Source organism: Zingiber officinale, chromosome 7B (assembly GCF_018446385.1).
Source record: "Zingiber officinale cultivar Zhangliang chromosome 7B, Zo_v1.1, whole genome shotgun sequence".
In the NCBI taxonomy this organism is placed as follows: Eukaryota; Viridiplantae; Streptophyta; class Magnoliopsida; order Zingiberales; family Zingiberaceae; genus Zingiber; species Zingiber officinale.
Window position 1 is genome coordinate 48,604,230 of NC_055999.1, and position 144,179 is coordinate 48,748,408.

Consider the following 144,179-nt stretch of genomic DNA (forward strand, 5'->3'; position numbering starts at 1 on the left):
ATCTACAAAATTATTTTGAAAATTTTACTCTTATAAAACTTGTGTTTTAAAGGTTTTGAAAATTTGGTTAATTTTTTTCTTTAATAAATATATTGCCTTTCTAACTTAACCATTTGGTTATAAAAATTTGGTTTTGAAAGCTATTTTTTTTGAAAAGGTTAAGAGATACTTTTTAGAGTAAAACTATTTAATTTAACTCCCCTGAGTCGATCTGATTTATATTTACATTCTTTTTGCAAAGATTTTGTATTTTAGATCAATACTTATTTTTTATGAATGTCAAAGGGGGAGGGTTAGGTGATTAAGTTAGCTAAAACAAATTGAAATTAAAAACTAACTTAAAAACTTGTTAATGCTTGTTTTAACTTGCATTTTACACTAACTTAACCAAGTTGTCATTCCATCAAAAAGGAAGAGATTGTTGGTGCGGTTAGCACTAACGGTTGAACCCAGATTTTGATGAATGACAAAATAGGTTAAGTTAGTCTTGCTGTTGATCTAATACTCTGACTGAGTGTGCAAGAGAAGTCCAGATAGGTCGACGGGCTGACCGGATGTTTGGCACGAAGCCCAGCTAGGACGACGAGCCGACCGGATAGCTGTCACGAAGTCCAAACGGGTCGACGGGCTGGCACGAAGACCAGACGGGTCGAAGGACTGACCGGACGTCTGGCAGGTAAGTGGAGGTAAGTCACTGGAGGGGAGTGACTGTGAGGACGCGTTCTCGGGAAGGGAACTTAGGCGCCGATTAGACTTAGAACCATCTCGAAACTCTAAGTCGAGATCTTGACTAGATTCCGGTCTCGAAGAGACGAAATCTAATTACTATCTTTCTTATCTATAAAACTGTGCTAACAATCTGTATTGCAAGGTATAATTACCTCGGACTAAAGCTTTGTCTTACAGGAAGGAGTCTGCTGGAAAACTTAGGTCTGGGCGCCGGGAGGTACCTAAGCGCCCGAAGGTCCGGGCGCCCTGAGGCAAATTGTATCATCATTCGCGTCGCCGCCACGTGGAGCCTCCTGGTTGGGTCGGCTACATCATGATCGAGGCGCCCTGAAGGTTCTAGGTGCCCCGAGCCACCTATATAAGGAGGGTCAAAAGCTGAGCTCCTACAACAACTCACGATCTGCTCTTCTGCGCTCCTGCGACACTGTGAAAGCTCTTCGATAAATTGCTAGTTAGTTTGTAATTATTTTTTATTGTCGGTTCTTTCATTCTATAATAATTCCTGTGCTTGTTTTGTAATCTAAATTTTGAATTATTAGTGATTGCCCATCGAAAGCACCCTTGTGTGCGAGCCTTGGAGTAGGAGTCGACACAGGCTCCGAACCAAGTAAAAAATTACTTGTGTCATTTCTTTTCGCTTTACTTATTCCGCTACGTATTCTCGATAGTTTTTTTTAATCGATATTCACCCCCCCCCCTCTATCAAATGCCTACGATCCAACAGACACAACATTACCAAACTAATATAAGATACCACAAGACAAAACTCCAAGTCGACATCGAATTATTACAATACAAAGATCACAAAACCAAAACACAAATATAGCAAAGGAAACCAAAACCAGAAATCTTCCTCAGATGTGACGTGGGACTGGCGGACAGGTTCTCCAAGCGACTCCAAAAGTCTTTTACCTGTTACCTGGCGAAATAAACTAATTTATGGGTGGTGAGTACTAAGACTCAACGGATAATAGAAAGATAGTGCATGAGTATAGTAAAGAACTAGAGATACAAAAGTATACAGTCTCGTAAGAAGAAATAGCAGATACTACAGTGATATTATAATAAGTGTCCATACCTGAAACCATATCCTAGGCTAGTAATAGAAGGTCAGGTGTAGCAAAGACCTACTACAGTATAGCTCATAACTACATAGGTATCATGTGAGGTATATACATGTTAACCATAAGTAAGCCAGTGTCTAAACACATACCACAGGTATATATCTCAGCCTATGTAAACATATCAACATAAGTAAGCATTGGCGGCATAAATAAGCAATAACGGCATAAGTAAGCAACAACATCAGCAAGTATAATAATAACAGCGCATGCACGGATGGTCACTCCCACCCACCCCTCTGCACCATGACCCCTGTATGGTCGAGAGGTCGGGTTAGTGACAGAATATACACCACTCCAACTACCACTACTCTCGAGTGGCCGAGCGGACAATTGCATAGTAGCTAACTAGCTACGTCTGCGACAGGGGACCCTGCTACTCGCTGTTGGATTTTTCGGGCCGCGAAAACTGCTTTTCCGTGTCGCGACAACCCCGAAAGCCCCGCCATCGAATCCGTGCGAAGAATAAAACTTTCGAAAAACTTACGAGTACGAGTTTATAAATTTTAGATCTTCATTAGAGTACGAGTTTTACCCTTGATGCGTGTCTTTCGCGAATCTCACTCGTCCAAGGTGTCGGATCTCAAGTTGTCAAGGTAGACAACTCTCTATGTGTATCCACACGAACAACTCGATGGAGGGAGAACCTTAGAGTATGCTAGCACTCCAAGAAGGTCTCAGCAAGATGAGGAGAGGGAGAGCAAGAAGAGAGAGCTCTAGGAGGAAGAAGATGAGAGTTACTTCACAAATGAAAACTCACCATGCAATTGATGTGGCCGGCCACATTAAGAGGAGTTGTAACCTCCATGGAATGCCAAGAGTCACAACTCTTGGTAACTCCCATGAGGTGGCATCCCACTTAAGCAACCATGATGATATGGAGCATCATCATTGGCCCACTCAATGCCAACTCACCAATGAGGTGGCATAAAGTCAAGTCAAACTTGACTCTTCATCTTCCGCTCAAGTCAAGTCAAACTTGACTTAATCTCTCTTATGGTTGATCTAATCCAACTATTTAATTCAAGCCAATTTAATATAATGAATCTAATTCATTTAATTAAATTGATTCAATGAGTCATAATCTAAATTAGACTCATTGAACACATGAATCAACTTGAGTCCAACTCAATTAGCCCAATTAGGATTACTCTTAATCCAATTTGAGTCATCACATGAATCTAATCCTCTTGGTTCATCATATGAACCTAATCTCCATCTAATTGTCCTTAGTGTGTGACCCTATAGGTTCTTGTAACGTTGGCAATGCCCCTAAACCCATTTAGGAGCATAAGTAATGAGCGGTATCTAGCAACACATCATTACTACCCAAGTTATAAGAATGTTGAGATACAACATCACCTTGTGACTACTAATTGTGACTCCTCATAATATATGACAAGTGTCCTTCTATCTGTTAGTTAGAGCCCTAGAGCCAATCATTTGATGATTGTATGGACTCATGTATATCATATTCTTGTATATTAATAAAGGCATTTGTTTGGTTATTATACTTATTTGTATTAGTGCCAAATAGACTAAGTATAATAGCGTCCTTGAGTAGAGGGTTCATACCTATATCAATCGATTAGTTGAATCGATAGTGAGATGATATAGGGAACACTACTCTAAATCATTCCTAGTCGAGTATTAACATTCAGGGACAATGTTAATGCAATAAGACTAGCATGTAGGTCAGTTCGATGACTTGATCTCACAAGTCATGGATATAGAGATATCAAGCTGACACATGGGTATACATTGGAGAATGTATAATGAATGACCCGCCATGAGAAAGTATCATGGATCGTTATATGAGTGTCATATACTTTCTCATGTGGCTATTAGTATGACTATTAGTCCTTAGACCTGAAGTCACCATGGATCCCTACATAAGGAGTTATGTACTTTAGTTTCGTCAAACGTCACCCGTAACTGGGTGGACTATAAAGGCGATTACTGGGTATGTAACGAATTATGCAGAGGGATGTGAGTGATGTAGATGGGATCTATCCCTCCCATATGACGGGAGCGACATCGCTATTCTTGATAGAGTGACACCACTAAGTGCATGGCCATGCCCAAATGAGTCAACATTAGATGTTGAGCTCATTTGATCGAGTGAGTCTACTTGGAGTTCAAGATTTAGATTGATTAGAGGATGACACGGTCTATGCCTCACATTGATCAATCTAGATGTCTAGGATAGAAGGACAATGTCACATATTGTGAGGAGTCACAATTAGTAGTCACAAGGTGATGTCGGATCTCGACATTCTTGTAACTTGGGTAGTAATGATGTGTTGCTAGATACCGCTCATTACTTATGCTCCTAAATGGGTTTAGGGCATTACCAACGTTACAAGAACCTATAGGGTCACACACTTAGGACAATTAGATAGAGATTAGGTTCATATGATGAACCAAGAGGATTAGATTCATTTGATGAATCAAATTGGATTAAGAGTAATCCTAATTGGGCTAACTTGAGTTCGACTCAAGTTAATTCATGTATTTAATGAGTCTAATTTAGATTATGACTTATTAAATCAATTTAATTTAATGAATTAGATTCATTATATTAAGTTGGCTCGAATCAAATGGTTGGATTAGATCAACCATGGTAGAGATTGGGTCAAGTTGGACTTGACTAGAGAAGGAAGACCAAAGGTCAATTTTGACTTGACCTTTTGCCACCTCATTGGTGAGTTGGCATTAGGTGGACCAATGATGATGTTCCACATCATCATGGTGTGCCACCTCATGGAAGTTACAAAGCCATTTTCTTATTAACTCCCCATTAATTGCATTTAATGGGGAGTTACTCTTGTGAAGAAAGTGGCCAGCCACTTTGTGAATGGAGGTGAATTCATTTTCATTCAAGTGTGGTGCATCTTCTTCCTTCTTCCTCTCAAGCTCTCCCTCTCCCTCTCCTCCTTGCTTGGCCGAATCTCACCAAGGTGCTAGCACACCTTTGTGTGAGGTTTTCTCCACCTACGTGTCCGTGTGGATACTTCTAGAGGACCGGCGCTTGACGGTCTAGAGATCCGGCAACTCCTTGGACGAGCGGGATAAGCGAAAGGCACGCTTCGAAGGTATAACCCTTATCTAGTATAGATCTAAAGGTTTTACAAACTCGTACAAGAAAAGGTTTTACGAATCTTTGCACGGATCTACGGCTTTGGGTGACTCGGGGTTTCCGCGACGCGGAAAAGCGGTTTTCGCGGCCCGACGAACCCAACACTATCCTTGATATCTAGATTGATCAATGTGAGGCATAGACCGTGTCATCCTCTGCCCAATCTAAATATTGAACTCCAAGTAGACTCACTAAATCAAATGAGCTCAATATTTCATATTGACTCATTTGGGCATAGTCATGCACTTCGTGGTCTCACTCTATCAAGAATATCGATGTCTCTCCCGTCATATAGGAGGGATAGATCCCATCTACATCACTCACATCCCTCTGCATAATTCGTTACATACCCAGTAATCGCCTTTATAGTCCACCCAGTTACGGGTGACGTTTGACAAAATCAAAGTACATAACTCCTTATGTAGGGAACCATGGTAACTTCAGGTCTAAGGACTAGTAGTCATACTAATAGCCACATGAGAAAGTATATGACACTCATATAATGATCCATGATACTTTCTCATGGCGGGTCATTCAGTATACATTCTCAAATGTATACCCATGTGTCAACTTGATATCTCTATATTCATGACTTGTGAGATCAAGTCATCGAGTTGACCTACATGCTAGTCTTATTGCATTAACATTGTCCCTGAATGTTAATACTCGACTAGGAATGATTAAGAATAGTGTTCCCTATATCATCTCACTATCGGTTCAACTAACCGATTGATATAGGTGAGAACCTTCTACTCAAGGATGCTATTATACTTAGTTTATTTGACATCAATACAAGTAAGTATAATAACCAAAACAAATGTCTTTATTTATATAAGAATATGATACAACAAGTCCATAATACAATCATCAAATGATTGGCTCTAGGGCTCTAACTAACAATCTCCCACTAGCACTAATGTCAAACCTAGTGTGACCATCATGCTTCCTCTGTGCCAAAGCCTTGGTCAAGGGATCTACGATGTTAGCCTCTGTAGGTACTCTGCGTATCTTCACATCTCCTCTCTCGATAATCTCTCGAATAAGATGGAAGCGTCGTAGTATGTGTTTGGTCCGCTGGTGTGAGCGAGGTTCCTTCGCCTGTGCTATAGCTCCATTGTTATCACAATAGAGCTCAATAGGGTCAGTGATACTGGGAACCACCCCAAGTTCAGTGATGAATTTGCGGATCCAAACTGCCTCCTTTGCTGCCTCTGATGAAGCAATGTACTCGGCCTCTATCGTAGAATCAGCTACCATGTCCTACTTCGAACTCTTCCAGCTCACAGCACCACCATTAATGCGATCGATAATCATCCTGGTCGGTCTGGAAGCTAGCATCACTGTAACCCTTTACAGCTAGCTCGTCATCACCTCCATATATCAAGAAATATTCTTTAGTCCTTCTTAAGTACTTAAGAATATTCTTGACCGCTATCCAGTGACTTTCACCTGGATCTGACTGATATCTGCTCGTCATGCTCAAAGCATACGAGACATCAGGTCGAGTACATAGCATGACGTATATGATAGATCCTATGGCTGAGGCATAAGGGATCTGATCCATGCGGTCTCTCTCCTCTCTAGAAGAGGGACCTTGAGTCTTCGAAAGACTGACGTCATGTGACATCGGCAGAAATCCCTTCTTGGAGTTATGCATGACAAACCGAAGGAGTACCTTGTCAATATATGTACTCTGACTTACGCTAAGCAATATCTTAGATCTATCTCTATAGATCTGTATCCCTAGAATGCGGGATGCCTCACCTAAGTCCTTCATTGAGAAGCAACTCCCTAGCCAGGTCTTGACAGACTGAAGCAAAGGGATGTCCTTCCCAATGAGTAGTATGTCATCCACATACAATATGAGGAAGACAACTATATCTCCTACAACCTTCTTGTAGATACAAGGCTCATCTTCATTCTTGATGAAACCAAACTATTTGATTGCATCATCGAATCAAAGATTCCAGCTCCGAGAAGCTTGCTTTAGTCCATAAATGGGACTATGCAGCTTGCATACTCTGCTAGTATGCTTTGGATCTACAAAACCCTCAAGTTGTGTCATGTTACACATCCTCAAGCAGGTTTCCATTCAGAAACGCGGTGAATAGCGCTAGAGGGGGGGTGAATAGCGCTCGTGGCTATCTTGTTCGATTATCGGAATCGTAAGAACTATCGGAGTAATTAAGCAGTGGAATAAAACAAAGTAAGCACACAGAGACAGGAGGATTTTTACTTCGTTCGGAGCCTTGATCGACTCCTACTCGAAGGCCTGCGATCCTTGATCGCTTCCGGTGGGCAACAACTATAAGCTCGTTAAAAGATTACAATTATGAGTACAAATAAAAGCTATAAATATTATACCGACAACAAGAAATGCTAATTCTGAAGCTTCGGGTCGTCGGGCACTTGTAGCAGCACTTCGGAGCGTCTTTTGGAGCAGCACGTTGATGAAAGATCACTTGGAATTCGTTGTTCTGAAGTGCTGGTTGAAACCCCCTTATAAAGGGTGTTCAAGGCGCCTTGAAGGCTGTTCAAGGCGCCTCCATGCTGCCTGGTCTTCCGCGTGGATCAAAACTGACCTGGTCGAATTTCATCCATTCAAGGCGCCTTATATCCCTATCAAGGCGCCTTCCAAGGCGCCTTCTCGCAGCCAGCTCATCCTTTGCACCCGAGGCGCCTCCAAGCTCCATGGAGGCGCCTCAGACACTGTTCATCCGAGGCTTTAGGTTGTTCCTTTGCACCTGCAAGATACGTTAGTCCCAAACACTATCTTGCAACACAAAGTTAACACAATAAACATGATAAATGAAGTATAGACAGAGTCCGGACTGTCCGAGTCTGACTTCGGGTTTCCAACCGGAAACCCTAGGTCGACCCGACTCCTAAGGGATTTCTTCCGCCTAGGGTTACCACCCCCTAAGACCTAGGGTTACCGCCCCCTAGGGTTTTTCTCCACCTAGGGTTACCACCCCCTAGGACCTAAGGTTGCCACCCCTTAGGGTTTTCCTCCACCTAGGGTTACTGCCCCCTAGGACCTAAGGTTACCCCCCCTTAGGATTTTCCTTCACCTAGGGTTACCACCCCCTAGGACCTAAGGTTACCCCCCCTTAGGATTTTCCTTCACCTAGGGTTACCACCCCCTAGGACCTAAGGTTACCCCCCCTTTAGGATTTTCCCTTGCCTAACCGCAGTTAGGACTTTCCTGAAACCTTATTTAACCACGTTAGATAACAAGGAATCTTAACTTTGAATCCCTTTGCCATTATCAAAACTGAGGTTCGATCGTCGGATGCTTACTACACCAATAATCTCCCCCTTTTTGATTATGGCAACCGAAATTCAAAGTTAAGTAAAAATGCAATAAAGATACGCATAAATAAGCACAGGCATAAAGCATAGGCACATTCACAACAAAATTTTCGTTTCGTTTTAATTTTATAATATTCTTTGAATTTCTTCTTACTCTCCCCCTTTGCCATATATCAAAATACCCAAGAGAGTGAAGAAAATCTGGGCCTTAGCTTAACGTTCAAAGATAATTTTCGATCTTATCTTCCAATCTTTTAATTTACTTTTGATAAACACTTAGTTTTTCTTGTAAGACTTTTAGATAGGTGAAATCATAATTTTGAAAGCAAAATTCTTCCTTTAGTTTGAGAGACACTTTTAGCTGAGATAAAATTATTTTTTCTTTAAATAGTAACTTAGCAAATTTTTGTGATTTCAAAAAGATTTAGTTTTTTTAAAAAAAAAAAATCATTTTGATGAAATTTTGAGAAGGCTTTGGAAAATACTTAGCATTTTCAGCAGAACTTAGCAGTTGAAAACAATTTCTTTGAGAGATACTTAGCTAAATTTTTTTTTTTTTTTTAAACACTTTAAAAAGTACTTAGCTAAATGCTTTTGAAAAGAAATATTTAGCTATATTTGAAAATACTTAGCTATGTTTTTAGCGTAAAAATGATTGCGTTGAGAAAATATCTTGCCAAGTAGCTAAGTTTAGAAAATAATTTAACTAAGTTTGGTTAGAGAAAACTTAATTAAGTACTCAGCTTTGAAAACATTTAGCTTATAGAAGAGTTATAATTTAAAAGTCAGGTCATAAATAATTTTAATTTTAAAGCTAAGTTAAAAATAGCTTGAATTTTCGAAGATATGTCAAAAATAGTTTTTAATTTTAAGGTCAAGTTAAAAATTTTAAAGAAAAACTAATTTTAAAACCGACTCAAAATCACTCCCCCTTAATTAATGCCTTAATAAATTTTTGAGTTCAGGAGTTCAAGCATGAGAGTTTAAAAAATTATTTTCCTAATTTTCAATCTCAGTCATTCTAGATTAACAAGCATGTTTAGCATATGAGTGAGTGTGAGATGGAGTTTACTTTAATTTACAACATTGAAAATATCAGTTAGAATTCCAAATAAGTGACCATTATTTTGAAGATTTAAAAATTAATTGAGTTTAGAATTTCAAAGAATTTAATAACTTCAGAAAAGGGTTTTGAAATTAATTTTTCAGAGGATATTTCAAATGATTTTAAAAGAATTTTGAAATTAAGTTTTAAAGATTTTGAAATGATTTTCAAAATATTTTTCAAATAATTTTAAAAGAATTTAAAAGTAATTTTGAAAGATTTTCAGTTTTTAAAATAATTTTGAAATTAAGTTTTTAAAGATTTTGAAAAGATTTTTAAATAAATTTTAAAAGAATTTTGAAATTAAGTTTTGAAATGATTTTGAAAAGATTTTTCAAATAAATTTTAAAAGAATTTTGAAATTAATTTTTAAAGATTTTGAAATGATTTTGAAAAGATTTTTAAATAATTTTTAAAAGAATTTTCAAATTAATTTTTAAAGATTTTGAAATGATTTTGAAAAGATTTTTCAAATAATTTTTAAAAGAATTTTGAAATTAAGTTTTAAAGATTTTGAAATGATTTTGAAAAGATTTTTAAAATAATTTTTAAAAGAATTTAAAAGTAATTTTGAAAGATTTTAAGTTTTTAAAATAATTTTGAAATTAAGTTTTTAAAGATTTTGAAAAGATTTTTAAATAAATTTTAAAATAATTTTGAAATTAAGTTTTGAAATGATTTTGAAAAGATTTTTCAAATAAATTTTAAAAGAATTTTGAAATTAATTTTAAAAGATTTTGAAATGATTTTGAAAAGATTTTTAAATAATTTTTAAAAGAATTTTGAAATTAATTTTTAAATATTTTGAAATGATTTTGAAAAGATTTTTCAAATAATTTTTGAAAGAATTTTGAAATTAAGTTTTAAAGATTTTGAAATGATTTTGAAAAGATTTTTTAAATAATTTTTAAAAGAATTTTTAAATTAATTTTTAAAGATTTTGAAAAGATTTTTAAATAATTTTTAATAGAATTTTGAAATTTAGTTTTAAAGATTTTGAAATGATTTTGAAAAGATTTTTAAATAATTTTTAAAAGAATTTTGAAATTAAGTTTTAAAGGTTTTGAAATGATTTTGAAAAGATTTTTAAATAATTTTTAAAAGAATTTTAAAATTAAGTTTTAAAGATTTTGAAATTATTTTGAAAAGATTTTTCAAATAAACTTTAAAAGAATTATGAAACTAAGTTTTAAAGATTTTGAAATGATTTTGAAAAGATTTTTCAAATAAACTTTAAAAGAATTTTGAAACTAAGTTTTAAAGATTTTGAAATGATTTTGAAAAGATTTTTAAATAATTTTTAAAAGAATTTTGAAATTTAGTTTTAAAGATTTTGAAATGATTTTCAAAAGAGTTTTAAATAATATTTAAAAGAATTTTGAAATTAAGTTTTAAAGGTTTTGAAATGATTTTGAAAAGATATTTAAATAATTTTTAAAAGAATTTTGAAATTAAGTTTTAAAGATTTTGAAATGATTTTGAAAAGATTTTTAAATAATTTTTAAAAGAATTTTGAAATTAAGTTTTAAAGATTTTGAAATGATTTTTAAATAATTTTTAAAAGAATTTTGAAATTAAGTTTTAAAGATTTTGAAATGATTTTGAAAAGATTTTTAAATAATTTTTAAAAGAATTTTGAAATTAAGTTTTAAAGGTTTCGAAATGATTTTGAAAAGATTTTTAAATAATTTTTAAAAGAATTTTGAAATTAAGTTTTAAAGATTTTGAAATGATTTTGAAAAGATTTTTAATAAATAATCTTTAAAAGAATTTTGAAATTAAGTTTTAAAGATTTTGAAATGATTTTGAAAAGATTTTTAAATAATTTTTAAAAGAATTTTGAAATTAAGTTTTAAAGATTTTGAAATGATTTTGAAAAGATTTTTAAATAATTTTTAAAAGAATTTTGAAATTAAGTTTTAAAGGTTTTGAAATGATTTTGAAATGATTTTGAAAAGATTTTTAAATAATTTTTAAAAGAATTTTGAAATTAAGTTTTAAAGATTTTGAAATGATTTTGAAAAGATTTTTAATAAATAATCTTTAAAAGAATTTTGAAATTAAGTTTTAAAGATTTTGAAATGATTTTGAAAAGATTTGTAAATAATTTTTAAAAGAATTTTGAAATTTAGTTTTAAAGATTTTGAAATGATTTTGAAAAGATTTTTAAATAATTTTTAAAAGAATTTTGAAATTAAGTTTTAAAGGTTTTGAAATGATTTTGAAAAGATTTTTAAATAATTTTTAAAAGAATTTTGAAATTAAGTTTTAAAGATTTTGAAATGATTTTGAAAAGATTTTTAATAAATAATCTTTAAAAGAATTTTAAAATGATTTTTAAATTAAGTTTTAATTTTTTTTTAAATAACTATTAGTTTAAATTCCTTAGTCATCTCACCACCCATCTAAATTTTCAATCAAGGAATCCTATAATTTTTGTGAGATGAATTGAGGTTCAATTTAAGAGTTTGGTTTAACTTTGTGTTAGATTCAGGTTTAGCTTTGGGTTCAACAAGTAAGCATTCTTTGGATAAACTTCTGGGCTATGGTGAGTCACAAGGAACTCATTAAAGTAACCATGCCTTCGAGGTTTTCCAAATAGTCCTACCCATTGAACTTAATACTAAACTTTGGTCTAACTAGTTAGGATCCATTTAAGGGTAGCTTCGGTCAGTTCCACTTGGCCAAATGCACCAGGTCGAAGCTATATGTTCCTAGACATGCGATGCCCAAGCTTCCCTAACGTACTATCATCCAAAAACTTCACCAGTACCGTTGGTTAAGTTAAACCTAACCCATTTTAATCTAACCTTAATTACCCTGTCGGGTAATCTACTCTTGTTTACCCTTATCGGGTGAATTAATTTCGGAGGTGCCAGCTATTTTGGAGCCTCCTCCTATGTTATTGATTTACGTTTTATTAAGTTAAGTAAATAAAAGGTACTTGATTATAACTTGGTTTGTACTGTTTAAGTTTTACTTTAGATTTATAACCCAAGTCTAGATTTCGTGATTTGACTAAATTATTAACAATCTTCTCTAATTTATCAATTTTATCTTTTAAAATATTATTTTGTATTTCTACTTTTCTAAGAGTTAATTTCTTATTTTTATTTGAATTAATTTTGTTCATTACATTATTAGCATGCATATCTAATTTTGAGGAGAAATCTATGCTAGAGCAAGCAGGATTAGTTAAGCTAGTGCGATCATGTGTTGCAAAAACTGGATTTTCATATAATGTAAATGTACTAACCTTGATTTCTCCCTCTGGATTCTTGGGTCTTCTTTCTGGGCATTGTCTTTTGCAGTGACCCATTAGTTTGCATTTGGAGCATTTGATGTATTTCTTCCCTCTCCTGATCATTTTCTCCTTCTCCTCCGATTGTGCTGGTCGAGTCTTACGAGTGGGGCAGTCGTTTCTATAGTGCCCTCTCTCCCTACACTTAAAACAAATTATGAGAGATTTACAATTTGAATTTACAATTTTACCTTTTAGATCCGTGATAGGATCCTCCCCCTTGACTGTTGCCATTTCAAATTCTGACTCAGATTCAGATATCTCGTCTTTGGCCATCAGTGCTATGATATCGGTTTGCACTGATTCTTCTGAGTCTGGTTCGAAGGTTGACTCTGAGGATTCAATTTCAAATTCGGACTCAGGTTCTATTCGATCTTCTAACTCTGAAGGGATCTCATAAAGCTTGTGCACTTTCTCCCAAAGCTCCTTAGCATTGTTGAACTTTCCAACTCGATCAAGATCTGAATTTGTTAGTCCGCATAGGAGAATGTAAGTTGCTTTTGCATTTGCCTCGAATGTCCTTATTGTTTGTGCATCCCACTTGTCACAGGTGATGAGTACACCTTCTTTGGTGGGGAGAGTGAATCCAATATGGACTATGGTCCATATTTCTGCTTCGGTCTTTAATTGATGCTCCACCTGGTCTTTCCAGTATCTGAAGTTCTCGTCAGACAGTAGTGGTAGGCATGTGGAGTTGTACCCATCTTCGTAGGCCATTAGAAGGAATCTCGCAAAATAAACACAATAAAACTTGTTCCAAGACTTGGTCTTGGATTAGTAGTGCGGGAGAGAAATAAAAATAGTAATTCAGGAATTTCGAGAGAAAATAATAAAATATTATTAAAATATTAAAAAAATTATTATTACAAATTTTTGAAAACACGATATTTCACTAATTCCAATCAATGGTGAAAAGATGAAAATAGATTTTTTGAAAACAGTTTTGGAGGGAAAAAAAACGAAAGGCGTAAGGTTATATTTTCAACTTATACAAACGACAAAGCCACGAAAAATGCTTGAATGGTGGTTGCACCAATTCAAAGCGACCCCGCTCTGATATCAATTGTTGGATCGAGATGCGCTAGAGGGGGGTTGAATAGCGCTCGTGGCTATCTTGTTCGATTATCGGAATCGTAAGAACTATCGGAGTAATTAAGCAGCGGAATAAAACAAAGTAAGCACACAGAGACAGGAGGATTTTTACTTCGTTCGGAGCCTTGATCGACTCCTACTCGAAGGCCCGCGATCCTTGATCGCTTCCGGTGGGCAACAACTATAAGCTCGTTAAAAGATTACAATTATGAGTACAAATAAAAGCTATAAATATTATACCGACAACAAGAAATGCTAATTCTGAAGCTTCGAGTCGTCGGACACTTGTAGCAGCACTTCGGAGTGTCTTTTGGAGCAGCACGTTGATGAAAGATCACTTGGAATTCGTTGTTCTGAAGTGCTGGTCGAAACCCCCTTATAAAGGGTGTTCAAGGCGCCTCCATGCTGCCTGGTCTTCCGCGTGGATCAAAACTGACCTGGTCGAATTTCATCCATTCAAGGCGCCTTATATCCCTCTCAAGGCGCCTTCCAAGGCGCCTTCTGCCTTCTCCAAGGCGCCTCCAATGGTTCTTCGCAGCCAGCTCATCCTTTGCACCCGAGGCGCCTCCAAGCTCCATGGAGGCGCCTCGGACACTGTTCATCCGAGGCTTTAGGTTGTTCCTTTGCACCTGCAAGATACGTTAGTCCCAAACACTATCCTGCAACACAAAGTTAACACAATAAACATGATAAATGAAGTATAGACAGTCTCCGGACTGTCCGAGTCTGACTTCGGGTTTCCAACCGGAAACCCTAGGTCGACCCGACGCCTACTGTTCCCTCTACGGGGAACACGTCCTCACCTACTCCACTCAGGAGATTTACCTGTTGCCAGTCCGGTCCTCCAGACCGACTGGACTTTCCGCCTAGGGTTACCGCCCCCTAGGAATTAGGGTTACTGCCCCCTAGGGTTTTTCTCCACCTAGGATTACTACCCCCTAGGACCTAAGGTTGCCGCCCCTTAGGGTTTTCCTCCACCTAGGGTTACCGCCCCATAGGACCTAAGGTTACCCCCCCCCCCTTAGGATTTTCCTTCACCTAGGGTTACCGCCCCCTAGGACCTAAGGTTACCCCCCTTTAGGATTTTCCTTCACCTAGGGTTACCACCCCCTAGGACCTAAGGTTACCCCCCCTTAGGATTTTCCCTTGCCTAACCGCAGTTAGGACTTTCCTGAAACCTTATTTAACCACGTTAGATAACAAGGAATCTTAACTTTGAATCCCTTTGCCATTATCAAAACTGAGGTTCGATCGTCGGATGCTTACTGCACCAACAGTTGTGTCATGTACACATCCTCAAGCAGGTTTCCATTCAGAAACGCGGTTTTGACATCCATCTGTTATATCTCATAGTCATGGTAAGCTGTAATAGCAAACATGATCCGAATGAACTTAAACATCGCTACTGGAGAAAAGGTTTCATCATAGTCAGTACCATGAATCTGCTTGAAACCTTTAGCTACCAAGCGACCCTTATAGATAAGTCCATCCATGTCAGTCTTTCTCTTAAAGACCCACTTACACCCAATGGGTTTTAACCCCTTCAGGTGGATCAAACAAAGTCCATACTTGGTTGGTGTACATGGATTCTATCTCATATCTCATGGCCTCTAGCCATTTCTCGGAATCTGGTCTCATCACAGCTTCCTGATAGGTGGTAGGCTCATCCTCTATGAACACAATGTCATTATGGTCAGACAAGAGAAATAAGTATCTCTCAGGCTGACGACGTACCCTATCAGACCTGCGAAGAGGTATGTCTACTTGAACTGATTGTTGTTCCTCAACTCCTTGTGGAACAATATCATCCACAACACTTTGTGGTTCCAGTTCAACTTCCATCGATGCTTCAGTGCTATTGTTCGCATCTTGAACTTCTTCAAGATCGAACGTGCTCCCACTAGTCTTTCTAGAAACAAAGTCCCTTTCTAGAAAGACCTCAGTCTTTGCCACAACTACCTTGTGCTGACAGGGAATGTATAAGTAATATCCCTTAGTTTCCTTGGGATATCCAATAAAGTAGCACTTCTCGGATTTGGGTCCTAACTTGTCTGAGACTTGACGTCGAACGTAAGTCTTACAACCCCAAATCCTCATAAAAGACACCTGGGCATCTCTCCTAGTCCATATCCTATATGGTGTCTTTATCACGGCCTTGGATGGAACTCGGTTGAGTATAAAAGCTGCAGTGTCTAGAGCATAGCCCCAAAGGAATGTCGGAAGATCTGTGTGACACATCATAGATCGTACCATATCTAATAGGATACGATTCCTCCTTTCGGATACACTATTCCACTGTGGTGTTCTAGGAGGAGTGAGTTGGGATAGAATCTCACACTCAGCTAGGTAGTCACGAAACTCATGGCTAAGGTATTCTCCACCTCGATCTGATCGAAGTATCTTAATACTCTTGTCAAGCTGGTTATGTACTTCATTCTTGAATTCTTTGAACTTTTCAAAGGATTCAGACTTATGTGTCATCAAGTACACATAACCATATCTACTGAAGTCATCAGTAAATGTGATGAAGTACCTATAACCGCCTCTAGCAGTGACATTGAAAGGGCCACATACATCACTAAGTATAAGTCCTAACAAATCAGTCGCTCTTTCGCTGTGCCCACTAAAGGGAGTCTTGGTCATCTTGCCTAGTAGGCATGACTCGCACGTCTCATAAGATTCAAAATCAAATGAGTCCAGCAAACCATCCTTATGGAGCTGGGATAAGCGCTTGTCATTTATATGACCTAAGCGACAGTGCCAGAGATAGGTTTGATTCATGTCATTTGACTTGAACCTCTTGGTATCTTGGTCAACAGCTTCTCAAGCTCCTCCCTTTGACCACCTTGTGTTATTCGCGCCCTCCTCGTAACTCCGTCTCAAGTAGACCTTCCACGGCTCCAATTTTGTACATTACAATTTTGAAACTCGAGTTACATTCGAGTCTAAACTAATTTACAACAAGAATAAATAGAGAAAGGCACGACGCGCAGGTCACGTATCAAATATACAGCACACACAACACAAATGACGGCGCGCAGGCCGTAATATGAATTACAACATAAATCCAATCAAATTGGATCTTTTGGGCCATGACTATCACAAATTATACATAATTCTAAATTATGTAATTTCCAAGATTTTCTGTAATTTTAATACTAATTTTTACAATTTTTACGAGTAAAATTTCCCGACGGTCCCGTTTAGCGGTTTTCGGGCGCAATCGCGGAACGAATCCCCTTGCGGGGCCAGGGGCAGCACCCCTACCCGCGATCTAACCATCGCGAGTGTCCCTAACCGATCCTACAGCGCTTTAGCCCACTGTCCCAAAAAGTTTTGGGGCAAAACCTTGCCGTTTCGGAAAAATCTTCTCTGTAGTCGAAACCTACAAGTGTCGAAACACTTGTGCTTCGCTTCTACGAGAAAAATACCCATAAAAACCATAAAATACTTAAAATTACAGAATGTTACAGAATCTATATTTTTCATAAAAATACAAACTAAACTCGTACAAGTCTTTGCACGTGGCTCTGATACCACTGTTGGATTTTTCGGGTGGCGAAAACTGTTTTTTCGCGTCGCGGAAACCCCGAAAGCCCCGCCACCGGATCCGTGCGAAAAATAAAACTTTTAAAAAACTTATGAGTATGAGTTTATAAACTCTAGATATACATTAGAGTACAAGTTTTACCCTTGATGCGTGCCTTTCGCGAATCCCGCTAGTCCAAGGTGTCGGATCTCAAGTTGTCAAGGTAGACAACTCACTATGTGTATCCACACGAACAACTCGATGGAGGGAGAACCTTAGAGTGTGCTAGCACTCCAAGAAGGTCTCGGCAAGATGAGGAGAGGGAGAGCAAGAAGAGAGAGCTCTAGGAGGAAGAAGATGAGAGTTACTTCACAAATGAAAACTCACCATGCAATTGATGTGGCCGACCACATTAAGAGGAGTTGTAACCTCCATGGAATGCCAAGAGTCACAACTCTTGGTAACTCCCATGAGGTGACATCCCACTTAAGCAACCATGATGATGTGGAGCATCATCATTGGCCCACTCAATGTCAACTCACCAATGAGGTGGCATAAAGTCAAGTCAAACTTGACTCTTCATCTTCCTCTCAAGTCAAGTCAAACTTGACTTAATCTCTCTCATGGTTGATCTAATCCAATCATTTAATTCAAGCCAATTTAATATAATGAATCTAATTCATTTAATTAAATTGATTCAATGAGTCATAATCTAAATTAGACTCATTGAACACATGAATCAACTTGAGTCCAACTCAATTAGCTCAATTATGATTACTCTTAATCCAATTTGATTCATCACATGAATCTAATCCTCTTGGTTCATCATATGAACCTAATCTCCATCTAATTGTCCTTAGTGTGTGACCCTATAGGTTCTTGTAACGTTGGCAATGTCCCTAAACCCATTTAGGAGCATAAGTAATGAGCGGTATCTAGCAACACATCATTACTACCCAAGTTACAAGAATGTTGAGATCTAACATCACCTTGTGACTACTAATTGTGACTCCTCATAATATATGCCAAGTGTCCTTCTATCCTAGATATCTAGATTGATCAATGTGAGGCATAGACCGTGTCATCCTCTGACCAATCTAAATCTTGAACTCCAAGTAGACTCACTAAATCAAATGAGCTAAATATTTCATATTGACTCATTTGGGCATGGTCATGCACTTCGTGGTCTCACTCAATCAAGAATATCGATGTCTCTCCCGTCATATAGGAGGGATAGATCTCATCTACATCACTCACATCCCTCTGCATAATTCGTTACATACTCAGTAATTGCCTTTATAGTCCACCCAGTTACGGGTGACGTTTGACGAAACCAAAGTACATAACTCCTTATGTAGGGAACCATGGTGACTTCAGGTCTAAGGACTAGTAGTCATATTAATAGCCACATGAGAAAGTATATGATCCTCATATAATGATCCATGATACTTTCTCATGGCGGGTCATTCAGTATACATTCTCCAATGCATACCCATGTGTCAACTTGATATCTCTATATCCATGACTTGTGAGATATGGCAGATGGATGTCAAAACCGCGTTTCTGAATGGAAACCTGCTCGAGGATGTGTACATGACACAACCTGAGGGTTTTGTAGATCCACAGCATACTAGCAGAGTATGCAAGCTACATAGTTCCATTTATGGACTAAAGCAAGCTTCTCGGAGCTGGAATCTTCGATTCGATGATGCAATCAAATAGTTTGGTTTCATCAAGAACAAAGATGAACCTTGTGTCTACAAGAAGGTTGTAGGGGATATAGTTGTCTTCATCATATTGTATGTGGATGACATACTACTCATTGGGAAGGACATCCCTTTGCTTCAGTCTGTCAAGACCTGGATAGGGAGTTGCTTCTCAATGAAGGACTTAGGTGAGGCATCCTGCATTCTAGGGATACAGATCTATAGAGATAGATCTAAGAGATTGCTTGGCCTAAGTCAGAGTACATATATTGACGAGGTACTCCTTCGGTTTGCCATGCAAAACTCCAAGAAGGGATTTCTGCCGATGTCACATTGCGTCAATCTTTCGAAGACTCAAGGTCCCTCTTCTAGAGAGGAGAGAGACCGCATGGATCAGATCCCTTATGCCTCAGCCATAGGATCTATCATGTACGCCATGCTATATACTCGACCTGATGTCTCGTATGCTTTGAACATGATGAGCAGATATCAGTCAGATCCAGGTGAAAGTCATTGGATAGCGGTCAAGAATATTCTTAAGTACTTAAGAAGGACTAAAGAATATTTCTTGATATATGGAGGCAATGACGAGCTAGCTGTAAAGGGTTACAGTTAGTCAGGGTTCGTGTTTTATTCTTCGCACGGATCCGGTGGTAGGGTTTCGGGGTTTTCGCGGCCCGAAAAACCCAATAGTGGTATCAGAGCCACGTGCAAAGACTTGTACGAGTTTAGTTTGTATTTTTATGAAAAAATATAGATTCTGTAATATTATGTAATTTTATGTTTTTTAGAGTTTTTATGGGTATTTTTCTCGTAGAAGCGAAGCACAAGTGTTTCGACACTTGTAGGCTTCGACTACCGAGAAGTTTTTTCCGAAAAGGCAAGGTTTCACCCCAAATCTTTTTGGAACAGTGGGCTAAGGTGCTGTAGGATCGCTTAGGGACACTCGCGATGGTTAGATCGCGGGTAAGGGCGCTGCCCCTGGCCCCGCAAGGGGATTCGTTCCGCGATTGCGCCCGAAAACCGCTGAACAGGACCGCCGAGAAATTTTACTCATAAAAATTGTAAAGATTAGTATTAAAATTACATAAAATTATGGAAATTATATAATTTAGAATTATGTATAATTTGTGATAGTCATGGCCCAAAAAGACCCAATCTGATTGGAATTGTGTTGTAATTCATATTACGGCCTGCGCGCCGTCATTTGTGTTGTGTGTGCTGTATATTTGATACACGACCTGCGCGTCGTGCCTTTCTCCATTTATTCTTGTTGTAAAATTAGTTTAGACTCGAATGTAACTCAAGTTTCAAAATTGTAATGTACAAAATTGGAGCCGTGGAAGGTCCACACGAGACGGAGTTACGAGGAGGGTACGAGCAACACAAGGTGGTCAAAGGGAGAAGCTTGAGAAGTTGTTGACCTTAGGTTGACTATCCGATCTTCTCATTGGCTTGAGAAGATCGTAGTAGGGCCATGACTAATCACAAATAAATTTAATTAATTACTTGTGTATATGTGATGCATGATTAGTAGTTAATTAGTGCCTAACGATTAGATTAGATCTAAATCGTGTACAAGATGCACCCTTTCGATTAGATTAAATCTATCATGTATTTGATACACATCGACGATTAGATTAGATCTAAATCGCGTCAACTCTAATGCCTACCGTGTCGTGATACCTATCACTACCTCGATCACATGTGTTGTTGAATCTGCCAAAGCATAGCAACACATATTATCTTGGTAGGATACGGAGGGACAATCTTGGTCCCGCTTATCAACGCATGGGCGAATACAAACTCAATTAGATTGAGTATTCCTAGTTAACTCGGTTGGATCGAGTACAACTATAGGCATTCTTCCAATAGTTGGAAATATAGGACATAAATCACATTTATATTAATTCTTGGGCGTATTAGCCAAAGCTCACTCAAGTTTTAATATAACTGCGGATAACGATCCTATAAACAAGAGTTGCATAGAGATGTAATTGATAAATCGTTATCTACCGATCATACTAAGTCTTGGGTGATTTAGCCAAAGCTAACTCAAGGCGTAGTATGATGTGGATCTTGTCCCACATGAATTATAGAATTCAGTGGGAGCATCATTTAGTTAAAGGCCTAATTAAATGATTTAAAAGAATATGATATTTATTTTTTGCATTTTTTTGTTGTAGATAACCATGACGTCGAATACGAACACTTTCTCTCTACGTTCTGTCCTTGAGAAGGACAAGCTCAACGGAGTAAATTTCTTGGACTGGTACAGGAACTTGAGAATAGTTCTCACCCAGGAACGTAAACTGTACGTTCTGGAGCAGCCCATTCCGGAGGCTCCTCCTGACAATGCCCCGCGAGCTGACAAAGATGCTTATAAGAAGCATCAAGATGATGCATTAGATGTGTCCTGTCTAATGCTCGCGACCATGAACTCTGAGCTTCAGAAGCAACACGAGTTGATGGGCGCTTACGATATGGTAGAATATCTTCGTCAACTATATCAAGGACAAGCGCGGCATGAGAGATTTGAGATCTCAAGGGCATTATTTTAGTGTAAAAAGTCAGATGGGGCTCCCGTAGGCCCATATGTACTCAAAATGATTGGGTACATAGAAAACCTACAGAGGTTGGGATTCCCGCTTGGCCAAGAGCTGGCCACTGACCTGATCTTGCAATCCTTGCCGGATAGCTATAGTCAGTTCGTTCTAAACTACAATATGAACGAAATTGACAAGCCACTGCCCGAGCTGCTTAGCATGTTAAGAACTGCTGAGCTGAACCTTAAGAAGGCTAAGCCCCACTCTGTTCTGATGGTTCAGAAACACAAGGGCAAGGGCAAGCCCAAAGGCAAGGGAAAGTCCCAAGCCAAGGGCAAAGGCAAGGCACTGAAGCCTAAAGGAGGGGTCGCCAAGGATGCTACCTGCTTCCACTGCGGTCAGACCGGGCACTGGAAGAGGAACTGCAAGGTGTACCTGGAAGATCTTAAGAAGAAACGAAGTGAGACTTCCACTTCAGGTATATATGTTATAGAAGTCAATCTATCTATTTCTTCATCATGGGTATTAGATACCGGATGTGCTTCTCACATTTGTACTAATGTGTAGGTGCTGAGAAATAGCAGGGCATTGGCGAAGGGCGAGGTGGACCTACGCGTAGGCAATGGAGCACGGGTTGCTGCTGTTGCTGTAGGGACTTATTTTCTATCTCTGCCCTCTGGGCTTGTATTAGAGTTAGATGATTGTTATTATGTACCTGCATTAACTAAGAACATAATTTCAGTTTCTTGTTTGGACAAGAAAAGTTTCTCTTTTATAATAAAGGATAAAATGTTGTTCAGTTTATTTAAAAGATATGTTCTATTGTAGTGCACCTCTGATGAACGGACTCTACATTCTAGACCTTGAAAGCCCTATCTATAACATAAATACCAAGAGGTTCAAGTCAAATGACATGAACCAAACCTATCTCTGGCACTGTCGCTTAGGTCATATAAATGACAAGCGCTTATCCCAGCTCCATAAGGATGGTTTGCTGGACTCATTTGATTTTGAATCTTATGAGACGTGCGAGTCATGCCTACTAGGCAAGATGACCAAGACTCCCTTTAGTGGGTACAGTGAGAGAGCGACTGACTTGTTGTTACGCTCCGCAAGTGTACGGAAATGTCGCAAGTAATATAAAAGATTATCGTATCCACAGGGACTGGAATAAGCACTAGAAATGTCTCAATGCGAATTAGCTAAACAACTATCCAATCGTTTCAAAAGCAAAGTAAAGGTAAACAAATCTAATATTAAAGATCAACAAACAAGAGTTTAGTGTTTTGGGTTATGATAAAGGGAGATTCTAGGAGTTTCGGTTTCTTTGTAAGATTTCTTGAATGTAAATGGTTCACCAATTCTTATTCCTCAATTTCCAAACATGTAGAAAGTTGTCGGTTCCCTCTTGCAATAGACAACCGGCTAAGGACTGAGAAATGTATCTAAATAGGATTAATTAGTCATGAACCTACGTTGTCCTTACACAGAAGCGCACCTATTACTATGCCTTCCTCGGATATCAACATAGAAGCCCACAACTTATTAATCTATAAAGATACAAGAAGCTAATCATAGAATCCATCATACTCTCTTGAATATTCCTATTTCCTCTTCAAGATTATCTCTCAAACGTCCTTACACGGGCTTGCACCTGTCACGTGGATCCCTCGGATGATCGAGTGAGAGTTTATCCTTACCAAGTCCATAAGAAATCCAAACAATCAATCAAGAATGAGAATTAAGCACAAACCACCATCAATCATTCAAGATCTAATTGATACAAGCAAGATAATGTCATTGAAGCAAGAAAATGGCAAATCCATAAGAGATTACATCAATCCATCATACAAATACTCCCTTAATCCTAGAATACAAGATCTACTCCATGAATCGAGGAAGAAAACCCGAAAGAATAGAGATTACAAGCATTCCTTGAATCCCCAATCCAAGAAAACAAGAAGAGGGGAAAAAGAGAAAACTTATCTACAAAGAAGCTTCGTCTTCGGATCCAATCCACGCTCCGGAGTCGAAATCGTCGAGATCTCCCTTAGAATTGCCCAGAAATCCTCCCAAGAATGGGAGGAAACCACCAAATCTTGCTTTCTCCCAAAGGGGGAGAGATCCCCTTTCAATTCATGAAGAAGGGTTTAAATAGAGGAGGGAATCGGGCGCCACACGGCCCCGTGACACGGCCGTGTGAGATTCACACGGCCATGTCCAGTTCCCTCTCTGCCAAACCTGCACGGCCGTGTGACTCCACACGGCCAGAACCCTTCTGCTCTCTGGAAATGATACACGGCCGTGTGGTGCACACGGCCACAGCCTGCTTGGTCTCTGGAAGTCTCACACGGCCATGTAGATCCACACGGCCATGTAAGGCTTCTGCTCTGGTTGGCTTCAAATCTTGACACGGCCGTGCGAGGTTCACACGGCCATGTCATCTTCCTCTTCTGTTGGTGCCAAACTCCACACGGCCCGAGCTCCATCCCAGTGCATGGCCGTGTGAGGTACACGGCCCGGTGCTTTCTCCCTTCGTTTCCTCCAATGCATGCCCAAAGATGTAGATTCTTCATCAAATCGACTCCTGTGTACAGAAAATGCACAAAAAGCAGATCTCCGAACCAAAAGAGTAAATATGCTAAAAGGAAAGCTGGAAGTATAAAAATGCATAGATCAAGCATGCTCAAAGTATGTAAATGTGCGTAAAAACATGCATAAAGAGTATATAATCTACGCACATCAGACTCAAACCTATTGTTTGTCCTCAAGCAAATGTTTGATTAAATTCATATGTTCTACAACACATTCATAAAACCCAGTGCACTTTCCTAATTCTATCAAAAAGTTTCATTAACAAGCATGATCATGGAAACAAGTAAAGTATGGTTCAAGCATAAGAATCTTGTGCGCAGTGTAAAAGTAACTCAACACCCTTCAAGTTTCAATCCATGTCTTAGTCAAGTCGTCATCAAATTTGAATTCCTAATGTTTCCAGTGAAAGACAAGTAACCAGTGATAGGCACTTACTTACCATTCACTTGGTTCATATTTCTCAACTAACCCAAGGTCTCAAAGGTGTGCTCAATCTCAAGAGAAGCTAAACAGTCATTTCCCCAGTAACCTAACTCGGTCTCAAAGGGGTGACTTGCTAGATTCCACTCATGACAACTGTTTTTTATATCCCTTATTGTGTTTTTTTTTTTATAAGTGTTTGCATTGTGCAAAACTTATTCACAAATGTACTTTTAGCATACATGTTGGGATATTTTGATTTTTCCAAATGAGCTTTAATGATTTGAGCCTCATCCAGTAACCAAAATGAAAGTTGAGAAATCACCATGGAAACCAAGTACTAAGCAAACAAGATGAATCATGACTATTTCAATGACATCAACTATTCAAGCATTAAGCACAAGTGTAGTGAAGATAAAATCCTTAAGGTTGAACCAAAACTAAAACTCATCACCATAAGATTCTTAGCTTGTTTCATGCTACCCAAGATAGAAAAAAGAACTACACAAAGTTTACTAGTAGCATCATGCGAACATCATGAATCGAGACAATAATCGTGCTAACATTTCGCTTGAATCCAAGAAAGCATATAAGTGAAGATTTGATGTTCTCAAAAAATTTTTTTGCCATGATTATTTCAAAAACAAGCAATGAAAATAAGAACCAACCTGAAAAACTAATCAAAAACTAAAAAATTGAAAACTAAACTAAACAATACCTGACACCCCCCCAGACTTAAACTTTTCATCATCCCGATGAAATCAGTATGGTGGAGGAGGTGGAGGTGGACGAGGGAAAGGAGGTCTACGACGTGGTTGGCCAATAGGAAAACTAGGAAAACCTGGAATCTCACCCAAAGATCTATGATACTCATATAAAGCATCAACTTGTTGGCTAGTAAGCGTCATATTCTGCATAAAATCTCTCATCCTAGCCTGATCAGTATCATAATCCTGCACAAACTCAGCCACTTGACCCTGAAAATTCCTCGTAAACTGAAAATGATTTTGTACCTCCCTAAACTGATCATCAGATAAAGAGAAGCGCCCCTCCAACATTTTTCATTGGGAATCTTGCTTCTCATGAAGTGATTCTAGAGACGCACGAAAATCTGAAAAATCAAACCTAGAAGATCCCGTGCCATATGCAAAAGAATGCCTAGCAGGCTCCATAAAACTAGAAGGCTGCGTATGTCCAGATGACGAGGGTTCATTATGTGGCTCAGTGTCTCCAGGTATAGAAGGGTTATCCTCAAAATCTAACTCAGAAATTACCCAATTAGCCCGGTTACGAATAGTAGTTCGTTCAGGAAAAGGAAGTGGTAAAGGAGAACCACTCCTCCTAGGAAACGCGAAACCATTCTCATCCCGAACGATCATTTTCATAGCAAGACATGTATCAATGTCAATCATGTCATTACCATGAATTATTTCCAACCCATCAACATCAAGATTTAAATTACAAGCTATTCGGGTAATCAAACCACCAAAAACAATTGATCCCGATGATGCCCTAGCTGATCTCAATAAGGTTTGAACAAAATGAAAACCAGAGTCAAATTCAACCTTATAAAGCATAGCCCATAAAGCATAAAGCTCTATCTTCTTAACTACCCCATCACTCTCTTCCCTACCAAAAATAGTTTTACTCATGACTCTATGTAGATACCTAAAGATGAGGTTTTGCATATGGGAGGCCTTAGCTCTTGAAGGCTCATAAGGTTGATCTAACCCAGTTATTGCATTCCAAAAATGATTCCAATTAAACCTTGGGTCAAACCTACGAGGGCTACCGGTGGTTATTCCAAAACAAGAATTAAAGTCACTAAATGCCCATAGAAATTCTTGATTCATTAATCTAAAAGAGATTTTTCCATAATAATCATCTTTATTAGTAAAATGGACATCCAATGAACTTAAAAATTCCAAAACAAGACGAGGATATGTAGGCAAATGTGTGTACATAATATCACTCCAATCCAAAAACCCAATCATCAAATCTACATCTTCCCTAATTCCAAGCATATCAAGAACAGTTGGGTCCATATATCTAGTACACACTATCTTTCTATTGACAAGAATTGCAAATCTAGTTACTTGATCATTATTTCTGAACACAATATTGAATTCATTGCCATTACCTTCGTCGCGTGAAGTCCTTTTGCCTTTGCCCTTCACTGGTTGTTTTCCTTTGTCTCTTGATGCTCCTTCTCTTTGTCTCCACTAGATCCACCACCTCCTTTGCGAAATCTCTTCAAAATATTGGACATCTTGATGAGTTTAGATAGGGGAAAAATTATCTAGAGTTGTGGAACTCAAAGAACGAAACTTCAAAGAACAAAAGATCTTAGGTTAAGGGAACAAAAGTCCAAGTCTTAGAGAGGAGGAGAATCGGATCTAAAAGATCTTGAGAGATTAGAGAGGAGTTTTTAAGAAATTGGGAGAGAAAGATATGTTTTGGAGAGTTGGGGGTGTGCGGAACACGGCCAAGATCTGGCCGTGTGAGGTAGGGAGTAGACTTACCAAACTTAATCATTCGCTCCTTTTCCTCGCCCTTGGAGGACAGATATACTTTTCGTTTCCGTTGGGAGATCTTCTCCCAACATCTTCCACCACATTGTCTCCTTCATTTGGTGGCCTTCCATGAGGATGGAAATTCCATTCCTCAAGTTTATAAATGCTTGTCCTGCTACAAGCATTTAAAAGAGACGAGACATGGTTAGAGATATTAGATAAATCATATTCCAACTTTTCCTTACCAATTACCAAAGAAAGCTTATGATTTTTTACATCAATTATAGCTCCAGCTGTAGCAAGGAAAGGTCTTCCTAATATGATAGGAATCCTAGGGTCCTCTTCCATGTCCAACACGACAAAATCTGTGGGAATAACATTCCCATCCACCTCTACCGGCACATCCTCTATAATACCCAAAGGGTACCTGCAGGAATGATCGACAAGTTGAAGTGCCATAGTAGTAAGTTTAATGTTTTTGAGACCTAATTTATTACAAATTGAATAGGGAATGAGGCTAACACTCGCCCCCAAATCACAAAAAGCTTTTTCAAAAAATTCTTTTCCTATGTTGCAAGGAATATAAAAGCTCCCTGGGTCCTTCAGTTTTGGAGAAGTGTTCTTCTCAAAAATAGCACTACATTCCTCACTAAGCGCAATGGTCTCGACCTCTCCTCTTCTTCTCTTATTTGACATGAGATCCTTCAGAAATTTGACAAATCTAGGCATTTGTAGAATAGCATCAATAAGAGGTACCTCAACACAAATTTCCTTAACCTTTTCTAGAAACTTGCCAAATTCTTCATCCTTCTTGAGCATTGTAAGTCTCTGAGGAAAAGGGGCAGTTTTGCCCTGATGGTTCAGTGGAAGAGTCTCTTCAACCTCAATGGTACTCTCCTCATTAGCTTGAATCTGATTCGGTATAGGAGAAGGGAGCTCTTCTTCTTTTTGTATCCCTTTTGAAGCCGTCACTTGGGAGTATTTATTAAAGTTTAATTTAATTTTAAAAAAAAAGGAAATAAGGCATAGGGAAGAAAGGAAAGATCTTGCACTCAGTAAGAAGAGAAAGAGAAGAGATAAAGAGATAAAGTTGAGAGGGATAAAATTTTAGGGTGTGTTTGGTACGCGCGTTTTTTATTTTTATTTTCTGGAAAACGCGCGTTTTCTGAAAAACGGTGTTTGATTTACGTTTTTCGCGCGGGTTTTCTAAAAAATTAGCTATCGTTTTCTAGAAAAACAGAGAATGACAAAAAGTCATTTTCTGTTTTCTAGAAAATGCGCGTTTTTCAGAAAATGAAAATGAAAACGGTGCAAACCAAATGCACCTATGCATTCTTAAATTTAAAATTAAACTAAATATAATCTTAATTATATTACAAGACAAATTACATCCTATCAAATCTAGTCTAGATGTTCTGGCAATCCAATCTCATGTGCGTTTTTAGAAAATTATAAAAAAGTAAAACAAAATAAAAGTCTTGAGTAAGCAGACTATATTTTTAGTATAGTTCCAAGTAAATAAAAACCCTTCCCTTTCTCCTGCCCCCCGTCCCTCCCCGGCTCCGTGTCATCTTGCGACCTCTTGCGCCTAGTCCTATTCCGGCCGTCACCTCCTCCGTCTCCGACGGACACAGAAGCCTACTCACACCCTGCTTTTTCTCTTCTCCGCGCTGAAAGCCTGAAATCCGTATTTAAGATCGCGAGCAGCACCGTACCGTCAGAGCCTTCGCTTTCGCGAGTCTCGTCTCCTTTCATCTGGAGCAGTCCACATGTCATTCTGCAAGAGGTTACATCACTCTCCAGTCTAGCAACATCACTTCCCCTCTTCTCGACCTCGAGTTCAATCAGAGCAAGCGCCGCCGAGGACTCTTCTACGATTGAGTTAGCATTCTTTTTGGATTTAGGCTAGTGGTGTTTGTTGTTCAAGGGACTTCTAATGATTAATTGTTGTATGCATAGGTTGAACCTCGGAGTATTCCATTGGGAGTTGAATTAGCAGCAACACGACACCATCAACTCGGATGCTTGAGGTGGGTTCCTACCCATGTTTGGTATCAGCCATAATTGATAAGTAACACATAACAACAAACAACAACAACAATCATATAAACTCACGACCTACTCTGCTAGGAAATCAGAGAAAAGGATGAAAGAAGGGGATGGAAGATCACTTCGAGGAATTAACCTCCAATAATGATCAATTTAGGGAGGAATATTGTCAATATAAAATTACTAATAAATCTAATTTCTAATTTTTTAAAAAGGAAAAAAATAATAAATCTAATGACCTATTTTAAATGATTTAAAAGAGAAAATTAATAATAAACCTATTGACCTATTCTAGAATAGGATAATATCTTGAAGTGGATATTTGAATATATCTATTTGACAATCTTATCATCCTATTTTTCTTCAAAAACAATCTTGTCCTTATGCCGATCTCTCTCTCTCTCTTTCTCTCTCTCTTTCTTTTTCTTTTGATGATTTTCATAAAATATCTTCTTATTGTGGACCAATTGAGATCTCTTTGTGATAAAGACAAATAAGCTTTTAAGATTCTTTCCATAATTGTGAAAAGCGCGTGCCTAGGCGCAAGGCGCAGTCAGGTGCGCCATTTGCGCTTGAGTAGTGACTAGTGCGCCATTTGCGCTTGAGTAGTGACTAGTGCGCCATTTGCGCTTGAGTAGTGACTAGTGACCCAGGCACAATACTTGAAAGAAGCGTGCTTAAGCACGTGCCTTTTGAGAGGTTAAGGCATGATTGCCCTTGTCTTATTGAAGTGAATTTTTTTTTTAAAGCCCAACCTAGACTTTTAAGTACCCTTTAAATTAATTAGGTTGTATGCATGCGACACTTTTTTCTAGCATGACTCTTCCTCTCCCCTAGAAAATGAACATAAACCTTTAATTAAATTGCATACATGCGACATATTTTTCTTGCACGAGCCCTAGAAAATGAATATCAATCTCCCTTGCAAACTAAATTCTCTTTGCGTGGCTCTTCAATATTTGAAGTTGTTTTTTCTTTAATTTGAAATTTAAGTTTGATTATCAAGATAAACTATTTTAATATTTGAATGTTAGTGAATTTTATATTTACACTATTGTTTAATAGTTTCTTGATTATAATTTTGTTAGCGAAATATGCACACAGAATTTCTTATATATATTTGAATTGTATAAATTTATCTCCAAAATGCCTTACTTCGTTAAGGTGTGCGCCTCACTTTGCGCGTAGCGCCTCAGACCCCATAACACCTGTGCGCTTTTGGGTGCTTTATGCTTTAAATAACTATGATTCTTTCTTAAATTTGAAAAATTCCTTTGATGATAAGCGGTATTGTGTTAGTTTTTTGAATGTTTATGAGCATGCCAATATTTTCTTTTACTTCACTTAGTCTTGCGTTTAGTCATCTTCGAGTTACGATAAAAGAATACTCGATGTCATATCTGATGTCGTCGATAATGATAAGGTATCATTGTTTTGCTCTCTTGAATGAAGTAGAGAGTATTGTAGATGAAGTGATTTTAATTATTGGATTGCGATGATTGTGGTAGATGAATTAAGGGTAGTAAATGAACCGAACGTTTATGAACAAGCTTATTGCTTGGCTTGGTAAGAGCATGTTTCTCGTTCCATACACACGATCAATTAAATGAATAGGCTCGAATAACTCTTTAAATTAAACAAATAAACATGAACACATATGTGTTCAGCTCAGTAATGTTCGTGAATAGCATTCGTGAACAATGTTCATAAATGTGAATCATGTTTATCAATAAAACTCTTATCAACATGCTAAATAAACAAAAAAAATTTCAAAACGAACAAATAAGTTTGTATTATCAAACTCAATAACCAACCTAACAAACTTAATATATAAAAATTTCAAACAATCAAATAAGCTTAAATTGAGAGCTTGATAATATCTAAACGAACCAAATTCAAGCCAAACTTGAACCAAACTTAAGCTTAGAAAGAAGAAACCAAGCCAAGCTTGAATAATTATTTAAAAACTTGGTTCATTTTAGGCTTGGCTTGATTACCTTATCAAACAAACTTGAACACCACAAAGCTTGACTCAACTTGGCTTGTTTATAGACCTAGATAACCCTAGATGAATTCTTCTTATCACTATCAATGTTTATGTCTTTGTATGAATCACTTTTATAATTGTCTTTTTGTTGTTAGTGAATCCTTTTACCTTTTTTGTTTGTGGAATTTGTAACCTTTCTAAGGCATGAACTATATTGCCATTGTGTCATCTTGTACTTCATCGACACTTTCTTATATTTAACCTTTATTGAGATCATATTCTTCCATTGAGTTTTCTATTGGTTCAACCACCAATATTTCTCTTTTTCATACATTGATGACTTTAATGTCACTTGTTATTTCTCCGTGCTTCCTTATTAGTCTTCTCTTCTTGTAATCGTATAAAAGATAATGCAACTTTTACAATGCTAGGATAGTACATCTTAATCTCTTTTTAGATTTAGGTTGAAGTCTTTAAATAAAAATGTTCAACAATTTTCACTCTGACTAATCACGATTTGCTTAAAGAGTGGTATTTTGCTATTTTTGTCATAATTTGCTAATTTTTGGATAACTCCTCATCTACATTGTCATATGCATTATCATATGGGATGATGACCGTGTATAAATTCCTCCCATGATGTAAGTTTATGGTGTGACTTGAATGTACCAAGACTATCAAATAGCCTCCCTTTCCAAATATAGAAAAGTTATCTCCACCTTTGAATCATTTGGCATGCTATGAAGGAGAAAAAATCTCTCATCTCTCAAAATCTATCTAACAGGGTCTCTTCTTCTCCGATAAGGGAATTCATCTCTATAGGATCTCCAGTTTGTTGTTATATGAAATTTTCCTATCATCGTGTTAGAATTGACTAAACATTTTCCTATCTATGACTTTATCCATGATAATGTTATGAAATTTTATCTTTATATAAAATAACGAGTTAGATCTGCTATGTTATATGAAGCAGAATGTTAGACTATGAAGTGAATACCCGAACAAAAAATGAGTCTCATAGACAAGGATATTAAAATGGATGTACGAACATACGAGCAGTGTTCTAAATGGCATTGCAAGCGGCCGCCTAAACCCTAGGCAGTGCCTAGGTAGGAGGCAGACCTCACTCGCCTCGCTTTTGTCGGAGGTGGCCTTTTATGGCGGGTCAAACACGTAGGTTAAAAAAAATTTTTCGTTTCCTTCCCCTTTCGCCTCCTTCCACCTGCCTCGTCACTTCGCAGGCTCGTCGCCGTTGTCACCCGCCACTGCAGTCATTAGCTAAGGTTTTAAAAAACCTAATTTTGATGGATAGATAGGATAAAAAAATGAGAATATTAGAGAGAAAGTCAGGTTACACCTATTGAGAGAAAACTTTGAGAGACATTTAAAATGATACGGACACATACTTGGCATCTAATAGATACAATTAGGCGATATGAGGCGATGACAGATATACACATCAATTGAGGAAGAGAGAGCAAGGAAAACTTTGTAAGCAACTATAAATTAGAATAATATTTATTTAAAAATAGATGAGAATATAGTAGGAGATCAAGCTTAATGGCGTAGGAGGATTCATGCCACTTTCACTAACAAGAGTTCATAATGTGTTTCGTGTGTCGATGTTGCGGAGATATGTTATTGATCCGTTGCATGTGCTAGAGAGTTTGACGACACCTCTCTATCTAGACACTACTTACGAGGAACATCCACTCCATATCTTGGAGCACAAAGAACACCAACTTCGAAAGAAGAGGGTGCGTCTAGTGAAAGTAGCATGGCAACATCATACTTATCGAGAGACTACTTAGAAACATGACGAAGACATACGAGAATGATTTTCTCACTTTTCCCTTTAAATGAACTGAAAAAAATTTGGAGGACCAAATTTCTTTTTAGGAGGGTAGGATGTTATATCTGTTAAAATAATAATAAAAATAATAAAGAGTGCGATTACAACATTTTAAATTTCTTGAACCTTTTTGCAAAAGTATGATTAAAAAGTAAATATTTAACTTTTTTTTTTGCCCCTTTCTCCTCTTGTGACCTCTTCTTTTGCCTTAAAGAGCCGACAATTTTATAATTTGCTAATTTTTGGATAACTCCTCATCTACATTGTCATATGCATTATGTCTATGGTGTGACTTGAATATATTAAGACTATCAAAGAGCCTCTCTTTCCAAATATAGAAAAGTTATCTCCACCTTCGAATCATTTGGCATGCTATGAAGGAGAAAAAATCTCTCATCTCTCGAAATCCATCTAGCAAGGTCTCTTCTCCAATAAGGGAATTCATCTTTATAGGATCTCCAGTTTTTTGTTATATGAAATTTTCCTATCATCGTGTTAGAATCGACTAAACATTTTCCTATCTATGCCATTGTCCTTGATAATGTTATGAATTTTTATCTTTATATAAAATAACGAGTTATGAAGGGGAGCCTTGGCGCAATGGTAAAGTTGTTGCTTTGTGACGAAAAGGTCACGGGTTCGAATCTTAGAAACAACCTCTTGCAAAAAAACAGGGTAAGGCTGTGTACAATGGATCCTGCCCCGGGACCCCGCATGGTGGGAACTTCGTGCACCGGACTGCCTTTTTTTTATATAAAATAACGAGTTATACCTGCTATGTTATATGGAGCTGAATATTAGACTATGAAGTGAGTACACGAATAAAAAATGAGTCTCATAGATAAGGATGTTAAGATGGATGTACGAACATACGAGCAGTGTTCTAAATGGCATTGCAAGCAGCCACCTAAGCCCTAGGCAGAGGCAAAACCTCACCTGCCATGCTTTTGTCGGAGTTGGCCTTTTATGGCGGGTCAAATGCGTAGGTTAAAAAAAAACTTTTGTTTCCTTCCCCTTCCGCCTTCGTCGACCTGCGGTTGCCTGTCGCCATTGTCGCCCACCATTGCAGTTATTAGGTAAGGTTTTCAAAAATCTAATTTCGATGGATAGATAGGATAAAAAACGAGAATATTAGACAGAAAGTCAGGTTGTACCTATTGAGAAAAAACTTTAAGACACATTTAAAATGATATGGACACATACTTAGGCATCTAATAGATACTCCAATTAGGTGATATGAGACGATGACAAATACACACATCAATTGAGGAAGAGAGATCAAAGAAAACTTAGTAAGCAACTATAAATTAAGATAATATTTATTTAAATATAGATGAGAATATAGTAGAAGATCAAATTTAATGACATAGGAGGATTCATGCCATTTTCACTAACAAGAGTTCATAATGTGGTTTGTGAGTTTGACGACACCTCTCTATCCCGACACTACTTATGAGGAACATCCACTCCATATCTTGGAGCACAAAGAGCACCAACTTCGAAAGAAGAGGGTGCGTCTAGTGAAAGTAGCGTGATGACGTTATACTTATCGAGAGACTACTTAGAAGCATGACGAAGATATACGAGAATGATTTTCTCACTTTTCCCTTTAAGTGAACTGAAAAAAATTTGGAGGACCAAATTTCTTTTTAGGAGGGTAGGATGTTATATCTGTTAAAATAATAATAAAAATAATAAAGGGTGCAATTACAACATTTTAAATTTCTTGAATTTTTTTGCAAAAGTATGATTAAAAAGTAAATCTTTGACTTTTTTTTTGCCCCTTTCTCCTCCATGACCTCTTCTTTTACCTTAAAGAGCCGACATTTTTATAATTTGCTAATTTTTGGATAACTCCTCATCTACATTGTCATACACATTATCATATGGGATGAAAGGGGTAAAAAGATCATCTATAAATTCCTCCCATGATGTAGATTTATGGTGTGACTTGAATATATCAAGACTATCAAAGAGCCTCCCTTTCCAAATATAGAAAAGTTATCTCCACCTTTGAATCATTTGGCATGCTATGAAGGAGAAAAAATCTCTCATCTCTCGAAATCCATCTAGCAGGGTCTCTTCTCCAATAATGGAATTCATCTTTATAGGATCTTCAGTTTGTTGTTAATATGAAATTTTCCTATCATCTTGTTAGAATTGACTAAACATTTTCCTATCTATGCTATTATCCATGATAATGTTATGAATTTTTATCTTTATATAAAATAACGAGTTAGACCTGCTATATTATATGAAGTCGAATGTTAGACTATGAAGTGAGTACACGAACAAAAAATGAGAGTCTCATAGATAAGGATGTTAAGATGGATGTACGAATATCCGAGCAGTGTTTTGAATGGCGTTGCAAGCGACCGCCTAAACCCTAGGCGGGAGGCAAACCTCACCCGCCCCGCTTTTGTCGGAGGTGGCCTTTTATGGCGGGTCAAACACGTAGGTTTAAAAAAAAAAACTTTGTTTCCTTCCCCTTCCGCCTCCTTCCACCTGCGGTTGCCTGTCGCCATTGTCGCCCGCCACCGCAGTCATTAGGTAAGGTTTTCAAAAACCTAATTTCGATGGATAATAGGATAAAAACCGAGAATATTAGATAGAAAGTCAGGTTGTACCTATTGAGAAAAAACTTTGAGAGACATTTAAAATGATATGGACACATTCTTAGGCATCTAATAGATACTCCAATTAGGCGATATGAGACGATGATAAATACACACATCAATTGAGGAAGAGAGATCAAAGAAAACTTAGTAAGCAACTATAAATTAGGATAATATTTATTTAAATATAGATGAGAATATAGTAGGAGATCAAGTTTAATGACATAGGAGGATTCATGCCACTTTCACTAACAAGAGTTCATAATGTGGTAGAGAGTCTGACGACACCTCTCTATACTGACACTACTTATGAGGAACATCCACTCCATATCTTGGAGCACAAAGAGCACCAACTTCGAAAGAAGAGGGTGCGTCTAGTGAAAGTAGCGTGGTAACGTTATACTTATTGAGAGACTACTTAGAAGCATGACGAAGACATACGAGAATGATTTTCTCACTTTTCCCTTTAAGTGAACTGAAAAAAAATTTGGAGGACCAAATTTCTTTTTAGGAGGACCAAATTTCTTTTTAGGAGGACCAAATTTCTTTTTAGGAGGGTAGGATGTTATATATGCTAAAATAATAATAAAAATAATAAAGGGTGCGATTACAACATTTTAAATTTCTTGAATCTTTTTGCAAAAGTATGGTTAAAAAGTAAATCTTCGACTTTTTTTTGCCCCTTTCTCCTCCCGTGACCTTCTTTTGCCTTAACGAGCCGACATTTTTATTTTCCCTAAACCCTAAATTTCCTCATTCAACAAAAAAAACTCTCTAGCGGCCACAACCTCTTGTTGTTGCAGCCTTGCACCGCCATAGCCTTGCAACGCCACCGCTGCCATAGCTTCACGACACCACCATCGTCCGTGCTATGCTATTGCCTCGCAACACTACTCTGCAATGTTGTCGTCATCTTAGCCCCATAAAGCCACTACTTTCGACATTGCTATTGTGGTTGTTATCACCTTCATAGGCAGCTTCATACTGTCACAATCTCCATGGCATGTTAGAAGCAGCCATTGCCCATGCCAGAATCAATCGACGCCCATGTTGGAAGTATCATTTACCATGCTAGCTGGCCATTGTTAGCATTGTTGTTGCTTGCTACTAGCGATGTTGTGCCGCCCCACCTAGCACTAAATAGGAATTGATTGACCTTTTCACGGTAAGGTTTCTTTGCTTGCTACTAAAGGTTTCTATTGAATCACTTAGTGATTAATATAATTAAATTGTGATTGAGGAGTTTCTAATGGACCTTTATTTAGGACAGCAACTATAGCCCAGTGCTTTAGTTTACAATGTTTGGGACTTATGATTCCCAAGGAGGTGGATTGGAAATATGAGTTAGAAGTGACCATGGAGCCTCAAGGTACATAATATAACATACGGTGGAATTTCTTTATTCAAGGTGGAGTTTTCTTGCTTGTTTCACTTTCATACCTTGTGCATGATGAATTCTGTCAAAATAGATTTAATTCTAAAGCATTTGAAAATGAATTCTTTATATGATCTTATTTCTTCTCTTGTTGATCAATATGTGCTTTCACATTGCTGGTCCTTATTTAATCTTATTGTTACTCATCCCTTCTTGTTCTTTTTAAAATTTGTTTGACATAATTAAAATAGAGATTTAAAGAACATGTGTATCAATAGTAATATTTTAATAGAATATGAATTATTCTAAAAATTTGAGAGAAAGTTTAAGATGTAATTAGATATCCAAATAAATAAAGTAATTGTTATATGATTTATATTTGACGTTTTGAAATGAGTTGCGTGTTATCTGTTCTAAGTTAAGAAAACTATAAACGAACTACTTTAACCGTAGAGTTTCAACTCTACGATTTAAAAGGGGTTGTGTCAACCTTATGCTAAATTAAGAGAATGATGAATGTAATACTAGAGGTTTAGAACTTCGGCTCCGTCCTCTAAAAGAGCAGTGTGACTACTTGTAGTTTGGGTTTCAACTCCACTCTCTAATAGTCGTGTGATTCCTTGTAGTCTTGAGCTTCGGTTTTGCTCTCTCATATTTTGCATGATTACTTGTAGTATAGAGTAGTTGACTCGTACACAAAGAGTTGTGTTATAACTTATAGTTTAGAGCTTCGACTTCCCCCTTTAAAGGAGCTACGAGACTACATATAGTTTAGAGTTTTACCTTTATCTTTTAAGAGTTGCATGATTATTTGTAGTCTTGAACTTCGACTCGGTGCTTGTAAAAAGTATGAAAATTCTTAAGTAAATAAATAAAGAAATGAGTGTAACATTTATTTTATAGAGCTTTAGTTCTAAAGAGATAAATTATTTATGTTAGACAAATAATTAAAGTAACTATATAAATATAGAACATTTGTTCCGCGCTTTAAACGCGACTTTTGAGTATTTTTGCGCGTTTAAAACATCGATCAAATTGAGATGATGTTCCTCATAGGTGGATTGTAGATCGTTCACTCTATTCTTATGTGAGACATGTCACGAGGTGGATTGCGTGTCATTTACCCTATTTTTATGTGACAACTCATGGGGTGGATTGGTGGATTGTAGGTCATCACTCTATTTTTATGTCAGACACTTTTGGATGGATTGTGTGTCGTTTACCCTATATATGTGTTTGTATATGTGCATACACATAATGTACTTCCTATTGGGTGAATTGCTGGTCATTCACCCCTTGTATATATGATACATCTCTTTCGGGTGGATTGCGGGTCGTTCACCCTATCTATACGATGCATACATATGATGTGTTTCGTTAAGAGTGGATTGTAGGTTGTTCACTCTCATATACGATGTATTTTTTTTTGGTGGGTTGCAAGTTGCTCACCTTTATATTTACATTTATACATAATGTATTAAAGACGAATGATATGGAGATATAATTTGTAAATCATGTATATTTTCATACACATCTTATCTCCACTTTGCACTTTGTGCTTAGTCTCCTTTTTCTTTGACCCCTAGGTTAGTGCTATAACATCAGTAGAGTGACTTTAGAGGTATTCATGTAGTTTAGTAAGTTTTTCTCTATATTTTGCTTTGACAGTTGTTACAGTTGGAGGAGAGCGAATCTAGTGTCGCAGCAAGCCTAGCTTTTATGGGGCGTGACAATATGGTATCAGAGCCGTGGTCTAGACTGGATGCTAGGTGGCCTTGAATGAAGTTGAGGGGAGGCTCGAAACAGGTCAAGAGTGACTAGATACTTACGAAGAGGTCTGAAGAGGGGAGGCTTGAGAGGAGGTCGGACCATGAGAATAATAATAGTCTTTCATTTGAAGAGAGGATTGTTGGGAATACAATCAAAGTCTCACTTTGGAAATATATGAAAAAATCATGAGTTTAAACGATGAAAGATATTTTCATTGGTATGAGACCTTCTGGGTAGAGCCCAAAAATAAATTAATAAGGCATATCATATCGTTGTAAAGATATGTGAAATCTTTTGGCCTTAACAAGTGGTTATGTTAGGTTCATGCAAGGTTGTCGGTACCTATAGGACTGGGGTTGATTCCCATTAGGTGTGGAATACCCTATTGGTTGCCTCAACCCCTCCTTGCATGCGCTACTGTTGTTGGACGAAGCCTCTATGATTTACCTCCCTTCTAGATAAGGAGGCACCTTGGAGGGGTTGTCGAGGTGATAGTTTCATCTTTTGCTGCCAATGATTTAAAATCTTGTACAGTTCTTGTTGAAGAATTGTTTCGATAAATTATGATACTACTTGGCATTAAGACAATGTCTCTCGTGTTGAGTATTATTTGTGTTAACACTTGACATCTCTTTTTTATCATTATTTTAGAGCTTTCCTTTAAACTTTAAAAGTACTTTGCGATCAAATAAAAAACATTAATGTCCTTCTCTATTTCAACGGTCCTACTTGTTTCCTATATAAATCATCGCTGCCAACCCCTCTGTCCTTTTACAAAAACAATCCTCATATTTAAAACTTTTAGTTACAACTAATTTGTCATCTCCTATATCTTAACAATTGTCTTATTACATTTGTTACTACTAAACTAAAACTCTACCCATGGAGAATACTCCATCCTGCCAGTCCCAAGCAGGGATATATGAGGAGGGATGCATTAAGCCGCTAGCTATGTATGGATCATCATAAGCAAATTTAGCAATTGGTAAAATATAATTCTATTTTTCTAATTTCATATCCACCACTTGACGCCTAAGAATATTTCCAACTATGTTTGACAACCTCATATTTGTCCATCAATCTGGTGGAATGCAGATGACAACATAAGTTAGGCTCCAAACCATCGAGTTTTTAAAAAATAACTAACTGCACTACAAGGTAATGCAGTCTAACAATCTCCTAAAAAACAAGTTGGTTAATAAGATCATTTATTTTATTGAGAGGAATAAAATGCACAATTTTCGAGAACCTATCTACAACTCCAATTGTTTGTTTTATTTGCAAGGAATGAAATGTCGTTTTCAAACACATACCTATATCCTCTAAAATGTAGTCATTTCTCCAGGTAACCCTTAAATGGACTTATGACGTTTGATACCCAGATCCGATACTTGTAGAATCCAATGCCATATCATAGGGTGATTATTTATATAATTCCACAACCATAGTGGGCCATGGTGCAGTCAACCTCAGCAAAAGAACATAACTTCTTTGCTGCCTATGAATCTTCTTCCATCACATGACTCCTGATGTAGATTTACAGTTAAAAGTAGAGCTCAAATAGTCCATATTGGAATATGCTTCAATCTGTATGTTTTAAAGTAAACGTTTGGTACAACCTCTGGTTTTGGAAAGTCTAGCAATGTAGGCATACTTCATGTTTGTAGCATGGGTTTAGGTATTGGCACAACTTTGAGAAACACATAATGTTTTACTTGCATAATGTAGATTTTGCTCGCTTTTATAGTTTCTTATCCTTTATATATGTGTTAGAAAACGTCTGTTGTTATCACAGGGTAGCTATCATCTTTAGGATGTCTGGAAGTTCTTCTATCAAGAATGAACTTGGACCTGATTTTCATGGTTATTACAAGCACCATTTCTTGGAGCTGTTTCCTCAAAATGGTGGTCATGTTTCACCTCCTTTCGAGTCAGATTTGGATCCACTTTTAGGATACCAAACAGGAGAGGCTGAAACAGTTATTACTCCAAAGAATTGTGAGACTGATAAAAGTTATCATCCTCCCATATCGTTCTTTGCCAGAGTAATTGGTGAAGAGCTTTCAGAATATAAGAAAGAGACATTGAAGGCAATACTACACCAGACTGTGGTTTGTCTTAATCAGGAAGCAGATGAGGTGCATTTCCATTAAACTTCTTCATTCTGCTACTATGACATTGTTTTCCTTGTAAAATCTAGAAAATTTTCTTGATAGGTTTGGATATACAAGTAGTGTTTCAGAACCAATCTCTTCAAATGATAACCTCAGCTTTGATCCTTGTGATTGTATTCTTATTATATACATTTATTTCCAAGTTTCATGTCATGCCTACTGATGCATTTATAATAACCAATTTGTTCTAAAAGTCCTTGTTTTTTTTTCCTGTTCTTGATAAGAACTCCACAAGGTTTTAAAAGATATCTATAACCCCTATTACCCATTCGGAAACTGGTTGCAGATATTTGGCCATATCCTAGCAACTCTCCAAATCTCATCAGATCTGCAGGCGAAAGAGCAGTTGCCATGTAATTCAACTTTCTTCATTAAAGAGACCAGTGAGCTTCTTGGTAGTAAGAAGAGAAAGTCGTCTTCTTCTCCTGACAAATGTGAAAGTTTCTCTAACACTCTCAATTTCAATTCTCAGATTGTTAAAAAGGTACTTTAGAATTATATCTTATATTTAATCATTATTGATACTGTCCTCTGCTTGCAACTGATTTCTCTTTCGTCTATCTGATGCTTCGGATTAACATCCTGACTTATTGCTTGTGATATATAAAATTGCATGCAACCTAATTTCCCTATGCCTTTATTTCTATGACTATCTCTACCTTCCATGGTTGCACTAATTAAGAAGACTCCGGCCCCTCGGGATGGTACGGTGGCTGAGGCATGGGGTGTTACCACATTAGGTCTTAGAGTCGAAACTCGGCGTGTCCGAGCATGCCTTCTCCCATACCTTGGCCACTGCACTATTGGCTAGTATCCACTCATGATTTATCTCTTCTGTGTTAGCCTAGGAATGGATTGGCAAGGGCGCTAGGGTGAGCAAATCGCCTTTTGACACACAAATTAATTAAGAAGAATTTGAAAAATTAGGCTTCTAACATAATCATGTAATTTGTTGAGGGTACTAATGTAATTTTTTTTTGATGAGTTTGTACTCTTGCATTAATGGAGCCTTAGCTAGCTGTTCCTTATGTGGACTAACATTTAAAGATCTATGATCCATGGTATAAGATGTTGATCCATGCCGGTCGTCATGGGTGGAATTTATAATTTTGCTCATCGATATGCACAACACCGGGCTTGAAGCTATGAGATTGCAGAGGCCACTGTGACCTCGTGGTAGGTCGTACAGGTTGCAAAGGCCGTTGTGACCTCGCAGCGGGTCACACAGGTCGATCGTGAGGCCGTTGCGACATCACGGTGGGTTGTAGAGGCCGTTGCAATGTCACGGCGATGGACGATAACATGATGTTATCAACATCTTTTTAAATTTTTCAGTTTTTTTTTTTTTTTTTTTCTATTTTCTGTATTATTTTATTTTTGTTTCCACAAAAAATTACTTTCCCTTTGTTAATTTTTTTTCTTTATCTGTCTATGGTTTCCTTCATGTGTCCACCAGGTAAAGAAAAAGTCTCATAAAAGATGAAGAAAGCAATAATTTAATATAATATAATTTGTAACAAAACAAAATATAATATTAATAATGAATTAAATTATCATATATTTAAATTTAATTTAATTTTAAATTTTTTATAATAAATCCAAATTAAATTCAATGTAAACTTACTTGATTGTGTTATGTTTAATCGATTTTTACTCAATAAGCATTCAATATTTCATGAAATAATATGAAATTTAGCTCAATAGTAAGCATCTATAATAATCATCTACAACCATAATAATCAAATATTATATTTTATATTTAAAAAAGTACTAAAATCACCTCGGCATGGTGTGATATGAAACTGTATTGTTCCAGTTATAAACCGAAACTCCGACACGGCTTGAAATTTTAAAGCTTGTATGACCTACCTTTTCATTTTTTATATTTCTAGAAAACTGTATTGTCAAGTAGTAGATGAACCTTGATCAGATTCGATATAAATCCTATGCATAAAACTCATCTCGAAAAGCCTTCCCGGTCTGAAAATGTGCGTTTGCGACACCTGCAAATCTTAGATATTTGGAAGGAGGAGTGGAATTGCATTGGCACTTGCCATGGAGTTTGGCTATGCAACTCACAATAGAGGATGAAACAATTTTCTTTTGTACTTGAGCTCTAAAAGGAGTAAACCACTTGAGATTATATAGACATGTTCATCTGAACCCTACAAATATTGTAGATATTAGGTGAGCCATGAACTTGGATTGCTTTTAGTATATAGTTGATATTTAATTTAATCTCGTGTAGGTAGTTTAATCATTAGGAATTAGGTTAGAGTCCTACTATGTATGGATGTAATTTTAATTATTTGGGATTATGTTAAGTCTTGTATATGGATATAAGTTTTTTCAATTTTTTATTGATTGTTATTTTTGTTCTTAACTTGGTACTGGAGCAGATCAAATCTTAGGGTTCTAGTCTTTTTCCTCCAACCACACCCAATTTGTTCATGTCCCATCCACTTAAGACTGTTAGTTGATGTCATTGAAGCTGCTGCAACAAGAGGTTCTCCCTTTGATGACTGTTCTCCAACTGCCACATTGTGAGGATGTGTCTATATAATTCTGCTCTCCCATAAATTCCCTTTTGCCTCGTTACCACACTGCAACAACAAGCAATCTCCCCTGCAAATTACCTTTCCAGCTATTTGGCAGTCAAAGTAAACAAGACCACAGCCATTCTTTGCGGTTATTGTGCAATCTCTGCTCTCACAGCGTTCATTTCTGTTTTAAAAAAGGTAGATCCGCTACTTTAACGGCCCCTCCTAGTGTCTCTAAGGAGAGGCTCCTTTTTGTGTCTCATCATCATCCTACCCTACCATCATTTTTGTGCCTCTACCAAAATGCCCTGCTGTACCATCACTAATTGTTTGACATTGACAGTCAACATGGCAACCTCTCCCTCAATATCTCAAGGTATAACCCTTCGTCATTGCGCCTGATTTTTCTCCTACCCTGCAAACAATGTTTGTTGCCAGATATTTGTCTGTTACGTTTTCCGTTAGTGTGAGCTTGTCAGTCATCGCTCTTGATTTCGAGTGCCTCATAACCCTTCCCCTTTTCCAACCCCTTCATTTAAATTTCACTCGTAATGTAATGCCCACCTCTTATTGATTTCAGAAGAGCAAACTAGTTTCATGCAGGTGCCCACCTAGTGGGCCTTGTGTCTTTCCTCTAGCACCAGCTACATACTTTGCCTCCTCTATCTCTTGTTCAAAGTTTAATTCTTTGTTTGTCATGCTCTTAGCCATATGTTGCCCTTACCACGACTTCACTTCTATACTCCAGCCAAAAAAATTTGACAATCTTGGAGGAAAGATAGTACATGTCTTAACAATACTCCAGCCTCTTCCCTCTTTATTCAGTTTATTATGTGCTACTTGTATGCACCACTTCAAAGAGAAGTGCACTGGTGAGATTTATTCTTGAGATCTCTCTTCACTTCATTCTTTCAGTTTTTATTCTCTTTGTTGATTTGTTGATCTGGGGTTAAAGGAAACAATGTTGCTCCATCAAATCTTTATTTTCCCTACATGCAAATATTTTTCATTTCACCAAGTTCATGTCTTAGTCTGCAATTTCTATTTTACGTAAAAGCCAGAGATGCATATATACTCATCTTGAGAAAAGTGTTAAAAAGTTATTAGGCTAATAGTTTTATTGTAGTGGATATAGTCCCACATTAGATATTTTTAGTGTTTTATTACTTAGTCCTAGAAGCACTATGTATGTATTTCTTATCAATAAAACAGGCAATACGATATTTTCTTCCCCTAAATTGAACATTTTTATCCTTTGCTGATCCACAACAAAATCTTATTTCTTCATCGTCTACATCCTCTTTCAATCGCAAAGAAAAGAACATGAGATAATTCTATGTCTTCGTTGTACATCTTTATGTGATAGGTAAGGAGATATAACTTGAAATTGCGAGTCCTACCTAGCAAGTACCTATGAGCATGCTCAATTTCTCTACAAGCATATAACAATTCATTTACTCGCAAACGCAAGGGTAACTACACAACAACAGCCAAGCCTTATCCCACTAGGTGAGGTCGGCTTTATGGATCTTTTTACGCCATTGGGCTCTATCCCCTACTATATAATCATTTATACGTAAATAAACTTTATCTTGTTTTATTGTTACTAACCAAGTCTTTTTTGGTTTTCCTCGTTTGATGTGTGTATTTGTCATAGTTTCATATCGCTTAACTGGAGCATTTATTTATCGTCTAAGTACATACTTATACCATCTCAAACGTCTCTCAGAATTTACCCTCAATAGATGCAACTTCGACTTTCTCTCTAATACTCTCATTTCTTATTATATCCATCTTTGTATGTTCACACATCCACGTTAATATTCTCATTTCTGCAACTCTTATCTTTTGCTCATGTGCTCAAGTCATAGTCCAACATTCAACTCCATATAATATAGCAGGTCTAACTATAATTTTGTAGAATTTTCCTTTAAGTTTTAGAGGTATTTTACAATCACATAAAACACTCGACATTATCCTCCATTTCAACCATCTTACTTGTATTCTAGATAAGACATCTTTCTCAATCCCTGCATCATTTTATAAAAATAATCCAAAATATTTAAAGCTGTTAGTTCCAGACAACTCGTGTATCAAATTATAATTAAAGTTACTGAATCCCTCTACATTAAGATAGTATAGAGATGACTCGGGCCGTCTCCCAATGAATGTAACAATAGGATGATGGACTTAGGATTCAAATGTTATTGCTTAGGGGGTTTAGATGTAAAATGGGGGGGGGGGGGGTTTGGGTTCTAAAACTACGATATGAAATAGCAAAGAAAGTAATGAAATCTAATCATAATAAATGAAAGACATTGCAATTAATGAAAATCTAATTTAACAATTTCAAGAAATTGAAAACACTTAAGGTAATCATGACACTAACTTGAAACGAAACATAATCTAGCCTAAATTGCATCCAAATGAAAGATACAAACATAACTAACATTCAAATAAACTAAAGCATGACAAGAATAAGCATTGCAAGAAGTTTAACGATCTTAAATGCGACAACTAAGTAACAAAGTGATTGGGACATTTCATCGAACGTGTTGCAAGTGTAAATCAAATTAGACCAAGTGTGTGTAATCTAAACATGGGGATCACTTCAATACAAGCATTCAACACACAATTAACAATACAAGCAACAAGAATAAACAACCAACACATAAAAACATCAACCAAGCCTCGGATGGATCGTGTGGATGGAAGGGCGGACTTTGCTCTTCTAACTTGAAGAGGAGAGGTGGATGCTTTGGATGTGGTGGAGGGGCTGCTGCGATCTGTATAGAACGAACTCTTCCCTTCTAACCCGAAGAGAAGAGTGGCTGCCATAGCAGGAAATGGGCCTGCCTCTCTTCTAACCCTAAGAAGAGGCGGTTGGAGGTGAAGAGGAATGAAGATAATTGGAGAATTTGTTGACGGATTGGCTCTCTTCTTTTAATATGAAGAAGAGAGGTGGAAGGAAAGGAGATGGAGCCTCTTCCTAACTCGGTTGACGATGGTGGCTTGTGGGATGATGGATGAGCCCTCTTCTTCTAATCCAAAGAAGAGATATGGATGTTGTTATGCGGATACGTCTCTCTGTATGGGTGTGATATGAAACATGCCCTGGGCAGCATATATATTAATGACACCAGCGGTTTAATAGTAAAACCATAAGCAGCGATAAGGAAATCATCTTAAATATCATTACACCCATAAAACTCATATCTTATTATACACCGTAAATTCAAATCGAAACCTTGAATAAAATCAACTCACCTCTTATAGTCAGAGGCGGTATGTATCGAATAAAATCATATTGTGAATAAAGGAAAAATCTGATATCCATAGAGCGAAAAACATAGTGCGGATAGTATAATAAGAAAACCAAAGACCAAACAATATCCTTACGACTGGGGAACTAGCGATTGGAGATCTCGGACTCGACTGAAATAGTAATATCAGCGGGGTGGTCGACTCCTCGGCGGGTAACTCTTGACGTCGTAGTAAAAATAACTAATAATAAATATGCTGGTTTCACGGATATCATATCAAATGAAAATGGCTGTAAGGAGCAGAGTATTTGCTAACCAGGATCCGGTATAAGGATAAGCGTCATCAAGTATCATAAATATGCGTCGTCACGAATCGTACGATATCGTGAATATAGTCACACACAAGCGATAAATGCGGTCGGTCGTATGATGCAGCGTGTCGCCTTGGCCGTCGGAGTCTCGCGATGGTGAGGCGGTAGGGGGTTATGATCAATAAATGCGCTTTACCATCTTGCTCACGATGGTGGCCAGAGGTGGACGGGATCTTCGAATACCTATCCTCCTTACCCCAAATCGTAAGTGGGGGCGATGCTCTTATCTCCACGAGCCGGTCGGAGGAGGGATCCACGTCTCTTACAGCTGCGTCACACTACCGATGGTGGACCAGCGGAGCCCTGAGCGACCTGCCATACGACAAAACCACTAACCCGGTGGTTGTGTGCGGATCCATGTAATTGGCGATGTGCTCAACAATAATGGAAATGATCGCGCGTACGATATGAGATGATGCGTGATTGGCGTGGAAATATCCGATCCTATCCATCTGCGAAATGTGTACGAAAGATATAGATCAAATAATATAATCTAGGTACGGGTATGGTATTAAATTGTCACGAACATAATAAGGCATGGTATGCCATTACCTTAAGGTCATATATAATCGAAAGAAACATGAATAGAAATAAATATAGCTGACTCGAGTAATAGATAATGACGTCAAAATGAACATAAATATTACTAAGCATATCAACATGACATATCAAAATAGATAAGTCAAAGTATCCGCCTCCAATGTAGATCGAGCTAATCAACCTCTATGTCGAAGTGCTCGTCTCGAATCCGGATCCTGTATTAAATCATACGGTTTAGCTAAGTTTTATTGCAAACAAAATAATTAAACCAAAATCCTTATTTACCAGAAACCCTAATTCAATCATTAACCTCGGTTAATTAAATAAATCGGATCTAACCCGAAACTTAGATTAAATCCAACCTTTTAACCCTAATTAAATATAACTCACAAGTTAATTAGGGTTAGCTCCATTAACCCTAACCGATTGTTAACCAATCTCCTTAATCTTGTTAGGTTTAACATATCCATAACATCTAGTTATCAACTACATCGTTCCAATTGAATCAATATTCATGTATGAATCAACTACAACTTACCCCAACTCCATATCTGTTTAACAACATAATTTAAGCCAATATTCACCTAACCTTTAAGGCGATCGCTAGTGTCCCACAACCGGAGATGGTGCACAGCCGGTGATAATAGCCGATGCTCTGAATCGATGGCGAACAGTAGCACTGAAGCTGAGAAGACAAATCAAACTCACATCAATACCACATCTGAACCTTTACTTTGTAGCCTCACAGCCCATGTAGTTGCTGGTAAAACTCAGGTGGAGTCACTGACCTGAGTGTGATCGCTGACAGCAAGAAATGGACAGTCCGTCCTACTTGAGAGATCGACAACAGATCTGCGCCTCAACGTTCGAAGTAGTCGGAGATGGGCAGATCGGATCTAGGGCACCAGTGAAGAAACAAGGGCTCGACCTCGGGTGGCAGCGGCGGCATTGGGTCAGATCTGGTGGCCGGCGACAGTGCTAGGGCTCAGCGCGTTCCGCCTGCACAACGGCGACTCGGGGAGAAGGGAAATTGGACGAATCTGGGAGATTAGTTGATCCGTGCCGACGAGGAGTCCTTGCGCTAGTGCTCGACGAGGCAACGGAGCAGAGGTCGTAGGAGCGGTGGAGGCGGCGACAACCGACGACCTGCTGTGAGATCGACAGAGGCTGGAGTTGGGGAGATCGGCAGGGGCTCGTTTAGGGCTTGACTCTTCCGTGCAGAGGGCGACTTCGAGAAAGGGAGACAAGGCCGGCGATGCTTTGGTACAGCGTCGGCACAGGAGAAACGGCGAGATGAAGGTCGTCGCTAGGGCAGAGGGAACAAGGAGCTTCGGCGTCGCGAGAGCCAAAGGGGAAGAGGAAGAGGCGAGGCTTCGTGTATTCCCTTTGCCGACGGGTTTTGTACGCGAGGGGAGGTAAACCGTCGCGTGCGGCGCCGGTTGGGACAAGGAGCAGTTAGGGATCGGGAGCCCCTGTGGGTTGGGGGAGTCGGCGAAGGCACGGGTGAGAAAACGGAGGAAAAGAAAGAAAAAGAAAAGAAAAAAAAATAAAAATCAAACTTTTCCTCGTTTAAATGGGGTAAGCCTAAATAGGTTTTCCGTGACCCCATTATTTATTCCCGTAACCTAAGTCATATGAGTTTCGAAAAATTCCCAAAAAATTTCTACAGATTTCGAAAAATTCCCTTATGGTGATTCTCCCATTTTCGATATTTTACATTCAGTAATAAAAATTTGGTCCCCAAATTTTGTTATCTACCATCAGCAAGTACTAACAACAGATAAAGAGTATAACGTTGAACGGTAAATTTAATCCACATATCTCAAGTGAAAAGATGGGGGTATCGAGCTCGGATCATATCCTCAAGCTCCCAGGTAGCCTCCTCGTCTGAATGATGCTGCCATCCGACTTTAACCAGCCGGATAGTCTTATTCCGCAACTGGCACTCTTTCTGGTCCAGAATTCGTACCGGAACTTCTTCGTAGGTAACGTCAGGCTGAATAGGAACTGAGATATCTATCAGCACATGTGCCGGGTCGGATATATATCTTCTCAGCATAGACATATGGAATATGTCGTGAACGCTTGTCAGGGACGGTGGTAGTGCCAGACGATAAGCTACCGCTTCAATCCTCTCCAAGATCTGGAAAGGTCCAATGTATCGCGGAGTTAGCTTACCTCTGAAGCCAAATCTCTTAACCCTTTTCGTGGATGAGACTCGCAGAAAAACATGATCGCCAGTAGAGAACTCCCGTCTCCGATCATTATAAGTCTTCTGGCGGTCCTGCGCCTTTGACATACTCCGTCTGATAGTACGGACCAACTCTGTCTCCTGCTGAGCATACCCTAACAACTGGGTCTCCCCAACCTCCTCCTAGAGGGTGGGTGTCTGACAAGGCTTAACATACAACGCTTCAAACGGTGCCATCTGGATAGCCGAATGAAAGCTGTTGTTGTAGGCGAACTTTACCAATGACAAATGGTCCTCCCAACTGCCTTCGAAATCCAATACACAATACCTCAGCAAGTCCTCTAGAGTCTTAATGGTCCGCTCTGACTGTCTATCAGTCTGTGGATGGAAAGCTGTACTGAAACGGAACTGAGTGCCCAAGGTCTGCTGCAGACTCTGCCAGAATCAGGACGTGAACCGAGGGTCTCTATCCGAAATAATACTCAAAGGAACTCCATGTAATTTGCTGATCTCTCGGCAATACAGATCTACCAATCGATCCAGGGAATCAGTCTTCCGGATCGCTAAGAAGTGCACCGATTTGGTTAATCGATCAACGATTATCCAAATCGCGTCATGGCCTCGTCGTGTCCTAGGCAAACCCACCACAAAATCCATGGTAATGTGTTCCCATTTCCACTCAGGAATAGGAATCCGCTGAAGTAATCCGGCAGGTCTCTGGTGCTTAGCCTTGACCTGCTGACAGACAAGACATTCCGCGATGTCTTTCTTTATGCCATTCCACCAGTAGAAACGCCTTAAATCTCGATACATGCGGGTCCCGTCGGGGTGGATAGTAAATCGGGAGCGATGAGCCTCCTGAAGTAACTCCTCCTGATCGGGTGAGATGGAGGTACACATAATCGACCTTGGAAATATATAATACCTGCATCATCTCGGGTGAACCCTGTCTGCTGTCCGGAAGCTATCTGGTTGCCAATGAACTGAAAATGCCGATCACTGGCCTGGGTCTCTCGGATCTTATCACGATCGATGGTGAGCAACCATAGTAACCAAACACCTCGCTCATGCTCCTGTTCCTCAGGCCCACTCGAGAAACCACAGATTAAGTCCGTGATGAAGCTCGGTGTGACGAAGTCCCTCTGATTTCTGCTTGAGGTCGTGCGATCACATTAGCTTTCCCGGTGGTAGCTAATGGTACAATTATAATCCTTTAGACTCCATCTCCTCTGCCGGAGATTAAGTTCCTTCCGGGTGAAAATATATTTGATACTCTTATGATCGTGAGAATCTCGAAAGGTAATGCCTGCAAATCTTGAAAGCAAGATGATGGCGGTTAGCTCAGAGATGTCGGTAGTTCTTCTCATGCTCCTTGTTGACGAGGCATGAAGGAGAGACTACCGCCGTGATCGTCGAGCGGCGCCCAAACCACGAAGAGATCGCGCACGTGTGAATCTGAATCCGTCCTCTCCAGTAGGTAAAACCAAATGGGCCGACACTAATCTCCCCGGTTCTTGGAAGGCTGGTCTCAGCCTCGGACCACGTGAATTTCACGCCTTTCAGTCGGGCGTGTCGGTGGCATAGCTTGCTGGAGAAACCCTCGACAAACGTCTGTAATATCCTGCTAATCCCAGCTGCGATCTCTGTCGATTTGGTTGCTCCCGGTAGGTGTGACGCCGATCTTCGAGGTCTCTTGAAATACCTCGGTTAGAGAGCATGTGTCCCAAAACCGATGAAGATAGCGGAAAGCATACTTCGAACCCGTGTATAGTGATGTCATGAAGAGTCTCAAGATTGTCGAAGATCGCCGCATGTTCCTCCTCGAACGCGAGTAAACCAATATGTCGTCGATAAAAGCGATATCAATGATCAAGATACTCGAAGGCGTGGTTCATCAATCCAAATAAATGGTTGGAGCATTGGTAGCTAAATGATATTACAAAAACTCATAATGGTGTATGCAATGCGAATGCTATCTTCGAATATCAATTCTTTGACTCTCGGTGATGATATCCGGACCGCGGATCATCTTAGAATACTGATGTACCTACGGTGATCAATAAATCCTTGATCCGGGTAAGGGTATTTATTTCGACGGTCCTGCGTTTAGTATCCATAATCTATGCATGAACCTCAGTACCATCCTTTTCTTGACGAATAATACCGGAACCCCACGGAGAAGCACTAGGGCGTATAAATCTCCTGTCTAAAAGCTCCCGGAGTTGAACTTTCAGTTCGTTCAACTCTTTTGGTGTCATATGGTAAGGAGCTTTCGATGGTGTGGTTCTTGGAATCAATTCAATAGTAAACTCCACTTGCCTTGGGAGGCAAACCTGGTAGCTCCTCCGGAAATACATCCGGATACTCTCGGACTACTGCGTCGGAGAGTTGAGAACTCTTGGCGTCTTGGATTAATTAAAGATAACGAAAACCCTAACCGTGTGACACGAGCTGAACACGCCGAAATAGTCGATATATATCGTCGTTTGATGTCGATGAATTCCCGAGGTTGGTTCGAGGTCGAATGTGACCACCCTCGTCAAATCAACAATGGCATGATATCTTGACGATCCATACGAGAATAATATCAAACTCGATCATTTCTAGTACTAAAAGATCTACCGCAGTATTATGTTGCCAAAATTTAACGGGGTGCACCTTTGACCTCTGGTGACGTCCAAGTATCACCGGATGGTAGAGAGCAGTCGATCGCTACGGTTTGAAAGTGGGTAATCTACCCATCTCCCTCATAAAGGCAGGATATAAAAGAATCGAGCTACGGTATCTATCGGTATTAATAGATAAGCGTAAATGGAAATCGTTGCTTGGAAAATGGATCAAATCCGTCCTCTCTCGGTGACCGCGTGAATCCGTCGGTCTTGGCGGAGGTGGTATTGCCAGTGATGGTTCATGTCTGCAAGAGCCGACCAGAGCGGTGCTTGGATAGGGCCGAGGTGGAAGAGAGGGCTGCGACTCTTGTCTTGGTGGTCGTGTTGCGCTGCTGGTCTTGAACCGATGGGCGTTGGGCGTCAGTCTTGAACCGTTGCCAATACTAGACTAAGGGCTGAGGCTGTAGTTGATATGGAGATCCCACGACAGAACTCTGTGGTACTATGAGGGCACTGGGGTGCTCTTGTCCATGCATGCCATATGCAGCTGCTGCAGGGGGAGTTGTCCTCTGCTGACGATGCGAAGTTTGGGCTCTGTGCCCGCCTCGTTGAGTCCCTGTCTGACTGAGCTGTGCTCCATGACCAGAAACTCCGGAAGCAATATGCTGAGCCTTTAGCGAACAATCTCGGCTCATGTGCCTAGGCAGTTTACAACAATAGCAAATTGACTGTCCCAGGGTGCAGGCTGATGTGGTGTGCTCTCTGGATCCACATTGGGCGCAGTGGATATCACCGGCGGGTTGTTTCCGGGTTTGCTGAGGAGGCCGGAAACGTCCTGATGAAGACCGCCTCGACTTCTGAGGCTGACCAGATGCCCTAGAAGTTCCCTGACCTGACCGATTGCGAGCACTCTGCTGCTGTCCGGTCGCCTTTGCCTGCTGGATCTGCCCTGATGTCTTTTCTTGTCCGGATACACTCTCTGGTGAGCTGACTCATTTATAAGGGCTCGGTCCAGTGTCTCTATGTAAGATGAGTTCTCAAAAACGGCAAGCTTTACTTGCAGATGTCCATCTAGTCTCTGAATAAACTGATGCATACGGGAACTGCCCTCAACAACTAGTTCTGGACAAAATCTGGCCAATCGATTAAACTCAGCATTGTACTCTGTCATCGAGCGGTTGTTCTGTCGCAGACTCAGAAAATCCTGTCGGCGAGTCATCTGATATGCCCGTGGGAAGTAGCAGCTCTCAAAAGCCTCTCTGAATCTGGCCTAGGTGATGTTCTGCTCGCCTATGATGGAACGCTGCGTAACCCACCATGTGTCGGCCTCATCCTGTAAATGGAAAGCAGCTAACTCTGCTTTCTCCCACTCGGAGCAAGTCATGCAGAAGAAGGTTCGCTCCATAGTCTTAATCCAGGACTGGGTCACACTCGGATCAGTCTCTCCTCGGAATAGTGTGAATCGACTCTTCATCGACTCTTCATCGACTCTGCCAATGTTGGAATCCGGGCTCGTGCCGCGACAATATCAGTGAAGTGCATAGGGATCGACGCGGGAACTGGCGGAATCCCTGGAGCTGGTGGTACAAGTAGTACCGCTGGATAGACTGAGGAAGGTACTCCCGGTGCTGCTGCATAAGTTGGAGCATGTACCACTGGTGGTACTGCAAGGTCGATATGAGTGGCCGCGGCTGGAGGCACGGTAGGTACTGGTACCGGAAATGGAACAATCGGTACCGCTGGTGCGGGTGCTGGGTACAACGCGGGTGTCGCTGGTGCCGGGTACACGGTAGGTCCAGGTGCCTGTGGTGCCGGGTACGCCGCAAGCTCTGCTGGTGGAGGTACCGGGTTTGCCACGGGTGGTACAGTGTATAATGTATGGGTGAGCACCTCTAACGAAGCTACGGGAGTCTGAGAGCCTGACGCGCCCGCAGTATCATGAGTCTGTCCCTAACCAACAGGCTCAACCCCAGTAGGCATCTCTGGCAAGTGCGTTGTCAGAGATTCCAAAGTCCTCTTACGTGGCCGTCCAGCACCACGTCTCATCGCAGATGCACGTGTAGATCTCCTTATATCTGTTAAGTTATAACTCAGATATTACTACAAGTAACAAAATTATAAAATTACCTTTTAGCCTATTTGCCGTCGGGAGATGTTCCGTACAAGAAAATCGACGAAAATCTGTACAAATTCAAAACGGAATTCCGAAACATGAACATAACGGAAATCCGTACAAATCCGAAAGTATCCAGTTTGACTCGCAAACTTGGCTCTGATACTAAATAAATTGTCACGCCCCAGGTAGTCCCTGCTAGAAGAAATTTCGGCAGCATCTTCCCTGTACGGGTGACAATATGAAACTTCCTACAATGCCCTTAGGGCCACATATATCTCGGCCAACACTGCTGGAACAATAACAATATATATTAAGCAAGCACCCACGCAGTTTAATAGTAAAAACCAAACATAAGCAACGATAAGGAAATCATCTCAAATATCTTACTCAACTACACCCATAAAACTCAAATCTTATTCCTCAACTACATCCATAAAACTCAAATCACAACGACACAAATAAAATCAACTTACCTCTTCTGCCGTCCAGGCAGACATGTAGCAGAACATATCCAAATAAAACCCCATCAACAAATAAAGGAAAAACCATACAATATCCATAGAGCAAAACCAGAACAAGTCTAAAACATAGTTTGGATAGTGTAATAAGAAAACCAAAAGACCAAACAACATCCTTGCAACCTGCAGGGGGGACTAGCGACTGGAGATCTCCGGACAGCCTCAACCTGAAATAGTAATATCAACAGGGTGAGTCAACTCCTCAACGGGTAGCTACTGACATGCATAGTAAGAAATAACAACAAATAATAAATATGCGTACAGTCTCCTGGATATACATATCAAATGAAAAATGGATATACATGAAAAATAAGGAGCGGAGTATTTGTCTAACCAGACTGGTATAAGGATAACGTCGTCGAATGAGTATCATTAAATCTTATGATAATATCAACATACGATCCATCAATATCGTGAATAAGTACAACAAATACGCAATAAATGCGATCGGTCGTATAATGCAACACGGTCCCCGGTCGGTAGCTCGTGCGATGGTGAGACCGAGTAGGTAGGGTTATGATAACCGTGCACTTTGCCATCACTGCTCCTGATGAGTGACCGAGTGGACGGGATGCTATCGGAGTACACCTATCCTCCTTACCCCAAATCATAAGTGGGGGAGCTCAATGCTCTTATCTCCCTGAGCCAGTCCAGAGGAGGGATCCCTGTCCTACTACCACGCTGCGTCACACTACCAATGAGTGGACCAACGGAGCCCTTGACAGAGCAACTTGCTGCAACACACCCTGCCTAATAAAAACCACTAACCCATGAGTGGTTGTGTGCAGATCCATGTAATTGGCGATGTGCTCAACAATAATGGAGCCAACAATCGCACAGCATGCAATCATGCAAGATGATGCATGATACTGAGCATGGAAATATCCTGATCCTATCCATCTCTACCAAAATGTGTACCAAAAGATATATAGATCAAATAATATAATCTAGGTACACAGGTCAGGTATGTTAAATTGTCCTGAACATAATAAGGCATGGTATGCCATTACCTTAAGGTCATATATAATCAAAGAAACATGAATGTATCAGCAGGAAATAAATACAGCATGCTCAAGTAATAGATAATGACATACCGATGCAAAAATGAACATAAATATTACTACTTGTTAAATATTACTAAGCATATCAACATGACATATCAAAATAGATAAGTCAAAGTATCCGCCTCCAATGTAGATTGAGCTAATCAACCTCTATGGCGAAATGCTCGTCTCGAATCCGGATCCTATATTAAATCATACGGTTTAGCTAAGTTTTATTGCAAACAAAATAATTAAACCAAAATCCTTATTTACCAGAAACCCTAATTCAATCATTAACCTCGGTTAATTAAATGAATCGGATCTAACCCGAAACTTAGATTAAATCCAACCTTTTAACCCTAATTAAATATAACTCACAAGTTAATTAGGGTTAGCTCCATTAACCCTAACCAATTGTTAACCAATCTCCTTAATCTTGTTAGGTTTAACATATCCATAACATCTAGTTATCAACTACATCGTTCCAATTGAATCTATATTCATGTATGAATCAACTACAACTTACCCTAACTCCATATCTATTTAACAACATAATTTAAGCCAATACTCATCTAACCTTTAGGGCGTGTTTGGTTTGGGGTTATCGTGGATAACCTTGGTTATCTATCTATGATTATTCACGATAACCGTGTTTGGTTCGAGATTTTTTTGGATTCCTAAGTTTTCCTCGATTCCGAAACGTCAGCACACGTCATCAATTGGGGCATCCAACCCGAAATAGAAATACCTTCGGTTGCCTTGGTTTTTCTTGATTCCTGAGGTTAAGAATTTTTTTTCCCGAAATTATCCTTGAAGTGATATGACCAGAGCACGAAGGTGGCGGTAGGCTGCAGCAACAGGCGTTGGGTGGTGGTCGGTGGGCAGCAGTCGACGTCGTCAGAGGTGGCAGCAGATCGTTGGATGGCGGCAACTAGCGGCTGGTGGCGGTCGACGGGCAACAACAGATGTCGTCGAAGATGGCAGGAGATCGCTAGATGGTGGCATTGAGAGGTGGCGGTAGATGGAGGTTGACGGGAAAAGGTCGGGTGGAGGTCAGCGGTGGGCGACAGGCAACGGGAGACGGGCGGACGGTGGGCAACGCGAGGGAGAAGAACCAACTTTACTATTATCTGCGACGTTTTTTTTTACTTTACTATTTTAATTTAAATGTTTCTAATTTAATTAAAACTTTATTAAATTAAAACAAATTATAAGTAAAGCTTCATTATTAACTTTAATAAATTATTTAAATAGATTATAAAATAAAAAAGAAAATATTATCTAATTTTATTTATTTATATTATTAAATATTAATATTATAATTTAATTTATTTTAAAAATAATCAAATATTAAATTGATTTAGTTATAAAATACCTTAGGTGGAACAAAGGATAATACAGTAAATATTAAATTAGGTTATACATTAGAACCTCTAAACAATTAAGTTTGTGTTACATTACTTAGAATTGAACCAAACAACATTAGGTTATGTTTTATTCCCTATAATCTTAGTTATGTGATTACCAGGTAATTACATAACCAAGATTATAAGTGATAGCTTGAACCAAACATACCTTTAAGGCGATCGCTAGTGTCCCACAACCGGAGATGGTGCACAGCCGGTGATAATAGCCAATGCTCTGAATCGATGGCGAACAGTAGCATCGAAACTGAGAAGACAAATCAAACTCACATCTGAACCTTTACTTTGTAGCCTCACTGCCCATGTAGTTGTTGGCAAAACTCAGGTGGAGTCACTGACCTGAGTGTGATCGCTGACAGTAGGAAATGGACAGTCCGTCCTACTTGAGAGATCGGCAACAGATCTGTGCCTCAACTTTCGAAGTAGTCGGAGATGGGCAGATCGGATCTAGGGCACCAGTGAAGAAACTAGGGCTCGGCCTCGGGTAGTAGCGGCGACATTGGGTCAGATTTGGTGGCCGGCGACAGTGCTAGGGCTCAGCGCGTTCCGCCTGCATAGCGGTGACTCGGGGAGAAGGGAAATCGGACGAATCTGGGAGATCAGTTGATCCGTGCCGACGAGGAGTCCTTGCGCCGGTGCTCGACGAGGCAACGGAGCAGAGGTTGCAGGAGCGGTGGAGGCGGCGACAACCGACGACCTGCCGTGAGATCGATAGAGGCTGGAGTTGGGGAGATCGGCAGGGGCTCGTCTAGGGCTTGACTCTTCCGTGCAGAGGGCGACTCCGAGAAAGGGAGACAAGGCCGGCGGTGCTTTGGCACAGCGTCGACACAGGAGAATCGGCGAGATGAAGGTCGGCGCTAGGGCAGAGGGAACAAGGAGCTTCGGCATCGCGGGAGCCAAAGGGGAAGAGGAAGAGGCGAGGCTTCGTGTATTCCCTTTGCCGACGGGTTTTGTATGCGAGGGGAGGAGAAATGTCACGTGCGGCGCCAGTTGGGACAAGGAGCGATTAGGAATCGGGAGTCGGCGCGGGTTGGGGGAGTCGGCGAAGGCACGGGTGAGAAAATGGAGGAAAGAAAGAAAAAGAAAAGAAAAAGAAAAAATAAAAATCAAACTTTTCCTCGTTTAAATGGGGTAGCCTAAATAGACTTTTTTGTGACCCCATTATTTATTCCCGTAACCTAAGTCATACGGGCTCCGAAAAATTCTCAGAAAATTTCTAAAAATTCCGAAAAATTCCCTTATGGTGATTCGCCCATTTTCGATATTTTATAGATGTGCCGATGAGGTGTGGATTAGTTAAGGGGAAGCAACTTCGGTTGGCGATGGCGTGAGGAGGAAGGAGGAAATTGACATTGAAGGAGTTGATGGAGTGGAGAGGAAGAAGGGAAAGAGGTTCGATCGATCGGTGGCGGTGAAGGAGAGGAGATGGCCACCGGCCGTTGGGTTTCACCGATGGAGTTGGAGGGAGGCGACATCTGGGTTGGGTGTCCGGATGAGCAATGAAGAGAAGATGTGTCAGGGGGCGGAGAATGTGTGAGAAGAAGAATCCTCTCTCAATACCTAAATCTGATCTGAGTCTATTGAATATGAGTGGTTATGATGTTCAAATTTGATATGAGGATGATGTTCTTGATGAAGCAAAGGTCCAGATTATTTTAGATCTGGATCAAGGGTGGGATGCTTAGATCTAAATGAAGGAACAAGATCTCTTTAGATTTGGATCAACTGTTCATACTAATTTAGTTTTATTTCCTCCATTTCACTTTCAAATCAAGTCAAATTTGATCCAACTTGACCCTGATCCATAGCTTGTTGGATTTCCTATAAAACCACATTAAAAACATGAGATTTAACTCCATAATTGTAGAAAATTTAAACTTAACTCCAAAATGAATTCCTACTCGTAAAACATGATATAAACACTAAATTTAGCGTACAACTAAAATAATATATAAAAATGCTAGTTATTAGTTATTTTTTATTTTAACAATTGTCTCATTACGTCTAATATTGTTAAACTTAAATTCCATATATTTTATCTTTATTCTACTAAGTTTAAATCTTTCCATTCTAGTGTTTCACGCCAAGATTTTAGTTCAACATTTACTCTTTCATGTGTTTCATCTACCATAATTAGTGTAACTATATCTTTATTGGAAATGTTTTAGTTACTCCACTAGAAGTTTTTACTCTGGTCATTACATCCTCACATATTTTTTTAATTAGTTCAATATATATTACACTAACACTTCTCTTTTCTAGAATTCTCCATATAATTTCTTTTGGAATTTTATAAAAGTCAAAGAATACCACATGTAGATCTTATTTTTGCTTCCGATATTTTTCAATTAGTTGTCTAAGAATGTGTATAGCTTCTATTATTGACCTTCCCGCATGAATCCAAAATTTTTGGTCACCGTTGTCTCCTTCCTTAATATTTTTTCTATTACTCTTTCTTAAAGTTTCATGGTATGACTCATTAGTTTAATACTCTTATAGTTTGCACAATTTTATACGTCTCTTTGTTCTTATATAAGGGAACTAGAGTACTTATCTTCCATTAATCTGATATTTTTTTTATTTTCAATATTATATTAAATAATTTTGTAAGTTATTCAATACCTTGTTTCCCTAGGCACTTCCATACCTCTATTGGAATATCAGGGTCTAACGGTTTTTCTATTGCACATCTCATTTAAAGCTTGTTGTACTTTTAAAGTTTAAATTTTATGATAAAAATTAAAATTTTTATATTCATTTGACCTACTTAAATTACCTATGTTAAGCTAGCCACTTAAGCCTTCATTAAAAGGTAATAAAAATGTCTCTTTCACCGTTCTTTTATTTCTCCATCGTTTATTAGTACCTTATTGCATTCATTTTTAATACATTTTATTTGGATAAGATCTCTTGTCTTCCTTTATATCACTTTAGTTATTTTATAAATATCTCTTTCCCCTTCTTTTATATCAAAGTTTTGATACAATTGTTCAAAAGTTTTATTCTTTGTTTTATTCACTTTTCTTATTGTATATTTTTTAAAATTTTTCTCGTTCTTATAAATATATAATTCTTTATAAGCGGTTCATTTTTCCTTCACTTTCTCTTATATTTTCTCATTCCACCACTAAGATTCCTTACTAGTTTATGTCCTTTTGACTCACCGAGTACACTCTTAGCTACTATTTTTAACTTTGATACCATCTTATCTCATGTCGTATTAGAGTTTATTTCACCTAATACTTATACTCCTACATTCTCCTTAAATATATTTTACTTTCCATACTTTAAGTTCTATCATTTAATTATAGGATTCGTATACATTTTCTTTTTATTAATACTATGTTTGAGGCGTATATCTAACACTACTGACCTATGATAGTTATTCTCTCTTTTTAACCATAAGAAAGTTGATTTGCAGTTTGTTATTCCCACTTTTGAACATGACTAAGTGTTTTCTCTTTTCTTAAAAAATTATTAGGTAATACAAGGTCATATTCTACCATAAAATCCAATATAATTTTCCCTTCTTCATTTCTCGCTCGAAACTCATGACCCTCATGTACCCTTTCATATTCCCATTTTTCACTCTGATATGTCCATTAGATCACCTTCTATTAAAATCATTTTATTTGGCGGAATATTTTATAATACTTCAACTAGGTCGTCTCAAAACTTTAATTTCGTAGTTTTATCTAATCCTACTTGCGGTACATATATGCTAATTATGTTTATAGTTTTTTTCACCACTATTATCTTACATTCATAGTTGTTTCATTAAGGGTTATAATTCTATCTCATTTTCTAACTACTCCATCAACTTCATCCTTTAACGAACTATCTACATACGCACTCTATTTATTGTTTTACTCCGTCCTGTATACCATAAAACCTTAGTTCTCTATCATCTTTCCTTTCTCGCTTATCCATTTTGTCTTTTGTGCACACAAATACTAATTCTTCTCCTAATTATCACATCTATTACCTCCATTGATTTACCAGGTTCCTATGTTTCATATTCCAAATATTAAATTATTAGTTTTTCTATAATATTTGTTCTTATTCAACATATGATGTGAGAACTCTTGCCTATTTAACACTACACCTAAGTTCTCATGGAGATGTAACGGTTATTGGCGATACATTATAGTTAGACTGTAACTTGAACTCTTGCATATTTAGCACTACACGAGTTTTGGAGATGTAGCGGTTTTTGTCGAAACGTTACAGTTATATCCTGTAATGCGTTTCTTCTAGAGAACAACTTAGCATTAACATAATAATTTAATGGGATCCATTCATTGAATATTTTTATCATAGTTTAATGCTGGCTGACAACCGATCATAACCCTCCTCCTTTATCCGGATTTGGGACCAACCATGATCGGTTAGAATTTATTCCTAAGGGTAACTATGAAGGAATAAATTCTACTATATTAAGCACAATGGACAGATACAGAATACAGATCATCACAGTTTTAAAAGTCAAGGTAACAAATGCATCAGAAATAATCAATGCATTTTCATATGTACACTAAAGGGTAACATGAAGCGAATCTTGTATAAAGGACGTCCATGTTACCTTAAACAAAGGAGATTGCAGCATCCATGATGGTCAACATGTTCATGGAGTGGTTGAACCAGAAACTGTTGGTCTCCATCATCTACATATAACTCCACAAAAATCTTCTTTGATGATTAGGTAGTGATAGTGGTTGGGCTACGAGAAAGGGGGAGGAGAGGTTGTGTAGTTACTCTCAAGTCTCAACCATCTCAAATGTTTGAGTAGAGTGGTGGCTGAGCTGCTAGAGAGGTAGAGGAAGGCACATGACGGCTCTCAACCTTCTTGGATAATCAGATGGCTGTGGCAGCTAGATCATGAAAGTAGGGAAGGGGTGGGCAACCTCGGTGGTGGCATTGATTGTGTTGCAACAGAGGAGGATGGAGACAAACAATGATATGGTTGTGGAAGGGAGGATTTCTGCAGAGCAAGCACTATGAATGCAAGTATAACTCACCATATATCAAATTGAGGAAAATGTCTCAATGACTCAAAGATATAAATTAATAAATAGGATATAATTTGGTTCGTTGAACAAGTACTTCTCTTGGGCGATGACAAAGTATGATATATAAAAAATAATTACAATAGACAACAAATAAGTAATCCCATTGTAATAGGGATCAGGGCATCCATTCCTTCTATTCATAGGTAGAGAGTCAAGCAAGTTATTGACTCTTGTGACACAAGCTACTGTCGGGATGATATTTGAGGTTTGTACTGGGGTTAGGGTCAAGTGATGAGTTATGAGGCGAAGGTAGGGTTTTTAAGGTGTATTACCATTATTTACCCTTATAAAATTTAATTATGTAAAAGGACATTTTTGACATTTCAAACAATAAGATAAAACTGATCATATTTCTAATAAACTAGTCAACTAGTGTTTTTTTTCCCATTTCACGAAACTAACCAGTTGAATCGGTCTTTTGACCAAATGCACATATGATCTATGAACTAACGAGGTAGAGAGGGATCAATCTAGTTTTTCCACTTCTCGAGTAGTACCGAAGTTTCAATCTTTCAATGAAACTATACTGCTTCGGTATTGTACTGATGTTATGATGCATGGTGTGATTGGAGTTCAAGAAAAAAAGAGATAAAGCATAGGAAGGAGTGTCGCGGTTAGGTTTTAAATCTTATACCTTGTCAGGCGAAATGGTCAAAATATATCATTTCGGTAAATTACCAAAACTCGATACCACTCAACATAGATAATGTCGCTTTCCTTTTCTTCATCTTCTTTCTCCTTTAACCTCCAATGTGCCATCGACACAATGCATCAGAGTATCGACATGATACTGGAACATTATCTTTCTAGTTAAAGTCAAACTCTGACACGATTCGAGATTTTAAACCTTGGTGTTGAATAATATTTTCGGTGATTTATCGGAACGATACATTTTGATCGTTTCGCTCGATACAGGACAATATTTTAAACCATGAGGGTGATTATATACTAATTTACTATTATTCATTATCTATTTACCTTCCATTTCTTTGTTTGAATAGGTTCCATATAGCAGCAGACTCAAAATAGTTGAAACTAAAATGATTTTTATGTTTAATTCATGTGTAAGATGAGGAATAATATGCTTAGAGATGAGGAATAAGTTCTATTCAACAGACTCGAAATAGTTAAAAATAGAATGATTTTTTGTTGGTTTGTTTAATTCATGTGTGAGGTCGGGTTTTGTTATGCATAGAGATAAAGAATAATATGCATAGAGTTGACAAATAAGTTACATATATGAGACTCAAAATAGTTACCCTAAAATGAAACTTTGTAGCTGTTTAATTCAAAAGAGACCGGGTCAGATTATTTTGTTGTATCCCATATTGCAAGCATTGATCTAGTGGAGATGACAAGGACAATAACAACAATAATCAGAGTGTTGGTAGTGGTAAGGTGGTGTCATCACAACAATAGATGTATTAATGGTGTTGGTGTGTAATGACTACAAATTGCAATACTTTTCATTAGATTACATACAAAATTTAAATGCTATTGCTTATGCCTCTTAAGGATTTAAACAAATTTTCTTCTATGATTTATTTTATGGACGCTTAGTAGGGATTTGAATCCTTATGAAAACATATGATAGAAAAATATATGTTTAAATTTAAATAAGTTTCTTCCTTTTAACTATAAATTTTTTAGTAGTATTGTGTAAAGATGGTAAAGTTGTTGTCATGTGATATTGTGACTTGCAATGCAAAGTAAGACTGTGTATAATAGATACAATATGATCCGACTCTTTCTCGGAATCTCGCATTGGCGTGATCGCCTTTTATTGTGTAAAGACATTTCATATATTTATTTATTGATTTTAAACTTATCTTGTTTTATAATTTCATCTATTATAATATGATCATATTATAAAATTTATAGAATATCTCTATTTGAAGTTAAAATAAAGTTTTTTTTTTAAAAAAAACTATAGTGTCATTTAATTATATTAGTCCAATCAAACAAAATAGGAAAACATTTTATAAACTAAAAACTAAACAATTTTTAGATAAAAGTTGGAAATTGTTTAGTTTGTCGAGAATATTATTTTAAAGACTAGACTATTAATAAGTTAAAAATAGAAATATTCAACTACATCGTTCCAATTGAATCTATATTCATGTATGAATCAACTACAACTTACCCTAACTCCATATCTATTTAACAACATAATTTAAGCCAATACTCACCTAACCTTTAAGGTGATCGCTAGTGTCCCACAACTGGAGATGGTGCACAGCCGGTGATAATAGCCGATGCTCTGAATCGATGGCGAACAGTAGCACTGAAGCTGAGAAGACAAATCAAACTCACATCAATACCACATCTGAACCTTTACTTTGTAGCCTCATAGCCCATGCAGTTGCTGGTAAAACTAAGGTGGAGTCACTGACTTGAGTGTGATCGCTGACAGCAAGAAATGGACAGTCTGTCCTACTTGAGAGATCGACAACAGATCTGCGCCTCAACGTTCGAAGTAGTCGGAGATGGGCAGATCGGATCTAGGGCACCAGTGAAGAAACAAAGGCTCAACCTCGGGTGGCAGCGGCGACATTGGGTCAGATCTGGTGGCCGGCGACAATGCTAGGGCTCAGCGCGTTTCGCCTGCACAACGGCGACTCGGGGAGAAGGGAAATTGGACGAATTTGGGAGATCAATTGATCCGTGCCGATGAGGAGGAGTCCTTGCGCTGGTGCTCGACGAGGCAACGGAGCAGAGGTCGTAGGAGCGGTGGAGGCGGCGACAACCGACGACCTGCTGTGAGATCGACAGAGGCTGGAGTTGGGGAGATCGGCAGGGGCTCGTTTAGGGCTTGACTCTTCCGTGCAGAGGGCGACTTCGAGAAAGGGAGACAAGGCCGGCGATGCTTTGGTACAGCGTCGGCACAGGAGAATCGGCGAGATGAAGGTCGGCGCTAGGGAAGAGGGAACAAGGAGGAGCTTCGGCGTTGCGGGAGCCAAAGGGGAAGAGGAAGAGGCGAGGCTTCGTGTATTCCCTTTGCCGACGGGTTTTGTACGCGAGGGGAGGAGAAACCGTCGCGTGCGGCGCCGGTTGGGACAAGGAGCGGTCAGGGATCGGGAGCCCCTGCGGGTTAGGGGAGTTGGCGAAGGCACGGGTGAGAAAACGGAGGAAAAGAAAGAAAAAGAAAAAATAAAAATCAAACTTTTCCTCGTTTAAATGGGGTAAGCCTAAATAGGTTTTTCCGTGACCCATTATTTATCCCCGTAACCTAAGCCATACGAGCTTCGAAAAATTCCCAGAAAATTTCTACAGATTTCGAAAAATTCCCTTATGGTGATTCGCCCATTTTCGGTATTTTACATTCTCCTCCACTAATAAAAATTTGGTCCCCAAATTTTGTTATCTACCATCAGCGAGTACTAACAACAGATAAAGAGTATAATGCTGAACGGTAAATTTAACCCACATATCTCAAGTGAAAAGATGGGGGTATCGAGCTTGGATCGTATCCTCGAGCTCCCAAGTAGCCTCCTCGTCCGAATGATGCTGCTATCCGACTTTAACCAGCCTGATAGTCTTATTCCGCAGCTGATGCTCTTTCCGGTCCAGAATCCGTACCGGAACCTCTTCGTAGATAACGTCAGGCTGAATAGGAATTGAGATATCTGTCAGCATATGTGCCGGGTCGGATATATATCTCCTCAGCAGAGACATATGGAATACGTTGTGAATGTTTGTCAGGGACGGTGGTAGTGCCAGACGATAAGCTACCGCTCCAATCCTCTCCAAGATCTGGAAAGGTCCAATGTATCGCGGAGCTAGCTTACCTCTGAAGCCAAATTTCTTCACCCCTTTCGTGGATGAGACTCGTAGAAAAACATGGTCACCAGTAGAGAACTCCAAGGGTCTCCGTCTCCGATCACTATAACTCTTCTAGCGGTCCTGCGCCTTTGACATCCTCCGTCTGATAGTACGGACCAACTCTGTCTCCTGCTGAGCTCTATGAGGTCCTAGCAACTGGGCCTCCCCAACCTCCTCCTAGAGAGTGGGTGTCTGATAAGATCTACCATACAATGCTTCAAACGGTGCCATCTGGATAGCCGAATGAAAGTTGTTGTTGTAGGCGAATTCTACCAATGGAAAATGGTCCTCCCAACTGCCTCCGAAATCCAATATACAAGACCTCAGCAAGTCCTCTAGAGTCTGAATGGTCCGTTCTGACTGTCTATCAGTCTGCAGATGGAAAGCTGTACTGAAACGGAGCTGAGTGCCCAAGGTCTGCTGCAGACTCTGCCAGAATCAGGACGTGAACCGAGGGTTTCTATCCGAAATAATACTCAAAGAAACTCCATGTAATTTGATGATCTCTCGACAATACAGATCTACCAATCGATTCAGGGAATCAGTCTTCCGGATCGCTAAGAAGTGCACCGATTTGGTTAATCGATCAACGATTATCCAAATCGCATCATGACCTTGTCGTGTCCTAGGCAAACCCACCACAAAATCCATGGTAATGTGTTCCCATTTCCACTCAGGAATAGGAATCCGCTGAAGTAATCCGGCACCTGCTGACAGACAAGACATTCCGCGATGTCTTTCTTTATGCCATTCCACCAGTAGAAACGCCTTAAATCTCGATACATGTGGGTCCCGCCTGGGTGGATAGTAAATCGGGAGCGATGAGCCTCCTGAAGTAACTCCTCCTGATCGGGTGAGATGGAGGTACACATAATCGACCTTGGAAATATATAATACCCGCATCATCTCGGGTGAACCCTGTCTGCTGTCCGGAAGCTATCTGGTTACCAATGAACTGAAAATGCTGATCACTGGCCTGGGCCTCTCGGATCTTCGTCCTGATCGATGACTGAGCAACCATAGTAACCAAAACACCTCGCTCTGTCTGTCCCTGCTCCTCAAGGCCCAACTCGGAGAAACCCTGAATTAAGTCCGTGACTGAAGCTCGGTGGCAAGCCAAAGTCCCTCTGGATTTCCTGCTGAGTGCATCGGCAATCACATTAGCTTTCCCCGAGTGATAGCTAATGGTACAATCATAATCCTTCATACTCCATCCATCTCCTCTGTCGGAGGTTAAGTTCCTTCTGAGTGAAAATATATTTGATACTCTTATGATCCGTGAGAATCTCAAAGGTAATGCAGTACAGATGATGCCGCCAAATCTTCAAAGCAAAGATGATGGCGGTTAGCTCCAGATAATGTACTGGGTAGTTCTTCTCATGCTTCTTCAACTGACGAGAAGCATATGAGACTACCCTGCCGTGATGCATCAGAACAGCGCCCAAATCCTGAAGAGATGCGCCAATGTAGAGTACGAATCCGTCCTCTCCAGCGGGTAAAACCAAAACTGGAGCCGGCACTAATCTCCGCTTCAGTTCTTGGAAGCTGGTCTCACAGGCCTCGGACTACGTGAATTTCACGCCTTTCATGGTCAGGCGTGTCAGTGACATAGCTATGCGGGAAAAACCCTCGACAAAACGTCTGTAATATCCTGCTAATCCCAAGAAATTGCGAATCTCCTGTACTGATTTCGGCTGCTCCCAGCCGGTGACAGCTTCGATCTTCTGAGGGTCTACTGAAATACCTCGGTTAGAGAGCATGTGTCCCAAAAAACCGACTGAAAATAGCCAGAAAGCATACTTGCTGAACTTCGTGTATAGCTGATGTCATCGAAGAGTCTCCAAGATTGTGCGAAGATGCTGCACATGTTCCTCCTCGGAACGCGAGTAAACCAATGGTAAGCCTAAACGACATTACCAAAACTCATAATGGTCAGATCCGTACGAATGCTATCTTCTCAATATCAAATTTTTGACTCTCAACCGATGATATCCGGACCGCGGATCAATCTTAATACACCGATGTACTCGAGCCGATCAAATAAATCCTTGATCCGAGGTAAGGGTATTTATTTACGAATTGCCTATAATCTATGACAACCTCAGTACCATCCTTTTCGACAAATAATACCGGAGAACCCCACCGAGAAGCACTAGGCGATAAATCTCCGCCTAAAGCTCGAGTTGAACTTTCGATTGCTCAACTCTTTCGGTGTCATACGGTAAGGAGCCACGTGGTTCTCGAATCAACTCAATAGAACTCCACTTGCCTTCCGAGGCAAACCCGTAGCTCCTCCGAAATACATCCTGATACTCTGAACAACGGAGAGTTGAGAACCATCGCCTTCAAGATTAATTAAAGATAACAAAACCCTAATGCATGAGCCGAGCCCGAACCGAAATAGTCGATATATCGTCGTCTTTGATGTCAGTGAATTCCCACGAGGGTTGGTTCGGAGGTCGGAATGTGACCACCCTCGTCTGGCAATCAACAGTGACATGATATGCTGACAGCCAATCCATGCCAAGAATAATATCAAACTCGATCATTTCTAGTACTAAAAGATCTACCGCAAGTATTATGTTGCCAAAATTTAACGGGTAACCTTTGACCTCCTGGGTGACGTCCAAAGTATCACCGGATGGTAGAGAGACAGTCAGTCGCTACGGTCTGAAAGTGGGTAATCTACCCATCTCCCTCATAAAGGTACGGGATATAAAAGAATGCGAGCTACCAGTATCTATCAGCATATTAATAGATAAGTCATAAATGGAAATCGTACCGCGAAAAATGGATCCGTCGGCCCGCTGTGCATCCTCTCTAGTGACCGCATGAATCCGTCCAGTCTTTGGCGGAGGTGGTAGCGCTGCCAGCGGTGGTTGCATCTGAGCAAGAGCCGACCACTGAGGCGGTGCTGGATAGGGGCCAGAGGTGGAAGAGAGGACTGCGACTGATACTGTATTGGTGGCTGTGACTGCGCCTGCGCCTGGTACTGAACCAGTGGCTGTGGCTGCGTCTGGTACTGAACCAGAGTCTGGGGCTGCCAATACTGGACTAAGGGCTGAGGCTGTAGCTGATATGGAGATCCCACGACAGAACTCTGTGGTACTATGAGGGCACTGGGGTGCTCCTGTCCATGCATGTCATATGCAGCTGCTGCAGGGGGAGTTGTCCTCTGCTGACGATGCGAAGTTTGGGCTCTGTGCCCGCCTCGCTGAGTCCCTGTCTGACTGAGTTGAACTCCATGACCAGAAACTCCGTAAGCGATATGCTGAGCCTTTAGCGAACAATCTCGGCTCATGTGTCCAGGCAGTTTACAACAATAGCAAATTAATTGTCCCAGGGTGCAGGCTGATGTGATGTGCTCTTTGGATCCACATTGGGCGCAGTGGATATCACCGGCGGGTTGTTTCCGGGTTTGCTGAGGAGGCCGGAAACGTCTTGATGAAGACCGCCTCGACTTCTGAGGCTGACCAGATGCCCTAGAAGTTCCCTGACTTGACCGACTGTGAGCACTCTGCTGTTGTCCGGTCGCCTTTGTCTGCTAGATCTGCCCTGATGTCTGACCTGTCTGCTTCCTTTTCTTGTCCGGATACACTCTCTGGTGAGCTGACTCAATTATAAGGGTTCGGTCCCCACCATGTATCGGCCTCATCCTGTAAATGGAAAGCAGCTAACTCTGCTTTCTCCCACTCGGAGCAAGTCATGTAGAAGAAGGTTCGCTCCATAGTCTTAATCCAGGACTGGGTCACACTCGGATCAGTCTCTCCTCGGAATAGTGTGAATCGACTCTTCATCGACTCTGCTAATGTTGGAATCCGGGCTCGTGCCGCAACAATATCAGTGAGGTGCGTAGGGATCGACGCGGGAACTAGCGGAATCCCTGGAGCTGGTGGTACAGGTAGTACCGCTGGATAGACCAGGGAAGGTACTCCCGGTGCTGCTGCATAAGTTGGAGCATGTACCACTGGTGGTACTGCAAGGTCGATATGAGTGGCCGCGGCTGGAGGCACGGTAGGTACTGGTACCGGAAATGGAACAATCGGTACCGCTGGTGCGGGTGCTGGGTAGACTGTAGGCACTGGGGGCGCGGGTGCCGCTGGTGCCAGGTACACGGTAGGTCCAGGTGGCGGTGGTGCCGGGTACGCCGCAAGCTCTGCTGGTGGAGGTACCGGTTTGCCACGGGTGGTACAGTGTATAATGTATGAGTGAGTACCTCTAACGAAGCCACGGGAGTCTGAGAGCCTGACGCGCCTGCAGTATCATGAGTCTGTTCCTTACCGACAGGCTCAACCCTAGTAGGCATCTCTGGCAAGTCCGTTGCCAGAGATTCCAAGTCCTCTTACGTGGCCGTCCAGTACCACGTCTCATCGCAGATGCACGTGTAGATCTCCTCATATCTGTTAAGTTATAACTCAGATATTACTACAAGTAACAAAATTATAAAATTACCTTTTTACCTATTTGCCGTCGGGAGATGTTCCGTCACTGTTTAGTTCCCATATATAATCTCAGAATCCCGTACGAGAAAATCGACGAAAATCTGTACAAATCCAAAATGGAATTCCGAAACATGAACATAACGGAAATCTGTACAAATCCGAAAGTATCCAGTTTGACTCGCAAATTTGGCTTTGATACTAAATAAATTGTCACGCCCCAGGTAGTCCCTGCCAGAAGAAATTTCGGCAGCATCTTTCCTGTACGGGTGACAATATGAAACTTCCTACAATGCCCTTAGGGCCACATATATCTCGGCCAACACTGCCGGAACAATAACAATATATATTAAGCAAGCATCCACGCAGTTTAATAGTAAAAAACCAAACATAAGCAACGATAAGGAAATTATCTCAAATATGCTACTCAACTATACCCATAACACTCAAATCTTATTCCTACTCAACTACATCCATAAAACTCAAATCACAACGACACAAATAAAATCAACTTACCTTTTCTGCCGTCCAGGCAGACATGTAGCAGAACATATCCAAATAAAACCCCATCGACAAATAAAGGAAAAATCATACAATATCCATAGAGCAAAACCATAACAAGTCTAAAACATAGTCTGGATAGTGTAATAAGAAAACCAAAAGACCAAACAACATCCTTGCAACCTGCAGGGGGGACTAGCGACTAGAGATCTCCGGGCAACCTCAACCTGAAATAGTAATATCAACAGGGTGAGTCAACTCCTCAGCGGGTAGGACATGCATAGTAAGAAATAACAACAAATAATAAATATGCGTACAGTCTCCTGGATATACATATCAAATGAAAAATGGATATACATGTCAAATGAATAAGGAACAGGAGTATTTGTACTAACCAGGACCTGGTATAAGGATAACGTTGTCAGACCGAGAGTATCATAAATCCTGTATGCATGTCAAACATATGCATCCACCAAATATGCAGCAAATAAGTACAACAAATACAAGCAATAAATGCAGTCAGTGCATATAATGCAACATGTCCTGGTCACCCCTGACGCCAGTCAGCCGCTCACACACGATGGTGAGACCGAGTGGGTAGGGTTGTGACAACCGTGCACTTTGCCATCATTGCTCCTGATGAGTGACCGAGTGGACGGGATATTGTCGAAGTACACCTATCCTCCTTATCCCAAATCATAAGTGGGGGAGCTCAATGCTCTCATCTCCCTGAGCCAGTCCAGAGGAGGGATCCCTGTCCTGCTATCACGCTGCGTCACACTACCCATGAGTGGACCAACGGAGCCCTTGACAGAGCAACCTGCTGCAACACACCTTGCCTGATAAAAACCACTAACCCATGAGTGGTTGTGTGTGCAGATTCATGTAACTGACGATGTGCTCAACAATAATGGAGCCAACAATCGCTCAGCATGCAATCATATGAGATGATGCATGACACTAAGCATGGAAGTATCCTGATCCTATCCATCTCTACCAAAATGTGTACCAAAAGATATATGGATCAAATAATATGATCTAGGTACACAGGTCAGGTATGGTAAAATGTCCTGAACATAATAAGGATGATATGTCATTACCTTAAAGTCATATATAATCAAAGAAACATGAATGCAACAGCAGGAAATAAATACAGCATGCTCAGGTAATAGATAATGACATACCGATGCAAAAATGAACATAAATATTACTACTTGTTAAATATTACTAAGCATTTCAACATGACATATCAAAATAGATAAGTCAAGGTACCCGCCTCCAATGTAGATCGAGCTAATCAACTTTTATGTCAAAGTGCTCGTCTCGAATCTGAATCCTATATTAAATCATACAGTTTAGCTAATTTTTATTGCAAACAAAATAGTTAAACCAAAATCCTTATTTACCAGGAACCCTAATTCAATCATTAACTTCGGTTAATTAAATAAATCGAATCTAACCCCGAACTTAGATTAATCCAACCTTTTAACCCTAATTAAATATAACTCACAAGTTAATTAGAGTTAGCTCCATTAACCCTAACCGATTGTTAACCAATCTCCTTAATCTTTGTTAGGTTTAACATATCCATAACATCTAGTTATCAACTACACCGTTCCAATTGAATCTATATTCATGTATGAATCAACTACAACTTACCCCAACTCCATATCTGTTTAACAACATAATTTAAGCCAATACTCACCTAACTTTTAGGGCGTGTTTGGTTCGGGGTTATCGTGGATAACCTTGGTTATCTATCTATGGTTATTCACGATAATCGTGTTTGGTTCGAGAGTTTTTTGGATTCCTAAGTTTTCCTCGATTCCGAAACGTCAGCACACGTCATCAATTGGGGCATCCAACCCGAAATAGAAATACCTTCGGCTGCCTTGGTTTTTCTTGATTCCTGAGGTTAAGAATTTTTTTTTCCGAAATTATCCTTGAAGTGATATGACCAGAGCACAAAGGTGGCGGTAGGCTGCAGCAACAGGTGTTGGGCGGTGGTCGGTGGGCAGCGGTCGACGTCGTCGGAGGTGGCAGCAGATCGTTGGATGGCGACAACTAGCGGCTGGCAGCGGTCGACGGGCAACAACAGATGTCGTCGAAGATGGCAGGAGATCGCTGGATGGTGGCAGTGAGAGGTGGTGGTAGATGGAGGTTGACGGGAAAAGGTCGGGCGGAGGTCAGCGGTGGGCGGTAGGCAACGGGAGATGGGCGGGTGGTGGGCAGCGAAGGCGGCTTACGGCGGTGGGCAACGCGAGGGAGAAAAACCAACTTTACTATTATCTGCGACGTTTTTTTTTTACTTTACTATTTTAATTTAAATGTTTCTAATTTAATTAAAACTTTATTAAATTAAAACAAATTATAAGTAAAACTTCATTATTAACTTTAATAAATTATTTAATAGATTATAAAATAAAAAAGAAAATATTATCTAATTTTATTTATTTATATTATTAAATATTAATATTATAATTTAATTTATTTTAAAAATAATCAAATATGAAATCGATTTAGTTATAAAATACCTTAGGTGGAACAAAGGATAATACAGTAAATATTAAATTAGGTTATACATTAGAACCTCCAAACAAACAAGTTTGTGTTACATTACTTAGAATTGAACCAAACAACATTAGGTTATGTTTTATTCCCTATAATCTTAGTTATGTGATTACCAGGTAATTACATAATCAAGATTATAAGTGATAGCTTGAACCAAACGTACCCTTAAGGCGATCGCTAATGTCCCACAACCGGAGATGGTGCACAGCCGGTGATAATAGCCGATGCTCTGAATCGATGGCGAACAGTAGCATCGAAGCTGAGAAGACAAATCAAACTCACATCTGAACCTTTACTTTGTAGCCTCACTGGCCATGCAGTTGTTGGCAAAACTCAGGTGGAGTCACTGACCTGAGTGTGATCGCTGACAGCAAGAAATGGACACTCCGTCCTACTTGAGAGATCGGCAACAGATCTGTGCCTCAACGTTCGAAGTAGTCAGAGATGGGCAGATCGGATCTAGGGCACCAGTGAAGAAACTAGGGCTCGGCCTCGGGTGGTAGCGGACGTTGGAATTAGGGCACGGACGAACACACCAAGGCTAGGGTTGCTGCTCGCGACTGAAAACCGACTCAAACCTCTGGATTCCAGCGATCTAGGGCACGACACAGTGGAGGAGGCCGGCACAGAGGAGATCGGCAGAGGCTCGACTAGGGCTTGCCTCTTCCGTGCAGAGGGCGACTCCGAGAAAGGGAGACAAGGCCTGCGGTGGTGAAGGTCGGCGCTAGGGCAGAGGGAACAAGGAGCTTCGGCGTCGTGGGAGCCAAAGGGGAAGAGGAAGAGGCGAGGCTTCGTGTATTCCCTTTGCCGACGGGTTTTGTACGCGAGGGGAGGAGAAACGTCACGTGCGGCGCCAGTTGGGACAAGGAGCGGTTAGGGATCGGGAGCCGGCGCGGGTTGGGGGAGTCGGCGAAGGCACGGGTGAGAAAATGGAGGAAAAGAAAGAAAAAGAAAAGAAAAAGAAAAAATAAAAATCAAAATTTTCCTCGTTTAAATGGGGTAGCCTAAATAGACTTTTCCGTGACCCCATTATTTATCCCTGTAACCTAAGCCATATGAGCTCCGAAAATTTCTCAGAAAATTTCTAAAAATTCCGAAAAATTCCCTTATGGTGATTCGCCCATTTTCGGTATTTTATAGATGTGCCGATGAGGTGTGGATTAGTTAAGGGGAAGCAACTTCGGTTGGCGATGGCGTGAGGAGGAAGGAGGAAATTGGTGAAGAAGGAGGAAATTGGCATTGAAGGAGTTGATGGAGTGGAGAGGAAGAAGGGAAAGAGGTTCGACCGATCGGTGGCGGTGAAGGAGAGGAGATGGCCACCGGCCGTTGGGTTTCACCGATGGAGGTGGAGGGAGGCGACACCTGGGTTGGGTGTCCGGATGAGCAATGAAGAGAAGATGTGTCAGGGGGCGGAGAATGTGTGAGAAGAAGAATCCTCTCTCAATACCTAAATTTGATCTGAGTCTATTGAATATGAGTGGTTGTGATGTTCAAATTTGATATGAGGATGATGGATGACTTGTTCTCCTTCTTGATGAAGCAAAGGCCCAGATTATTTTAGATCTGGATCAAGGGTGGGATGCTTAGATCTAAATGAAGGAACAAGATCTCTTTAGATCTGGATCAACTGTTCATACTGATTTAGTTTTATTTCCTCCATTTCACTTTCAAATCAAGTCAAATTTGATCCAACTTGACCCTGATCCATAGCTTTTTGGATTTCCTATAAAACCACATTAAAAACATGAGATTTAACTCCATAATTGTAGAAAATTTAAACTTAACTCCAAAATGAATTCCTACTCGTAAAACATGATATAAACACTAAATTTAGCATACAACTAAAATAATATATAAAAATGCTAGTTATTAGTTATTTTTTATTTTAACAATTGTCTCATTACGTCTAATATTGTTAAACTTAAATTCCATATATTTTATCTTTATTCTACTAAGTTTAAATCTTTCCATTCTAGTGTTTCACGCCAAGATTTTAGTTCAACATTTACTCTTTCATGTGTTTCATCTACCATAATTAGTGTAACTCTATCTTTATTGGAAATGCTTTAGTTACTCCACTAGAAGTTTTTACTCTGGTCATTACATCCTCACATATTTTTTTAATTAGTTCAATATATATTACACTAACACTTCTCTTTTCTAGAATTCTCTATATAATTTCTTTTGGAATTTTATAAAAGTCAAAGAATACCACATGTAGATCTTATTTTTGCTTCCGATATTTTTCAATTAGTTGTCTAAGAATGTGTATAGCTTCTATTATTGACCTTCCCGCATGAATCCAAAATTTTTGGTCACTGTTGTCTCCTTCCTTAATATTTTTTCTATTACTCTTTCTTAAAGTTTCATGGTATGACTCATTAGTTTAATACTCTTATAGTTTGCACAATTTTATACGTCTCCTTGTTCTTATATAAGGGAACTAGAGTACTTATCTTCTATTGATCTGATATTTTTTTTATTTTCAATATTATGTTAAATAATTTTGTAAGTTATTCAATACCTTGTGTCCCTAGACACTTCCATACCTCTATTGGAATATCAGCTGGTCTAACGGTTTTTCCATTGCACATCTCATTTAAAGCTTGTTGTACTTTTAAAGTTTAAATTTTATGATAAAAATTAAAAATTTTATATTTATTTGACCTACTTAAATTACCTAAGTTAAGCTAGCCACCTAAGCCTTCATTAAAAAAGTAATAAAAATGTCTCTTTCACCGTTCTTTTATTTCTCCATCGTTTATTAGTACCTTATTGCATTCATTTTTAATACATTTTATTTGGATTAGATCTCTTATCTTCCTTTATATCACTTTAGTTATTTTATAAATATCTCTTTCCCCTTCTTTTATATCCAAGTTTTGATACAATTGTTCAAAAGTTTTATTCTTTGTTTTATTCACTTTTCTTATTGTATATTTTTTAAAATTTTTCTCGTTCTTATAAATATATAATTCTTTATAAGCGGTTCATTTTTCCTTCACTTTCTCTTATACTTTCTTATTCCACCACTAAGATTCCTTACTAGTTTATGTCTTTTTGACTCATCGAGTACACTCTTAGCTACTATGTTTAACTTTGATACCATCTTATCTCATGTCGTATTAGAGTTTATTTCACCTAATACTTATACTCCTACATTCTCCTTAAATATATTTTACTTTCCATACTTTAAGTTCTATCATTTAATTATAGGATTCGTATACATTTCCTTTTTATTGATACTATGTTTGAGGCGTATATCTAACACTACTGACCTATGATAGTTATTCTCTCTTCTTAACCATATGAAAGTTGATTTGCAGTTTGTTATTCCCACTTTTGAACATGACTGAGTGTTTTCTCTTTTCTTAAAAAATTATTAGGTAATACAAGGTCATATTCTACCATAAAATCCAATATAATTTTCCCTTCTTCATTTCTCGCTCGAAACTCATGACCCTCATGTACCCTTTCATATTCCCATTTTTCACTCTGATATATCCATTAGATCACCTTTTATTAAAATCATTTTATTTGGCGGAATATTTTATAATACTTCAACTAGGTCGTCTCAAAACCTTAATTTCGTAGTTTTATCTAATCCTACTTGCGGTGCATATATGCTAATTATGCTTATAGTTTCTTTCACCACTATTATCTTACATTCATAGTTGTTTCATTAAGGGTTATAATTCTATCCCATTTTCTAACTACTCCATCAACTTCATCCTTTAACGAACTATCTACATACTCACTCTATTTCTTGTTTTACTCCGTCCTGTGTTCCATAATTTAAAACCTGAGTTCTCTATCATCTTTCCTTTCTCGTTTATCCATTTTGTCTTTTGTGCACACAAATACTAATTCTTCTCCTAATTATCACATCTATTACCTCCATTGATTTATCAGGTTCCTATGTTTCATATTCCAAATATTAAATTATTAGTTTTTCTATAATATTTGTTCTTATTCAACATATGATGTGAGAACTCTTGCCTATTTAATACTACACCCAAGTTCTCATGGAGATGCAACGGTTATTGGCGATACGTTATAGTTAGACTGTAACTTGAACTCTTGTATATTTAGCACTACACGAGTTTTGGAGATGTAGCGATCTTTGTCGAAACGTTATAGTTATACCCTGTAATGCGTTTCTTCTAGAGAACAACCTAATAGTTTAATGCTGGCTGACAACCGATCATAACCCTCCTCCTTTATCCGGATTTGGGACCAACCATGATCGGTTAGAATTTATTCCTAAGGGTAACTATGAAGGAATAAATTCTACTATATTAAGCACAATGGACAGATACAGAATACAGATCATCACAGTTTTAAAAGTCAAGGTAACAAATGCATCAGAAATAATCAATGCATTTTCATATGTACACTAAAGGGTAACATGAAGCGAATCTTGTATAAAGGACGTCCATGTTACCTTAAACAAAGGAGATTGCAGCATCCATGATGGTCAACATGTTCATGGAGTGGTTGAACCACAAACTGTTGGTCTCCATCATCTACATATAACTCCACAAAAATCTTCTTTGATGATTAGGTAGTGATAGTGGTTGGGCTACGAGAAAGGGGGAGGAGAGGTTGTGTAGTTACTCTCAAGTCTCAACCTTCTCAAATGTTTGAGTAGAGTGGTGGCTGAGCTGCTAGAGAGGTAGAGGAAGGCACATGATGGCTCTCAACCTTCTTGGATAATCAGATGGCTGTGGCAGCTAGATCATGAAAGTAGGGAAGGGGTGGGCAACCTCGGTGGTGGCATTGATTGTGTTGCAATAGAGGAGGATGGAGACAAACAATGATATGGTTGTGGAAGGGAGGATTTCTGCAGAGCAAGCACTATGAATGCAATTATAATTCACCATATATCAAATTGAGGAAAATGTCTCAATGACTCAAAGATATAAATTAATAAATAGGATATAATTTGGTTCGTTGAACAAGTACTTCTCTTGGGCCATGACAAAGTATGATATATAAAAAATAATTACAATAGACAACAAATAAGTAATCCCATTGTAATAGGGATCAGGGCATCCATTCTTTCTATTCATAGGTAGAGAGTCAAGCGAGTTATTGACTCTTGTGACACAAGCTACTGTCGGGAGGATATTTGAGGTTTGTACTGTTTGGTGTGAAACACAAACGGCGGTGGAACTAGCAAGAAGGGGTTAGGGTCAAGTGATGAGTTATGAGGCGAAGGTAGGGTTTTTAAGGTGTATTACCATTATTTACCCTTATAAAATTTAATTATGTAAAAGGACATTTTTGACATTTCAAACAATAAGATAAAACTGATCCTATTTCTAATAAACTAGTCAGCTAGTGTTTTTTTTCCCATTTCACGAAACTAACCAGTTGAATCGGTCTTTTGACCAAATGCACATATGATCTATGAACTAACGAGGTAGAGAGGGATCAATCTAGTTTTTCCACTTCTCGAGTAGTACCGACGTTTCAATCTTTCAATGAAACTATACTGTTTCGGTATTGTACTGATGTTATGATGCATGGTGTGATTGGAGTTCAAGAAAAAAAGAGATAAAGCATAGGAAGGAGTGTCGCGGTTAGGTTTTAAATCTTATACCTTGTCAGGCGAAATGGTCAAAATATATCATTTCGGTAAATTATCAAAACTCGATACCACTCGACATAGATAATGTCGCCTTCCTTTTCTTCATCTTCTTTCTCCTTTAACCTCCAATGTGCCATCGGCACAATGCATCAGAGTATCGACATGATACTGGAACATTATCTTTCTAGTTAAAGTCAAACTCTGACACGATTCGAGATTTTAAACCTTGGTGTTGAATAATATTTTCGGTGATTTATCGGAACGATACATTTTGATCGTTTCGCTCGATACAGGACAATATTTTATACCATGAGGGTGATTATATATACTAATTTACTATTATTCATTATCTATTTACCTTCCATTTCTTTGTTTGAATAGGTTCCATATAGCAGCAGACTCAAAATAGTTGAAACTAAAATGATTTTTTATGTTTAATTCATGTGTAAGATGAGGAATAATATGCTTAGAGATGAGGAATAAGTTCTATTCAACAGACTCGAAATAGTTAAAAATAGAATGATTTTTTGTTAGTTTGTTTAATTCATGTGTGAGGTCGGGTTTTGTTATGCATAGAGATAAAGAATAATATGCATAGAGTTGACAAATAAGTTGCATATATGAGACTCAAAATAGTTACCCTAAAATGAAACTTTGTAGCTATTTAATTCAAAAGAGACCGGGTCAGATTATCTTGTTGTATCCCATATTGCAAGCATTGATCTAGTGGAGATGACAAGGACAATAACAACAATAATCAGAGTGTTGGTAGTGGTAAGGTGGTGTCATCACAACAATAGATGTATTAATGGTGTTGGTGTGTAATGACTACAAATTGCAATACTTTTCATTAGATTACATACAAAATTTAAATGCTATTGCTTATGCCTCTTAAGGATCTAAACAAATTTTCTTCTATGATTTATTTTATGGACGCTTAGTAGGGATTTGAATCCTTATGAAAACATATGATAGAAAAATATATGTTTAAATTTAAATAAGTTTCTTCCTTTTAACTATAAATTTTTTAGTAGTATTGTGTAAAGATGGTAAAGCTGTTGTCATGTGATATTGTGACTTGCAATGCAAGGTAAGACTGTGTATAATAGATACAATATGATCCGACTCTTTCTCGGAATCTCGCATTGGCAGCTTTATGCACTAGACTGCCATTTATTGTGTAAAGACATTTCATATATTTATTTATTGATTTTAAACTTATCTTGTTTTATAATTTCATCTATTATAATATGATCATATTATAAAATTTATAGAATATCTCTATTTGAAGTTAAAATAAAGTTTTTTTTTAAAAAAAAACTATAGTGTCATTTAATTATATTAGTCCAATCAAACAAAATAGGAAAACATTTTTATAAACTTTAAAAACTAAACAATTTTTAGATAAAAGTTTGGAAATTGTTTAGTTTGGTTGTCGTAGAATATTATTTTAAAGACTAGACTATTAATAAGTTAAAAAATAGAAAATATTAATATTTTAGTTTATTTTATGGTTATAGTATAATATATTTTTAAAATATTAATATTCTACTATAACGAAAGTAAACCAAACTAATTTTATGGTTATAGTAGAATTATTTTGAAAATATTAATATTCTACTATAGTTATGAGTGTACTATATTTATGGTTTAGTAGAATTTTTTATATTTCTATAATTTTACTATAGAAATATTAGGAATTATAATAAAATTTACTATATATTTCTAGTGGAAGTTAGAATATATATTTTTAAAATAGAGAAATATATTATAATGCCATTGTATTATACATATGTTATAAAAATATAACTTGAATTATATTAGTCAGGTTAGATCATTTGGATAGGTGATCAACGACGAATGAGCTAAGTAGGCTAGATACGACAAATGAACCGGGACAAGTTAAATAGGTTGGATGAGCTTACGTGTTGGATGGGCTCAATAGGTTGATCAAGTTAGATTAGTTGAACATGTTTAGTTTGATTGGGTTTGGATGAGTAACTTATCTAGATGGGTTTCAACCTATTTGTCAACCTATCTAGATAGACCAAACAATTCAGTCAAGGCCAGCGTATTCGGATAGACTAACCTATTCGGTTGGGCCAGACGAGTTGATGGATTGGGACATGCCTAACCTAGTCAGTTCAAACAAGTTGGTATGTTGGTGTGTTTAGTTTGTAGAATAGAAGAGATAAGAAATAAAATAATTATTCGTAGGGAATAGAATAAATAAGGAATACATAAAGAATAACTATCTTTGTATTTGGTTGGTAAAGATGTTATAATTACATAAGTAATAGGTTTCATAATCATAAATTAGCCCTAGAAATAATTTTTCAATTTATCTTACTTGCTCGATCTACCTCATTAACCTAACATATCACTTCGATATATTTGGCTCATTTTGCTTCATCAGCTTGATTGACGAGTTTGTTTGAACCGACTAACCTGATTGAATTATTTGGCTTGTGACATGTTTGGCTCAGATTGCCCAAATAGAGTGGTTTGAATTTATTTGACCGATTGACTCGATTGTCCCATCCTAGACCACTAGCCTAATAGGTTTGTTCGAGACTACTAGCCCGATTAGTCATATGGCTAGCTCATTCAACACAATTGGCTTGAATGGACAGACGCTTAACTTGACCTCCTCATTTGGGACAACTTTTCTTAATCGGCCTACCTAGCTCATTTAGGATGACTAGCCCGATCCACCTATTTAGAACGATTGACTAAACTATAATGTATGACCCTATTGGCCTAGTTAGAATTTTTAAAATTTTAAGTTGGATGAGATTGCCCAAAACTCATCAACTTGTTAGGACTAATAGGTCTATTCATTCTGGGGGATTAAAGTAATTGAATAGATATGTGATGGATGAATAGACAAGGAACAACTATTCCAAAACTAGGATAAGGAATAACGGTATTCCTTAAGAATTTGGAATAACTATTCCATCATATTTGTACAAACATAGGAATAGGTAGTCCATAGAAATTCAAGAATAGTTTATATGAACTAAACTCATCATAATTGAATTTATAAAGAAAAATTAAATCTTAAAAGAATTAAACATTAAGTTAATAAACTTTAGCTTTTTAGATATGATTCTTTTACAAAAAATAGTAAGAGTTTGATTATATAAATAGAATAAAATAATTCTATTGTGTTAATTTATTCTCTTATAAAGTTAAAAAGTCGTTATTATAATTACATTGTCTATTTTTGTTCAATTTTTTTTTAAAATGATATAATTGTATTTTCATAATAAAATAAATGTATAAATTATTAATTATATATAGTATAGAGGTGAAAATAAAATATTAATAGAGCTTCAAATATTATTTTTAATGAAAAATGCCATTTGAATTTGATAAAAAATTTAAGATAAATATGGTGTAATTAGAATATAATAAGCATTTATATAAATAATTATATGATTATTTTGATTATAGATTTTTTTTGAAAAAACATGCTCTAATTATTCTTCTAGTATTACAAATTACTATAATATTGATATTAGTTACAATAAATATCTTTTTGTTTACTTATATTGTGGATGGTGGGAACCACTATTTTTTGTCTTATTTTTCCTATGTGATATTGTTTAAGAGAATTTTTTTTTTGGTGGCTTCATTGGGATCTCTTGTGTATGTATTCATAGATAACAGTATATTATTTGGATTTTACCATAGATATATGCTGAAATGAAAGCTATTCAAGGTGATGGCAAAGTAAGTCTTTCAAGCTGTTAAAAAATTCTCTCATAAGATAGATGAGAAGGTAGGCTTGTGAATATGTTTGCTTTTCTCAAAAGTACTATTGGATTAAACTTTACGCCCCACTATATGCCAACATTATTTGTCAATTGATATAGTTTTAGAACATTGTAGGCTATCTAAGATGTTATCCTGTATAGTAATGTTATCTTTTCCAGCTTTGCCAACTGGAGCAGAATGTTGAAGAATATCTGGACATGGTTGTCTCCAAGTGCAGGTACAATATTATCTTTCTGATATTCTAGACATTATATTTGTTTTTCAAAACTACTAATAAAGGACACATTTAAGAAAGGACTCACATTTAGTGTTTATAGCTCTCTTGGATTGAATAAATTAGAAGTTCAACCAATGTTTAAGAACTGTCATCCTGAGAATTCTCAATGTCAATTTTGCATAGTTGAGATAGAGAAGTTCACTTATTTTATAGTGTTGAGATTGGATATGGTAGTAAATGCCGTGGATGTAGATCTGACATATGCCATTTTTTTGTTCAATAAAGTTACCCACTTTCAAAATTTTTGCTCCGCTGATCAAGAAAGATGATTATGATTGGGAGTCACTGTTTGTTGCCTTGTGTTTTTGGTGGTTGTAAGGTACTAAAAGGCAGACTTGCAAAGGGGGAAAATGTGTGCGGTAGAATCTATAAAATCATTGTGCAGTCGTCTGACACAAATTGCACCCATTATATTGATTAAGAAAATGTGTCAGTAGCATCTACAAAATCTATGTGCAATTGACACCATTAATCATTAGATAGTACAATGTCGTACTAGGTAATAAAAATTTAGCTAAGTCAATAGTTCAACATCCAATACCATTTATTTTCTAACGTGATTGTGCCATTTCAAGTACAGATACTAGTTCTAAATTTTTTTTCAACTTTTGTTATATTTTACTTGTTTTTAATGTTGAGAGAGATAATTCAATGGTTAGATTAAACAATGGATATGATATTTCATTAAATTAGTGAAATTAGCAATTTACTTATTAATTATCCCATGAAATTAATTTTCACATTATTTTCGCAGCTTTCAAACACACACATATAATATTATTTCGATAAAATCATTTGATACTTCTATTTAATCTAAAGCTACTTCAGTGATCACAATCACACGCCTTTTAAAATTATGTCAATAGATCTCATTTAACTCTGATCCAACCTAATGAGGTGAGAATACAAACAAGAACAAGGACTTTCTAAGTTCTACTTTTTTCGTATTTGTCTTTTTTAATTTTTGTTGCATATTACTAAAAATTTTTGTTGCATATTACTAAAAATTATTTGAAGGGGAGCCTTGGCACAACGGTAAAGTTGTTGCCATGTGACCAAAAGGTCACGGGTTCGAATCCTGGAAACAATCTCTTGCAAAAAGTAGGGTAAGGCTGCATACAATGGATCTTTCCCCGGGACCCCGTATGATGGGAGCTTCGTGCAGCGGGCTGTCCTTTTTTTTTATTACTAAAAATTATATTGATAGATGAAATTGATCCCATAAACTATAGCTTGGATTGAAGCTTCAATTGAGTGGTTTATACTTGTTGCATAATTACCATTTGACATGTATTTGACAATAGGTTCAACATTTTTTAAATAATATGATGTATAAATATACAAAACTAAATACAACATACTAGATTTGATGGGTACAATGTTAAGAACTGAAGATATAACTCCTTATATTTTTTGTCAATGAGATCATTTTTTAACAATTAACTTTCCCTCATGGAGCCGTGGGTCGTTAAATTTTTCATTGGGCTAATGGATAAGGTAGTGTAGAAATAGGTATAGAATGCAGTGCAAATGGTCACTAACAATGGCAACAACTTCAACAAGGCAAATGAACTGTTGAAGCTAGAACATGTAAATTATTTTGGACACCATGTGTTGATTTGATGATAGTGCATATTGACACTCTTGATCATGTACAGTGAAAAACAGCAAGTGTTGAGTGAATTCCCCCCTCCTGAATGATCATTTGTTTCACGAATTAATGAGGAAGTGTATTGACAAGGAATGGTATACATCAAATCAAGCTCATGATTATTAGGATACAAGGGAGAGCCTAGTTCAAGTTGATTATGACCAAAGTAAATCTTAATCATAGCCTTCGTATTACTTTGGTTTTGGTATATTGTACAGTGATCAAACACATTAGAGTTGCTTCAGGTCCACCTTTGTAGTTGAAACCAGCTTCCAATGGTGTGGTATATTAATGGCCATGTGAAGGAACCAGTTTTAATACCAAATGGTCTGATAACAATATTTAATTTGGACCATTGAAACTTGTAAAAATTGATGCTTCCATCCAATGCATGGAATTATTTTTGGTATTAGTAGGGTTTATGATTAATTGAAATCCTTATAAAAATTTTATTTCACTTTTGAATTGATATTTTTCTTTTCCTTTTGCAAGTAAACAAAGTGAAGGAGATTAAAGGGTAAAAATTATTAGAATTCTTTTCTCACTCAAAAATTAAGTCATTTTCTTCCTTCTATAAAAACAATATGCAAGAGTTCAACTATGACATTGCAGGGTTTGATTGTAATGTCTCGATAAGATCGCTACATCTTCATGAGAACTCGGGTAGTATTAAATATGTACGAGTTCACGTTGCAGGGTCCAACTATAACATATAGCAAGAACCACTATATGTCCACGAGAATTTGTGTGTAGTATTAAATATGCAATTATTTTCATACCATAGATTGGATAAGAAAAAATATTATAGGAAAATTAATGGTTTAAGATTTGGAACATGGAACATAGGAATGCTTACTAGTAAAATAATGGATATAGTAGATATGATAATTAGGAGAATAATTAGTATTTTGTATGTACAAGAGACAAAATTGGTAGGAGATAAGACAAAGATGATAGAGAACTCAGGTTTTAAGTTATGGTAGATAGGAAGAAGTAAAATAAGAAATGAAGTAAATATTGTTGTAGATAGTTCGTTAAAAGATGAAGAGTAGTTAAAAGGAGATAGGATTATAGTTATCAAAATAATAGTGACGAAAGAAATTATAAACATAATTAACATATATGAATCTCAAGTAGGATTAATAAAGAAACCAAAAATCTAAGTTTTGGGATGATATGGATGCTTTATTACAAAATATTCTGACAAAAGAAATGATTTTAATAGGAAGAGATCTAAATTGGTATATTGGAGTGAAAAATGAGAAATATGATACGATGCATAGGGGTTATGAGTTTGGAACAAGAAATGAAGAAGGGAAAAGTATAGTGGATTTTGTGATGACATATGAAGAAAAGAGTACAAAAGTGGGAATAATAAATCGCAAATTGACTTTTTCTGGTTAGGAAGAAGGATAAAAAGATTTGTAAAGATAGTAAGGTTATTCTAGAGAAAACTTAACTTCTCAATATAGGTTAGTGTAGGATATACGCCTCAAATATAGTATCAATAAAAGGAAAATGTTTACAACTCTTGGAATTAAGTGGTGAAAGTTAAAGGATGGGAAGCAAAACATATTCAAGGAGAAGGTAGGAGTACAAGTATTAGGAGAATTATACAACGATTCGAATATGACATGGGATAAGTTGGTATTAAAGTTGAAAATAGTACCCAGGAGTGTACTCGGTGAACCAAAGGGACGTGCACAACTAAGTAAAGAATCCTGATGGTGGAATAATAAAGTATAAAAGAAAGTGAAGGAAAAACGAACCGTCTATAAGATATTATATACTTGTAAGATTGAGGGAAACTTAAAAAAATATACAATAGCCAAGAAAAAGCTAAGAAATGGCGAATGAAGATAAGAATGAAACTTTTGAATGCTTATATCAAAAATTGAATTTGAAAAAAAGGGAAAAGAGACATTTACAGAATAATTAAAGCGAAAGAGCAAAAGACAAGACATCTTATCGTAATAAGATGTATAGGGTACTAGTAAATGAAGAGAAATAAAAGAGCAGTGAAGAGATATTTTTATTAATTTTTTAATGAATGTTTAGGTGACCAACTTAACTTAGGTAATTTAAAAAAATGTCTGATTAATGGACGGTAAGAACTCTAGTTCCCTTATATAAGAACAAAGTAAACGTATAAAATTGTGCAAACTATAAGGTGTTGGTGCAACATCCCTCAGGTCAAGGTTGACCTGGTTAACCAAGCTGAGTCTTGGTTTGAGTTTAGATGTTTGACAATAAGATATTGAGTGAAGAAGAGTCAAGTAGGTCAAGGATTGACTGGATACTTGACTAGGAAGTCCTAGTGAGTGAAGCTAGGCAGAAGGAAATCCTGGTGAGTGAAGCCAGGTGAAAGTCCTAGTGAGTGAAGCTAGGCAGAAGGAAATCCTGGTGAGTGAAAGTCCCAGTGATGAAGCTAGCGGATGGAAAACCCCAGTGAGTTAGGTGAAAGTCCTGGTGAGAAGCCGGGCAAGGAAGGAAATCCAGATGGATCGAGGATGATCGGACATCCGGTGTTGGGAAGTCCAAGTAGTCAAAGGGATTGATGGATACTTGGCAGGAAGGAAGTCCAGATGGGTCAGCGACATCCGGGAAGTCCAAGTAGTCAGCGATGATGGATACTGGCAAGGAAGTAAAAGTCTAAGTGGGTCAAAGGATTGAGGACACTGTGGGGAGTCCCGGTGTCGGGAGTGACCGATGCTGGCGTGATGTACCAACAGTCGGTTGACCGGATGTTGGTTGGGAGGTTTGGGACTTGGTTTTGGGAAGCGTCGGATCGATCCGTGGATCGATTCAGTCGTGGATCGATCGGATCGATCCGATTCTTCCAAGTCAGAAGCTCGATCGATCCGGATCGATCAGAGGTCCCGATCGATCACCGATCGATCGGCGACGATGCGCTGAAGCGCCGATCGATCCGGATCGATCCAGCGCGCTTCGAGCACGAGGCGCCCAATCGATCCGGATCGATCCAAAGCCTCCCGATCGATGGGAACATTCGATCGATCGATCCGACCGCTGCGTCGTGTTTAAAGCCGCAGCAGCGTGGTCTTCGCGTCTCTTCACGAGCACTTCTCAGATTCATTCCAGCTCCTCCACAGCTCTCTACAAGCACGTGATCGCCAGTTCTTGAAGGTTCTTGGAGGCTTTCCAAGTCAAGAGGCGGATCTATTGCAAGAGGAAGAAGTTAGGGTTAGGGTTTTTACTGCACATCTTGTAAGCTTTTGCTTAACTTGTATTTCCCTTTCTTCTTCTTGTATTGAGAGTGTTGTAGGGCTTCTCCGCCTTTGGTAGTTACCATAAAGGAGTGTTATTCATAGTGGAGGGTGTGTGCGTTGGTGTGGATCCTTGGATTAGTCACCTCTTGTGAGGTGGATACCAAGTAAAATCCTAGTGTTAGCGTTTTGTGTTTGTTTCTGTATTTTCCGCTGCACATCCAAGAAGAAACAAGCAACGCCAAGCAACGAAGCGCACCGAGCGAACGCGACGAGCTATTCACCCCCCCCCCCCCCCTAGCTACTTTTGGTCCTAACATAAGGGTATTAAATTAATGAGTTATACCATTAAACTTTAGGAAAGACTAATAGAAAAAAGATAAGGAGATCATGATGACTAACAATCAATTTGGATTCATGTCTAGAAGGTCGACAATAGAGGTTATACATCTTCATAGGAAACTAATTGAAAAATATTAGAACAAAAACAAGATTTATACATGGTATTCATTGATCTAGAAAACGCTATGATAGAGTCCTAAAAAAAATTATATGGAGATTTTAGAAAAAAAAGGTGTTAGCGTAACATATATTGAATTAATAAAAAATATGCATGAGGACGCAACGATAAAAGTTAAGAATTCGAACTGACCGAAATATTTCCAATAAAGATAGAGTTAGTTCAAGGATCAGCTTTAAGTCCTTATCTTTTTACATTAATGATGGTCAAACTCACTGCACACATCAAAAACACGGTACTATGATGCATCCTGTCTACACTTGAATTTTGTCGGGAAATACTAGAAGTGAAAGGTTTTAGGTTTAGTACAATAAAGACAGAATATATAAAATTTAAGTTTAGTAATATTAATAACTGTTAAGATAGGAGATCATGAATTATTTGGAATTGAGAGTTTTAAATATTTAGGATCATTTTTGCAAAAGGATTGAGAAATTGAGAGATGCTTCATATAGAATACAAGTAGAATGGTTAAATAAAGGAGAGTGTTGGGTGTTCTATATGATCGTAAAGTACCTTTAAAACTTAAAGGGAAGTTCTATAAAATGACGGTTAGACCTATTATATTATATAGAACTGAATGTTGGACTATGACTCGAACACAAGCAGAAGATGTGAGTTACAGAGATGAAGATGTAAGGTGAATGTGTGGACATACGAGGATAGACAGGATAAGAAACAATAACATTAGAGAGAAATTCAGAGTTGCATCTATTAAGAGAAAATTCCAAGTGACACAGTTAAGATAATATTAACATGTACTTAGACGACCAATAAATGTTTTAGTTTGGCGATGTGAAACTATGATAAATATACATATCAAATGAGGAAGAGAGATAAAAGATTTGGTTAGCAGCAATAAAATAAAATAAAATTTATTTAAATGATTATATAGTAGGGGATAGAGTCAATGACTTAGAAGGATCTATATAGCCGATCCATATAGTGAGATAAGGTTTGGTTGATGTTGTATAAGAATAATAAGACCATAAGTATCTAATGTAAAATAATAAAATAATGACTAATACATTTCTTATTAAATTATTATAAAAATGCATCAATATATTTTTACAATATTTTAATTAAAAAAATAAAAAATAAAGATATGTATTGTATAAAAGTAAAAATAATAATGCATATATTTTATATGAATAATATAAACAAAACAAAGGTAAAATAAAATAAAAAATTACAATAAATACTTCATATTACAAGTCAATTTGATAACAAATAAAGAATGAAAGTGAAAAAAAAATATGACCCGTATAGTAACATACTGGTATAACAAAGTGGAATTACTGATAAATATATGTTTTTAAAAGATATTATAATAGTAAATATCAAAATGCCAATAATTTATTTTCAGAAAATAATAATAAATAAAGTGGTAATAATCATTAAAAATTTCATTGAATAATAAGTTTAAAATGTTTTTTTCTAGTGAAATATTTTAAAATCTCAGGAATATATAAAAGTATTTTTTTAAAAAACGTGATGTCTCATTAGTTGCACCTTAATGTATTAGCAAGTGAACATAGAAATAATTTAGAATGACGAACAACCAAATACAAAAAAATGAGTTACATGGAATATACTTCACAGTATCTTCCTCTGGAAAATATTGTGCAATAAATGGAGCTTAACTCACCTAATAAGTACTTGGTTTCCAAGTTTCCAATTGTATACTAGTGTGTATGAGAAATTCTAAATAGTGCTTCTTTCATGGCATTTTTCACTACAAATTTAAGTTGCTAGTTTTTTATATTGGAGCATTTTTTTCTATCCTCAAGTTTTGTTTTCATATTCTATTTTTCCTGAAAAAGCATGCAGATAGTTTGTTAAGATTTGTCCATTGGATACATCGCATTACTCTGATTTAATGCTTTAGCTACTTTTCCTGTTTTAGTAGTTAGATTATATTCTGACATAGTGTTATTGGATCATCTTAAACTTTTTATAAGCTTCATGTATGAAAATGTGTCTGCTAACTTTTTTTTTTTTTTTTTTTTTTTTAACAATTCTCTCTAGTACTATCCACTTGTTCAAATACAGTTGGGGAGGTTGTCTAAAATTTCTTGTGCAATTTGCAGACCTATGACACTAGCTGAGAAGCAGCAACTTGGTAGAAAGATCCAGAAGCTTCCAGAGAAGGCACTTGATCGTGTGGTAGAAGTCCTTCAATGTAGTAACTCTTCAAGAAGCAGTCCTGCAGACACGATCTCTGTAAATCTTGAAGGGCTGGTAAAAAAGATAGCATGTCGTTTTATTTATTTATTTATTCTTGCAACTTTAGTTTTCTTTCATGTAACGATCAATTTAATTATGACTTGTCAGGATGATGTGATCCTGTGGAGATTGTACTACGTTGTTCAGTCTGTAGCGAAAGCAAATGAGCTCTGATTGAGAAGCCAGTTTGGAAGTAAAAAAGGAGTGCTTGTTCATGAGCTTGGCTCATTACAAATTTTTGCCTATTGATGACCCATTGCTCATTGTGAGCTCCCAGGGGATAAGTTTCAATCCCAGTCACGACTTCGCCATTGTGGCACATCAGATCCTTGTGCTATTTTTGTGGATCGGACAAAGGGTCCATTGAAAACCCAAGGGGGCCCATCCACTGGATTCAATCTTGGTGGTGAGAGTTGTATTCCTTTTTCTTGTAGATGAGTACAAATTTTATCCTGAGGTTATTTTTAAATTCACCGTGTGTTTCATCTGATCTTATCATCCATGACATCCTCTGCATCAACGTATATATCATGCAATTTTCCAAGTTGGTCGCCAATCTTTTTGAAGTGAGATCAATTCAAATCAAAGTCTGTTTGAAAAGGATTGGAAACAATTCGAATGGTACCCGTTTGGTTTTGATTGAATTTGGTTCGAATTGAAACTAGAAAGTGGTTAGTATAATAAGGGAGATCAGATAAAATTCTACTTGTTTTTAGTGTGTAGGACATGAAAACTCAAACAGAACAATTCAGAGTATATATATCTTAAATTGAATTTGACTCCTCGACCCATTCAGCAGTTTTTTTTCTTTGAAGTTCCTGATTAAGTTAATTAGATTCTGCTTTTAGAATTTTATGTTGGAGTGTAGCGTTTAAGTAAAAAAAATCAAAAGTGTTCATGGGATATATATTAAGGGTGTCTGAAAGTATTTTTTTATTTTTATTTTTTTTATTCTGGGATTAAACAAATTAGATTTTTTAGAATTTAGGGGTTAGATTATAGTGTTCAGGTAAAAAAAATTAAATTAATAAATTCTAAGTGCTCATAGGATATAATATATATATTTAGGATTTAAAATTTAAAAAAATATTAATTTTTTTAAAATGAAAAAAAAATTGAATTGAAACCTCCGAATCACATGAGATGCCTCAATTCATTGTAGTGCAGATCCGGATCAAATCAGACATCTCAATCCATTGTGGTGCGGACAAGTCCACACGTCCGCAGCGTATTGATGATTTAGGTATATAAAGCTATAATATCAAAACTGAGATAGCTTCGCCTTTATAAATCAGATCAAAATCAGCTTCACTAGAAAATAATTGTTTCTGAAAGTCATTGCCATTTTCTAATAGCGGAGCATCCATTGGCTCAACCGATTAACTCGCAAGTCGATCGAATTCGACCTGGTTGCTAGAGAGAGGTTACACTTAAACCAGATTTTGATGCAATTGATCCAATCTTACCAACCATGCCACTTGTTTACTCTCCATTCAGATTATCAAACATAGGAGATTGCATCATTTCTCAGTAAATTATCAGGAACTGAAGCCGCTGGACCGAAGCTGATAGCGATAGTTATATACGTGGCAATAGAGTATTATATACACGTTTCCTACAAAAGAAAACTAGTTAGGTTTGCCTGTACATGGCTGCTGTATATCCATTTCAAACTTCAAACCCATTTACTGAATTTATGACCAACATATATCTTCATAAAACTTTCGCCTTTCCTTTGCTAGCATCTCCATGTCTCCAGACTCTTATCAAAAATGATTCCTGATCATCTACTCTTGGTGATTTTCCCTGAATCACCAAAATCTCCTGTCCGCACTATTAGTGACGAAGGGATGCCCAAGAGCTTCACGAGCCGTCCATCGGGTTGCAGGATCATACTTAAGAAGGCGGCCTAGGAGATCAAAAAGGTCCCCTGCTGAATGATCCACATGCTGCATTACTACATTCTGCAGCGGTTGACATCTTAAGTCACTAGTGTCAAATTTATCAGCAGAGTCAATATTGCAATGGACGACAAGTTAACAATGGCATCTGTGTGATAGTACCTGTAGACGAGTTAACTTTTGGACAGCTCTTATGCTCTCACTTGTAGATGCACCTTCGGGCCAGTTCAATCTGCCTCTTCTAATATTCTTCTCAGCATGTCGGCTATTTACACCAAGATAACAATTACTATTGCAACAAAGCTAGAAACAATCCAATTAATTCAAACAAGTTGGGTCGGTTATATGGATTTTATCCTTACATTGAGCTTTATCATGCAAGGTTAAGCCACTGGTAACTTTCAAACAAATTAACCACTACATTAAAAGAAGAAGAAAAAATTGCCTTCAACTAGCTGAATCATCAATGGTTACCCTGCTTTCTTCAGCATTTGTGGGGGGCAAAGGACCTAATACCCTCCATCATGGCCATGTGTTCCAGGTTTTCATGTGTCTGAAATAAAGCTTCCCCCTAGAAGCAACAAAACGGCCAAGTTCCAATCACTCATCCGCTCATGTAAAACACAAGATCGAAGAAAAAACGGAAAAAACCAATACCGAGCATAATTTTACAAGAATGCACCCAATGCTCCATATATCACAAGGATAACCCCATTCCATACCTGAGCATCAAGCCAATAAAATTCACCATTTTGCAGAGCATAGTATCAAGAATTAACCAATATTGAATCAACTACCCACCCAAAATAACCTCAGGAGCTCTATAATGCCTTGTCGATACAATATAATTGTGGTCCTGATGTTCGTAGGTTGCGCTGCCAAAATCAATTAACTTGATAGCACTAGATTTGGGCAATCTCTTGGAAATTGTACAGGCGTTAATCAAATAAAGAAAAACAGTTGGTCAGCGAATCCTATCAGCACTACAAGAATCTCAAGTAAAAGAATAGCTACCACAGGTTTATGGAAATAAAATAAATAAGAAATTCCAGAATATATATATATATATATATATATAGATACCCTGTTTTCAGATATGTAGTCAGATGATACGAGAAGAATATTTTCTGGCTTTAGATCAGTATGAACGAGCTGTAAATCATGCATAACTGCAAGTTGCTGACAAAATGATGTAGATCAGCACAAATTAAGCATTGCCCATGTAAAACTATGAAATATCTTATTAAGAAAAAGCTAGAAAATAACTACATAAAACAAAAATAATGAATAATCCACACTATAAAAGGAAATTAAAGAAATAGAACCTTGCATCGAACAAAGAACCTTTCAATTAATTGTTTAAAAAGATATAGTTTTTATTATCGATTTTTCAGACATAAATCTTTCGATAACCGAGGTCTCATTCTTTAATCTTTTTTTATTATTTTTTTCTCAAAATTTCGTGGTATGACTCATAGTTTATATAATTTTATATGTTTTCCTTGCCTTGCTCTTATATAAGTAAGATAAACAATATTTAAAAAAAAAATAAAAATATCTCTTTGACAATAATAAAAATAAAGAATATCCTTTTAATTTTTGCTTGCAAACCTCTTCCTTTTATTAGCAAGTGATGGCTTCTTCCTCATGTCATGAGCCATGCTTTATTTCTTCTTCCTGTCATGATTCCTAGATATATGTGAAGGATCGAAAATGCGATAGAGCGCGGGGGGGGGGGGGGTTGAATATAACTTGTTAAAAAAAATTTCTTTTCGTATTGATTCGTAAAACAAATATTAAAGCAACAACGGAATGAAAAAGCAAAAGCAGTACAGGTGATTACTTGGTTCGGAGCCTATATTGACTCCTATTCCAAGACTCGTGATCCTTGATCGCATCATTGGATAATTCACTAAAACTTCTCTTTTCAAAATCTTTGGAAAAGAGATAATTCATACAATGAAATTTACAAAATATTATGCAAGCTAAAGTAAATATACCGACAATGAAATACAAGATGAAGATCGTTGGCACTTCTTGGTGTGGCAGTTCGCACGTGAAGTTGAGGCTTGGTTTGAGCAGTAGTAGCACAAATGATGAGTAGAGAATGAATTTGAAAAGTTGTTGTGTCAGCTCGGATCTCGAGGTCCTTTTATAAGCTTCATTCGGTCTACCGAAAAGACGTTCGATTGACTGATTTCCCTATCGGTTGACAGATCACATGGATTTCCTTCTTCACCGAGATCCAATCTTCTTGTAATTAAGAGCATAAATTGATTAGTCGACCGATCACCTTTATCAGTCAACTGATCCCTCAAATTTCCTTCTTCGCTGCGAGCCAAATCTTCTTCGACATTAATGCTATTTAATGTTCAATACCATCCTTAGGTTCAGTTGACCGATCTACTTGAATTCCAAGTTTGTCGATATTCGATCTTGTAGGTTGTTTACCAAAATGGGTTCAGTCGACCGATTATTGGGTTTGGTCGACCGATCCGCCTTGGATACCAAGTGTGCTCTGTTCGATCTGAACTTTGTGCCATGTCAGCTTAGTTCAGTCGACTGAACCTCCTATTCAGTTGATCAATCCTTGGGTTCGGTCAACCGATCCACCTTGAATACCAAATGTGCTCTGCTCAATCTGAACTATGTGCCATGTCAGGTTAGTTCAGTCGGCTGAACATCCTGTTCGATCGACCAATCCTTCAAAATCTATAAAACGGAGTTAGATGCACAATATATAAAAGATGTCCCTGTAACATAAAGTTAACACAGATATGATGTATGAGTAATAATAGATAGTAAAATTTATCTTGATCTCAACTTGGAAACCTCCCATTTTCTTTAGTTGGATCAGCGACCTAGGGTTTATTCCTTCCTAGAACACGACCTCTCCATCGCTCCACTCCAATTGCTTACCTCAATCTACCTGTCAAATATCGGGTCCTTCAGACCTGTTTGGACTTCGGCTTAGCATCATATTGTCTCACTAGGGTTCCTGTTGATATTAGATCCTCCCAACCTATCGACTCCAACTTCCAGGTGTCAAGTTCTCGATCCACCTAGACTTCCTGCATGGCTTCCACGATCTACTAAGACTTTCCCGCCTAACCGTGACAATGGCTTTTACTGGTTGAATAAACAACCTGTACACTTCATTAATTTGTCAAATCACATCAAGACTTAACTTGAACCTTTGATAACATCAAAACTCAGGTTCAATTTTAGTACACCTTGCATCAACAATATGAACATCTTAGTTACTTATACACAGCATAAACTTGTTATGTCACTCATTGTTCTCCCCTTAACTCCAACACTGCTGATCCTATCTTAAATAGAGAAAGACAAATAACTTACTAGGTGGTTTCGAGGTTGACCATGAAAAGACTTTGGGCTGAAGGAACATGGCGTCGAACGGTCCTATGTGGGAAGAAAACATCAGGAATCAGGCTAGGGAGGGGTCTCCGATACATGCACTTCGACACTCAAGTTAGGCAAGTGGCCGGGAGAAAAATGGAATGTGACAAATAGTAAAAAATGAGCAGTGATATCTGAGTACATAATCTTGTGTACTTATGCTTTTAGGAGAAGACTCCTTATATAGTCTAGTTTTCCTCTATACATGAATATCAATGTATTTCCAAAAAAGAATTGACTCTTTGGCATTCTGACAATTTTCCTAAAATAGACCCACCATTTCTGTGCTTTGCAGGATAGAAGCTTCCTTTATACGGATTACACAGGAAATATTCCCTTGATTATCTGACAACAGTTATACAAAATACCAAAAAGAAATATTGGGTCATTGGATTGATAGGCCCTGAATATGCTTTGATGGTAGGTTGACCAAGTTCCCTCTAATGTCCGATCGGATCTTGTACTCAGATGGAGTCAGGTCAGTTAAGGGATGTTGACCATATTGCGGGCTCAACCTCTTTGAGGACTCGAACTCCTTAAGGACTCAGCCTTCGCCCGACCAAGGAGTCCGGTTGAACCTCATTCTTGGTTGGGTCAACTAAGGAATGTTGACCACCTTGCGGACTCGACCTCCTTGAGGACCTAGCCTTTTCTCAATCAAGGAGTTCGGTTAGAGCTCATTCTCGGATGGGGTTAGGTCGGCTAAGGGATGTTAGCCACCTTGATGACTTGACCTCTCTAAGGACTCGACCTCCTTGAGGACCCATCCTTCACTCGGCCAAGGAGTCAGGTATGACCTCATTCTCGGACGGGGTCACGTCGGCTAAGGAATGTTGACCACCTTGAGGACTCGGCCTCCGCTTGGCCAATTAGTCCGATCGGGTCGTACGTCTATCATATCTGATTAGACCAAGAGGACTCGACTCTGAATCGCACTAATATGGATCAAGGTTCCATCAAGTCAAGGGACTCACAATCTGATCGGTTAGACCACTCATTCGAGCCATGCGACCATGTTAGCCCTGAGTGTTGACACCCCTTAACTTTAACCATCACATTAACTGACCTTCTTGATTTCGACTTCCACTTCGGAGACCTTATCCTATTCACTATATCACAAGTCTTCCCTTCAAGTCTAGTCGAAGGAGGCTGTAATCCCGACTATCTAGACACTTATTTCTTTTATGTTTCTTGTGTTCTAATTGGACGCTCAATCCCTGATCCATCACTCGACTCGAGTCGATGTCATACTCGTCCCTTGAAAATGGGGCACATTATTCACCATTAATGCTTAGTATGCTGAGCATGTCTTTTGATCATAAGCATGCTTATCGGTTCCCATCCCTAATAAATGTGACATGTATCTTTCTGCCACGTGGCGCAGGCCTATGGAAAGAATATCTAAAATGATAGGTTACTGTTGAGATTTGATGTGACCTCTGACGATTTAAATTTGACGCCCTTGATTAATTCTCTCTCCTTCGCTTCCATGATCGAACTCTATAGTGGGGCACCGCAAGGGTTTTTAAGGTTTACAACCTTTGCTACAACTTCTATCATTTTCTTATTCTCATATTATTCTTCTTCCTTGACTTCTTCTTTAACTTCCTTCGCTATCGTCGATGATTGTTTAGGTTTCATCTTTCAGTTGTATGTTTGTTTTTCAACCCTTTCCCATTCACTTTTCCTGTTCCTCATGGCCACTGCTCCTCCTGCCTCCGTCCATGGTCTCTAGTACACTTCCACCACCTCTGACTTCAATGGTGGGGAAGTGGATCAGATGAGACTTACGTATAATTTTCCCCATGACCACCACATCATCATACTATCCGCCCACAATCATCCCCACCTTCCCCTTGTCGGCTACCTAATCTTCTTTAAGGATCAATTTCTAGTCGGCCTTCATTTTCGCTGCACCCCTTCTTCTCCAAAGTCTATATATATTTCCACATTCTGCTCCAATAGTTAGCCCCCAACTCCATTAGGTTACTATCTAGAGTCATCGTCATCTTCCGTTTGTACCAAGTCCCCCTACACGAATTATTTTTTATTATTTTAAGAAATTCGAGTTTTATCTTCCTGTGCGAATCTTTAATTTGTTTGATAAAATGCCCATTTCTAATAAAGATTGGAAGTCTCATTACTTTTACATCCGACTGGTCCCTCTAGTATCCTTCCTGACCGGTTGGCAAATGAAATTGCCTCCTGCTCCCGAGCTAAGTGAATTCCGCTGGGAGCTGGTCTACCTCACTACCTCCAATTAGCTATCTGATCTAAAGTTTAACATTCACCAACTAATTTTGGATGGTGTTTTATATATCTTCGAGCTTAGTCCCATCCGAGTTAGGCTGCTTAATAGTTTCGGTGAGAAATTCGACCTCCTACTGTTGTATTTAACTGATTTATTTTCCTATTTCGTAGCTAAAACCATATGGAAAGCCTGTTTTGGGGATTCTACCAAGCTAGACGACAAAGACATGGACGAATGTAGTGAGGCAGAGTTGGCAAGTAGTGGGCTTTGTCTGGTTGGCTCAACCAAGGAGCCGACCGATGAGGAGAGCGCTAGCCAACTCGCGGGGAGTGACACAACTACTAACACTGAGAAATTGTTGCCTCCTCGGCCTTCTATGATGGTCATAGTGGTTCCCTCTCAGTCCACCGCCTTCGACAAGCCCCTACTTCAACATTAACATCGCAAGAGATGCCACTCAACTACACCCATACAATAAACTCCCACTGAAGCACACCTCTTCCATTGTTCGAGCAGGGAGAGAGTTCCTTGTCAATTAATCCTAAACTTAGGGTTGACCATTAAAATTCTATTTCGTCTGATCGGACACCACCAGACCCTGCATTGTCGACTGAAATGATTGTTGTGCTGCTAATTTCCTTTTTACCGCCTCTGTTGACCGAACCATCAAGGCCCCATTTCAAAATGTACTCATCACCCAAATCAAAGTCCAGGTCCAAGTCTAGCTCGCAAGGGTCTGGGCCCAAGAAAGTTAGTGCCACACTTAGGCTACCTTCTCACGAGTAGCTTTGTACAAAACCCTTTGAGCCACTTGCCCCCCACCACCTGATAAAAATACAAGATCTATTTGCTCAAACTTGGGCAGACTCCCAAGCACACACAACTGAGTGCTCCCTAGAGCAGTTGGTCGATAGCTTCTCCCAAGATGTCACAGGGGTAAACTTTCTCCACTATTGTGTACTCTTTTTGTTAATGTGCTTCACTTTAATTTATCCTTTGCTTCATCAGTTCTAGGTGACTAGCTTATCCCGTTGCCATATGATGAAGGAGCTAAGTCATAATTATCGGACCTTAAAGGGCTCGATGGGAGAAGCAGATGTTAGAGTGTATACTAAAAGCCTAGTTTTTTGTAAACATTTATTTTATGAAATAAGAATCACATTGGACAAGTGTGTGCATTTATGTTAAATGTAGTTGTCCATTTAATCTATATTGTAGATAACATGGTGTTTGGTGTGACACAGAAGATCATGTTATCAGTTCCTTATAAATTATAAATAGTAGCTCACGACCAAAATGGAAATGGATAAACCATTGGAATGGTTGTAGTGTAATTTGGTATTAGTTTATCTTGACTATAAAATTACACTAGTACACTTAGAGTGTATTTGAGGTTGTCTTTTTATACTGACTGCATAAAAGAACAGAACTGATGGAATAAATGAAAGAGAACAAGTTGTGCAACAAGCTAGTGATATGGGTCATGCTCAATCCACTCCAGATATTAATGATGATCCATTATGCATCAATGGAGGACCAATTACAAGGGCTAGGGCTAAAAAGATGAAGGAAGCACTTAATGTGCTAATTGAAGATGTGAAGGCCAAAGCTACTATTGAAGAAGGTTTGACTAAGAGCAAGTCATCCAACTTAGTCAACCTAATTCGAGCCTTAGATGAGCTAAATTAGTATTTAAGTCTCATATCTATGTAGTATGGATATGTTGGCTCAATTTGGACTCATTTTTACCTTTATTTGGGTTGTAATAATGCCATATGCTTAAAATGGCTAAGTAGTCTATATGGACCTTTACTAAATGAGCTTTCTTTTGGCCTTTTAGGATTTTTTGGTCACCTTATAGCTATAAATAAAGGGGGTGACGGCCACACATGTATCTTTGATATATTTTTCAATCTAAAACACGGTGAGGCTCTCGCTTGTTGGTTCTTCATTGAACTTGAACTTATCAAGGCATCTCCTTGTGGCGTTCGAAGACTTATCAACCTCAATCCCAAGGTTGTGGCGTCTTCCATCTTCTATACCAAGGTTCGTGCTTTTCTAAGCATTGGGTCGAGGTTTCTTTTCATCCATCTTATCGACTTAGACCTTCCTTCTTTCTGTTTTCAATTCGTTGTGGGTTCTTGAGATATCTCTCTCGTTGGGTTCACATCATTTGGTATCAGAGCAAAGTTTTTCTAAATCGATTTGGTTATCCTTTTCTCTTTGTGCTTGAAACTTTGTCAATTTGTTCAAAATTATCTGTTTATCATTATCATCTCAATCCTAGTGAGTTTTATTCGTCTTGGTGCTAGCAAATTATTTTCGGTAAAAAAAAAAGAGTTGACATTTAAAAAAAAATTGGCAAAAAAAAATTGTCAAAAAAAAACACCGAAATTCAAAAAAAAAAAAATTTTTTCAGCAAAAAAAAAGGCCGAAATTCAAAAAAAAAAAATCGGAAAAATAATAATAATAATAAAAAAGTTGAGTGTAGGGAATTGTTATTTTTATACTAGTACTTTCCAATTCTGCATTTCTTTTAAAGTTTTGCCTATTATATTTACACTTTCCAATTCCGCATTTTTCTTTAATAATTTGCCTAGTATATTTGCACCTTCCAATTCCGCAATTTCTTTAAAGTTTTGCCTAATATACTTGCACTTTTCTATTCCGCATTTCCTTTAAAATTTTGCCTAATATACTTGCACTTTTCTATTCCGCATTTCCTTTAAAGTTTGCCTGAATTAAATTCTACACCTGCCTAAATTAAGTTCTGACAAGATCCTTTTCAGTTCTTATTTCAAATATCTTTATCTCTTAGTTCCGCATTCACATAAGTTTTTGCCTAGATTCAATTCTAGCAAATTTCCATTCTGAACTTAATTTAATTTTTCAACTCTGCAATTTGCATTCTTCTATCATTTCCTTTCTTTTATCCTATACCTTTGGGATTTTCAATCAGTCAACAATCGTTTACAAGAAATTGCCACAATTCTAAGTTCCTTAAAGAGCTAACATTAGCGAGTTGAGTGATTGATGTTGGATCGAGACGCCCTAGAGGGGGGGGGGGGGGGGGGGGAATAGCGCTCATGGCTATTTTGATCGTATCGGAATCGTAAAACTATCAAAGTAAATATACGCAGCGGAAATAACGAATGCAATCACAGAGGGACACAAGAAGTTTTACTTCGTTCGGAGCCTAAGACGACTCCTACTCGAAGGCCCGCGATCCTTGATCGCTTCCGGTGGGCAACAACTATAAGCTCGATAAAAGATTACAAGTTGAAGTACAATAAACGACAATAAATAATTATACCAACGACAAAGAAATGAAGATTCGGAGCTCCTGGTCGTCGGGCACAAGTAGCAGCACTTCGGAACGTCGTTTGGAGCAGCACGTAGCACTTGAATCACTTAAGACTTGATCTATTGAAGTGCTGGTCGAAACCCCCTTATAAAGGGTGTTCAAGGCGCCTTGAAGGCTGTTCAAGGCGCCTCCACGCTGCCGATTCTTCCGTACGGATCAAGCTTGATCTGGTCGAACTTCATCTGCTTAAGGCGCCTCAAACCCTGCTCAAGGCGCCTTCCAAGGCGCCTTAAACCCCCTTCAAGGCGCCTCCATTGAAGCTTCACAGCCAGGTTAGCTTTTGCACCCGAGGTGCCTCCAAGCTCTATGGAGGCGCCTCGGACACTGTTCATCCGAGGTTAATCTTTGCACTTTGGTCCCTGCAAGATACATTAATCCCAAATATACCCTGCAGCACAAAGTTAGCACATAACGCATAATAGAAGTGATATTGATAGTCTCTGGACTATCCGAGCCTGACTTCGGGTTTCCGACCGGAAACCCTAGGTCGACCCGATGCCTACTGTTCCCTCTACGGGGAACGCGTCCTCACCTACTCCACTCAGGAGATTTACCTGTTGCTAGTGCGATCCTCCAGATCGACTGGACTTTTGCTCAGCACTCGACGCTTTCGGACTTTCTGCTGGACATCCGCTTCCCGGCTAGTCCAGTCTTTCACCTGGTTCGCGACACCAGGACTTTCCACCTAGGGTTACCATCCCCTAGGACTTTTACCTGAAGCCATCGACCTGCCAAGACTTTCCGCATAGGGTTACCACCCCCTATGACCTAGGGTTACCGCCCCCTAGGGTTTTCCCTTTGCCTAACCGCAGCTAGGACTTTCTTGAAATCCTCAAGTAAACTTGTTAGACTACAAAACATCTTAACTTTGAATTCTTTGCCATTATCAAAACACGAGTTCGATCGTCGGATGCTTCCCGCACCAACAATCTCCCACTTTTTGATTATGGCAACACAAATTCGAAGTTAAGTAAACAAGCGAATAGATAGTCATTTTAAACACAGGCAAAATTTGCTAAGTATAGATGAATAAGGTAACTAAAGTAAATTTTGCCCTATGTACTCCCCCTTAGCTTTGGCTCCCCCTTAACTTTTGCTCCCCCTTAATTTTTAACTTGAATTTTATGTTTACATTTTTGCTACTCTCCCCCTTTGTCATAACTCAAAAAATGGGCAATGTATAAAGAGTTGTACATGATTAAAGTTAGCAATATTCAACAGAGTTTGGAAGTTAAGGTCAATTGGAATTTAAGTTTTTAGGACAAGATTATTCATTTAAGTTCAGTTGGTCCTTAAGTCCAAGCACAAGTCATGTTATATATTAGGTATCAGAGCCATAGAGAACAAAACATTCTTGAAAAAAGAAATCGAGTATCTTTTGCCAATTGTCTAACCTTTAGTTACTTGCTGATTGTCTATAGGACAATAGCTTTTACTAGGTTAGTCAAGTTAAGTTATTTAGGTCCAGATAGACTTGACTAGAGCTGGATAACTTTAACTTGATTAATGTTTATTGCATTTTTAACGCCCAGACTCATATTGATGTACAGATATAAGCATTCTTGAGTCCAGGCTATACCCTATGCATCTCACGCCATTCTATATTTTTCAATCACAATCAAGGTAAACCTAGGTGTTTTGTGAGATGCTCTGGCTAAATTCTAGGGGAACATGATATCTAGGGGGAAAGGCTAGGCTAATTCCAGAAAGTTTTAAAAATCTAACAAAATTGGAGTTTTGAAAACTGTTTTTCCTAGATTTAAAAAACAATCAAACCTATGCTCATAACACATAAAACTGAGTAATAACATGTCTAATCAGTTTAAAACATCTAAGATATACATCAAAAGCTGAGTAAGAGAAAGATCCCAGATGTCAATAATATGTCAAGGCAGGTGAACAGATAAAATCAAGCAGGTGGATCGTCGGTTGGAGGATCGGCTAGGTGCTGCTCAGGTGGTGGCTGAGGCTGTCCCTGACGCCGAAGCTCGCCTCGAAGAGATGCGAATCCAGCAGCTATCTCAGATCGCATAGTCCGAAGAAAACGATGCGTCTGTGTGGACTGGATCTCAAGTCGAGTGAGTCTATCTTCGACAGAGAGTGGTGCTGAAGATGACGACCCAGCTGAAGAGGAAGGTCCGGCAGAGGTGGAAGGATCTGCGAAGAAGTCCTCTGCCAGAAAATCTGGCCACTCCTCATCTGCATCCTCGGCCTCTGGAGCACCAGGGGCAGCAGCTGGTGGTGGTCGGCCCTTCCAGGCCAGAATCCCCTCGGCAGTGATCTCTGCCCCTGCTAATCTAAGGCTACGCTGACCGACCTCATCATAGAGGGTAAGTGGGATGAGAACTCCTCTAGTAATGTCTATCCTAGAGCTGGAGAATATCTGGGTCAGGATATGACAATAAGGCATATGAATTACTCCAGATGTGACTGTGTTAGATGCAAGGATAATATTATGAAACATATGGAGGGCTATGTCTATATCCAGGTGCTGGGTGAGGGCGTACAAGAAGAACGAGTGGGACGGTCGCATCGTCGAGACATCCCGAGTTGATAAGGGTAGAATACAGGCTGTCAGGACTCTGTACATAGCATAATCCTGAACTCGAAGAAGAGTGGATCTGAACTCAGTCAGGCCTAAGGGTCTCTCCTCCCCATAGAAATGCATGTAAATGTCATCTAATGTAACGTGGGAATAGGGGGCACCAAAAGGTAGGGGCCTACTCGGATAACATAAAAATGTACACTCAGACTCCCTAATCTCTAGGCTGGTGCGAAGTAGTGATGGAGTGAACTGAATGTCAGTACCTCCTACCCTGGTGGTATAAGTTCTATCATCAACCTTTTCAAGGTTGTGATAGAACTGGGCACATAGGTCTTGATTGACAGTCGTGGTGCAATCAACCAATTTATCTAAATGATAATGGTTTATCATTTGGATAGTGGGTTGACAATTTTGTGACAAAAACTCCCTACCAATATATCTAGGTTTGATGGACTCAAAGGTAAACCTAGAGAAATCTATCCTATGCTGTTCCGAGGGGAATCTCGGATCCGTGGAAGGGGCCCTTGCTGGTGTGGTATCCACAATACGACGCTTCCTATTATGCAAGAAAAATTGCAAAACTAGCAAAAAATAGGATTTAAGCACTTAAAGAAGGGTTTAGATTGTACCTAGGAGGCATAGCTTTGATTAAAGGGAAGGAAATAGGTAGAAGGCGCCTTGGTTGGGAAGAAACCGAAGAGATCGGTGGCTTGCGGCGAGACACGAACAGAAGCAACAATGCTTCTGTTCGTGACAAAAGAGAGATTTTAAGGCGCCTCCAGATCCCTTTAGGGCGCCTTTGGAGGCGCCTTAAGGGCTTCTTAAGGCGCCTTAAGTGAGCGGCGGGAAATTTCCCGCCGCTGCTTGAGGGCGCCTCCTCTTAGATGGAGGCGCCTTCGGATGCTACGTGTCCCTTTTTTTTTTTTTTTTAATCAATACATTCTTGAAATTGATAAAAGAATTTGTTTTGATAAAAACAATATGGTTTTAGAAATTTAAATTAGGTTTTAAAATAATTTTGAAATTTATTTTGAAAAGAGTTTTTTTAAGTAATTTTGAAATTAATTTTGAGAAGATTTTAAATAATTTTAAAATTAATTTTGAAAAGATTTTTAAATAATTTTGAAATTAATTTTGAAAAAGATTTTTAAATAATTTTGAAAAAGTTTTTTTTAAAAATAATTTTGAAAAGATTTTTAAGTAATTTTGAAATTAATATTGAAAAGTTTTTAAAATAATTTTGAAGTTAATTTTGAAAAGATTTTTAAATAATTTTGAAATTAATTTTGAAAAAGTTTTTTAAATAATTTTGAAGTTAATTTTGAAAAGATTTTTAAATAATTTTGAAATTAATTTTGAAAAAGATTTTTAAATAATTTTGAAGTTAATTTTGAAAAGATTTAAATAATTTTGAAAAAGATTTTTAAGTAATTTTGAAATTAATTTTGAAAAAGATTTTTAAATGATTTTGAAAAGATTTTGAAAGTAATTTTGAAATTAATTTTGAAAAGGTTTTTAAATGATTTTGAAAAGTTTTTGAAAGTAATTTTGAAATTAATTTTGAAAATATTTTTAAATAATTTTGAAATTAATTTTGAAAAATATTTTTAAATAATTTTGAAAAGATTTTTAAATAATTTTGAAATTAATTTTGAAAAGTTTTTAAAGTAATTTTGAAATTAATTTTGAAAAGTTTTTAAAGTAATTTTGAAATTAATTTTGAAAATTTTTTTAAATAATTTTGAAATTAATTTTGAAAAGTTTTTTAAAGTAATTTTGAAATTAATTTTGAAAAGATTTTTAAATAATTTTATTTCTTAGTCCTCTCACCCGATCTAAGTTGTCAATCAGGGAATCCTATAATTGATGTGAGATGATTTATTGTTGAATTCAAGGGTCTGGTTTAACTTTGTGTTAGATTCAGGTTTAGCTTTGGGTTCAACAAGTAAGCATTCTTTGGATAAACTTCTGGGCTATGGTGAGTCACAAGGAGCTCATTAAAGTAACCATGCCTTCGAGGTTTCCCAAATAGTCCTATCCACTGAACTTAGTACGAAACCTTGGTCTAACTAGTTAGGATCCATTTAAGGGTAGCTTCGGTCAGTTCCACTTGGCCAAATGCACTAGGTCGAAGCCATATCTTCCTAGACATGCGATGCCCAAGCTTCCCTAACGTACTATCATCCAAAAACTTCACCAGTACTGTGGTTCAAGTTAAACTTATCCCGTTTTAATCTAATCTTAATTACCCTGCCGGGTAATCTATTCTTCTTTTACCCATTCCGGGTAAATTAGGTTCAGTTACCCTGTCGGGTAGTTCAGTTGGAGGTGCCAGCTAGTTTGGATCCTCCATCTACTTTTCATAATTTCGACTTGTTGAATTTTGAATTTGTAATTTAATTTTGAATTTTGAATTTTAATTTAATTTCAAATTTTAAATTTTGAATTTGATTTTTAATTTTAGATTTTTAATTTAATTTCGAATTTCGAATTTTAAATTTTGAATTTGATTTTTAATTTTAAATGTTTAATTTAATTTCGAATTTTAAATTTTGAATTTGATTTTTAATTTTAAATGTTTAATTTAATTTCGAATTTTGAATTACGATCGTTTTCATTTTGGCTTTCCCTGGATCACGGCCTCGATATGGTCTGTCGAGGTAGTATATTTGATCCTTCGGAACCCAGTATTGGCCAAGTCCAATTTGATTGATCAATTTGGACTTGGGGACCCATGCTTGGACTGATTTACTACTTTGTTTGTTTATTAAGGATAAATAGGATTTATATTTCTTTTTACTTTTATATTCTAGCCCAGTTCTATTGTAGACGGCTCTTTGTGTCCCAAGAATTAGATCCAAATTCTTGGAGCCCAGAGAGAACTTTTCTAAAGTAATTTTTAAATCATTTAACTGATTTTTCAGATTTGAATTTTCTTTCTCAAGTTGTTGTACTTGAGTTGAATCTTCAGTTAAAGATTTTGAGTTAGTTACTCCTTTAAGAACGGTTATTTCTTTTAAAAGTGACTTAATTTTCAAATTTGACTTGGCTAATTTGCGAAGTAAATAATTGACTAAATTATTAAGCCTAGGAATACTTACAGCGGAGTCTGGCCCTTCGGAAACGGATGCGGATCCATGGCTTTGCTCGGAGTCAGCTTCTGACTCGCTCTCAGAATTGCTGATCTGGTCCCGGGCCATCAATGCGAGTAAACTCGTTTGGTCAAGTTCGTCGTCTTCGTCCTCCGAAGAGGATTCGTCCCAGGTTGCCTTTAGGACTTTCCTTCTTCTTTGCTTCTTGGCTTCCTTTTGATTGGGGCAGTTGGCTTTTATATGCCCCTTTTGGTTGCACCCGTAGCAAGTGACTTCGAACTTTGTCTTCTGTTGAGCCTCCTTGGATTGAACTGCCTTCTTCAGATCTTTCTTGTTGAAGCCCTTCTTCTTCTTGTAGAGTTTCTTTACAAGATTCACAAATTCGCTGGCCAGTTCATCTTCTGAATCGGGTTCGTCTTCTGATTCCGATTCAACTTTTCGCCGTCCTCTTGATTCCCGTGTTCGACTCGTTCCAGCAACCAAAGCAATCCCTTTCTCGGATGGCTGTGCATTAGTTTGTTCATGGAGTTCAAACTCACTAAATAATTCGTCTAATTTTAAGGAGGACAAATCCTTAGAGACTTTGTAGGCATCTACCATTGATGCCCACAATGTACTTCTAGGAAATGAGTTAAGGGCATACCTTATTATATCTCTGTTTTCTACCTTATTCCCAATTCCATGTAGAGAATTCAGGATATCTTGAATTCGGGCGTGTAAAGAGCTTGCCGTCTCACCTTCCTGCATTTTCAAATTGTACAGTTTATTTAGTAACAAATCACGCTTGCTTACCTTGGTTTCCGAGGTGCCTTCGTGAAGTTCGATCAGTTTCTCCCATAGTTCCTTTGCAGAGGAGAATGGACCGACTCTGTTGAGCTCTTATTTGGTAAGACCGCATTGGATGGTGCAGGTGGCTTTTGCGTCGGCTTCCACCTTTTTGATAAATGCTGGCTCCCAATTTTCACAGGATGTAGGCTTACCGTTGGTACCAGTTGGCAGTTCCAGTCCTGTTTTGACGATCATCCAGGTGTCGAACTGGATCTTCAGATATATCTCCATTCGCCCCTTCCAATATCCGAAGTCTTCTTCGGAAAATAGTGGGGGACGAACGGTGCTATATCCTTCTTGTTGGGCCATTTAGATCTAAAAGAACAAAAACAACAAGATCTATTCCAAGACTGAGTCTTGGATTAGTAGTGTGGGAAGAGAAAAAAGAATAACAGGCTCAAGTGGTATTGACCAAATTTGAGCAGAAAATCGATTCGTGAAAAGAAATTAGAATATAGCTATGAAGCTAAATTCTAATTGATTCCGAACAAAACCACAAAAAAAGAAAAAAATTGTCTCGAATAGTGGTTGCACTGATTCATGACGACCCCGCTCTGATACCAATTGTTGGATCGAGACGCGCTAGAGGGGGGGTGAATAGCGCTCGTGGCTATTTTGATCGTATCGGAATCGTAAAACTATCAAAGTAAATATACGCAGCGGAAATAACGAATGCAATCACAGAGGGACACAAGAAGTTTTACTTCGTTCGGAGCCTAAGGCGACTCCTACTCGAAGGCCCGCGATCCTTGATCGCTTCCGGTGGGCAACAACTATAAGCTCGATAAAAGATTACAAGTTGAAGTACAATAAACGACAATAAATAATTATACCAACGACAAAGAAATGAAGATTCGGAGCTCCTGGTCGTCGGGCACAAGTAGCAGCACTTCGGAACGTCGTTTGGAGCAGCACGTAGCACTTGAATCACTTAAGACTTGATCTATTGAAGTGCTGGTCGAAACCCCCTTATAAAGGGTGTTCAAGGCGCCTTGAAGGCTGTTCAAGGCGCCTCCACGCTGCCGATTCTTCTGTACGGATCAAGCTTGATCTGGTCGAACTTCATCTGCTTAAGGCGCCTCAAACCCTGCTCAAGGCGCCTTCCAAGGCGCCTTAAACCCCCTTCAAGGTGCCTCCATTGAAGCTTCGCAGCCAGGTTAGCTTTTGCACCCGAGGCGCCTCCAAGCTCCATGGAGGCGCCTCGGACACTGTTCATCCGAGGTTAATCTTTGCACTTTGGTCCCTGCAAGATACATTAATCCCAAATATACCCTGCAACACAAAGTTAGCACATAACGCATAATAGAAGTGATATTGATAGTTTCTAGACTATCCGAGCCTGACTTCGGGTTTCCGACCGGAAACCCTAGGTCGACCCGACGCCTACTGTTCCCTCTACGGGGAACGCGTCCTCACCTACTCCACTCAGGAGATTTACCTGTTGCCAGTGCGATCCTCCAGATCGACTGGACTTTTGCTCAGCACTCGACGCTTTCGGACTTTCTGCTGGACATCCGCTTCCCGGCTAGTCCAGTCTTTCACCTGGTTCGCGACACCAGGACTTTCCACCTAGAGTTACCACCCCCTAGGACTTTTACCTGAAGCCATCGACCTGCCAAGACTTTTCGCATAGGGTTACCACCCCCTATGACCTAGGGTTACCGCCCCCTAGGGTTTTCCCTTTGCCTAACCGCAGCTAGGACTTTCTTGAAATCCTCAAGTAGACTTGTTAGACTACAAAACATCTTAACTTTGAATTCTTTGCCATTATCAAAACACGAGTTCGATCGTCGGATGCTTTCCGCACCAACAATTGAGTGACAACAGATTGCATTAATGGCGACAAGTGGAGAAGAAGCAAGACCTAGAGAAACACTTGAACAACGTGCCTTGAGACAACACTTGGAACGCATGGAAATCAGATTCAATCAAATCCTCGACAGATTAAAGAGACAAGATGCTGTAATTACTGAATTGCAAAATAGCCAAGCTGGTAGAGTTCCCACACGAATTTCAAGGCAATATAACCGTGAAGACAACAACGATGATGATGATGGCATTTCTGAGGGCATTGATGATAGAGTTTCTAGTGGCAGATCTGGTGGCATCAGAATTGGTGGTAGAAGGGGAAGGATGACTGATTATGTTGATAGAAACTTGGGAAATATCAAATTGAAGATTCCTTCTTTTCAAGGCAAAAGTGATCCAGGCGCATATTTGGAGTGGGAAAAGAAAGTGGAATTAGTATTTGATTGTCACAACTACTCTGAAGAGAAGAAGGTAAAACTTGCTGCTGTCGAATTTATTGATTATGCTATTATTTGGTGGGATCAAGTTATTCTAAGCAGGAGAAGAAACAACGAGAGACCCGTTGGCACTTGGGAAGAGATGAAATCAATTATGAGGAAGAGGTTCATTCCATCACATTACTATCGTGATTTGTACCAACGGCTACAAAGTATAACCCAAGGATCCAAGACCGTGGAGGAATACCACAAAGAGATGGAGATTGCCATGATTCGCGCCAATGTGGAGGAGGACCGAGAAGCAACCATGGCAAGATTTTTACAAGGTTTGAATTCAGAAATTGCAAATATAGTAGAGTTGCAACATTATGTGGAGCTTGAAGATATGGTACATATGTCCATGAAAGTTGAAAGGCAACTCAAAAGGAAGGGTTCAATCAAACATGGTCAAAGTTCTAATTCATCCACTTGGAAATCTAGTTGGAACAAAAGAGATGATAAAGTTGCATCAAAGAGTAAGACCGAGTTTTTGAAGAATAAAGATGCTAATTCTCCATTGGTTAAAGGTAAAGAACCTATCCAATCTTCAAGAAATAGAGATATTAAATGCTTTAAGTGTTTGGGAAGAGGACATATCGCTTCACAATGTCCAAACCAAAGAAGTATGCTTTTGAAAGAAAATGGTGATATTGAAACTGAGAGTGAGTCTGAAGATGATAATGCCTTGCCACCATTGATGGAAAGTGATGTAGAAGAGTATGCCGTTGAAGGTGAAGCCCTTGTCACTAGGCGTGCTCTAAATGTGCAAGTGAAGGAAGAAGATGAAGAACAACGAGACAACATATTTCATACCCGTTGCCACATCAAAGACAAGGTATGTAGTATGATTATAGATGGAGGAAGTTGCACTAATGTTGCTAGTACTATCTTGGTTGAGAAATTATGCTTACCTACCACTAAACATCCTAGACCTTATAAACTACAATGGTTGAATGATTGCGGGGAGGTTAAGGTCACTAAGCAAGTATTGGTTTCATTATCCATTGGTAGGTATCATGATGATGCTCTTTGTGATGTAGTACCAATGCATGCAAGTCATTTGCTTTTAGGTAGACCATGGCAATTTGATAGGAGGGTCATACATGATGGGTTCACAAATAAATATTCTTTAAAGATGCATGGTAAACTTGTAACTCTTGTACCATTAACTCCTAAGCAAGTATATGAAGATCAATTGAGGATAAAAAATGAGAGTGAAAAAAGAAAAGATTGTGAGAGAAAAAAAAATGGAAAAGAAAAGGAGTGTGAAAACAGAAAAAGTGAGGATGAGAGGAATGAAAAAAATCTAGAGAGTAAAAAAGGGAGCTTTTATGCAAAAGAAAGAGAGGTTAAGAGAGCTTTTTATTCTCAACAGCCGATGATTATACTTTTGTATACGGAGGCTTATTTCAACACTAACAATCTTAACCCTTCTTTGCCTAGTGTTGTTAAATCTCTTTTGCAGGAATTTGATGATGTCTTTCCTGAAGAAGTTCCTGATGGATTGCCAGCACTTAGGGGAATAGAGCACCAAATTGACTTCATCCCAGGAGCAGCTATCCCTAATCGACCAGCCTATAGGAGCAATCCTATGGAGATGAAGGAGCTTCAAAAGCAAGTTGAAGAATTGATGAGAAAAGGGTACGTCCGAGAAAGTTTGAGTCCTTGTTCAGTTCCTGTTTTGCTTGTGCCTAAGAAGGATGGAACTTGGAGAATGTGCGTTGATTGTAGGGCTATCAACAAGATTACGGTAAAGTATCGTCATCCTATTCCTAGTTAGATGATATGCTATATTAACTACATGGTTCTTGCATTTTCTCTAAAATTGATTTGAAGTCTGGCTATCATCAAATTTGCATGCGTGAGGGAGATGAATGGAAACCTGCTTTTAAGACTAGGTACGGTTTGTATGAATGGTTAGTCATGCCATTTGGCCTAACTAACGCACCTAGTACTTTCATGAGATTAATGAACCATATTTTACGTGCTTATATTGGGATCTTTGTTGTAGTATATTTTGATGACATCTTGATTTATAGTAAAAATTTAGATGAACATCTTAATCATTTACAAAAAGTTCTACTTGTTTTGAGAAATGAAAAATTGTATGCTTGTTAGCTAGAGCCCTAGAGCCAATCATTTGATGATTGTATTTTGGACTTGTTGTATCATATTCTATATAAATAAAGGCATTTGGTTTTTGGTTATTATACTTACTTGTATTAGTTCTAAATAAACTAAGTATAATAACGTCCTTGAGTAGAAGGTTCTCACCTATATCAATCGGTTAGTTGAACCGATAGTGAGATGATATAGGGAACACTACTCTTAATCATTCCTAGTTGAGTATTAACATTCAGGGACAATGTTAATGCAATAAGACTAGCATGTAGGTCAACTCGATGACTTGATCTCACAAGTCATGGATATAGAGATATCAAGTTGACACATGAGTATACATTGGAGAATGTATACTGAATGACCCGCTATGAGAAAGTATCATGGATCGTTATATGAGTGTCATATACTTTCTCATGTGGCTATTAGTATGACTACTAGTCCTTAGACCTGAAGTCACCATGGTTCCCTACATAAGGAGTTATGTACTTTGGTTTCGTCAAACGTCACCCGTAACTGGGTGGACTATAAAGGCGATTACTGGGTATGTAAGAAATTATGCGGAGGGATGTGAGTGATGTAGATGGGATCTATCCCTCCTATATGACGGGAGAGACATCGGTATTCTTGATAGAGTGAGACCACGAAGTGCATGGCCATGCCCAAATGAGTCAATATGAGATATTGAGCTCATTTGATTGAGTGAGTCTACTTGGAGTTCAAGATTTAGATTGATTAGAGGATGACACGGTCTATGCCTCACATTGATCAATCTAGATGTCTAGGATAGAAGGACACTTGTCATATATTGTGAGAAGTCACAATTAGTAGTCACAAGGTGATGTTGGATCTCAACATTCTTGTAACTTGGGTAGTAATGATGTATTGCTAGATACCACTCATTACTTATGTTTCTAAATGAGTTTAGGGGCATTGCCAACGTTACAAGAACCTATTGGGTCACACACAAAGAACAAGTGGATGGAGATTAGGTTCATATGATGAACCAAGAGGATTAGATTCATTTGATGAATCAAATTGGATTAAGAGTAATCCTAATTGGGCTAATTGAGTTGGACTCAAGTTGATTCATGTGTTCAATGAGTTTAATTTAGATTATGACTCATTGAATCAATTTAATTAAATGAATTAGATTCATTATATTAAATTGGCTTGAATTAAATGGTTGGATTAGATCAACCATGAGAGAGATTAAGTCAAGTTTGACTTGACTTGAGAGGAAGATGAAGAGTCAAGTTTGACTTGATTTTATGCCACCTCATTGGTGAGTTGGCATTAAGTGGACCAATGATGATGCTCCACATCATCATGGTTACTTAAGTGAAGTGCCACCTCATGGGAGTTACCGAGAGTTGTGATTCTTGGTATCCTATGGAGGTTACAAACCACTTAATTAGATGAAAAGAGTTTCATTTTGCAAGTGTAACTCTCATTCAAGTGATCTTCCTCCTCCTAAGCTCTCTTCTTGCTCCTTCTCTTCTCTTGGTCGTGGGTTTGAAGCAAGGGAGAAGAAAGGAGAGTGAATCTAATCCAAGAAGAAAGGTTAGTGAAAGTCACATAGAGATTTTAGAGGAGTGTGTTCTCTTCTTTTCCTTTCTTTTTCTTCCAATCCTACTCGAGAGCCCTAGAGAGTGCTAGCACACTTGTGGTACTCTCTTCTCCATCCTTGAGTGTTAGAGAACACATATTGTTCGTGTGGATATCACTAGAGAGTTGTCTACGTTGACAACTTCGAGATCCGGCGTACCTTGGACTTGCGGGATTGCGAAGGGCACGCATCAAAGGTATAAATGTTTTTCCTTTGTAGATCTACTGTAGATCGTCGTTTGAAACTCGTACTCATATTTTTGAAAGTTTTCCTTCGCACGAGATCCAGTGGCATGGGTGATTCGGGGTTTCCACAACGCGAAAAAGCGGTTTTCGCTGCCCGAAAATTCCAACAGTGGTATCAGAGCCACGTGCGAAGCTTGTACGAGTTTAGTTTTTGTTTTTATGAAAAAAATTCAGTTCTGTGATATTCTGTAATTTTATGGTTTTTAGAGTTTTTATGGGTATTTTTCTCGTAGAAGTGAAACACAAGTGTTTCGGCACTTGTAGGCTTCGACTACCGAGAAGAATTTTCCTAAACGGCAAAGTTTCGCCCCAAAATTTTTTGGGACAGCGGGCTTAGGCGCTGTTAGATCGCAAAGGAACCCTCGCGATGGTTAGATCGCGGGTAGGGGCGCTTCCCCTGGCCCCGCAAGGGGATTCGTTCCGCGATTGCGCCCGAAAACGCTAAACGGGACCGCCGGGAAAAATTTACTCATAAAATTGTAAAAATTATAAAAAAAATTACATAAAATTATGAAAATATATAATTTTGAATTATATATTAATTTTGTGATAGTCATGGCCCAAAAAGACCCAATGTGATTGAATTTGTGTTGTAATTCATAATACAGTCTGCGTGCCGTCATGTGATGTGTGTGCTGTATTTTGATTCGCGACCTGCGCGTCGTGCCTTCTATTTTATTCTTGTTGTAAATTAGATTTAGACTCGAATGTAACTCGAGTTTCAAAATTGTAATGTACAAAATTGGAGCCGTGGAAGGTCCACTCGAGACGGAGTTACGAGGAGGGCGCGAGCAACACGAGGTGGTCAAAGGAAGGAGCTTGAGAAGCTGTTGGCCTTAGGTTGACCATCCGATCTTGTCATTGGCTTGAGAAGATCGTAGTAGGGCCATGACATAATCACAAAATTATTAATTAATTACTTTTGTGTGTATGTGATGCATGCTAGTTAATTAAGTAATTAATTAGTGCCTTACGATTAGATTAGATCTAAGTCATGCACATGATGCACCCTTCGATTAGATTAGATCTATCGAGTATATGATACGCATCATCGTTTAGATTAGATCTAAATCACGTCAACTCGTAATGCCTACCATGCCGTGATACCTACCACTACCTCGATCGCATGTTGTTGCTGAATCTGCCAAAGCAGAGCAAAACATACTATCTTGGTAGGGTATGGAGGGACAATCTTGGTCCCGCCTATCAACGCATGGGTGAGTACAACTCAATTAGATTGAGTATTCCTAGTTAACTCGGTTGGATCGAGTATAACTATAGGCATTCTTCCAACGGTTGGAAAGATAGATCAAAATCACATATATATTAACTCTCGGGCGTATTAGCCAAAGCTAACTCGAGTTTTAATATAAATGTGGATATTGATCCTATAAACAAGAGTTGCATAGAGATGTAATTGGTAATCGTTACCTACCGATCATACTAAGTCTTGGGCGTATTAGCCAAAGCTATCTCAAGGGTTAGTATGATGTGGATCTTGTCCCACATGAATTATAGAATTTAGTGGGAGCATCATTTAGTTAAAGGCCTAATTAAATGATTAAGAATATGATATTTATTTCTGCATTTATTTCTATTGTAGATTACCATGACGTCGAATACGAACACCTTCTCTCTGTGATATGTCCTTAAGAAGGACAAGCTCAACGGAATAAATTTCCTGGACTGGTACAGGAACCTGAGAATAGTTCTCACCCAAGAACGTAAACTATACGTTCTGGAGCAGCCCATTCCGGAGGTTCCTCCTGCCACTGCCACGCGAGCAGACCGAGATGCTTACAAGAAGCATCAAGATGACGCATTAGATGTGTCCTGTCTTATGCTCGCGACCATGAACTCTGAGCTTCAGAAGCAACATGAGTTGATGGGCGCTTACGATATGGTTGAACATCTTTGTCACCTATATCAAGGACAAGCAAGGCACTGGAAGAGGAACTCCAAAGAATACCTGGAAGATCTTAAGAAGAAGAGAAATAAGATTTCTACTTCAGGTATACATGTTATAGAAGTCAACCTCTCTATTTCTTCATCGTGGGTATTAGATACCGGATGTGCTTCGCATATTTGTACTAATGTACAAGCGCTGAGAAATAGCAGGGCATTGACGAAGGGTGAGATAGACCTACGAGTAGGCAATGGAGCATGGGTTGCTGCTATTGCTGTAGGAACTTACCATCTATCTCTGCCCTCTGGGCTTGTACTAGAATTAGATGATTGTTGTTATGTGCCTGCTTTAACTAAGAACATTATATCTGTTTCTTGTTTGGACAAGAAAGGTTTTTCGTTTATAATAAAGAACAAATGTTGTTCCGTCTATTTAAACGAAATGTTCTATTGTAGTGCACCTCTGATAAACGGACTCTATATTCTAGACCTTGAGAGTCCTATCTATAACATAAATACCAAGAGGTTCAAGTCAAATGACCTGAACCAAACCTATCTCTGGCACTGTCGCTTAGGTCATATAAATGACAAGCGCTTATCCCAGCTCCATAAGGATGGTATGCTGGACTCATTTGATTTAGAATCATATGAGATATGCGAGTCATGCCTACGAGGCAAGATGACCAAGACTCCCGTTAGTGGGCACAGCGAAAGAGCGACTGATTTGTTAGGACTCATGCATAGTGATGTATGTGGCCCTTTCAATGTCGCTGCTAGAGGCGGTTATAGGTACTTCATCACATTTACTGATGACTTCAGTAGATATAGTTATGTGTATTTGATGACACATAAGTCTGAATCCTTTGAAAAGTTCAAAGAATTCAAGAATGAAGTACAGAACCAGCTTGGCAAGAGTATTAAGATACTTCGATCCGATCGAGGTGGAGAATACCTTAGCCATGAGTTTCGTGACTACCTAGCAGAGTGTGGGATCCTATCCCAACTCACTCCTCCTGGAACACCACAGTGGAATGGTGTATCCGAAAGGAGGAATCATACCTTATTAGATATGGTACGATCTATAATGAGTCACACAGATCTTCTGACATATCTTTGGGGCTATGCTCTAGACAAGGCAGCTTTTATACTCAACCGAGTTCCATCCAAGGTCGTGATAAAGACACCATATAGGATATGGACTGAGAGAGATGCCCAGGTGTCTTTCATGAGGATTTGGGGTTGTGAGGCTTACGTTCGACGTCAAGTCTCAGACAAGTTAGGACCCAAATCTGACAAGTGCTATTTTATTGGATATCCCAAGGAAACTAAGGGATATTACTTCTACATTCCCAGACAAGGTAGTTGTGGCAAAGATCGGGTCTTTCTAGAAAGGGACTTTGTTTCTAGAAAGACTAGTGGGAGCGTGTTCGATCTTGAAGAAGTTCAAGATGCGAACAATAGCACTGATGCCTCGATGGAAATTGAATGGAACCACAAAGTGTTGTGGATGATGTTGTTCCACAGAAGTTGAGGAACAACAACGCTCATGTAGACATACCTCGCAGTGTCCGATAGGTACGAGTCACCGAGAGATACTCATTTCTCTTGTCCCGACCATGATGACATTGTGCTCATAGAGGATAAGCCTACCACCCATCGTAGGCGTGATGAGACCATATTCCGAGAGATGGCTAGAGGCCATGTGATCCGAGATGGAATCCATGTACACCAATCAAGTTTGGACTTTGGTTGATCCACGAAGGGGTAAAACCCATAGGGTGCAAGTGGGTCTTTAAAGACCGACATGGATGGACTTATTTATAAGGGTCGCTGGTAGCTAAAGGTTTCAAGCATTCATGGTATTGACTATGATGAGACCTTTTCTCCAAGAGCGATGTTTAAGTCCATTCGGATCATGCTTGCTATGCACCTACCATGACTATGAGATATGGCGGATGGATGTCAAAACCGTTTCTGAATGGAAACCCGCTCGAGGATGAGTACATGACACAACCTGAGGGTTTTGTAGATCCACAGATACTAGCAGAGTATGCAAGTTGCATAGGTCCATTTATGGACTAAAGCAAGCTTCTGGAGCTGGAATCTTCGATTCGATGATGCAATCAAACAGTTTGGTTTCATCAAGAACGAAGATGAGCCTTGTGTCTACAAGAAAGTTGTAGGGGATATAGTTGTCTTCTCATATTGTATGTGGATGACATACTACTCATTGGGAAGGACATCCTATGCTTCAGTCTGCAAGACCTGGCTAGGGAGTTGCTTCTCAATGAAGGACTTAGGTGAGGCATCCCGTATTGGATACTGATCTATAGAGATAGATCTAAGAGATTGCTTGGCCTAAGTTAGAGTACATACATTGACTACGGTTTGCCATGCAGAACTCCAAGAAGGGATTTCTGCCGATGTCACATGGCGTGAGTCTTTCGAAGACTCAAGGTCCCTCTACTAGAGAGGAGAGAGACCGCATGGATCAGATCCCTTATGCCTCAACCATAGGATCGATCATGTACTCCGTGCTATGTACTCGACTTAATGTCTCATATGCTTTGAGCATGACGAGCAGATACCAGTCAGATTCAGCTGAAAGTCACTGGATAGCGGTCAAGAATATTCTTAAGTACTTAAGAAGGACTAAAGAATATTTCTTGATATATGGAGGCAATGATGAGCTAGCTGTAAAGGGTTACAGTGATGCTAGCTTCCGCATCACGGGATGACTATAGATCACATCGGTGGTTCGTGGTTTTGCATTAATGGTGGTGCCGTGAGTGGAAGAGTTCAACAGTAGCTGATTCTATGACAGAGGCCGAGTATATTGCTGCATCAGAGGCAGCAAAGGAGGCAGTTTGGATTCGCAAGTTCATCACTGAACTTGGGGTGGTTCCTAGCATTGCTGACCCTATTGAACTTTATTGTGACAACAATGGAGCTATAGCACAGGCGAAGGAACCTCGCTCACACCAGCGGACCAAACACATACTACGGCACTTCCATCTCATTCGAGAGATCATCGAGAGAGGAGATGTGAAGATTTGTAGAGTACCTACAGAGCCTAACATCGCAGATCCCTTGACCAAGGCTTTGGCACAGAGGAAGCATGGTGGTCACACTAGGTCATTTGGGCTTAGAGCCTACACTGATTGGCACTAGTGCTAGTGGGAGATTGTTAGTTAGAGCCCTAGAGCCAATCATTTGATGATTGTATTTTGGACTTGTTGTATCATATTCTATATAAATAAAGGCATTTGGTATTTGGTTATTATACTTACTTGTATTAGTGCCAAAAGTATAATAACGTCCTTGAGTAGAAGGTTCTCATCTATATCAATCGGTTAGTTGAACCGATAGTGAGATGATATAGGGAACACTACTCTTAATCATTCCTAGTCGAGTATTAACATTCAGGGACAATGTTAATGCAATAAGACTAGCATGTAGGTCAATTCGATGACTTGATCTCACAAGTCATGGATATAGAGATATCAAGTTGACACATGGGTATAAATTGGAGAATGTATACTGAATGACCCGCCATGAGAAAGTCTCATGGATCATTATATGAGTGTCATATACTTTCTCATGTGGCTATTAGTATGACTATTAGTCCTTTGACCTGAAGTCACCATGGATCCCTACATAAGGAGTTATGTACTTTGGTTTCGTCAAACGTCACCCGTAACAGGGTGGACTATAAAGGCGATTACTGAATATGTAACAAATTATGCAGAGGGATGTGAGTAATGTAGATGGGATCTATCCCTCCCATATAACGGGAGCCACATCAATATTCTTGATAGAGTTAGACCACGAAGTGCATGGCCATGCCCAAGTGAGTCAACATGAGATGTTGAGCTCATTTGATTGAGTGAGTCTACTTGGAGTTCAAGATTTAGATTGATTAGAGGATGACACGGTCTATGCCTCACATTGATCAATCTAGATGTCAAGGATAGGAGGACAATGTCACATAGAGGAGCAATTAGTAGTCACAAGGTGATATTGGATCTCAACATTCTTGTAACTTGGGTAGCAATGATGTATTGCTAGATGCCGCTCATTGCTTATGTTTCTAAAGGAGTTTAGGAACATTGCCAACGTTACAAGAACCTATTGGGTCGCACACAAAGAACAAGTAGATGGAGATTAGGTTCATATGATGAACCAAGAGGATTAGATTCATTTGATGAATTAAATTGGATTAAGAGTAATCCAAATTGGGCTAGCTTGAGTTAGACTCAAGTTGATTCATGTGTTCAATGAGTCTAATTTAGATTATGATTCATTGAATCAATTTAATTAAATGAATTAGATTCATTATATTAAATTGGCTTGAATTAAATGGTTGGATTAGATCAACCATGAGAGAGATTAAGTCAAGTTTGATTTGACTTGAGAGGAAGAGTCAAGTTTGACTTGACTTTGCCACATCATATGTGTGACTTGGCATTAAGTGGCCAATGATGATGTGCCACATCATCATAGTTAATACATGATTATGCCACCTAATGGAAGTTACACTTCCTTCTTTGTTTTAATGTGGCCGGCCACATTAATGAGAGTAATTACTCTCATTGTGGCCGGCCACTCAAAATGAAGGGAATTGATGTTTTTCATTTTAATTTGTTATTAACTCCTTCTTCTTCCTCCTTGGGTGCTCTCTCTTCTCTCCATGGTGCTGTTGCCGTGAGGTTCCAAGAGTGGAGAGGGTGATTTGAGTTCCCAAAAGTAGAAAGGGTAAGTGAAGGTCACATAGAAGAGTGTTCTTGGTTTTTATCCTCTCTTCTTTGATCTCCTTTCTTCTTCCATTCCATCCGAGAGCCCTAGAAAGTGCTAGCACACTTGGGGTCTCTCTTCTCCATCCTTGAGTGCTAGAGAGCACTCCTTGTTCGTGTGGATATCACTAGAGAAGTATCTACCATGATACTTTGGAGATCCGACACGTACCTTGGACGAGCGAGAATTTTGCGAGGGCACGCTTCAAGGGTAAAATTCTCAACACATAGATCTAGGAGTAGATCTAAAGTTTTGAAACTCGTACTCATAATTTTCGTTTGGTTTTCCTTGCACGGATCTACGGCTTTGGGTGATTCGGGGTTTCCGCGACGCGAAAAGCGGTTTTTGTTGGGTTCTTCGGGCCACGAAAACCGCTTTTTCGCGTCGCGGAAACCCCGAAGGACCCAAAGCCGTAGATCCGTGCAAAGATTCGTATACAAAATTTGAAAAACTATTTCTTGTACGAGTTCAAAAACTGATCTACTACTTAGATCTACGAGAAAAATGTTTACCCTTGTAGCGTGCCTTTCGCAATCCCGCAAGGTCCAAAATCGTCGGATCTCAAGATTGTCAACATAGACAATCCTCTCTCGGTATCCACACGAACAAGGAGGGTTCTCTAACTCTCAAGGATGGAAGAGAGAGCACCACAAGTGTGCTAGCACTCTCTAGATGCTCTCGGATGGGATTGGAAAGAAGAGAAAACAAGAAGAATCTCACCACTCCTCTAGTAGTCTTCTCCTTTGTGACCTTCACACTCTCTTATTGTCTTGAACTTAACTCACACCTCTCCTCCCAATGAAGTGCACGGCAACCATCAGCCATGGAGAGCAAAAGCAAGAAGGAAGATGATACAATAAAACCACATCAATACACACAAATGAAAAAAACTCCACACCATTAAGTGTGGCCGGCCACATAACTCCTCTCATTAATGTGGCCGGCCACATTAAAGAAAGGAGAGTGTAACCTCCAATGAGGTGGCACACCTCATGAGGTGGAGGTGATGTGGCAACTATGTGTCATGCCATGTAGGATGAGTCAACCTACATGATGTGGCAATGCATCAAGTCAAACTTGATGTTTCAACTTCCAATTTGGTCAAGTCAAACTTGACCCAATCTCTTCCTTGTTGAGTTAAATCCAAGCTTTGATTCAAGTCAATTTTAATTTAATGAATCTCAATTCATTAATATAAATTGACTCAATGAATCAAATGTAAATTAGACTCATTCAACAATTGAATCTAATTGAGTCTAACTCAATAAGTCTAATTCGAATCCAATCTTTGGTTCATCATATGAACCTAATCCTATTGGTTCATCATATGAACCTAATCTTCATCCACATGTTCTTTGTGTGTGACCCAATAGGTTCTTGTAACGTTGGCAATGTTTCTAAACTCTTTTAGAAACAATGAGCGGCATCTAGCAATACATCATTGCTACCCAAGTTACAAGAAATGTTGAGATCCAACATCACCTTGTGACTACTAATTGTGACTCCTCACAATATGTGACATTGTCCTTCTATCCAGACATCTAGATTGATCAATGTGAGGCATAGACCGTGTCATCCTCTAATCAATCTAAATCTTGAACTCCAAGTAGACGCACTCGATCAAATGAGCTCAACATCTAATGTTGACTCATTTGGGCATGGCCATGCACTTAGTGGTCTCACTCTATCAAGAATAGCGATGTCGCTCCTGTCATATGGGAGGGATAGATCCCATCTACATCACTCACATCCCTCTGCATAATTCGTTATATACCCAGTAATCACCTTTATAGTCCACCCAGTTACGGGTGACGTTTGACGAAACCAAAGTACATAACTCCTTATGTAGGGATCCATGGTGACTTCAAGTCTAAGGACTAATAGTCATACTAATAGCCACATGAGAAAGTATATGACACTCATATAACGATCCATGATACTTTCTCATGGCGGGTCATTCAGTATACATTCTCCAATATATACCCATGTGTCAACTTGATATCTCCATATCCATGACTTGTGAGATCAAGTCATCGAGTTGACCTACATGCTAGTCTTATTGCATTAACATCGTCCCTGAATGTTAATACTCGACTAGGAATGATTAAGAGTAGTGTTCCCTATATCATCTCACTATCGATTCAACCAATCGACTGATATAGGTAAGAACGATCTACTCAAGGACGATACTATACTTAGTTTATTTGGCACTAAAATAAATAAGCATAATAACCAAACTATTGCCTTTATTAATATAAGAATATGATATACATGAGTCCATACAATCATCAAATGATTGGCTCTAGGGCTCTAACTAACAGTTTTCGCGGCCCGAAAAACCCAACAGTGGTATCAGAGCCACGTGCAAGGCTTGTACGAGTTTAATTTTTGGTTTTATGAAAACTAAAGTTTCTGTAATTTTCTGTAAAATTATGATTTTTATAGTTTTTATGGGTAATTTTTCCATAGAAGCGAAGCACAAGTGTCTCGACACTTGTAGGCTTCGGCTACCGGAAAGATTTTTCCAAAACGGCTTCGTTTTGCCCCAAATCTGTTTGGGACAGCGGGCTTGGGTGCCATTAGATCGTAAAGGAGCAACTCACGATGGTTAGATCATGGGTAGGGGTACTGCCCCTAACCCCGCAAGTGGATTTGCTCCGCGATTGCACCCGAAATCGCTAAAAACGAACCTGCCGGGAAGATTTTTCCGAAACGGCAATGTCTCGACCCAAATCGTTTTGGGACAGCGAGTTTGGGCGCTGTTGGATCGCAAAGGAACCCTCGCGATGGTTAGATCGCGGGTAGGGGCGCTGCCCCTGGCCCCGCAAGGGGATCCGTTCCGCGATTGCGCCCGAAACCGCTAAACGGGACCGCCGGGAAATTTTACTCGTAAAAATTGTAAAAATTATTTTAAAATTATAGAAAATTATGAAAATATATAATTTTGAATTATATATTAATTTTGTGATAGTCATGGCCCAAAAACCCAATATGATTGGATTGTGTTGTAATTCATAATACGGCCTGCGTGCCGTTATGTGTTTGCGCGTGTTGTATGTTTTTATTTTTCCGCGACCTGCGCGTCGTGCCTTTCTCTTATATTCTTGTTGTAAATTAGATTTAGACTCGAATGTAACTCGAGTTTCAAATTGTAATGTACAAATTGAAGCGGTGGAGGGTCCACACGAGACGGAGTTCCGAGGCGGGCACGAGCAACACAAGGTGGTCAAAGGGAGGAGCTTGTAGAAGCTGTTGACCCTAGGTTGACTATTCGATCTTCTCATTGGCTTGAGAAGATCATAGTGGGGCCATGACTAAATCACAAATAGATTAATTAGTTAATTGCTTATGTATATGATGCATGTTTAATAACTAATTAATTAATTAGTGCCTTACGATTAGATTAGATCTAAGTCGTGCACATGATGCACCCTTGCGATTAGATTAGATCTAAGTCGTGCACAAGATGCATCCTTTTCGATTAGATTAGATCTCGATCGAACCAACTCTAAATGCCTAACCGTGCCGTGATACCTATCACTACCTCGATCACATGTATTGTTGAATCTGCCAAAGCAGAGCAATACATATTATCTTGGTAGGGTACGGAGGGACAATCTTGGTCCCGCCTATCAATGCATGGGTGAATACAAACTCAAATTAGATTGAGTATTCTTAGTTGCTCGGTTAGATCGAGTCAACTATAGGCATTCTTCCAATAGTTGGAAAGGTAGGACAAAATCACGTTTATATTAACTCTCAGGCGTATTAGCCAAAGCTAACTTGAGTTTTAATATAAATATGAATCTTGATCCTATAAACAAGAGTTACATAGAGATGTAATTGGTAATCGTTACCTATCGATCATACTAAGCCTTGGCTTGGGCGTATTAGCTAAAGCTAACTCAAGGGTTAGTATGATGTGGATCTTGTCCCACATGAATTATAGTATTCAGTGGGAGCATCATTTAGTTAAAGGCCTAATTAAATGATTTTAAAAGAATATGATATTTATTTCTACAAATTTTCTGTTGTAGATAACCATGACGTCGAACACGAATTCCTTCTCTCTGCGATCTGTCCTTGAGAAGGACAAGCTCAACGGAGCGAATTTCCTGGACTAGTACAGGAACTTGAGAATAGTTCTCACCCAGGAACGTAAACTGTACGTTCTGGAGCAGCCCATTCCGGAGGCTCCTCCTGCCAATGCCCCGCGAGCAGACAAAGATGCTTACAAGAAGCATCAAGACGACGCATTAGATGCGCCCTGTCTAATGCTCGTGACCATGAACTCTGAGCTTCAGAAGCAACACGAGTTGATGGACGCTTATGATATGGTTGAGCATCTTCGCCAACTATATCAGGGACAAGCGAGGCATGAGAGATTTGAGATCTCTAAGGCACTGTTTCAGTGCAAGATGTCAGACGGGGCTCCTGTAGGTCCTTATGTACTCAAGATGATTGGGTACATAGAGAACCTACACAGACTGGGGTTCCCACTTGGCCAAGAGCTGGCCACTGACTTGATCTTGCAGTCCTTGCCGGCTAGCTATAGTCAATTCGTTCTCAACTATAACATGAACGAGATTGACAAGCCACTGCCCGAGCTACTTAGTATATTACGAACTGCTGAGATTAACCTTAAGAAGGTTAAGCCCATTCTGATGGTCCAGAAGCACAAGGGCAAGGGCAAGCCCAAAGGTAAGGGAAAGTCCCAAACCAAGGGCAAAGGCAAGGCACTGAAGCCTAAAGGAGGGGTCGCCAAGGATGCTACCTGCTTCCACTGCGGTCAGACCGGGCACTGGAAGAGGAACTGCAAGGTATACTTGGAGGATCTTAAGAAGAAGCGAAGTGAGACTTCCACTTCAGGTATATATGTTATAGAAGTCAATCTATCTATTTCTACATCATGGGTATTAGATACTGGATGTGCTTCTCACATTTGTACTGATGTGCAAGCACTGAGAAATAGCAGAGCATTGGCAAAGGGCGAGGTGGACCTACGAGTAGGCAATGGAGCACGGGTTGCTGCTGTTGCTGTAGGAACTTATCAGCTATCTCTGCCCTCTGGGCTTGTACTAGATTTAGATGATTGTTGTTATGTGCCTGCTCTTACTAAGAACATAGTTTCAGTTTCTTTTTTAGACAAGAAAGGATACTCTTTTATAATAAAAGACAAATGTTGTTCTGTTTATTTAAAAGATATGTTCTATTGTAGTGCACCACTAATAAACGGACTCTATATTCTAGACCTTGAGAGCCCTATCTATAACATTAGTACCAAGAGGTTCAAGTCAAATGACTTGAACCAAACCTATCTCTAGCACTGTCGCTTAAGTCATATAAATGACAAGCGCTTATCCCAGCTCCATAAGGATGGTTTGCTGGACTCATTTGATTTTGAATCATATGAGATATGCGAGTCATGCCTACGAGGCAAGATGACCAAGACTCCCTTTAGTGGGCACAGCGAGAGAGCGACTGATTTGTTAGGACTCGTACATAGTGATGTATGTGGCCCTTTCAATGTCGCTGCTAGAGGCGGTTATAGATACTTCATCACATTTACTGATGACTTCAGTAGATATGGTTATGTGTACTTGATGACACATAAGTCTGAATCCTTTGAAAAGTTCAAGAATGAAGTACAGAACCAGCTTGGCAAGAGTATTAAGATACTTCGATCCGATCGAGGTGGAGAATACCTTAGCCATGAGTTTCGTGACTACCTAGCAGAGTGTGGGATCCTATCCCAACTCACTTCTCCTGGAACACCACAGTGGAATGGTGTATCCGAAAGGAGGAATCGTACCTTATTAGATATGGTACGATCTATGATGAGTCACACAGATCTTCTGACATATCTTTGGGGCTATGCTCTAGACAAGGCAGCTTTTATACTCAACCGAGTTCCATCCAAGGTCGTGATAAAGACACCATATAGGATATGGACTGAGAGAGATGCCCAGGTGTCTTTCATGAGGATTTGAGGTTGTGAGGCTTACGTTCGACGTCAAGTCTCAGACAAGTTAGGACCCAAATCTGACAAGTGCTATTTTATTGGATATCCCAAGGAAACTAAGGGATATTACTTCTACATTCCCAGTCAGCACAAGGTAGTTGTGGCAAAGACTGGGGTCTTTCTAGAAAGGGACTTTGTTTCTAGAAAGACTAGTGGGAGCGTGTTCGATCTTGAAGAAGTTTAAGATGCGAACAATAGCACTGATGCCTCGATGGAAATTGAACTGGAACCACAAAGTGTTGTGGATGATGTTGTTCCACAGGAAGTTGAGGAACAACAACCAGTTCATGTAGACATACCTCTTCGCAGGTCTGATAGGGTACGTCGTCAGCCTGAGAGATACTCATTTCTCTTGTCTGACCAAGATGACATTGTGCTCATAGAGGATGAGCCTACCACCATCAGGAAGCTGTGATGAGACCGGATTCCGAGAAATGGCTAGTGGCCATAAGATCCACAGCATACTAGCAGAGTATGCAAGCTGCATAGGTTCATTTATGGACTAAAGCAAGCTTCTCGGAGCTGGAATCTTCGATTCGATGATGTGATCAAACAGTTTGGTTTCATCAAGAACGAAGATGAGCCTTGTGTCTACAAGTAGGTTGTAGGGGATATAGTTGTCTTCCTCATATTGTATTTGGATGACATACTACTCATTGGGAAGGAAATCCCTATGCTTCAGTCTGTCAAGACCTGGCTAGGGAGTTGCTTCTCAATGAAGGACTTAGGTGAGGCATCCCGCATTCTAGGGATACAGATCTATAGAGATAGATCTAAGAGATTGCTTGGCCTAAGTCAGAGTACATACATTGACAAGGTACTCCTATGGTTTGCCATGCAGAACTCCAAGAAGGGATTTCTGCCGATGTCACATGGCGTGAGTCTTTCGAAGACTTAAGGTCCCTCTTCTAGAGAGGAGAGAGACCGCATGGATCAGATCCCTTATGCCTCAGCCATAGGATCGATCATGTACGCCATGCTATGTACTCGACCTGATGTCTCGTATGCTTTGAGCATGACGAGCAGATACCAGTCAGTGAAAGTCACTGGATAGCGGTCAAGAATATTCTTAAGTACTTATGAAGGACTAAAGAATATTTCTTGATATATGAAGGCAATGATGAGCTAACTGTAAAGGGTTACAGTGATGCCAGCTTCCAGACCGATCAAGATGATTAAAGATCACAGGCGAAGGTACTGCTTACATCAATGGAGCAAGCACATACTATGCGCTTCCATCTCATTCGAGAGATTATCGATAGAGGAGATGTGGAGATTTGCATAGTACCTACAGAGGCTAACATCGCAGATCCCTTGACCAAGGCTTTGGCACAGAGAAAGCATGATGATCACACTAGGTCATTAGGCCTTAGAGCCTATACTGATTGGCACTAGTGCTAGTGGGAGATTGTTAGTTAGAGCCCTAGAGCCAATCATTTGATGATTGTATGGACTCATGTATATCATATTCTTGTATATATATTAAGGCATTTGGTTTTTGGTTATTATGCTTATTTGTATTAGTGCTAGATAAAATAAGTATAGTAACGTCCTTGAGTAGAAGGTTCTTACCTATATCAATCGATTGGTTGAATCGATAGTGAGATGATATAGGGAACACTACTCTAAATCAATTCTAGTCGAGTATTAACATTCAGGGACAATGTTAATACAATAAGACTAGCATGTAGGTCAGCTCGATGACTTGATCTCACATGTCATGGATATAGAGATATCAAGCTGACACATGGGTATGCATTAGAGAATGTATACTAAATGACCCGCCATGAGAAAGTATCATGGATCGTTATATGAGTGTCATATACTTTCTCATGTGGCTATTAGTATGACTATTAGTCCTTTGACCTGAAGTCACCATGGATCCCTACATAAGGTGTTATGTACTTTGGTTTCGTCAAACGTCACCCGTAACAGGGTGGACTGTAAAGGTGATTACTGGGTATGTAACAAATTATGCAGAGGGATGTGAGTGATGTAGATGGGATCTATCCCTCCCATATGACGGGAGCGACATCAATATTCTTGATAGAGTTAGACCACGAAGTGCATGACCATGCCCAAATGAGTCAATATGAAATATTTAGCTCATTTGATTTAGTGAGTCTACTTGGAGTTCAAGATTTAGATTGATTAGAGGATGACACGGTCTATGCCTCACATTGATCAATCTAGATGTCAAGGATAGGAGGACAATGTCACATATTGTGAGGAGTCACAATTAGTAGTCACAAGGTGATGTTGGATCTCAACATTCTTGTAACTTGGGTAGCAATGATGTATTGCTAGATGCCGCTCATTGCTTATGTTTCTAAAGGAGTTTAGGAACATTGCCAACGTTACAAGAACCTATTGGGTCGCACACAAAGAACAAGTGGATGGAGATTAGGTTCATATGATGAACCAAGAGGATTAGATTCATTTGATGAATTAAATTGGATTAAGAGTAATCCAAATTGGGCTAGCTTGAGTTAGACTCAAATTGATTCATGTGTTCAATGAGTCTAATTTAGATTATGATTCATTGAATCAATTTAATTAAATGAATTAGATTCATTATATTAAATTGGCTTGAATTAAATGGTTGGATTAGATCAACCATGAGAGAGATTAAGTCAAGTTTGACTTGACTTGAGAGGAAGAGAAAGAGTCAAGTTTGACTTGACTTTGCCACATCATATGTGTGACTTGGCATTAAGTGACCAATGATGATGTGCCACATCATCATAGTTAATACATGATTATGCCACCTAATGGAAGTTACACTTCCTTCTTTGTTTTAATGTGGCCGGCCACATTAATGAGAGTAATTACTCTCATTGTGGCCGGCCACTCAAAATGAAGGGAATTGATGTTTTTCATTTTAATTTGTCATTAACTCCTTCTTCTTCCTCCTTGGGTGCTCTCTCTTCTCTCCATGGTGCTATTGCCGTGAGGTTCCAAGAGTGGAGAGGGTGATTTGAGTTCCCAAAAGTAGAAAGGGTAAGTGAAGGTCACATAGAAGAGTGTTCTTGGTTTTTATCCTCTCTTCTTTGATCTCCTTTCTTCTTCCATTCCATCCGAGAGCCCTAGAAAGTGCTAGCACACTTGGGGTCTCTCTTCTCCATCCTTGAGTGCTAGAGAGCACTCCTTGTTCGTGTGGATATCACTATAGAAGTATCTACCTTGATACTTTGGATATCCGACACGTACCTTGGACGAGCGGGAATTTTGCGAGGGCACGCTTCAAGGGTAAAATTCTCAACACATAGATCTAGGAGTAGATCTAAAGTTTTGAAACTCGTACTCGTAATTTTCGTTTGGTTTTCCTTGCACGGATCTACGACTTTGGGTGATTCGGGGTTTCTGCGACGCGAAAAGCGGTTTTCGCGGCCCGAAAAACCCAACAATGCCACCTCATTTTTGAGTTGGCTTTAAGTGGACCAATGATGATGCTCCACATCATCATGGTTACTTAAGTGAAGTGCCACCTCATGGGAGTTACCAAGAGTTGTGACTCTTGGTATCCCATGGAGGTTACAAACCACTTAATTAGATGAAAAGAGTTTCATTTTGCAAGTGTAACTCTCATTCAAGTGATCTTCCTCCTCCTAAGCTCTCTTCTTGCTCCTTCTCTTCTCTTGGTCGTGGATTTGAAGCAAGGGAGAAGAAAGGAGAGTGAATCTAATCCAAGAAGAAAGGTTAGTGAAAGTCACATAGAGATTTTAGAGGAGTGTGTTCTCTTCTTTTCCTTTCTTCTTCTTCCAATCCTACTCGAGAGCCCTAGAGAGTGCTAGCACACTTGTGGTGCTCTCTTCTCCATCCTTGAGTGTTAGAGAACACATCTTGTTCGTGTGGATATCACTAGAGAGTTGTCTACGTTGACAACTTCGAGATCCGGCGTATCTTGGACTTGCGGGATTGCGAAGGGCACGCATCGAAGGTATAAATGTTTTTCCTTTGTAGATCTACTGTAGATCATCGTTTGAAACTCCTACTCATATTTTTGAAAGTTTTCCTTCGAACGAGATCCAGTGACATGGGTGATTCGGGGTTTCCGCGACGCGAAAAAGCGATTTTCGCGGCCCGAAAATTCCAACAATGCTAACCTTCAAAAATATTCTTTTTGCACTAATCAGATAGAGTTTCTTGGTTATATTGTTAGTGCTAAAGGAATAGCGGTTGATGAAGAAAAGGTTAAGGCAATACGTGAATGGCCAACACCAAAAACGATAACTGAGGTACGTAGCTTTCATGGGTTGGCAAGTTTCTACAGAAGGTTTGTTAAAAATTTTAGTTCTATAGCTGCACCCTTGACTAAAGTTGTTAAAAAGAATGTTGGGTTTCGTTGGGATAGTGAACAAGTTTCAGCTTTCAACTTACTTAAGGAGAAGCTAAGTTCAGCACCATTACTTGCATTACCTATCTTTGCTAAAACTTTTGAAATTGAGTGTGATGCATCAGGAATAGGTATTGGAGCTGTGCTAATACAAGAAGGTCGACCCCTTGCTTATTTTAGTGAGAAACTTAGCGGAGCAGCTTTGAACTATCCAACTTATGACAAGGAGATGTATGCATTGGTGAGGGCTTTAGAGACTTGGCAGCATTACTTGTGGCCCAAAGAGTTTGTTATTCACACTGATCATGAATCGTTGAAGCATTTGAAGAGCCAAAGTAAGTTGAATAGACGTCATACAAAATGGGTAGAATTCATTGAACAAGGTATGGAAAACATTGTTGCTGATGCTTTGTCTCGAAGGTATACCTTGATCTCTACTTTAAACACTAAATTGTTAGGATTTGAATACATTAAAGATTTATATTCTAATGATTCTGACTTTGGAAATGTGTTTGAAGTTTGTGAACATACTGCATTTGGGAAGTTTTATAGACATGGGGGGTTTCTTTTTAGAGTGAATAGGTTGTGTGTGCGTAATTGTTCATTAAGGGAATTATTAATCCAAGAATCTCATGGTGGGGGACTAATGGGACATTTTGGAGTTAAAAAAACTCTAGAAGTGTTGGTAGAGCATTTCTTTTGGCCACAAATGAAATGGGATGTAGTTAAATTTTGTGAGAAGTGTATTACATGTAGGCAAGCGAAATCTAGATCTTTACCTCATGGACTGTATACACCTTTACCAATTCCTAGTGAACCTTGGGTTGATATTTCCATGGATTTTGTTTTAGGACTACCAAGGTCTAAACGAGGTATGGATTCTATTTTTGTGGTTGTGGACAGATTTTCTAAAATGACTCATTTTATTCCTTGTAGGAAAACAAATGATGCTAACAATATTGCTGATCTATTTTTTAGGGAGATCGTGCGACTTCATGGAGTACCGAGGAGCATAGTTTCAGATCGTGATGCAAAGTTTCTAAGCTACTTTTGGAAGACATTGTGGGGAAAGTTAGGAACAAAGCTTTTGTTTTCCACAACTTGTCATCCACAAACAGATGGACAAGCTGAGGTAGTAAATCAAACTTTATCTACTTTGTTGAGAGCTATCATTCAAAAGAATTTAAAAGGTTGGGAAGATTGTTTAGCACATGTTGAATTTGCTTATAATAGATCTATGAATTCTACTACTAATTTTTCTCCTTTTGAAGTGGTATATGGGTTCAAACCTTTAACTCCTTTAGATTTATCGCCTTTGCCTATCTTTGAGCGTGTCAGTTTAGATGGTACCAGAAAAGCTGAGTTTGTGAGGCAACTGCATGAGAAAGTTCGATTGCAAATTGAAAAGAGGACTGAGCAATATGCTGCGCAAGCCAACAAGGGACGAAAGAAAGTGATCTTTGAACCCGGAGATTGGGTTTGGGTTCATATGAGGAAGGAAAGATTTCCGGCTAAACGTCGTACTAAGTTGCATCCACGAGGAGATGGTCCATTTCAAGTCATTGCTTGAATCAATGATAATGCATACAAGCTTGACTTACCAGGTGAGTATAATGTGAGTGCTACATTTAATGTTTCTGATCTTTCTCCTTTTGATGTAGGTGATCAAGATTCGAGGACGAATCCTTTTGAGGAGAGGGGGAATGATGCAATAAATGAAAGAGAACAAGTTGTGCAACAAGCTAGTGATATGGGTCATGCTCAATCCACTCCAGATATTAATGATGATCCATTATGCATCAATGGAGGACCAATTACAAGGGCTAGGGCTAAAAAGATGAAGGAAGCACTTAATGTGCTAATTGAAGATGTGAAGGCCAAAGCTACTATTGAAGAAGGTTTGACCAAGAGCAAGTTATCCGACTTAGTCAACCTAATTCGAGCCTTAGATGAGCTAAATTAGTATTTAAGTCTCATATCTATGTAGTATGGATATGTTGGCTCAATTTGGACTCATTTTTACCTTTATTTGGGTTGTAATAATGCCATATGCTTAAAATGGCTAAGTAGTCTATATGGGCCTTTACTAAATGGGCTTTCTTTTGGCCTTTTAGGATTTTTTGGTCACCTTATAGCTATAAATAAAGGGGGTGACGGCCACACATGTATCTTTGATATATTTTTCAATCTAAAACACGGTGAGGCTCTCGCTTGTTGGTTCTTCATTGAACTTGAACTTATCAAGGCATCTCCTTGTGGCATTCGAAGACTTATCAACCTCAATCCCAAGGTTGTGGCGTCTTCCATCTTCTATACCAAAGTTCGTGCTTTTCTAAGCATTGGGTCAAGGTTTCTTTTCATCCATCTTATCGACTTAGACCTTCCTTCTTTCTGTTTTCAATTCGTTGTGGGTTCTTGAGATATCTCTCTCGTTGGGTTCACATCAAGAACCTCAATTATTATGGTAGTGTGTACTCTTAATCCCGATATAACAACAAACACGTATACTTAGTATTTATTTGTTTGACTTATCAATGGGTGAGATTTAGCTCGTTAAATCAAAAGGCCCGATAGGTTGGGAAATAATATTATTTATATGGTGTGTTATTGGTTATAGAAGGAAACTATGTCCTAGTGATCTAGGTTGATGATGTTCCTAAGATGAGCTCATAAAAATTGTCATGTAAACCCTGCAGGTAGACTTAGTCTGACATGACAATAAAGTTGAGTGGTACTATTCTTGGAGCTAGATATTAATTGAGTGAGTGTCAGTAACTCATTTAATTAATAGGCATTCGATATCTTAAACACAGGGAGATTAACACACTCATGATAAGAAGGAGCCCATAATGTAATTTGAGATTGGTGCGGTAGTTCAATAGTAGCTCTTTAGTGGTATGAGTTATTATTGATGAACTTGAGTTGGGTGTTCGGGGCGAATACGGGAAATTCAAGATCATCGGGAGACCAAAACCAATTCCTCCTCTCGGTCCCTATTGTAGTCTCTATAAAGCCTTATATCCACTCAAAGCCTTGCCTCTTAGCCCATGCTAGGGGCCGACCCCTATCCTTGCTTGGAGCCCAAGCAAGGGGTTAGCCAAACCAAGCTTGAGCTAAGGCCGGCCAAGCCTTGCTTGGTGCCCAAGCAAGGGGCTGGCTAAGTAAGGAAAGGAAAGGGAATTTCATTAAAAAAAATAAAATTTTGATAAATTCTTTCCTTTTATGTTTTTATCCACATGGTTTTAAAAGAGAGTTTAAAATTTTAAAATCTTTCATTTTATAGATTTTTTACAAAGGATTAAAAGAGATATTAGATATCTGTCTTTATTTGTAGATATCTATAATGTTAAAAGAAAGATTTTAATTTTTAAGAAAACTTTCCTTTTTTGTAACCTATAAAAGGAGTTTTATTTTAAAAATCTTATCTTTTATAGATATCAATAAAAGGATTAAATTTTTTTTTATTTATAAAACATTCCTTTTATAGCTAACCACATAAGGGATGTTTTAAAAGAGAGATTTTATTTTTTGTTTAAAATCTTTCCTTGATTGTTTAAACATGTTGTGGCCGGCCATATAGAGGAATAAAAGGAAGTTTTATTTTTTTTATAAAACTTTCCTTTTTTGGATTCACCAAGGATTATAAAAGAGAGGTAAAAGGTGCCTTCATGAGACACAACTCTCTTCTATTATTCCTCTCTTCCATCCTTGGTGGCCGACCCTCTCTTCTTCTCCTATTCTTCTTCTTGGTGGCCGGCGACATCAACCCTTGTGGAGCTCTTAGTGGCTGGTTATTTGGAGGTGAAGAAGTAGAGAAAGAAGACATTGTTTTCTAGCATCCCTTGAGCATTGTGGTGGTGGCCGAAACTTGAAAGAGTAGAAGGTTTTGGTGGATTTATTCTTGGTAGATCGTCGGCCACATGACGTCCAAGAGGAGGTGAGGAATACAACAGAAGATCAACAGGTCTTTAGCTACAAAGAAAGGTATAACTAGTTGTCTTATTCCGCATCATACTAGTTTTTTTTGTATGGATTTTGAAATAACAAATACAAGAGACTATCAGTTTTAGGCAATCAATTTTATGTTTCGATTTTGTGTTTCTTTTGTTTTTCGATCTTGTGATTCGATTGTTCTTAGTGGTTAAACCTAGGGTTACTATAAGGGGATTAAATATTGAATTTATTTGAAAGGCTTTATCTAGAAAGTGGTGGATGATCCCAAAACCAAGAAAGCCTAGTGCCTCGCAATGTTTAACCTAGAAGCTGATCTTTGAAATAAATATTTAATCAACTTTGTAACATGGGTGGATTTGGATTAGTAATGTTAAGCATCGTTTGCGATCCAAGTCTAAACCTCTAAGAACAGATAAGTTGAACTTGGAATCAATAATGTTAAGTTCTGTTTGCGATTCCAAGTTTAATTTATAAAGAATACAATAGGTTGTTATGAAAGGTTCGGGACTTGTACAAAATTTTTGTACAGGGGAACCAGTACGATATTCCGAGTAGCAACCAACAGCAGGAACTTCTTGGGGCTCTTCTGAGTGACTCTAAGCTGAAGTGGCTCACCTAAAGAAATAGCTTGAGAGCCAAGCCAAGCTGTTGCTAAGAGACGAGTGCACCCTTATTGTAAGAAGGATAGAGGACTCAACCAGGCGGACCAAATTGAGAAGCTCTAGAAACAACTGCAAACTTTCTAGTCCTGTCTCCGATCAGAGAACGTTTAGAAACTAAGGGTCATATCAAACTTGGATCTGAAGAACACTGAAGTTTGAGTCCTTGCCGAGAAGCTAAAAGAAATAGGGGCCACACTTACCTCTGAGCTATCTGGTAAAGCGGTCGAACTGGCTATCAAGGACCTTCAACTCAAAGAGAAACAATGTGCCCTGAATTCCAAGGACACCGAGCTGGAGGCATTAAAGACTGAGCTAGCAAATTACAAGGCAAGGGAGCCCAAGCAGCTGGAAGCTTACAAAGTGGATTACTTGTGCTCTCAGGAGTTCAATATGATGCTCTTAGGAGTTCAATATGATGCTCAACCAACGTACCTCAAGGATGTTTCGCTATGGTGCGGAAGGAGTCATGAAACAACTTAGGGAAGCTAGCTATCTGATAGTGGACATCCCTAACAATTTCATCTGCCGCCAGAAGATTTTGGAGGGCATTCTATATGATGCTTTCTTGGACTTCTCTTAATATTATTAGGAGAACTTTTTCCTTTGGGGTTTCGCCCACTTATCCTTGTAAAAGTGTAAGAAATTATGCTACTTTACTGTATATATTCTTCTATTGCTTTTTAACCTTTGCCTTTTTTCCTTGGCATTGAGCCAATTTATGCTCACAAATTTGTGGGAGTAGTGCTTAAACAAATGCTGCATGACTACGCATCACCTCGACCGATCAGAAACATTTTACTTTAGTGGGAACGTGCAACCCTTGGCAAGGCGGCTATTTGTTGGTTGCTACTCAGAATATCGTACTGGTTTCCCTGTACAAAAATTTTGTACAAGTCCCGAACCTTTCCTAACAACCTATTGTGTTATTTAGAAATTAAACTTGGAATCGCAAACATAACTTAACATTATTAATTCCAAGTTCGACTTATCTGTTCTTAGAGGTTTAGACTTGGATCACAAACGATACTTAACATTATTAATCCAAATCCACCCATGTTACAAAGTTGATTAAATATTTATTTCAAAGATCGGCTTCCAGGTTAAACATGGCGAGACACTAGGCCTTCTTGGGTATGAGATCATCCACCACTTCCTAGACAAAGCCTTTCAATGAAATTCAATATTTAATCTCCTTATAGTAACCCTAGGTTTAACCACTAAGAACAATTGAATCACAAGATCGAAAAACAAAAGAAATACAAAATCGAAACATAAAATCGATTGCCTAAAATCGAAAGCCTCTTGTATTTGGTATTTCAAAATCCATACAAAGAAAACTAGTATGATGCGGAATAAGACAACCAGTTATACCTTTCTTTGTAGCTAAAGACCTCTTGATCTTTTGTTATATTCCTCACCTCCTCTTGGACATCGTGTGGGTGACGATCTACCAAGATGAATTCCACCAGGACCACTTCTTCTCCAAGACTCTTGAGCCATCAAGGGATGCCAAAATAGGAAATTTCCTTCTTCTTCTTCTCCTTCAAGCAACCAACCATCAAGTGCTTCTCCTCTTCTTCTTCTTCCTCTCCAAGCAACTGACCACAAGGATATAGCAACCCTTGATGCCGCCGGTCCTAAGGAAGCAAAAGAGGTGACTGTTGGTGCAGTAAGCATCCGACGATCGAACCTCAGTTTTGATAATGGCAAAGGGATTCAAAGTTAAGACTCCTTGTTATCTAACGTGGTTAAATAAGGTTTCAGGAAAGTCCTAACTGCGGTTAGGAAAGGGAAAATCCTAAGGGGGGGTAACCTTAGGTCCTAGGGGGTGGTAACCCTAGGTGAAGGAAAATCCTAAGGGGGGGGGGGTAACCTTAGGTCCTAGGGGGTGGTAACCCTAGGTGAAGGAAAATCCTAAGGGGCGGCAACCTTAGGTCCTAGGGGGCGGTAACCCTAGGTGGAGGAAAACCCTAAGGGGCGGCAACCTTAGGTCCTAGGGGGTGGTAACCCTAGGTGGAGAAAAACCCTAGGGGGTGGTAACCCTAGGTCCTAGGGGGTGGTAACCCTAGGCAGAAAGTCCAGTCGGTCTGGAGGACCGGACTGGCAACAGGTAAATCTCCTGAGTGGAGTAGGTGAGGACGCGTTCCCCGTAGAGGGAACAATAGGCGTCGGGTCGACCTAGGGTTTCTGGTAGGAAACCCGAAGTCAGACTCGGATAGTCCGGAGACTGTCTATACTTCATTTATCATATTTATTGCATTAGGTGCTAACTTTGTGTTGCAGGGTAGTGTTTGGGACTAACGTATCTTGCAGGGGCAAAGGATCAACCTAAAGCCTCGGATGAACAGTGTCCGAGGTGCCTTCATGGAGCTTGGAGGCGCCTCGGGTGCAAGGCAAGGAGCTGGCTGCGAGAAGCTGTTCAAGGCGCCTTGGTGAACAGTGTAAGGCGCCTTGAACAGATGAAGGCACCCTGTGAACAGTGGAAGGCGCCTTGAATCTGTGATAAGGTTCAACCAGTTCGCCCCTTATCTCCGCGGCTGACTCGGCCATTCAAGGCACCTTGGTGAACAGTAGAAGGCGCCTTGAACACCCTTTATAAGGGGTTTCGACCAGCAGCTCTCAAAAACGAACTCCAAGCAATCCTTACGCTACAAGCTGCTCTAGAAACGCCCAGAAGTGCTGTTACAAGTCCCCGACAACCCGGAGCTTCAAATTCTGCTACTTTATTGTTGTCGGTATAATTTGTTTTAGTTCTTTCAATTGAAATATCTTATTGTACATTTTACGAGCTTATAGTTGTTGCCCACGGAAAGCGATCAAGGATCGCGGGCCTTCGAGTAGGAGTCGCCTTAGGCTCCGAACGAAGTAAAATCTCTTGTGTCTCTCTGTGTGTGTTTGTTCTTTATTCCGCTCCGTGTTTTTAAACTCCGATAGTTTTCCGATTTGAAAAAGAAATAGCCACGAGCGCTATTCACCCCCCCCTCTAGCGCGTCTCGATCCAACAATTGGTATCAGAGCGGGGTTGTTTTTAATTTGGTGCAACCACCATTTAAAACATTTTTTTTTCGTGGTATTTTGTTCGGAGTTGATAAGAATTTAGCTTCATAGCTATATTATAATTTGTTTTTCACGAATCGGTGTTGCTCAAAGTTGGTCAATTCCACTTGGGCTCGTTTTTTTTCTTTCTCTCGCACTACTAATCCAAGACTTAGTCTTGGAATAGATTTTGTTGTTTTTTTTTCTTTTAGATCTAAAATGGCCCAACAAGAAGGGTATAGCACCGTTCGTCCCCCACTATTTTCCGGAGAAGACTTCGGTATTGGAAGGGGCGAATGGAGATATATCTGAAGATCCAGTTCGATACCTGGATGATCATCAAAACAGGACTGGAACTGCCAAATGGTACCGACGGTAAGCCTACACCCTGTGAAAATTGGGAGCCAGCATTTATCAAAAAGGTGGAAGCTGACGCAAAAGCCACCTGCACCATCCAATGTGGTCTTACCAAAGAAGAGCTCAACAGAGTCGGTCCATTCTCCTCCGTAAAAGAACTATGGGAGAAACTAATCGAACTACACGAGGGCACCTCGGAAATCAAGGTAAGTAAGCGTGATTTGTTACTTAATAAATTATATAATTTGAAAATGCAGGAAGGCGAGACGGCAAGTTCTTTACACGCTCGAATTCAAGATATCTTGAATTCCCTTCATGGAATCGGGCAGAAAGTAGAAAACAGAGATATAATAAGGTATGCTCTTAACTCATTTCCTAGAAGTTCATTGTGGGAATCAATGGTAGATGCCTACAAAGTCTCTAAGGATTTGTCTTCCTTAAAATTAGACGAATTATTTAGTGAATTTGAACTCCATGAACAGACTAATGCACAGCCATCCGAGAAGGGCATTGCTTTGGTTGCAGGTACAAGTCGAATAAGGGAATCAAGAGGACGGCGAAAAGTTGAATCGGAATCAGAAGACGAACCCGATTCAGAAGATTCGGAAGATGAACTGGCCAGCGAATTTGTGAATCTTGTAAAGAAACTATACAAGAAGAAGAAGGGCTTCAACAAGAAAGATCTAAAGAAGGCAGTTCAATCCAAGGAGGCTCAACAGAACTCAAAGACGAAGTTCGAAGTCACTTGCTATGGGTGCAACCAAAAGGGGCATATAAAAGCCAACTGCCCAAATCAAAAAGAAGCCAAGAAGCAAAGAAGAAGGAAAGTCCTAAAGGCAACCTGGGACGAATCCTCTTCGGAGGACGAAGACGACGAACTCGACCAAACGAGTCTACTCGCATTGCTCGAATCCGAGAGCGAGTCAGAAGCCGACTCCGAGCAAAGCCACGGATCCGCATCCGTTTCCGAAGGGCCAGACTCCGCTGTAAGTATTCCTAGGCTTAATAATTTAGTCAATTATTTACTTCGCAAATTAGCCAAGTCAAATTTGAAAATTAAGTCACTTTTAAAAGAAATAACCATTCTTAAAGGAGTAACTAACTCAAAATCTTTAACTGAAGATTCAACTCAAGTACAATAACTTGAGAAAGAAAATTCAAATCTGAAAAATCAGTTAAATGATTTAAAAATTACTTTAGAAAAGTTCTCTCTGGGCTCCAAGAATTTGGATCTAATTCTTGGGACACAAAGGGCCATTTACAATAGAACTAGACTAGGATATAAAAGTAAATTTAAATCTTACTTATCCTTAATAAACAAACAAAGGAGTAAATCAGTCCAAGCATGGGTCCCCAAGTCCAAATTGATCAATCAAGTTGGACTTGGTCAATACTGGGTCCCTAAGGATCATATATACTACCTCGATAGACCATATCGAGGCCGTGATCCAGGGGGAGCTAGAAGAAAAACGATCTTGATTTAAAATTCAAAATTAAATTAAAAACCTAAAATTAAAAATCAAATTCTTAATTTAAAATTCGAAACCTAAAATTAAAAATCAAATTCATAATTTAAAATTCGAAACCTAAAATTAAAAATCAAATTCTTAAAAGTCAAATTCGAAATTAAATTAAATTAAATTCGAAATTATGAAAAGTAGATGGAGGATCCAAACTAGCTGGCACCTCCAACTAAACTACCCGACAGGGTAACTGAACCTAATTTACCCGGAATAGGGTAAAGCAAGAATAAATTACCCGGCAGGGTAATTAAGATTAGATTAAAAACGGGATAAGTTTAACTTGAACCACAGTACTGGTGAAGTTTTTGGATGATAGTACGTTAGGGAAGCTTGGGTATCGCATGTCTAGGAAGATATGGCTTCGACCTGGTGCATTTGGCCAAGTGGAACTGACCGAAGCTACCCTTAAATGAATCCTAACTAGTTAGACCAAGGCTTAGTATTAAGCTCAATGGGTAGGACTATTTGGAAACTTCGAAGGCATAGTTACTTTAATGAGCTCCTTGTGACTCACCACAGCCCAGAAGTTTATCCAAAGAATGCTTACTTGTTGTACCCAAAGCTAAACCTGAATTTAACACAAAGTTAAACCAGACTCCTGAATTCAACAATAAATCATCTCACATCAATTATAGGATTCCCTGATTGAAAATTTAGATCGGGTGAGATGACCAAGTAATAAAATTATTTAAATCTTTTCAAAATTATTCAAAATCTTTTCAAAATTATTTAAAAATCTTTTCAAAATTGTTTAAAAAATCTTTTCAAAATCTTTTTCAAAATTATTTAAAAAATTCTTTTAAAAATCTTTTCAAAATCAATTTCAAAGTTAATTTCAAAATTGTTTAAAAAATATTTTCAAAATTAATTTCAAAATTGTTTAAAAAATCTTTTCAAAATTTTAAAATTGTTTAAAAAATCTTTTCAAAATCTTTTTCAAAATTATTTAAAAATCTTTTCAAAATTATTTAAAAAATTCTTTTAAAAATCTTTTCAAAATCAATTTCAAAATTAATTTCAAAATTGTTTAAAAAATCTTTTCAAAATTAATTTCAAAATTGTTTAAAAAATCTTTTCAAAATTGTTTAAAAAATCTTTTCAAAATTATTTAAAAATCTTTTCAAAATTAATTTCAAAATTGTTTAAAAATCTTTTCATAATCTTTTTCAAAATTATTTAAAAAATTCTTTTAAAAATATTTTTAAAATCAATTTCAAAATTAATTTTAAAATTGTTTAAAAAATCTTTTCAAAATTTCAAAATTGTTTAAAATTCTTTTCAAAATCTTTTTCAAAATTATTTAAAAATCTTTTCAAAATCTTTTTCAAAATTATTTAAAAAATTCTTTTAAAAATCTTTTCAAAATCAATTTCAAAATTAATTTCAAAATTGTTTAAAAAATCTTTTCAAAATTAATTTCAAAATTATTTAAAAATCTTTTCAAAATTAATTTCAAAATTATTTAAAAATCTTTTCAAAATCTTTTTCAAAATTATTTAAAAAATCTTTTAAAAATCTTTTCAAAATCTCTTTCAAAATTATTTAAAAATCTTTTCAAAATCGCTTTCAAAATTATTTAAAAATCTTTTCAAAATCGCTTTCAAAATTATTTAAAAATCTTTTGAAAATATTTGAAAAACTTATTTCAAAATCCTTTGAAAAATATTTGAAAAACTTATTTCAAAATCCTTTGAAAAATATTTGAAAAACTTATTTCAAAATGCTTTGAAAAATATTTCAAAATCCTTTGAAAAATAGTTGGAAAACTTATTCAAAAACCTTTGAAAAATCCTTGAAAAATTTATTCAAAAACCTTTGAAAAATACTTTAAAACTAACTTGAAAATCTTGCTCCCCTAAATTTACTAGACTTACAAGAATATGGAATTAGCCTTGAAGGAAATGGAGATTTGAAGTTTGAGCATGCTCATACTTTAGGGCTCTGATACCTGAACAAAACAATCTGGACAACTTAAAATCTATTTAACCTCATACTTGAACTCCTGAACTCAAAAATTTATTAAGGCATTAATTAAGGGGGAGTGATTTTGAGTAGGTTTTAAAATTAGTTTTTCTTTAAAAATGTTTTGACTTGACCTTAAAATTAAAAACTATTTTTGGCATATCTTCGAAAATTCAAGCTATTTTTAACATAGCCTTAAAATTAAAATTATTTAAGACCTGACTTTTAAATTATAACTCCTCTATAAGCTAAATGTTTTCAAAGCTGAGTACTTAATTAAGTTTTCTCTAACTAAACTTAGTTAAATTATTTTCTAAACTTAGCTACTTGGCAAGATATTTTCTCAACGCAATCATTTTTATGCTGAAAACATAGCTAAGTATTTTCAAATATAGCTAAATATTTTTTAGCTAAGTACTTTTTAAAGTGTTTAAAACAAAAAAAAAAAAGAGATTTAGCTAAGTACAAAAATTTGTTTAAAGACAAAATAACTTTATCTCAGCTAAGAGTATCTCTCAAACTAAAGGAAGAATTTTGCATTCAAAATTATGATTTCACCTATCTAAAAGTCTTACAAGAAAAACTAAGTGTTTATCAAAAGTAAATTAAAGATAAGATTGAAAATTATCTTTGAAAGTTAAGCTAAGGCCCAGATTTTCTTCACTCTCTTGGGTATTTTGATATATGGCAAAGGGGGAGAGTAGGAAGAAATTCAAAGAATATTATAAATTAAATTAAAACAAAATTTT

The 144,179-nt window shown here is 38.5% G+C and overlaps 1 protein-coding gene and 1 pseudogene across 6 annotated transcripts; one reads left to right on the forward strand and one right to left on the reverse strand.

The window, feature by feature from the left end:
* Positions 1-28,593: 28,593 nt before the first annotated feature.
* LOC122005733 lies at positions 28,594-91,709 on the forward strand. 6 transcript variants are annotated; one of them, XM_042560886.1, is made up of 8 exons: positions 28,594-28,989; positions 29,068-29,138; positions 36,882-37,019; positions 40,552-40,894; positions 41,217-41,414; positions 83,479-83,537; positions 91,086-91,236; positions 91,330-91,709. In XM_042560886.1, exons 4-8 carry the CDS (start codon positions 40,571-40,573, stop codon positions 91,393-91,395), a joined length of 798 nt encoding a protein of 265 aa, XP_042416820.1. In that variant the 5' UTR covers positions 28,594-28,989; positions 29,068-29,138; positions 36,882-37,019; positions 40,552-40,570; the 3' UTR covers positions 91,396-91,709. The 6 variants fall into 6 exon arrangements, with proteins under 6 accessions (XP_042416820.1, XP_042416818.1, XP_042416817.1 ...); XM_042560884.1 differs by having other exon boundaries at positions 36,882-36,980; XM_042560883.1 differs by lacking the exon at positions 36,882-37,019.
* Positions 91,710-92,914: 1,205 nt separating this feature from the next.
* On the reverse strand, positions 92,915-94,289 carry LOC122003746 (annotated as a pseudogene).
* Positions 94,290-144,179: the final 49,890 nt, after the last annotated feature.

Excerpts from the sequence above, each read along its gene's own strand:
- LOC122005733 (XM_042560886.1), top strand. The coding sequence starts at position 40,571 with ATGTCTGGAAGTTCTTCTATCAAGAATGAACTTGGACCTGATTTTCAT. Across the intron at positions 40,895-41,216 it reads TTAATCAGGAAGCAGATGAG|ATATTTGGCCATATCCTAGC; the intron begins GTGCATTTCCAT and ends AACTGGTTGCAG. Across the intron at positions 91,237-91,329 it reads CTGTAAATCTTGAAGGGCTG|GATGATGTGATCCTGTGGAG; the intron begins GTAAAAAAGATA and ends ATGACTTGTCAG.